Genomic DNA, 144,179 nt, shown 5'->3' on the forward strand with positions numbered 1-144,179 from the left:
AATCCTAGACTGCCCTAAAAATTCTAAAGTAACCCAAACTGCCATCTCAAAAAGCCAGCCCCTTTTATACTGATGACAATGTGTTCAATGACCTTATACTATATGCACAGTGAACTTGAGAACAATGGCACCCAGATTAAAAGAAAGTGGTAAAACTGCTGGTTGATGGTTTTTAATCTTAATTTATGGGCAAGAGCTTTGCATTAGAAACCAGCAAAAGCCTCACACCAAAGTTACATTTGATTGAGGTATGAAATAGAATCACTTCAAATTTTACTTGGGTTAAGACAGTCAGCAGCTAAAGAACTAAAGCATAAAATGAGCATTATTTATGTCTGCTGTCTATTTGAATTCTACTTGAATTTTTGAACAAATAATCACTAATACTTTCCCAAAGGTAAAATAGATTTTGATTTATTTTATGCAAGCAACTGATTGTATCCTCTTTAGGGTCTTACAATCTTTGTATTAAAGTTGTGCAGATGTTTTTAATTACTTTAGCAGCATAAGTGAGGATTTTATCACTGAATTATTTTAATGAGAAATAATCTTTTCAGCTTTAAAAGTGCTAAGACTACAATGAGATGATAAATATCATATTAGAAATAATCATATTAAACTTCTACTGCTTATGCATGTTAATTATGCTGTTGGTGGCATCAGTAATAGACTTAATTAGGAAGCTTTATTTTTTCAGATAAGTGTTTTAAGTTATTACTGTAGGATTCTTTCACAGAACAACTTTTTAAAAACAGAATTTGAAATATGAATATAAATTATTCACAGATATAGTTAATATGCTTTGACTGATAAAGGGGTTTATAACAAAGTGCGAATATAGATTATACATTGAGAGTATCTGGAGAAATCCCTTGTTAGATAGTTTAAGAGTTTAGTATTATCAGTAGAGAGCACTTTAGCTTGTATTGCCATTAGTACTCTAGTGAGACTTATGGTATATTTAAAGAAAAAACTGCACAAGAAGTTTCTTAATATTAGACTATATCCACTTATATATACAAAATCTACTATCTTCAAGCATTTGGAAGCTTGAAGCCCTCATCTCATTCTAATTAAATCCAGGTAGCCATCCCTTAATAAACATAGCAAGTACTGACTTGCTATAGAAAACTGTGAAAATGAACCAATTATCTCATGAAATGCAGGTGGCTATTTAATTAATAGACATTCTCTTAGCATCCATAGAGGCAATGAGCCAGATCTTGATTGAAATAGGATATCCAAGATGAGATAATCCAGTAAAAGTAAATTTACCTATAAATGCGAGTATCCTGCCTATTTCAATATGCTTCTAAATCATCCCAATCAGAAGAGTTACTGATGTCTATAATATGACAGAATGCAAGCTGTGTATCTCTTTCTTTACATCTGTTTTATCAATGGATTGAAATCATGTGATCTACGAGCACACAATTTCCCAAAGTTAGGATCTAAATTTGTACTTTGTGAAAGATTAGATTTTTTTAAAGTCTTACTTACATATAACTTCTTAGCTGTGCAAAGACTCTCAGTTTACTGTTGCTAGAGTTGTTTAAGATACACAACTACATTATCTTATCTTGACTTGTCTACATATTTAGTATTTATAGTAGATAAAATCTACATCTGTCTGTCTGTCTGTCTGTCCATGAATCCGTTTGTTCAAGAACTCCTCCTAAATGGAAAGAGCTAGGACCGCCAAATTTGGTATGCAGCTTCCTCTTATCCTAACTTAAAGCAAGGTCAGGGTCTGGTTGTGCTAGGAAAATGGGGCTGTGCCCGGAATCTAATTGTTTCCCATTACATAGAAAGGGAGAGGAGAGGGCTGATCAGAGGGGCAGTTATACTGCAGAATGACCATAACGTGGGAAGCTGCCCCAGCAAGAGAGTGGCCAACTGGGACTCACCTTCTGCTGGCCATTGGACTGGGTAAGTTATCCACTTTCCCCAAATCCCCCTGGGACCACCCCTGGGGCCGAGCAGTGAAGCCCCGGCCCCCAGAAGATGCCAGGGCCCTCCCTTGGGAGGAGACATTGGGGGGGGGGGGGGTGTGCCAGAACCAGGGCCTGGTCCTGGCAGGAACTGCATCCTGGCCTTGCCCCCCTCCCTGTGAGTCGAGGACAGGGGGCCTGGGCAGCCCAGCCCCAGCCCCCACTTCTGAGGAGCCACCAGGAAAGCTGGATAGCCCCCCTCCAGGAACTGGTGGCTGGTGAGGGGTTGGGTAGAGCAGCTCCAGCCCCCTGCAACTCTCCAGGAGGAGCAGCCTATGCAGTGCAATCTTGGCCCCTTTGCAGGAGCCACAGCTGGAGCAGCGCCACTCTCACCACCACAGGCAGCCCCAGTAAACGCCCCCTACCATCTTCCTGGCCTGAGTCCCCCCAGCCTTATTCCTGCACAATCCCTGCTTTGAGCCCCTCCACCTTGCTACCCCTGCCCTAAGCCCCCTCCCCAGCCCTCAGCTCCTCCATGCCTCCCACTCCCTGCCCTGAGTCCCTTTGCCCTGACTGCTGTACCCCCACACCTTACGCTGAGCCCCCGCAAGCACCCAGGTAATGCTGGGTAAATCCTCTAGTTATCTATATTGGACACCTGAGAGCGCATTCATTAGTCATTACTGAATAGAGACACTTCAAAAACCTGACATTTCCTTTTTTGCAGACATACTAGCTCAGACGCGTTATCTTAAAAGCTGTCCCCAAAGTAAGTGAATCCAAAAGTATTAGTTTTAATTGAGAAACAATTGGACTTAAAGAAGTTATTTAGGAAATGTGGAAATGCAATAAAATGACTTGTTGGCGAAGTAAATAGAAGCCAATTAAATAAACAGAAGTAAACCAGACAGCAAGCTTATCGATTGCATACATAGCAGGTTTTTAATCATTGGAGAGTACATGCTTCTGATTGAATATCTGAAGGATTTTCAGAGAGGACAAGGACTGAATATATATGCTACCCTCTTGCTATGATAAACGTTAGGGTTGGTACAATATGCTGATGAGAGGGCTGTAAAAACATAACCACTTTCACCTTTGTTGTTGCTTTGTGGGCAGCAAGAGCCCTGATCTCTAGAGCTGGCAGTGTGGCAACTTCCACGAGGAGGGTGCTCACTGAAGATGGTGGAAAACAATTACTTTTCATCCTTCTTCCTCTTCATTGGGAGTAATGTTCCTGTTGAGCATTTTCAGGGTTAAAGTATATTCTGATGTGGCTCTGGATTCATGACTTCTACCAACTTTTCTGAACCACTCTGGAGCTCCTGCATCTAGTGCTAGTTGTGTAAATGGTAAAGCAAGTAGGGAAAGTCACTGATGGAGTCCAGTGGCTCTCGCAGAACGGTTGTACAGATCATGGTGCCAACAATGGGCTTGCCTCATGAATGGGGGCTCCATCCTGCAAGACACAGAAGCTCAGATCCTTGAAAGTATGCAGGGGACCTAACTTTGTCTGGGTATGTCTACACTACCCCGCTAGTTCGAACTAGCGGGGTAATGTAGGCATACCGCACTTGCAAATGAAGCCCGGGATTTGAATTTCCCGGGATTCATTTGCATAAGCAGGGAGCCGCCATTTTTAAAACCCCGCTGGTTCGAACCCCGTGCAGTGTGGGGTTTTAAAAATGGCGGCTCCCCGCTTATGCAAATGAAGCCCGGGAAATTCAAATCCCGGGCTTCATTTGCAAGTGCGGTATGCCTACATTACCCTCCTAGTTCGAACTAGGAGGGTAGTGTAGACATACCCTCTGAGACTTGTCTAGAGCTCTTGCAGAACTGTGCATCAAAGCAACACACTGATTCCAGTGAAAGGTAGGAGCCAAAATACCATTGGGGATCAGAGCCTGAGTGTCCAGTAATTTCAGTGAGTGAGTCTAGCTCTATGTCTCAACATATATCTGCGGGATCTGGAAAGAATATAGCTAGGAGAACTGTAGATTCCCTTCATTATTGTGTGTGTGTGTGTGTGTGTGTTCATTCTTCAGTGTAGCAAAAGCCTACCTAGTTCAGCTATATTGCTATCACACTATCAGACTTCCTAAATTACCTTATCCTGGAGTTAAGCCCCAAAAACTGAAATCAGGCTACATTCAGAAATAAGTGCTTACTTTCTTTGAATGTTCAATCATTCTAAGGGTTCTGTGTGCTCATAAGTAGCTGAAGAACCATCCTTAATCATTATGAAGATGTTGTCAGCAAAATATACCAACTCTTCAAGAGGATTCTAGTAAATATAGATAGCCATCCAATCAAGGAGCAATTTACCCAAACCAATTCAGTAGAGGCTGATTGGATTATTGTGCATGCCACACATAGGACAGCAACAGTTCTCCCCATCTCTCAATGATTCCAAATCCTGCAGGAGAAAATCTTCTCAGAACAGGTATTTGATGTATATCCTGGCTTATTCTGGAAAATGGAAATCTTGTCAACTAAGGGTCCAACCTGACTCTCTTCACCTGAAACTGCATAAAGGCCCAAACCATTCTGATAACCCTATAGCAGCAGTTCCCAACCTTTTCCAGATGGGGACCCATTTTGATAATTCGGGAAGATTTGGTGAACCAGGGCAATTCAAAAAATGGATTGACAATATGCTTCACTTTCACACCCTGTTTAGTTCATTGTGCAGCTATCCTTTGAACGTCTACTCTGAAAGGAAGACTTGCAGTTTATCTAGCTTTGGGACCCCTGGGGTGGTAGTTTTCTGGCTTGTTGAGGTGTTTCTCTTGTGGTTCAGCAAAAGAGTGCTAGTTAAATGTTCTGCAGAATTCTGTCATGTGGTACAAAGAAGTTTTGTCAGTATCAAACATTATTATTTATTTTCTACTGGTTGAAAACCCCAATTATCTTAGGTTGTCTTTGTAGTTGTTAAGGATATTGTTGGTAAAATCACAATGGAGTCAGGCAATTCAAAATGGAACCTGTCATGAGTGACAGAGACTTTGCTGCCAAAAACACCTTTGCACACCAATTGTGTGCACACAGCATGGAAACATGCACAACGCATATAGACTGTGTACAAGTCACTATTTTTCTGCCCATAGGAATTCTAGCTGTTTTCTTGCCTTTAAATCCTTAAATACACCTGTTCCTGAGAGGATCAGGTCGGCCATTTGTCATCACTGTGGAGGAGAGTTGCTTGTTATACTTGGAAGCCGTGGCGAAGGCCAGTTTTACCTCAAGTACGGACAGCCCTCATCCCACCGCCATCAGGGTGCTTGGATCTACCGTTGTGGCAACTGCCCAGCGTAGTGAGTCCACAGCTCCCTGCATCTCATACCATCGGACAACATTGACTACATGAAGCAAAGCCTGCATTCTGTGGTAAAGGCCCTCTGCAGTGCTTTGTGAGTTACTCTACACCTAAACGCCTAAAGACTCCTCAGAGTTCCTCCCGAATGGCTACCTGCAGCCACAGGGTAGAAGGTCCTGAGCACCTGTGAACCTCTGACAGAGTACAGCCGTTAGTTTATGATCCTATCTGTACTGTCTCCTATTATATCAGTGGGAGAGGGGTTGGATTTATTCAGTGTTGTTTCATTCTTGTGTTTTATCTGTTGTATTTACAATATACTTGGTTACATTTTGAAATCGAGTCTATGTTTATTTACATCCAAAAATCCTCTGGTGATTAGATACGTCAGGTTCCAGGGCAAACCCGCTTCTGGGACAAAGGCATTTACCACCATTTCAGATCAGGCCCTCTAAATTCTATTTTGTTAGTGTGCCTTTGCTAGCATAGGCTTTGCTCAATAACTTGTCTTGATTAAAGTAGTTGAATTTGAAAGATTATGGGCTTTGCCCAGTTGGGCTCTAAAGCATGGTTAGGGAGTTTAGCTCTCTTCTGTCTGGCTTTGCATGATGTAGTTTTACGTGCATTTTTACACAAGATTTTCATGGCAAAACACTGTAAGAGCCTATTGTGAGTTAGTCTGTGTACTATTACGGATGAAGTTGTACAAGTATGTATTATGTACCTATAGTGTGTGTGTGTATGTGTATACACACCTCCTCCTTCACACACGTACTCTCTCTCTCTGTAGCAGGGCTACTCAACTTTGGAAGCTCCATTGTAGTAAAGGCTTCAGACAGGACCAAACTGTTTTTCAAGCCATTATTGAAAGTGTGACTGAGGACTAGTGCTCCAGGACTGAGTCTCTTTTTTGATGAATTATGACCAAATAAAGAAAGGCAGGATTTCATATAGTGCTGATTTATTATTGGTAAGCTCTATATTGCACTCAAAATAGAGTACTGTGTACAAAAATCAACCCTTTACATACAGACAACCAAAAAAAAATTAAGCTGTAGAACTAGCCTTTATATTTAGAGGGAATGAAAACTGGTTTACTTTTCTATAAGGTAAATTTCCTTGAGTTTGGTGTTTCTCTAAGCTGCTGTTCCAACAGCACATAACAAGTGAATCAAATAACGAAGAGATTATGGCAGCCAGGTTTTTGCATAACTTTTGTTCACAAAGGCATACTAGCCCCATTCTACACATACCTTCCATTGACACAGAATGTTGAAATTGTTAGCATTATCTATAGGTCGAAAACTATTATAAATTTGTAGACAAGTCCACTATGAGAGAAAATAACTTAATGAAAATTATTGAGTGTATGCCATTAACAGCATGCTAGGGTGCTTTATAGCCAAGCAGGTGTCAAAGTCCAAAGAGCTTGCAGGGTAAGACGCTCATCCTGCAAAGATGCTTACTTGACATGCTTCACTTTACGAATGAGTAGTTCTAGTTACTTCTGAAGGCAAGTGCATAAAGTTAAGCATATGCATAGTCTTTGCAGGATGAAGGCTTTAAGCACAATACAGATGTGGAAGAGGGTGGAAAAGGAATGCAACTGAGAAGTGAAATGTACTATTTGTTTCACAATTTGATTTTCTATTTCTTTTCACTGTGGGAAGGACTGAGATTATAGAATCATAGAGCTGGAAGAGACCTCAGGAGGTCATCAAGTCCAGCCCCTTGCCCCAGGCAGGACCAATCCCAAATCTGGGATAAGACTGTTAAATAAGTGATTCCAGTAGGAATATTTATTTAGGCTGCAATATGTTAACTTTATAATAATCATAACAACTGTAACCATACAAAATAGAGTGAAATTCTCTCCATAAACAGGAAAGTTCTCATTTAATCTTTTCATTTTTTTTAAATTCTAATTTTTTCAAAATGTTTTCAAAATGTTGAAATGAAGAAATAAAACCCTTCCTCTAATGCAAGGACCTTGGAAAAATAAGTGTTTGAATTTATGTTTACCATAGATTAATGATGCTGATGTTGCTTAATGCTAAAGAGACATGGAAAGTTAACCTGATAAGTAAAAGTTTGTGGATTTTTCAGGTTTGATTGTTTCATGTACTTGTATTTGCATATTTGCTGTAATTTTACTAAACTTCTTAAAGGAAAAGTGAATTTCTTTCTGAGGGTCAGATTCACTACTGGCATAAATAGATGCAAATCAATTGAAACAAATTAGAAGGGCCTTGCTTATACCAGCATTAAATTTGGCCTCAAGGTGACTACTGAGAAATCGTGAGGAATACTTAGCTCTTTTGTGACACAATCAATGGGAGCTTCTTGCAAAGATCTCAGGTAAATATTGCCAAAAACTGCACATTTCAGTCAGACCTCCTTCCTCTTTCTACCCTGTCACATATCCCCTTCCTAAATTATTCCTATGACAAAATTGGAACTGCTCTGTCATGAGTTGGGAATAATGAATGTTGACATTGCTTTTAGGATGTTTACTGTGTGAATATATTGGTGTAGTTTAGTAGGTGACTATAAAGAAAACAAAAAGGAAGAGAAGAATGGTGACTCAGGAGAAGCAACTATTCAGCAAACGCTTGAGTGTTGTTCAGCGGACAAGGCCCACACTGTTAGCATCAATATTTTACCTCCTCCCAAGCCAACCTGCAAAACTAGTTTTGTCCAGAAGGGTTAAAGCCCAAGAATGTGAGAACAAAGCAACTCTGACCACTTAGAAAGGAGTGTTCCCTAGACAGAGACAAGTTGTTGTTTGGGGAAACCTTAAGGTGCAGGCATCTGCTGGATTGCCTGAAGAAATTAGGCCTGACTAGGTGACCAAGAGGGGATGATAAGCTTTTGGGTAATACAGACAAATGTAGACTGCTTTTAGTCCTAAAATGCCTTTTCTCTACAGGCTTTGTTACTATAAGTAAAACTAACAATACTCTGGTTTTACTCAAGTCTTGTCACTATCCATCTTCAGCCAGGGAGGAATCAGTAAGTGCTGAATCCAGTCAGACCTGCTGAGTAAGCATGCTTGATTCCCAGTGTATTGAAGCCCGGGTTCCAGTTGGAGTGGGGGAATTGCAGATTTGCACTCTGGGATTTGCACACGAGGCCTGACGCTTGAGGAAGTGCCATCTGAGGGTATGTCTACACTACCCTCCTAGTTCGAACTAGGAGGGTAATGTAGGCATACCGCACTTGCAAATGAAGCCCGGGATTTGAATTTCCCGGGCTTCATTTGCATAAGCGGGGAGCCACCATTTTTAAATCCCCGCTGCTTCGAACCTCGTGTAGCGCGGCTACACGGGGCTCGAACTAGGTAGTTCGGACTAGGTTCCTATTCCGAACTACCGGTACACCTCGTGGAAATTCAGACAGGACCAAAATAAGGATCCTTTGGAATAGGGCTTTATTCCAGAGGATCGCGCCAGTCTGGACGCTCTTTTCCGGCGTTTCCCCAAGCCGGAAAAAAAGCAGCGGCCACGTTTATTTAAATCCCGCGGGGGATATTTAAATCCCCCGCGCATTTCCCTATTCCAAAGTTCGAAATTAGCATGCCTCTTCCGAAGAAGGGGCCAGTGTAAACGGAGCCTGTGTGTATATGTGTGTTTTCTCATTACTAAGGGTCACGCTCACTGCTGATAGTGCAGTTCCATTGAAGTTAATGAATTGCTACATCAGAGGTTCTCTAACTTCAATGCACCACAACCCCCTTCTGACAACAAAAATTACTTCACTGCCCCAGAAGTGGGGACCGAAACCTGAGGCCACCTGAGAGCCACTGCCCCAGGTGTGTGTGTGGGAAAGCCCGAGCCTCACTACCCCAGAAGGGAGAGGAGGAGATTAAGCCACAGGACTTCAGCTCCTGGCGACCTCATTAAAATGGAGTCACAACCTACAGTTTGAGAACCGCTGCTCTACATGCTTACAACAATGGTGAACTTGATTTCAAATGCTGCTGTGCTACACTTAGGGTTGCCAGATAGTTTCAACAAAAATACTGGAGACACTTGACATTACAACACAATCTACATTTCATCTTATTTAGAAAATAACAGACATTTACATTTTCTCAATTTGTTTCCTGGACAGAAAGCTCAAATACTGGACCGTCCGGTTCAAAACTGGACACCTGGCAACCCTAGCTACACTGCTACAAAGAATTTCCTCAGCCAAATCTGATAATGGTTCTGGTTCATTCTACACTGTTAATTGCTGTCGTTAACCAATTTTCACAGCCTCAAAGCAAAGTTTTGAGGTAAAGGTAGCCACTGTTTTAATTCTGAACTTTGTCCAGTACAGATGCTAATAAGTGACCCTTGATCAAGTCTTATTAAGCAATGCAAAATAGTTTAACCTGAACACTATTATATATGCTCAGCATGTTACTGCATATACGCATGACTCCTAAACTGTTTTAATTCTGAACTTTGTCCAGTACAGATGCTAATAAGTGACCCTTGATCAAGTCTTATTAAGCGATGCAAAATAGTTTAACCTGAACACTATTATATATGCTCAGCATGTTACTGCATATAGGCATGACTCCTAAAAGTAATGATTTTCTACACCATTCCCATTGCAATCTAACATTGCAATACAGATTGAACAAACACAGAATTTCAAACTGACAGCAATGTACAAAATTATATGGTACAAGGTTATTACAAAACATAATTCAGAAATAAAGCTCTGATTTCTTCTTAACATAAAATTCTGCAGGTTCTCGGTTTTAAAGCACAAATTGCATAACTAGCTTTTAAACTGAAAGAGACTCTAAATATTCTGTAGTTTGAGTCCAAATGCCTTTGAGCGCATGCGGCAGGCAATAAATATTCCAAACCAGAGATTTGCCAAATAATATTAGTTAAAGTATTTGGAATGGATCACCTAGAAAAAATCTCTTCCTGTTTCTTTAACAAAATAGATACTCTTGACCCCTGTCCTGCAAAGACTTATGTATGTGTCTAACTTTATGCATATAGGAAGTTTCATTGAACTCCATGGAATTAGTCACATGCTAAAAATTAATGTGTATTTAAGTCTTTGCAAGATTTAGGCATTAGGACTTGTCTCTCTGAAGAGTTAGCATGCAGCAAGCTGGAGGGCAGTCTGTCACTCACACTTATTGGCATTGTGGAACCTTTGAATATCCACTGAAGTTCCGTAGTGCACTTTGATCTACTCCTATTTGAAACTGGAGTAAATCAAAGTGCACTGTAAAACTTCTAATGTATGGTCCCAGGGTCTATATGACTAGTTAGTGAACAGCTGGCCAGTGCACTGTACATTTAAACTCCAACTTAATACGAACTAACTCTCCACACAGACAAGTCTTTAGTGTTCGTACACCCAGCTATTGAGTATATTTTCCTTTAACAGATAGCCCCTGTTTAAAATGTTAGCAAGGGAAAGTGTGTTCATCTGAATTAGGTCTTATATTTGGTCCAATATCAGTTCCAATTGTTGGTAGGCCACTGGAATAGGAAGTAACAATTTCCAGTCAGATGCTGGTGACAGTGCCTAGTTTTACCCATAATTCAGTTTTGTCGCACTGATGTTGTTAAAATTACTCAAGGGGTAAAATGCTGCAGTCATCATGCAGATCATACCTTCATGGTTGCCAATAAGAGCTTGGCCTAGGAAGAGATTGCAAGATTTGCCCCCAAATGAAGTTTATTAGAGTCCTACTCCTATTAGCCCACAACACATGAAACTCTCGTCAGCTTCCACAGAAGTTCTGGGCATGGAGGTTTTCAGCACCAGACTCTTGCAGCATTCACATAAGGCACATTCTGGAGGTCTCTTGCATCTGGCGGTTATTTGCTGGGTACCCTGAATCCCCAAGGAAGGATTAGTGAAAGACCATTTTAGAAGAAACTTGACATTCCAAAAGTATTACTACAAACATTATCAAGAATGGAATTTCAACGCTGTGGAATGTGCCTTCTAGACAATGGCAGCATTACATGGATTTATAGGTGTTTCACTGACTCTTCATTATTTATTCTTCTGCTTTGCTGTGACACCTGTGGGAGAAAATATAAAACAATTACAACAAAAAATAGTGGTAGTCAGGTGTTTGTGTGTGTGTATTTTGTATATGTGGAGTACTAGTTAGGAAAATTGGCTTTACATCTATCAAATAAACCAGATACTCCAGTGCATTTTAAGAAAGAAAGAAAGAAAGAAAGAAAGAAAGAAAGAAAGAAAGAAAGAAAGAAAGAAAGAAAGAAAGAAAGAAAGAAAGAAAGAAAGAAAGAAAGAAAATGGTAACATTATTAATGTGAAAACTATGAACACTCTATCTCAATCATGCACTGAGATTTGAACTTTGTTTGAAAAGTTTAATCATGTTCTTTGTTCAGGAGCTGGTCACTGCCAATAATTCAGCACAGTACTTTAAACAATAAATGTCATGTTCTCCATGCTGAATGTTGGAACATGCTAGGTTTTCAGCTGTATGCTAGTTAGATCCATCTAGCATAGGGGCTAATATTGCTTCCTCTGCAGGAGCTGGCAGTTTTGCCACTGACTTTGGCACTGGTCCCACAAGTAAATCTGAGTAGACAGACTTCCCACTGCATTCACATAGAACTGCATGCAGATATAGGATTTTTCTAGCACAGAATAACTTGCATACATGGGGTTGTGACTGGAATACAGTGGGAACTCTAGTGGTAGCATAGTGATGGCAAAAGACATTTAGCACAGACTTAACTGAATCTTCCCGGGGCACATCTAGACTAGGATTGCCAGATGGTTTAACAAAAAATACCGAACACCTTTCCCGCCAGCCCCCCTTCCCCCCGCCCCGCAAAAAAAAAAAAAAAAAACAGGAAAAAATTCTGTTGAGCAAGAAAAAAAGGGGGGGGGGGGGGGGGGCAGAGCACTGCACTTTTAAATGGCCCCGCACTCCTCACTCCCCCAACCCCCACCAGATGCGGCAGGGATAAATTGTCCCTGCCAGGCTTCCATGCAAGGGAAACAGGAAATACCGGACATGTGAAATGTCTGGTATTTTCTGGGTTTTTTTACCGGACGGGAACCTGAATAACGGACAGTCCGGGAGAAAACCGGACACCTGGCAACCCTAGTCTAGACTGCCCGTGGCTTTTGAAAGAAGATATGCAAATGTGGCACAAATTTGCATCTCTTCTTCCGATCCCGTTTTCGGAAGAGTTTTTTTTTTTTTTAAAGCAGTCCTTTAAAAAAAAAAAACCTTTTAGAAAGAATCCTTCTTCCTAAAAAAATGAGGTGTTTTTTTCCGAAAGAACTGTATCTAGACTGTTTTTTTCTGAAAAAACTCTTCTGAAAATGGGATCAGAAGAAGATATGCAAATTCACACCGAATTTGCATATCTTCTTTCAAAAGCTGCGGGTAGTCTAGATGTGCCCCCAATGTGCAAAATTTAAGAAGAAAACATCAAAGTTCCAGCGTTGAAGAATTCTACTCTTTCACAGCCTTATTACGGTGAGTAGTACCACTGAAAACAATGGGGTTACTTGTATGATTTAGGCACTTCAGGAAGAGTTTGAAGAATTGGAGCCTTAATCTGTTCATTTTAAGGTGCTGTCCAGCTAACTGACAAAACAAAATCTCCTCCAGATCTCATGAATGTATTACAGATATGCTCACTATGGCTAAAGATGTGCACACCTCCAAGAGTGAATAATTAGATTCTAGTGGAAGATGAGAAAATTTAAGATGATAAGAAACACTGAATCAGCTGTAGAAGACAAGATGGGTTTGTCATGCCCCGCTCATGTTTTATGAAATTTGGCTTATAAATATGAATATGAATAACTCGAAGATGCTTTTGCATCATGTAATATCAATGATAAAATCTGCTGATTCTGTATATCCTGTTTTTGTTCATGTATCATTTTTATATGTGAAGTTACAAATACGAAGTGTGAATCTGGCTTTAACTCTGAACGTGCTAATGAGGGTTATTAGGAAAAATATTTTAGGAACATAATGGCTCAGTATTTATACCAACAACCTGTGACTCTTTGTAGCTCTTGATAAAGTTGAACTCTACTTCTTCCCTGATTTATTTTCTTTTTTCCTCCTCCCTTTTTTGATCACATTACCTTATTCAAATAGAAACAAGTGGCAAGTAGAAGCATTTGTCTTGTACTCTTTGAAGAACAAAGCTGTATTTTTGTGGGCAAGGAGAAAACAAAAGGAGCATCATGTGTCCTTTCCAAACAGCTATTTAAAGAAAATTGGGGTTGATGTAGGAATCAGGTTCTATGACTGGTGATATGCGGGAGATCAGCCTAAATAACCCTAATAGTCCCCCGTGGCCTTAAAAACTAAGGCTCTGTGAAAAAAGTGGCCCCGGTTCTAGCTCTGACAACTGCATCATGGCCCATCAGGCGGGGCCATGTGGGGAGTGGCTGTAGTGCTGGGTGGGTCCATGGCTGGGTGGTGAGCAGCTGTTCCGGCAACTGGGGGGGGTGGGGCTGTACCACAGCTACGTGGTGAGCCTCCAGGGGCAGGTCCTTGCTCCATGGCTACGTGGTGGGTGGCTAGGTCTTGCTCTCGTGAGGGAGCTGGGGTCTGCCGCTTGATGGGGAGACTGAGACCTTGCATGGCAGAGGAGGCCGAGGCCTGCTGGGTTGGGGGGATGGGGAGGGAACTGGGACCTGCTGCGGGGAGGAGGGTGGCGGAACCTGCTGCATGGCCGGGGAGCAGGATCTGTTCCGTCCGGTGGCTGGCTGCTCTGGCCGCTGGGGCTGAATAAAATAATGCGGGGTGTGTGGGTGGGGGGGGGGCGGGGGAGGCACAGGAGTCAGGGTTGGAGTGTATGGAGGGGTGAGAGTATATATTTTGGCAAACAGGAAATGTTTTATTTGCATATTTTACTTGCATAATGAATATGCAAATGTTGCTGGTCCACCTCAAGTTTGCAAATGGATTTGCTGTTCCCGGTATAAAAAGGTTGGAAACACTGTGATAGGGTCTCACCTTCATATCAATCTGTTAATGCCCTCTAGTGGTCAAATATTGGAAGAACACGCTACAATGAATCCCTGACACTGAAACACATTCCTTTCCTTCTTTATCTGGTGTCTTAATGTTATTTGCTGAGTGCTGAACCTCTACCAGTTTTCAGCATGCTGTGCATCTGCAACAACAATAGAATAATGACAGGCTTTTTTTCCCACAGAGCCTTAGTTTTAAGACCACGAGGGACTATTAGGGTTATTTAGGCTGATCTCCTGCATATCACCAGTCATAGAACCTGATTCCTACATCAACCCCAACTCCTACTTTCACAAAAAATACCTAACATGTCAGGAAAACAATGGGTTGAGAAAAAAAAAAACCAGGGGGCGGGGGGCACTTAATTTGTTGAGCCGAAAAAAACGCACAGAAAACAGGGTCACTGCACCTTTAAATCCCAGTGCTCCACACTCCCTACTCCTCCCGCGGGGGGAAGAATGTCCCAAGTGGTCTTCTGTCCAAGAAAAACAGAAAATACCAGACATTTTACCGGTATTTTCTGTTTTTTTTTTAACCGGACAAAGACTGCAGATACCAGACTGGACACCTGGCAACCCTATTCACAGGACTCCAGCACCACAGCACAACCTCATATGCACTGTCTGGGATGGAGGCCATTTTGAAGAGCAGGCTGCCCTGCTCCTGCTGGGGTGATGTTGCACTCATGCTGGTAGAGGCACAGAAGCACCCTCTTCATTATGGTGTCCTCTATACAACATCGTAGAGAACCACACCTGGTTGTGTCTCAGTAGCAAATGGGGGACAAACAACCCGAAAAGAGTCCCAGAAGGCCTGCTTCCAGAACACAGAGCTCTCTGGCTCATCCTTGGCTACCACATGGCTGAGAGAGATTGGTTCCCATCACGGTAAATTAGAGCAGCTTTCAGGCTATTGATACAGCAAGTACAAATAAAAGGTCTTAGCGGCTTCTATTTCACCACAACTAGGTGACTGCCTAAGGAATATTAGCTCCCACAGATCACGAGGGAGGGATACCCAGTACTTCATACATAGCAAGAAACGGCAGACTCTGTAGAATAAATACATTTTGTTCATAAAATCAGACATAAATTTAAATTTCAGATTATTTGTTCATTTCATTATGGCTGATCATGATTAAAATACAAAGGAAAACCTTGTAACTATGCAATTCCAGTACAGTCCTTCTTTCTTCTCCCTCCTTGTCCCAAAAGGCAAACTTTGGAAAACGAAAGTCTTGGAAGGGGGTCTCCCAAAACTTTCTCAAAACTGGAATGTAAAATGTCAAGAACATACGGTAGCCTAATATTGCGTGTGTGTGTGTGTGTGTGTGCTGCTGCACTTGATAGAGAGTTCCAGAAAACTTGGGTTTACCCATATCTGCAGTGGTCGCAAACAATGCAAAATTAGGCCCCAGTCCCAGGCTAGGTTTACACTAGCACTTTTGTTGGAAAAGTTTATGTCACCCAGGGTTTGAGAAAATATCCCCCTCCTTCCTGAATGACGCAGCTTACCCTGACAAAAGAGGTGGCATGGACAGCTTTGTGTTGGCGTGAGATGCTCTCCTGCAGACATAACTACCGCCACTAGCTGGCAGTGGGTTTGTTATGTCAATGGGAAAGCTCTCTGTTCAGCATAGAGCGACTGCATGGGAGATTGTACAGTGGCACAGCTGCACTAATATAGCTGTGCTGCTGCAAGCTCTCGAGTACAGACATGGTCCTGGAACGATGTGTACATCAGTGTTTCCTGTAAGCTGCGAGCTTGTGCAGCCACTCAGGAGCGATTCAAATGCCGCCTAGCTGATTAGCAGAGTGCTCACCACTATGCTTTTTGTTTCTGCTGGTAGTGCACATTCACACATGCCTTGGTGCACATAAAATTATTCCACACATGGATGGGAAAGATTAGCAGGAACATCAGTATACATGTGCTGAACTGGGAGCAGCTGCATGCTCCATTCACTTCCATGGATTACTCATGAGCTTAATTTTAAGAACACGCACATGTCTTTGCAACACCAGAACTTTTGAGCTATTGGATTTCAATTAGAGTGGCAGTCCTGTATAAGCAGAATTTCTTCCCTGGTCCATTATTCAGCTTTAATCATTCCAATAAGCCTGTTACAAGCAGCTCTGTAATGGATATACCTCGCCCACCACCGAGAGCTGAGGGGAGGAGCAGTCACCTATTGCAAAGGATGGATGTACTGAAATTACATTTTTACAATTTTTGGAAAAAACAATAATCAGACAAAAGCAAAGCCTGCAGTTATCCTAGTAAGCTGGGATTGCTTGGTTAAGGTAATTAATACCAGGCTTTGTGGACTTTTCTGGAAAAGGAAGACTGGCTGTTGCTGACATAAAAGACAGACATTTGGGACCTGATCCTGCAACACTGACTCCAATGGGGCAGGATCAGGCTCTTGGACAGCAAAAATCACAAACAGATGATTTAAAAAACACATAATCAGCGATTAAGGCAGAAAGCTTAGTTGCCACAATGATTACTGATGGCATCATAATGTGTGTAAAATCCCAGTGCTGCGGTTAGCTCACATAAAAAGCAACGTTTCGTGTTTACATACCTCACTGTATCACACAAAGACTTTTGGTTTTATTATCTCCAGTATCAGTGTCAACCTCTGCTTTTAAATAAAAGAAAGACACAAAATATATCTGACTGCTGTGACATATGGGTAACAACATGGAATGGCATAGGACAAAGACTGTCCTCTAGGAAACATGAGTAATTTATATTTCTTGGGGCTAAAATCTATTAGGTTAGTCAATAGCTAAACATTCTGAAAACATAAATGATGACGTTATGCTTGGGGTGGTAGGGTTGCCAGGTGTCCGGTATTCTACCGGACAGTCTGGTATTTGCGCTCTTTGTCTGGAAAAAAAAATCAGAGAATACCGGCCATGTGCAACGTCCGGTATTCTTTGATTTTTCTGGCTGTGCACCGGATGGAACCCTGGCGTGGGTAAGGGGAGCAGGTGGAAGGCGGGGCCACGATCGGCGCTAGGAGCCTACGGGGAAGGTCGCTAGGAGCCTGCGCAGAAGCATGGTGGGGAGGAGGGGGAGTGGCTGGGACTCTCGCATTCCTTTTTTTTTTTTTTGCTCGACCAAAAAATACCGGGTGTCCGGTATGTTTTGGGAGATCATCTGGCAACCCTAGCTTGGGCCCTACAGAGGTCACCAAAAGAATTAAGAAGAGGAAAAGCCCTGGCCCCTCCTGCTGCATGGGAAATACATCATTTGTCCATGTCTCTTGTCATTGAGGTGCAAAGAGCAGGAGCTGCATGCCCAGTATTCTTTCCCCTTTATTCATGAGGGAGGAGAAATGGTGGAGAGTTGGAAGAGGCATGAGTCTAGCACAGTCCTTCCCATCGGCTGACCAGGGGAGCTGGTGGGACTCATGGGGGGTTTGGGGCAGCAATGGGAATACATTGTGTCATCCCTCTAGAAGATACAGCAAAGGTCTCCATACATCCCAAGTGAGATGGAGAGCTCTGGAAAATTTGTGCTACAGAGTCGCCGTGGCCTAGTTACACGTACTTGGGGCTACACCTCAAAGCCATCTCTAGCCTTAAGAACGTGATCCCTTGCACAAGCATCAGTGTGGGGTTTTTTTTAAGCTGTGTGCTTGACTATTTTACACTAAGGAAGGGTCACATGGAAATACACCTGAACTTTATGGTTTGGTGACACTAATTTCCATGTGAAGAATGCTCTTGTAACTGATGTGGGGGGAAACCCTCATAAAAATTGGGTGATGGGAGTGCAGGGAAGAGTTATAATCATGCTTATACTAAAGATACATTTATAAATTGTTTATATGGGGGTTAACAAATAATTAATAGATGTCATAATTGATGGTTAATCTCCACTATAGTAACTGGTTTATCACTGCTTAGAGTCCAGTGGGTCAGCTGGTTGCTTTTAAATCTAACAACTATCTGTAGCACCTATGACAAATGTGCTTATCAACCTCTTTACTGTTTCATTCATATGTGCAACATGCTTTTTATTTATTCATTAATCATTAACTCTTTATAAACTATTTATACCTGCCCTAATGGCTAGTGCAGGGGTGGGCAATAAGCAGTCCGTGAGCCAGATGCAATTCACCAGGCCACGGGCGCATTATTTGCCTGTGTGTTGGCAGGTGTAGCAGCTCACAACACCTGTTGGCCATGGATCACTGTTCCCAGCCAACGGGAGATGTGGGAAGTGGCGCTGAGCAAGACACCACTTACCAAAGCTCCCATTGGCCAGGAATGGTGATCTGTGGCCAATGGGAGCTGCGAGTAGCCATACCTGTAGATGCACAGGTAAATAAAGCAGTGGTAGCCCAGACGGGGCTAACCCTGGTGAACCGTGTCTGGTCCGCAGGCCGCTTATTGCTCACCCCTGGGCTAGTTTTGCATTATTTAACCAGTCTCCGACTTTAAAGGACATCTGCATTAACCAGTATTTACCCCGAGACTGGTAAAACTCCTATTGGATTCACTGGTGAAGGACTGGACCCTAACAGAGGCAGGAATACTTCTAATTAAAAATCCTAGCGAGCTGAAGAGGAAAACTCCAGTCTCCTGTATTTAGCTAAAGGGTTGTTAATCTTCACATGCTGCATTGAAATGTGTTACCTGACTGGCTTTTGGTGGACCGTTTCTTCCTTCTCCGTTTCCCAGACCCTCTTTGCCCTTCCTTGTCCATACGTGCTTGCGCTGGAGGGACTGTTGCTGAGCAAGAAGAATCAGTCACTGGCTCTTCGGCAAAAGATATCTCCTGTGAGGTGTCCAGCAATGAGTCTGCGGCATGGTCGTCGTTTTCTCTCTCTGCCTGCCTTAACCCGGTATGCTGAGAACTCAACTCATTAGTTGAAGTCTTTTCAGCACTGCCAGGTGCTAGTTCAACTCTGGTTTTAGCCTTGTTCCCAACTGCATCTCTTGGTTGTGACGTTTGTTCATTAGACACTGGGCCTCTTTCTAAGTGCGTGGGTCCAGATTCACTGTGTTTGTCTCCTGAGGTGGATCTGTTCAATTCCTCTCCTAAGTCAGTACAGTTGCCTGAATAGCTGCTTGCAAACTTTATAATTGTTCCTGGGTTAACTGGCGCAAACACAATGGCATTGTGTTTTGCGTTCTCCTGGGAGCTACATGAGCCATTGATCTCCTGAATACTCACGCCACCATTGATGGACTGATGGACTCCTCCAACTTCAGTTGAAGATAAGGAGCTGCTGTCAGTACAGGGCTGTTGTGGTGAATTTCCTTTTGGAAGCACTTCGTTAGAAGCTGGTGTCTCTGTGGCAACAGTACCCGGAACTCTCACAGTGTCGGCAGCTTCTGAGGCCGGAGTCTTTTCTGCGTGATGGCTGGCATCCTTTTGCTTGGTCTCATGGGCACTTCCCTTCGCTGCTGCCACTGCTGAAGCACCAGCACTCTTTCCTTTAAATAGACAAGACAGGATCAGGCACAGTTGGTTAGTACAGATGTGACCCTCAACCAAGAAGGAATGTCATTCGACAACCTGCAGTGTGCCCCAGGCAAAAGGCTGGGAGGAAAGGGACCAGTGAACTTATAACAGCCATCTGTGAACCAGGAGCTTTTTACATCTAATCCAAAACTAGCCACTCCCAGTGCTGAGTGACCTGTACCATCACAAGGGGGCATTTGGTTCAGACCCACAGCCCCAACACAGCAAAGCACTTCAGCACCTACTTAATGTTGAGTGTGTGCTTAAATCCCATTGAAGTTAATCAGTTTCATTCCCACTGAAATCAAGGAAACTTAAACTTGATGAATAAGAACTTAGCTGAGGGTCAAAGAACTCCCAGGTGGTGTCATGGGCCTGATCCTGCTGTCTAAGCCCTGTGGCAGTAAATAGCCCGCCTGAGACAGGCCTTCAGAACTGCCCCCCATCTGGGCTCATCCCACCCAAGGACTAAGTTTTTTCAGGGGCTTGTAGGAAGGCTGCAGTTTGCAAGTACTCTCTTGTGGCAGGCTCTCTCTTGTTGGAGTGATGCCCTGCAACAAGATTATTGGTCGGTTTGCATTCTGGGGGTTGGAGGCTATTGCCTCAAAAGCAGAAAGGAAGCTCAAGCTGCAAATTTAGAAAATAAGCATCTCTTGAGTAACATTTCCCAAACCGCCCAAGTCCCTTGGAAAATGGGACTTAGTCACCTTTCTGAAAATGCCCCTCCCCCTGTCTATTAACCAAATGCCAACATTCAAAGCAGGGACATTCCCATATGTCTGTGTGTTTTGCTACAGTATTTGCAGCAGGCTGGAGGTTAATGGTTGCAGATGTGGTTGGGTCTTAGCTCTTACCAGGCTCTCTCTCCTTTGGTGTTTCAGCAGGTGAGGCTTTAGGAGCAGTATCCTGATCAGTCTTGTTCTTAGCCGTTTTCCTCAACTGGAAACCTTTCCGTATGTCAGCTAGCAGGGCATCAACAATGCACACGTCGTCCTGCTTTACAGCCCCTTTCTTAACTAGAGTTTAAAAAAAGGGGGGGGGGGAGAAATGGCTAATGTCCCATTCCTAGGAGATGGGCAGTGACCGTCAAAAGAAGGGTGGTATCATCCCAGGAGATGGGTTGGGGAGACAAGAGTCTGATTTTCCATTGCCTTGTGTAGCTTGGTGGTCACCCTGCTCCAGGCATAAAAAGGGTTAAAACAGCCCTGGAAGAGGGCTGTAGCTAGGGGCCAATCATGAGAGGCCTTCCGGCAGCCAATCAGAGATTAAGAGAGCTTTATAAAAGAGCTGGAGGAGCAGAATGAGCATATTCTCACTCCAGCTCTGGAGGGAGAAGGATCTAGCTGCCTGCTAGCTGAGGTACCACAGGCAGAGCAGTGCTAGGGAAAGGCAGGGTGAGTTCCAGTCTGAGTAGTCCCAGGCTGAGGCACAGCAACAGAGGCCTAAGAGGCACTAGGGCTGCAGAGAGGCAGCCAGGACAGGCAAAAGCAGAAGGTTCCCTCCTCCTCCCCCTCTCCCCTGCCCTTTGCCTATGATGAGTGGCCATGTCAGACTGCAGTTTGCCTCTGAGGTAAGAGGCTAGATGACAACTGGCAGTAGGGTAACTGAGGCAAGGTGGGTATTAGGGGTTAGAGGTTCCCTGAGGGGGAGGACCCCAGAGTGTGGGGGCACTACCACGGAGCTGTACCCTGAGGGAAGGACTCTGTGGTCTGGGAGGGACATGGGGCCTGATGGATGATGGGGGAGAGCCTCTAAACAGGTAACAATAGGCGAGACACTGGCCAGAAGAGAGTGCTCTAATGTTCAGCAGGAGAGCAACCAGAAGAAGGTGCCACGGCTGTGAGGCCACTGTTATACCCTGCCCCTAGCATAGTTACTCACTTCAGTGCAAAGTGGGGGTCAAACACTGCCACTCTGATCTGATCCCTCTGTAAACACTCTGCATCAATGGGAATGACTGTGGAAGGCCAAGGGCAACAGAGAATCTGGACCAGAATCCTTGCTAACCAGGGCCGGCACCTCTAGGATGTGTCTAGACTACATGGCTCGGTTGATGGAGCCATGTAGATGAGGCAGGACGACAAAGGGAAACGAAGTGGCGATTTAAATAATCGCCACTTCATTTAAATCAAAATGGCCGCCGCGCTCTGCCGATCAGCTGTTTGTTGGCACAGCGCAGCAGTCTAGACAGGGATCTGCCGACCCCAGAACCCTTCGTCGGCAGATCCTTTATGCCTCATGTAGTCTAGACACACCCCTAGTGTTCTCTCTCCTTTGTCCTATGCCAAGTACACCTGTGGCACCATACAGCCCATGGGCTTTAAATGGCTCCTCTTCTGTATCTTGAATGTTATGGATGGTCATGGAGGGGTAATCTTATTTCTCTCCTTTGCTGCTTCTCTTACACTCTGTTAAATGGTCTCCTTAAGGCACCCAAAAGCCTTCATTCATCAAACACTCAGAAATCTACACCGAAGATTATTACTGGAACATTAAAGCTGGAAGAGTTTGGTGCTTTTATCTTCCCTCACCTGGCTGACAATGGATTGTATGCAGGGTTGTTGATCCCAGGAGATTAGAGACAAGTGATGGGAGGCGGGGATGGGTGTGTGATGAGATAAAATCTTTTACTGGACCAACTTCTGGTCCAATAAACTTCTCCATTCAGACCTGAAGAAGAATTCTACATATGCCTGAATGCTTGTCTCTCTCCCCAACAGAAGTTGTTCCAATAAAAGACATTACCTCACCCCACCTTGTCTCTCTATGGATTGTATGTACATTTCCTTTTAAAGAAACCTTCTCAAATACTTACTGATCTTCCCATTGTCTCCCTTTTGTCTCTTAGCCTCTTCTTCTTCTAACTGTTTCTTCCTTTTTTCTGCCTTTGCAGCTTGGTCCTTCCTGTCCTTGTTTTCCTGGAGCCAGAAAAGAGTCATAGGGGAGTTTGGTTAAATATTTCGTAGCAAAGCCACCGACAGGAAAGATGGTTCTATTCACAGTTTGTTGAAAAACAAGGGGGAAATTCTGGCTCCTCCGGAGAGACCCAATAGGCAGCTGGGAGCTTTGCATTTCCCTAGTTGTGCTTGGGACGCCATCCTCATCTCTTTGTGTGGCATGGAGATGGGCAGCGACTGGATCTATTGTCCACTCTTGCTATATATAGGGGATGTTCAGCAGGCCGAGGAAGCTGCTGCAATCGTGAATTTCCCTGTACTGGTCACACTCTGCTGTATAAACTTTCCCCAGCAGCTGCAAAATCCTTTCTGAGGCCAGATCTATACTGCAATGTGGCTGGAGTCAACATACCTTAAGCCAACCTTGGAGTTATCTGCATAGTGGGAAATTGACGGGAGCAAATGCTCCCACTGACTTCTCTTACTCCTCACAAATCGAGGAGAACGGGCATGGACTGGTGGCACCCTCAGCAATCGATTTAGCATCCTTATTAGACACGCTAAATCGAATGCTGGAAGATTGATCTCCAGTGTAGTAAGTATAGACGTGGTCTGAGTCAAACCTGTTTGCATAGGCTGGACCCAGCCACCAGTTTCTGACCCATTGTAAGTCCACAGCTCTTCTATAGACTTATCCTGGAAGTAAGACCATCACAGACCCATCACTCAAACCCCGGGCTAATGCCAACCTCTGGCTGGTAGTACAAAGCTCATCTGGGGGTTCCTTCGTTAGTGCACATCACAATCTGAAAGCTCCCAGCATGTTTTAATCAAATCCCCAAGCTGGCTGTTTCAGCACCACACCCAGAACCCAGTAATGTCAGTGGCGAAAGTGCCATGGACTTTAGCAGCAGGAGGCCCTACCTTAGGAGTCTGGCACTCAGGTTCATACCCCGCAGTGAGAACAAAGGGTGAAAAGTGGGTTGATTCCCGCTAGAATGGGTCAGTCGACAACACTTCTTCCCGCCCTGCCTCCCAGGCTTAGGGGATGTGCTGAGAGATTGCAGAGATATGGCAAGGAGCTTAGTGGTGGTCAGCTGGGTATGTGGCAGAGCACAGCTGTCACACCAGTTCTCCATTGGCATGTAATCTCTCAGGGACCTTTTGCCTGTGGAAAGTTAGAGCAGTCACTTGGGTGCTTTAATTAAAGCTAGGGCTGGACCAGTGCTGAATCAGAGAGCCATAGTGAGTTCTGTGATAGCCCTGCCCGCCTCCTCCACTGCGCCAACTGGAGCTCAGATGTAAGGGGAAATCAGGCCCCATACGCTATCTGCACTGATGCATATGTTCCAGCATCTGGATCCTCCTGCATAATGTTCACACATGCAAACCTTTAGTGCTTTGATGAAGAGATCCCTGAAGGTTTTCATGGTGCTAAATACATCTTCTAATGACAACTTGTTTGCATCTTCACAGAGATAATTTGCCAGTTCCATCTTCTTTCTTTCAATGGTTTCAAACTCTTCCTCCAGCTTCTTCAATGCATTTATGCTGTCCTGAAATGCAGTTAGGCCATGTTACAAAGTGTGGTGCCTTAGACATTTCAAGGAAAGATCAATGGGAAATTTAGTTAGAATGACAATGTGACAAGAGTTCAGTTCCAAGGTGGTGTGGCCCAAGAGCTGACAGGGCAGTTTGGAGAAGAGGTGCAAAGATGGTGAGGGCTCTCCCTTATCCCTGTTCTTTGTCTTTCTAGTCAGCACTGGGCATGGCACATAAACACAAAGGGGTTGTGTGGCATCCAAATTCATCTTCCAATATGACAAGTGATTAGTGGTCAAATGTTTCCACCCTGCACCCTGCCCTGAACATGGTATCTTTTGCAGAACCTTGGCTGTCCTCTCCAGGGAGGCCCTCCTTTCACTGACCTGGATGGGCGTTTCATACTGTGCTTTCACGTCGTCTTTCGATGACAAAACCTTTCCTTCAAGTTCCAGCAGCTTCTTTAAATTGGAACTGGATTCTGCATGTATGGATTCAAGGCTAATTCTGAAAAGGAACACAAAGCCCCAGGAGATTAAAAGCAGGTTGCTTCTTGGAGTGCTGGGCTTGCTAGAGGAGTGGAAAAAGCAGTAGTGATGTCCCATGTCCCTCTCCCTTTTGTGTTTCTCAGCAACTCTGTGGTAGTGAGCACAGAAGCGTGCCTGTGTGTTCTTAGGTGGTATCATACTACAAGACAACAGATCGTGGTTAAGGCATCGGACTATGAGTGAGGAGACCTGGGTTTCATTCTTGGCTCTGCTGCTGTGCCTGGGGCAAGTTATTTCACTCCTCTCATTGCTCCTGTCTAACTGGCCCATCAGTTGAAAGGCATGCAGGGACGCTGCTCCAGTTGTGGCCCTTTGAATATGGTGGTCCGACTGTAATACAAATACCCTAAAGTCGCGAGTATAGTGCGCACTTTTTTTCCCGTTTTTTTAACGTCAAAGATGGGGTGCACATTATCCATAGGAGTTTTTAAAAAAATTTTAAACTCACCCTCAGTAGGCACGAGCTGGGAGGGGGACAGGCACAGGCTGGGCTGGGCTGGGGGGGCCCGCCGACACCTGAGCGAGAGATGCTCCCCCGGCAGGTGCGAGCTCAGTGCGCTGGCAACTGGGCAGGGGAGACTCCCCCCTCCGCCCACCCCAGCAGGCGCAAGCTCAGCACGCACAAGCTCAGCTGGGCAGGGGTACCCCGCGGCAGGCACAAGCCCCTTCCTTCCTAAGCACATGGTACCTTAAAATCTTGAGTATATTGGGGGTGCGCATTATAGATAAGAGTTTAGTTTATTCAAGAATTTTGACCTTTAAAAGGCAGATGCGCATTATACATAGGTGCGCATTATACTTGAGATTTTACGGTAGATGAATTTAGGGTGGGCTTTTTCAAAGTGCCTCTGTGTGTTAGGAGCACACACCCATTCTCTTTTAATGGAGCTTGTGTTTCAGTGCTGTGTGCTCCTAAGTCACTTAAAGACTTTAAAGTGGGCTTTTCAAATCTCTTGATAGTACAAAGCATCACCAGCCAGAATGCATCGCATTTAGCTGGCTCTGCAAGTCTTGGGGGACATTTGTCCACATGTATTTTATTGGGCTTAATATTTTGAACTCAAGCGCAAAAGGGTTACTAGAGTCAGACGAAAAATCCAAACCGTCCTCAAAAACTTTCAAGCAACTGCGCAAACAGCTTTGTTAACAAGCCAGGGCTTTTGCCAGTCCCAAGAGAATTCCCCTTACGAAGAGCACTTACAAAGAGAGAACCAGGACTGACTGCAATCTCATGTGTTATATATGTGTAAATGGATACCTACAGACTTTAATTGTTTGGTTTCATTAACATGTTAGAGATTAAGAGCTCGTCTGAAGCTGCTTGGCTATTGTCCCTAAACACAGCAGTGACAGGTACTTCAGCACTGCTTATAGGTAGCTAGGATTAAAAAGAGAAAACCGCCTTGAACATCATACCATTTCTGTGAATGCTTGCAAAGCAGAATTAATTGAATGCAGCACCATTTCTGACCCTAGTTACTGTCTTGCTAATTGCCAAACTGTGCAGATAGTCAATTTGCATTTTAAAATGGCTTCACAAATTGTGAAAGGAAATCTTTTGGTTAAAACTAATTGCGTCTCTATCCAGGTAATGAATGAATTATAATAACAATCATTTATGTGTTAATTTCTTGACTCCAGGTGATTCTTCTTTTAATTTAAAGTAACAGGTTCACAAGCCTACCCGGCTGCCTTTGAAACATATTCAAGGTCCTTGGGAAGCTCCAGTAGATCTCTGTGACTTTTTTCTACTTCCTAAAATAGAAAAGTTTGTTATTTTTATATTTATTTTTCATGCACAGAGGAGGGAGGGGAAGGAGACGGTTTACAGTAAAGGGAGTGATGGGAATGTACAATGTTTAATTCTAACTCCTTCCCCCGCCCCCATCTCCTCCCCCCCCCCCCCCACTGTTTGTTTAGCAGGATTCAAAAGGGGACTGGCTGTTTTTATGACTGCCAAAACTATCCAGAGTTCTGAGTACGGATTAAAAAATATATACAAAAGTATTGAAAGGGCTACGAACCCTTGAGCCTCAGGGTGGAACTTGATCTGTAATGGATGGGTGGTTAGAAAGGAACTTTCCGAATGGATGGATTATTCCAGAATTCACTGCTGCAGGGTTTTTTTATACCTTCCTTAAAATGGAGGGTCCAGGCTACTGCTAGAGGCAGGATATTGAACTAAATACTAAAAGGACCACTAGTCTGATCCGGTCTGGCAATTTTTATGGTTCTGTGTATGTGTTAAGAATATCTGTCCTATATTATCTGCCTGCATAGTATCTATCTACATATTTATACACCCACCTTTGCCATGGTGTCCAGCCACCTCAGCATAGCAATTATGCATTGGCTATTTTTTTTAGGTGTCATGGTAAAAGTGGGACCCCCCCCCAAAAAAGGGGGTTTGAATGCTCAGGATTGGCAAGGGGAGACCTCAACGAATGGAGCAATAAGACTGGCAGAGGAGAGGGGAAAGTGTAAGCTCTGGCTGGCAGGGATTGGGTCTTTTGGTTCTGTGTTTGTACGGTGCCTAGAATAGTTCCTAGCCACTATTTTAATACAAAAGTTAAATATAAAGGGCAGCTAAGCAGCTGTGAGAAAGCTATGAAAGATCTTGAAATTGGGGCAAGACGCTTGAATGTGATCTGGTGGAAAAAGCAGTGTCAGTGGAGCACACCAATGCTGGGGGTGACTTCACTGGAGCAACAGGCAACAAATATGCTCCTGGCAGCTGCATTTTGTATGGGTTGGAGTGGGGGTGAAATGGGCATCCAAGAAGCAAGAGAGGAGGAACTTCCAGAGATCAAGCTGGAAGACAGTTAGGCTCTGGATGAGATTCTTTGCTTTCTCAACTCTTTGTCTGGAATTCTTTTAAAACGAAGTAGCACATGCAGGCCAAATACTATGAGCTCAAGCAATCTTTCCAGTACTATGCAAACAAGCGAAAAACATATAAGCACAAACAAATACTAACAACCAAAGGTCTGGCTGGAAAAATAGTTCATATCCAACCAAAATCCCCAAAGGAAATTGTAAGGGTACCTCCAGAATATGGTGGAGCAAAGTAATACGGGTTTGGTTTGCTTTGGTTTCAGTTAGTTTGAGTAAAGTGCTAATTTTAAAGCCATCGGCATCTCCAGTGTGACTTCCCTGAAAGACAGAAAGAAGAGGCAGGTATAACACATGTCAAATCCAAATGCTTACTCTATGTTTATACCCTATACATGCACCAGAGATGGAAAAAAAGTTCTTTTCATCTTATCATTCTTATAAACAACAACAAAACGAATTCTTACGTAGTTGAGAAAGTTTCCAACTTTGAGAATCAGTTGACAAAAAACTGGCAGGCGATGGGTCGTTAGAAGATCTGAAAAAGAAAGGTATCCTTTACATATGGGGCCAGCTTCAGAACTGAATGAATGTCTCCCAAACTGGATCAAAATTTCCATTATACCAGGACAGGATTTCCATACAGTAGAACCTCAAAGATATGAACAGCAAAAGTTCTGCTGTATGGAAATCCTGTCCTGCTACAATGGGAATGCTGATCCAGTTTGGGAAGAGGATTAGCTTGCAAACTCAGTCAGAACCAAGAAAAGAAGCTGATGGCAAGCTGAGGAACGTGGCCTGAAGTGTCAGCTGCTGGATCTGGTGCCCAATTGTGCTTTGTTCAGAATTATGAACATTTCAGAGTTACAACAACCTTCATTCCCAAGTGTCCATATCTCTGAGATTCTGCTGTATTTGCAGCCCAGACGTTGCTGCAAGCTGTCTCATGGGAAACACGCTCTTTCTAACAGAACATGTCTAGCTGTATTAGTCGGGCTGAGGAAAAGGTTTTGTTGATTCGTTAGACTTTATCCCTTTCATCTTAATTGGGAAAATATATAGGGACGGTTTCTCCCAGTTACTCCATATTCACACTGTTAAAAGTCAGAGAATCAAGCTGCAGCAATTTTTATCTTAAAAAGCTCTTAGGCCTGGATCCTCAAAGCTGTTTGGGCTCCTGGCTTTCACTGAAATCGGTGGATTTTAGGAGCCTAAATACCTTTTGAGGATCTGGGCCTTAGAGCCTGCCCCAGTGCACAGTGAAACTAGTTTTGACCATCCCTAGCCACTGCATCTGTGCACACTACTCATGTTGTCCCCAGTGACCAAAGTCCCCAGGCTTATCAGGATGGGAAGGATGCTCATTTGTCTCCCAACAGTAAGTGCTGTAGCACCAACTGGAGGGGTGCTGCAGACAGAAGCAGGAACTTCAGCAGAGGCAGGCAGCAGGGGAGAAGCCTTTCTGAGTATTTCCTACAAATCCCAACACCCTCTTATTATAGCTGCTGGTGAAAACTGTGACACAGCCTAAGGGAATCAGTCTTTCTGGGTATGTTGCTCTTGACAGTGGAGATGGGACATGACTGTCCATTGAAGAAAATGGGATTTTTAAATCTGACTTCAGTGGGCTTTGGATCAGGCCCACAGAAAAATAATTTCTACTCTTCTTTTTTCCTGGGGCCAAAAAAGATTTAAAAAATCTGCAAATATAAATTCAAACCCTGGAAAGTGCCCTAAGAGTGGAGCTGGTGACTTTATTTCCACTAGAGGGAGATGTTGAATAAAGATTACCCAATTCCTTCCTTCCTTCCTCCGCTGCTGTCCTTTTCTGGGAGCATTTCCCATTCAGCTCTTTTCATATCAGCCTTTAGCTCCCTAAACAACTTCACGTACTCCAAAACAGGTGGCATAACATACGGCAAGGGCTATCCTGTGACCTACCAAGGTATATCCACAATGGCTCACGCTGCTGCTATACATGAGCGAGCACTACCTATTTAGAACAGCAAATGTAACAAATGTTCTTATCCTGCTCTGTCCCTGGAACAAAGAGTTTTAGGTAGGTTATAGTGGGATTTGGGACTGGGATTTTTTTTATGAGGTGAGGCAGGATTGTGTGTTAGGAATTTATTGAGGGAAAGAAAGCTCAGCAGAATGAATTTGTTTAGCATTATCTTCTAAGTGTGGTCCTTCTTAACTCCAGCTAGAGGGAGTTCTATAGTCCCAAACCAGCTTCTCTGAAAGCTGCATCACTTGCACAAACAAGCCTCAGACAAGCAGTGACTTCAGGGAAGATAGCTTGAACTACACTCTGTGCTCATTGGTATGCCAGGGCTGCAAGGGGGGCACTAGGGTGATGGGGTGACAATACCACATGGTCTTAGACAGACAAGCTGCTGAGCTTGGTACCTTCTGTAGGTTTTTCAAGACCTGCAGCTTTATTCCTAGTTAAGAATGGGGGTATGTCTACACTACCCCCTTTGTTCGAACTAGGGGGGGTAATGTAGTCATACGGAGTTGCAAATGAAGCCCGGGATTTGAATTTCCCGGGCTTCATTTGCATAAAGCCGGCCGGCGCCATTTTTAAATGCCGGTTAGGTCGGACCCCGTGCCATGCGCCAACACGCGGCACGGGGTCCGACCTAGCCGGCATTTAAAAATGGCGCCGGCCGGCTTTATGCAAATGAAGCCCGGGAAATTCAAATCCCAGGCTTCATTTGCAACTCCGTATGACTACATTACCCCCCCTAGTTCGAACTAGGGGGGTAGTGTAGACATACCCTTGAAGACTCGTGGCCATGAATGCCTGGGCCACCCTGGCCAGGTCTGTGTGTGATAGGATAGGGGTGCAAGCTTCTGGCCAATCACAGATTTGCATATAGGTGAGATGGAGACAACAAAAGGCCACTTCTCCCTTTAATTCTTGAGTAGGACAGATACACTACTGCAAGCCAAAACGAGGCCTCACCTGGCTCTGAACACAACACATCAAGGGGCAACGCTGTCCCATTTACCTTCACAGGCTCTCCTGATTGTTTCTGCTTTTGGCTGTAGCATGTCTAGCATGACGGTAGTCTCCTCGCAGGACAGCATGCACTCAATCCGCAGCTGGTAGCTAAGAAAGGGAGCCGGTACAAGAGAGTTATGCTGAACAGATCCATGTCCCTGCCAGGAGTGTCTCTCTTCCCATCCCCCCAAGCTACCACACTCTAACCTATGCCAAAAGCCCCATCCGGTGGGTGACCCACTCCCCCTGCTCCAGCACACTGAGACTGCACAGCTGTCTGTGGCTCGGGGTGGTTCTTTCTCAATGGCAGGCCATCGCTGGCAGCGTGGAGGTGGTAGCTTCTGCTGTAGAGACGCGCTGAGCTCAGTGGAGAGGGAGGAGGGTCATGTGGCTATTCGGTGATCTGGATTCTATTCCTGATGCTTCCTGTGTGACTCAACCAGTGGGTCAGATTCAGTCCAGCCCAGTTGGGGAGACTGCCAGAGCAGCCACTTTCTATGGGGCCACAGACATCCCCCTACCTCCTCTTGAAAAAGAGGCACAACTAACTGTGGAAAGAAATGGCCATCACATTCCCTCCTTAATATCTGCTGGCAGGGTTACCGATTAACTTATGAGCATTTCCTCTGGCAGCAAACCCAGAAGGGCCTGGGTGCTATCCCTTCCCTTAGTGCAGCAGCCTAACTAAGCCTAAGTAAACAGGTAGTTGGCCTGGGAATGTATAAGTTACATTTCACTGTACCCGTGTGTCTGCTCCTCCCCAACACAGAGACTACTCCCCTACCTCATGTAAGTGAGGACGCCTGATATTTGTAAAGCATTTGGAGAGCTTCTGAAGGCAGAGGCACGTGATACGCACATAAATTTACAAGTGCCACATTGTGCTATGAACGCCAACAAACAAGCAAGCCTAACAATGATGGAGTACACTAAAAGCATGTTCAGAAAGTCTTAGTTTTAAAACAACAAACGCATTAAAAGGAAGATTTTTTTTAAGAAGGCTTTTCTACAGTGATTTTACAATAAAGGACAGAGACTCTTTAGATGACTTTCCCCAATTGCTGCAAATGTCTCAGCATTCAGAATGTTCTGCAGAGTAATGCTCTAATTTACAGCACTTTCCGTAGGCTTTTAAATGGCACAGAGTGCTACATCCAATCCGATCAAAGAGAGAAGCTTGCTGGTATGGAAAACAATAGGCAAGCAAAAGATGAGGCTGAAGTCAATAACGATATGCCTTACCTGGGAATCTTGAGGAGGAAAAGATAAAATTGATCTGCACTTGCTAACTTGGCTTTTTCTTCCTTGAAGGTTTTCAGGTTTTCTATCTAACAAGAAAACATAAGAGTCAAGCCCCCAGAACTGCATCATATCGACAACTTTTGTGAACTTAATTCAAAAGAGTCTTTCATTCTAACCTCATGCCTTTCAGGTAGCAGCTTCAGCAACTGCTTCAGAACCTCCACATCAAACTTAGTTCTGTCCCCTTTTTCAATCATGTCAGCTACCTCTTCATTTGAGCTGCAGAGAACAGGCAAGTAATTAGAAGCAATAATGGAACCATTGGCCAGCTCCCTGTGACCATAAGCTATTGATTAGGCCTTACAGATACTCGTGAGCAGTGTTCCCTCTAAGCTGTGTGCTTGTGCAACCATTCAGGAGAGATTCCAAAGCCACCCAGCTCATTAGCAGAGCTCCTACAGCTAGGTTTTTTATTTCTACTGGTGAGCACATTCGCACATGCCTTGGTGCACCTAAAAATGTATTCCACACATGGATGGATGAAAAAAAATCAACACATGAATGAAAAAGATTAGCGTGAACATCGCTAGAGAGCGGTGCATAATTACATCTTATTGGTAGGAAAGTTCTTCTGTGGATTAGAGCAGTCATCTGAGACTTGTAAAACCCAGGTTCTGTTCCCTGCTCTGCCACAGACTTTTTATGGGACCTTAGTCAAGTCACTTCAGATTTTTAAAGCTGTTTACGTGCCTGAAGATACAAACTGAAAACCCTACTTGTAGTCTATGCAGATGTTAATGTTTTAGAAAATGCTATCTACGTTAATAATTATTGGTATGGCTTTTACATAGATGTTAAATAAGATGATGCTTAGTGTTAAATATCCAATGAGAAAGCAGAAAATATTTAATTATGGTAGTGGAAATAGCGATATGTTCAAAGGTGGATTTAATGATAATTAATTAAAGGGTGTTGTTATAACTGATTATATAAAGGTTAAGTGATGCATGCCCAACCACTCTTGAGAAACCCTTGGAGCAGCGGTGGGGAACCTTTTTTGGGTCAGGGGCCGCTGACCCACAGAAAAATCAGTTGGGGGCCACCCACAAGTGAGAAGCAAAAAACCAAAAACAAGCCCTCACTGACGTGGCCCCTGACTGAGAAGGAGAAAGACGCTCCACACATTCCCCTCACACACCAGAGCTGAGGGGAGCACAGGCTAGGAGCTATTGTGTGCTCCAGCCCCATGGTAGGGTGGCGGGGAGGGACTAGAGCTCCAGTGTGCGTCCCCAATTCTGGGGGGAAATCCTGAAACTCAGGGGCTGGATCCAGATAAGCAGGGGGGCGCATTCAGCTCCTGGGCCTGAGGTTTCACACCCCTGCCTTTGAGATAAGGGTATGGCCATTCTTCCCATACAAGTACTGGCCACCCCTGGAGACATCTCCACACCTTATCCTGTATTAGTGCAGTGTGTGGTTACACTGCCCCGCCTGTTCGCTTTAACCAGCCGCTTTATTTTAACAGGTTTCAAATGTTACTGCTCATGTAATTCACAGGCCTCCATGGAATAAAACTATTTGCCCTGAAGGTTCAAACCTTCAAGAATTCAGGCTGATTTTATTTATTCACTTTTCACTGCTAATTGGGAACAGAAAATCAAAGGTACTTGTTTGCATCTTTAGGCACCTAAAAAATCTTCCCATCTGACTCTCTGTGTCTCAGTTTCCCCTCTCTAAAAGGGGGTATAAATAGCACTGCCCTTCCCTGCTGGGCTGTTGTGAAGGTAAATATATATTAAAAAAATTTAAAGGATGAACCGTGAATAGATAGCCATAATAAACTGAAGATATGAGGGACTGACAATGTAGGAATAAGTGGCCACTGTCTCAAATAAAATTACTATTTCCCCCTCTTCTTTTTACTTTCCATTACTTTTAACACCAGGGCATATAAGTGAGATGCTTTACAATCAGTAAACTGTGGACATGAATAAAGATTTGTAATGTAGTAACCTAGAAAAATAATAAATAGATGAGATTGAACCAGCTGACTTCTTTGTTTGTGCAAAGGCATGTTGTTTTAGAGTCACTCCTTGGATGGTCACTCACTCACTCACTCTGTCTTACCATACAGGATGTGTTCGAACTGATGGGAAATATACTGCCTCTAGCTTCCTGTCATCTTTCCTTTTAGATCTCAAATGCTATCTGTATTATTTATCTATATGTATTGTGTCTCAATACAAACATTTAGGCTACGTCTAGACTGGCATGATTTTCCGCAAATGCTTTTAACGGAGAAGTTTTTCCGTTAAAAGCATTTGTGGAAAAGAGCGTCTAGATTGGCATGGACGCTTTTGCGCAAAAGCACTTTTTTGTGTGCCAATCTAGACGCAGTTTTGCGCAAGAAAGCCCCGATCGCCATTTTTGCCATTGGGGCTTTTTTGCGCAAAACAGTTTTTAGATGTCTACACTGGCCCTCGTGCGCAAATACATTTGCGCAAGAGGGCTTTTTCCCGAACGGGAGCAGCATAGTATTTGCAGAAGAACACTGACAATCTTACATTAGATTGTCAGTGTTCTTGCGCAAATTCAAGTGGCCAGTGTAGACAGCGGCTGCTTTTGCGGAAAAACTTGCAAGTCTAGATGCAGCCCTAGGGTGTGATCCTGCAAGTAATTCAAACAATGAATTGTCTAACTGACCCCTGCTGCACTGAATACAATTACTTGTTTACAATTATATGTGAAGCCAGGCCCTGGATATCCTAAGAGGAAGGATGGTCCTTTAGCTAAGGGATTAACCATGGTCTTGGGAATTGTATGGATTTGTCAGCCCCCTCAAAGTACTATTCTCTACAAAAGCCATGCTAATATCACTTGCCACGTTGTTGCTTTAGCGGCAAGGAGTCCTGTGGCACCTTATAGACTAACAGAAGTGTTGGAGCATATGCAAGTTGGAGCATATGCTCCAACACTTCTGTTAGTCTATAAGGTGCCACAGGACTCCTCGCCACTTTTGCAGATTCAGACTAACATGGCTACCCCTCTGGTTGTTGCTTTAGTCAACAATCATGACAACAGTTCATAGCTTACCATTTAAATTGCTTCAAAAATATGTTCAAATTGAGACTCTTCTTGGAGTCTAAGAATGTGATCTGTTTAAAAAACAATAATTTGTTAGATGACCCATTTGCAGTGGCCTTTTACCGTAATCTTCAAATGATGAGAAATAGCCCATTACCTCCTTTGGTTCCACCTTCACAGGGGCAGCTGCTTTCTCCTTGGGCTTGGCTTGAGGAAAACAAAAAAGCTGCTCGATGCTCATGTAATCAGGCTCTATAGTTTCATCGCTGCTGCTGCTCACTGATGCCCACATGGAGCGACTTTCTGAAAGAGACGAGGCACTGAGAATGCAACAGAGGCTTCTGTCACTCAGTAAGTCACTGCTGAGGTTTGTCTCTTACTACTAACATTTCCAGCCCTTCAGGAATTGAAGATTAGTCTTTAATTCAAGATTAGGCCATACGATGAAACCTCCAGGAATACACCCAACCACAACTGGCAATAATAACTAAGGGTACGTCTACACTACAACGTTAATTCGAACTAACTTAGTTCGAATTAGTTAATTCGAACTAAGCTAATTCGAACTAACGGATCCAGACTAAAAAACTAGTTTGAATTAGCGTTTTGCTAATTTGAACTAGCATGTCCACATTAAGTGGACCCTGAACCGGGCTTAAGGATGGCCGGAAGCAGTGCCGGCAGGGCATCAGAGGAGGACTTAGAGCGTGGAGATGCTGTCTCAGGCTAGCTGAGGGCTGTGCTTAAAGGGTCCCGACCCCCACCCCGGACAGACAGTTCTCAGGGGTGCCCCACTTGCAAAGCAGTCCTGACTTGGAGTGCCCGGAGTACCCACACTGGGCACATCACAGCACTCGGCCATCAGACCGGCTGCACTTGCCGCAGGCTGCCATCTGGGGAGAGGGGGCAATTGGGGGGCTGCAGGAGAGCTTCCACCCCTAGAAGCCCGCAGAGCCAGCCCAGTCCTCCCCATCGGGGGCGCGTACCCCATTCCTCCCTCACTTCCTTCCACTTACCCTTCCCTAGTCCCTCTTCTTGATGTAGAAAATAAAGGACAATTGTGTTCAAAAATGGAATCTGTCTTTATTGAACAAAACTGGGGGAGACTGGAAAAAGGAGGTGGGAGAGGGGAAGAGAGAGGGTGGGAGAGGGGAGGGCAACTAAAATGATCAGGAGCTGGGAACAGGTCCCATATGAAGAGAGGCTAAAGAGACTGGGACTTTTCAGCTTAGAAAAGAGGAGACAGAGTGGGGACAGGATAGAGGTCTCTAAAATCAGGAGATGGGTGGAGAGGGTGCATTCAGAAAAGTTCTTCATTAGTTCCCATAAAGAAGGACTAGAGGACACCAAAGGAAAGGAATGGGTAGCAGGCTTCAAACTAGTAACAGAAAGTTGTTCTTCACAAAGCAAAGAGTCAACCTGTGGAACTCCTTGCTGCAGGAGGCTGTGAAGGCTAGAACTAGAACAGAGTTTAAAGGGAAGTGAGATCAAGTCATGGAGGTTGGGTCCATGGAGTGGTATTAGCCAGGGGGTAGGAGTGGTGTACCTGCCCAAGGTTTGTGGAAGGCTGGAGAGGGATGGCACGAGACAAATGGCTTGGTCACTGTCTTCGGTCCATCCCCTCCAGGGTCCCTAGGGTTGGCTGCTGTCGGCAGACAGGCTACTGGGCTAGATGGACCTTTGGTCTGACCCAGGACGGCCATTGTAAGCTCAGGGCTCAGGGTCGGGGGTCTCAGTGGACCACCTTGCTTTTCATGCACACCTGCTCCTGGGTGGCCAGGCTGGCAGCTCTCCTGCCCTAGCCGGCCACTTTCCTGTGCCTAGTGCGGAGGTCGTGGACGAGGCCCACGATGTCCGCACTAGCCCAGGCGGGTGCCCACCTCTTGCGGTCCCGGGCAAGCTCCCGGGAGCTGCCAGCCTGGTCCCGGGAAGAGGGGGAGGACTGGGGGGCATCAGGTGGGTGGCTCGAGCCGTACCAGGTGCAGGGTCTGCTGGCTGGGTGCTGGCAGGCTTGCACCTGGCACGGGCACCGTAACCAGCCCGTGCCCCTTTAAGGGGTCAGGGGCTGGGAGGGGGGCAGACAAGTTTCCCTGGTGTTGGCCAGAGTGGCCACCAGGGAAACCTGGGGAGGGCTAGCCTCCCACTAGTTCGAATTAAGGGGCTACACACCCCTTAATTCGAACTAGCTAGTTCGAACTAGGCTTAATCCTCGTAAAATGAGGTTTTCCTAGTCCGAACTAAGCGCTCCGCTAGTTCGAATTAAATTCGAACTAGCGGAGCGCTAGTGTAGTGCCTATTAAAGTTAGTTCGAACTAACTTTGTAGTGTAGACATACCCTAAGAGGAATGCAATACATGAGAAACGAGGCCCATTCACCTGGACTAGGGCTAACTATTTAAGAGTCGCAGCGCTCACAGACAGGATCCCAAAGGTTTGAAGGTGAATTAAACCAGGAAATCTACAGCCACCAGCAGTTTAGCTGAGCTGAAGGCAGCAGCCTATTAAATGGGTTTTACCCAGCCAGATTCATTAGGAACCATCTAAATAACATCCCCCTCACCTCCCCCCCATATGTAAAGCTCTCTACAGTGTTAGTTCTAATAGAGAGAATTCTGCTACATACCGGAAGAGAAAGCTATTTGTTTGGGAGCTAAATTGTGACTTTACACTAAAGCACCATGATGAGGGCAAGACACCTTCAAAAGCTACCAGGGATGGAGGAGCAGCACAACCACAGGTGTCTTCCTGCGCAGGGGTGGGAACAGAGTGGTGAGGAAGAGGAGGCGAGGAATGGCTCTGTGGCTAGCACCCATCCCATCCCCTTCCCTGCATGCACAGGCATCAGCCAGAGCCTGGCCATTTGGCTTCTCCAAGTCCCATTTTCTGACTACATTGCAATGAATGTGCAGCAATGGACACTGTCGGAAGCTAGCTCTGAAGACTGGACTATAGGTGCTAGGGATGCTGCCACACCCGCTGAATTGAAGAGGTTTCCATCATATACAGCAGTGGTTCTTAACCAGGGTGTTGGGCCTCCTGGGGGGCCATGAGCCAGTGTCAGAATGCCTCCCAAGTAGGACCAGCATTAGACTCACTCGAGCCCAGGGCAGAAAGCCAAAGCCCCATGGCATGGGGCTGATGCCCAGAGTCCTGTCTCCCAGGCTGAAGCTGAAGTCTGAACAGTGTTGTTTTCTGGGAGCCCCTGTGGCGTGGGCCCCTGGGCGCTTGCCCTGCTCGCTACCCCCTCATACTGACCCTGGCTTTTATATGCAGAAAACCAGTTTTTGTGACACAGGTGGGCCAGGAAGCTGCTATAGCTTGAGGGAGGTGGGGGGGAGGCAGAAAGAAAAAGGTTGAGAACCACTGTCATACAGGTTGAATGGCTCTAAGCAGCTCCCCTATAAAAATTGTTCCAGACCCCCTGGACTGGACCCAAAGCCCAATATAGCCACCAAGAAACTCAAGGTTCGGGCACTTTGGGGGAGGGAAGGGAGCTATGAGGAAAACACTATTTCCCCAACCCAACAAATTCCAGTCGAAGGAGAAAGTGCAGAACACACTGGGAGGAGCCACGTGTGTGCGTCTCTCTACAGCAGCGACAAAAACAGCGCCTGAGTATAGCACCTACCTCGCACCACATTGGAAGGCAGCTTCTGCCAGTTGAGTTTCTTCATTCTCAGGGTCGGAGTCTTCACCTTCTTTTGGAAAGGCCTGGCATAGCCCAAAGCATAGTCAACGTGGGCAACCACTATTTCCTCCACGTTGCCCCCTGGTGGGGGAGGAGGCGGAGGGACGCCCCCCAGGCCAGGCAGTGGGGGAGGAGGTGGAGGCATGCCCCCCAGGCCAGGCAGTGGGGGAGGAGGTGGAGGCATGCCCCCCAGGCCAGGCAGTGGAGGAGGTGGAGGTATGTTCCCCAGACCAGGCAGTGGGGGAGGAGGTGGAGGTATGTTCCCCAGACCAGGCAGTGGAGGAGGTGGAGGTATGCCCCCCAGGCCAGGCAGTGGGGGAGGAGGTGGAGGCATGCCCCTCAGGCCAGGCAGTGGGGGAGGAGGTGGAGGTATGCCCCCCAGGCCAGGCAGTGAAGGAGGTGTAGGTATGCCAGGAAGTGGTGGTGGGGGAGGGGGAGCTGGCAGAGCTGCCATGCCCGTGGGCAGCGGGGGTGGGGAAGGAGGAGGTGGCGATGGTGTAAGAGGAGGACCAGCACTAGACGGGGATATGCACTGCCCTGGTGAAGTAGAGCAGGCTGATAGCTGGGAGGGTGACTTGTTCTTTGTAGCCGCTGGTAGCCCAAGAAGAGGTGCTGCTGCCGCCAGAGGGCAGGCTGTCGTAACGGAGCTCAGAGTCGCACTCAGGGACTCCCCTAAGTCCGTGTCAGTCTGAGTGCTCTCGCTGACTCCCTCAGCTGATCGCTTCCGCTCTGAGTTTTGTTGAGCTGTGCACTTCTTTATGGATAACATCCTCTCCATGACTTCTTCAATGCTGTTCCCTTGGACTGTAACAATCAGGTAGTTAGACCAAGGCGAGGAGAAAACAAACGTGAACTGACCGTTATCAAAGACTATTCAGATCCCCTTTGGAGCAAGTGATCTGTAGCGATATGAGCATCCCACTGGTTTGTTTAGTCCTGTTACAAAAACCTCTGGCACTGATCTCTGCTGCAGTGAGCAATTCCTGCTGAGTGCCTTGCATGTTAACTACGCCTTTGTGGGTGTTTATGGGACCAACTGCAATCAACAGAAAGACTCATTGACTTCAATAGATTTTGTATCAGAATAAACCCCAGGAATCACTTGTAGAGACAAGGCCTTAGTCTACACTCCAATATTTTGCCAGTGTAGCTACCTCAAGTGGGAACGTGAAAAAAAATCATGCCCTCTAGCTAACATAGTAACATTGAGCAAATAACCTGAGGTAGATGCAACTGGGGCAACAGAAGAGAGCTCTCAGCTAAGGTAATGTCTCTTAGAGAGGCGGTGTACCTATGACGGTGGAACTCCTTCAGTTGATTTATGCCGTATTTCCAGTAGGGCACTCTGCTGCCATATCTATAAAGCCGCTCCCCGAGTTACGACCACCTCCACTTACGACCCTCCGCACTTACGACCAAAGCACTTGTAAATGCAGATCTGAGTTACGAACGGCGATCCACGCTTACGAACAGCGCGGTCGCCATGTAACTCTATGGGATCCAAGTTACAAACACTTCGAGTTACGGACCAAGTGTTGGTCCGTAACTTGTTCGTAATTCGGAGAGCGGCTGTACTGATAAAGAGTCTGTAGTATAAACAAGGCCAAAGGAGTGAAATCCTGATTCCAGTGACCCAAGGACTTCAGAACAGACTACGTAGTGATTTTTTTCTGTTTAATTCTGAGTGGATCCCATAATGGAAGTAATATATATCCATTTGATTTGGGGAAATTGGGAGACAGACAAGTTGTTCTTACTGTCATTTGCAAGCAAGATGGCTCTGTGTGCTAAGATTTCCAAAGATTCCCACAACAATATGCTGGAGTGGTGAGAAGGCTCCAAATGCAAAAGAGTCTGGAGAATGGACAGCAGCTGGATGGCGACTGGAGAGCTGCTCACCTGGAATACAAGACAGTTTCCTATTAATTGCATCTTCTCCTTTTCAGGCACCACTTCAGCGCCTATTTCTGGTCTCTGTCATTCCCCTGCAGAACAGTTTCCCCCAAGTGTAGGTCTCACTCACTTTATTGAAAAGGCATGAAAAGACCTCGTGGTGACTGTTCATGTCAATCCCATCGCAAATCTTTAACAATTCCTCATCGTCTTCTGACTTGGACTCCTCAAACGTCTCGCACTGGATAAGCAGGTCCTCATCTTCTATATCTCTACAATATCACAGCACCCATTTTAATTGGAGAGCACCAATTCCAGTTGTCACTTCTGTGTTGGAGTCTCTTGTACTTTTTCACCCACCAACCTGACAATTCATTACTGAAATGACCCTTCTCTTGTTATTAATAAAGGAGCCAATTCTCCCAGCACTCCTCCCACTGCAGAGTACCTCCTTTGCAAGGAACCCCCTGAAATCAATGGGACAGCTTCCCAGAGCAAGGGGCTAAGATAAAGAAGTGCGGCCAAACCTGACCCCGAATGTGTTTTATGAAATGAGAAAAGAAAAATCTGCTCGGAGTTTTGACAGGATTTTGACATTTCTCTTTTTTAATTCTTCCCCTTTCACCTGACACTAATTATTTATCCAAAGGATAAACGATTCATTCAAATGGTTTATTTACTTTGTCAGCTGAAGTTACTTCCCTGATTTAAAAAAAAGGATGTATTTATTGGAAACCATAATTTGCAGCACTCACAAAACAGGCACCCAACCTCGGGAGTTGATGGTAATGGAAACACGGCACGCTTCTTAATTTTTAAAGGGCTGGGGCAGACGTCCCGGCTATGTGCACAATTGACATTTATTATGCACATATCTTAAAACGTGACATGGTTTCCTCATGGACTGTCCTTTCAAATGAACAGTTTGTTCCGACAGGTAATCTAGCCATGATTAGCAATCAAATAGTAAACTGTCCCCAAATTGTTCAGTATCCAGAAGCTGTTGATACTATCAGGTGAGCTGAGATACACACTCGACAAGACAGCAGCACACTGATCCACAGTGGTCTGTTTGGATTGAATCTACAAACTCTTCACAAAAGCAATCTTGAAAACTGCCCCACCTAAAACTGTGGTAAGTGTGGATGAAGCAAAACATGTTGGGTGCATCTGGACTGGCAAGATTTTGCGCAAAAGTGGTCGCTTTTGCGCAAAATCTTGGTGCCTGTCTACACTGGCAGAGTATTTGCACAAGAACACTGACTTTGTACTGTACAAAATCAGTGGTTCTTGCGCAAATACTCCGACGCTCCCGCTCAGGGATAAGCCCTCTTGCGCAAGTATTCTTGCACAAGAGGGCCAGTGTAGACAGCCAAGTTAATTTCTTGCGCAAGAAAGCCCGATGGCTAAAATGGCCATCGGAGCTTTCTTGCGCAAGAAAGCGTCTACACTGGCATTGATGCTTTTGCGCAAAGGCACATGCCAATATAGACGCTCTCTTGCGCAAATACTTTTAACGGAAAAACTTTTCCGTTAAAAGTATTTGCACAAAATCATGCCAGTCTAGACGCAGCCGTTTTGTTTAAAGCAGGGGTCTCAAACTTATGGCCTGCAGGCCATTTACCACAGTAGCATATTCGCAATTGTCCGTCCCAGACCCTTAAGCCCCACTCCTTCCATCCATGGCCTTGCCCTCCCTACCCCATTGCACTCTGTCTCCCGAGGCCGTATTCTTAGGGGGATGGTTGCAATGGAGGGGCGAGGGTGGAGCAAGAAGGGGCAAGGTTTGGAGGATGGGAACAGAGATGCCCCTCCATTCCCATGGGCCAGCAGGAGTAGTAGCATTAGTAGTAGCAGTAGCATTGATATTCAGTGAGCTAGATGCTGCACAGACCTGCTTGGGGAAAAAAATTCTCACCCTACTCACAGCAATGAATTTTTACTATCCAGTTGGTAATTCTCTGTCTGGTGATAATTTTTAGTTTATCTTTCAACAACATAAAATGAAATTGTCTCTTAAAAATGGATTCCATAAGCCTCCAAAAATGAAAAAATATGGTAAAACAAAGATTTACAACTTTACAGCCTGGATTCAATTTACCACCACTGTTGGATTTCTGTGTTGCAGGAAATGGATTTTCCAACGCTGCTGTGTAATGAAAGTCTGAAAGATTTTGAATTTGGCACCTCCACTGTCATATTTACAGTGTGATAGGAACAACAGTAATTTAGATGGGTTTCTCTCCCCCCTCCTTTTTTTTCTGGAAATCTTAGATGTAGTCTGCAGATCCCAAAAGTCTGCAGACCACAGGTTGAAAAACGTTGTTTAAAAGCACAACTGTGTTGATAAATCAGAAACAAGCCATAAAAGGTGAGTTGGCAGGATGTGGGTGGAGAAATCTTTTAGAGGAAATCAGATTTTGGACCTGATCTTTTGATTAACTATTCTGTAACACAATATATGTTAAAAGGCTGCCTAGAGCAAGAATCCAGTTGTCACATGGAAAACACTGATGCATCTGCCTCCCCACACTGAGGGCTTAACCTGAAAGGTGCTTAGCTCCAGTCCAATAACACAAATCAGGCCTGATCCAAAGGAAAGATTCACTTTGACATCAATGTGCTATGTGGATCAGGCCCTCAAACACATTCTTAACTGTAAGACTGAAGTAGGTTAGTTGACTTCAACAGGACTATATCACATGCTGAAAATTAGGCATGGGCACAAATACTTACAGGATCTGTGACCTAGAACATGGAGATGGGCTCACGCATCAGAATTTAGATCTGGATCTGAACACTCCAAAATCTGGGGATGCCTGGATGCTAGCTTTTGGTTTAGAAAAAAGCTAGTGCAAAAACATACATCCAGTTTCGGGAACGTGTGGTTTTTGGGTTTTGTTTCTGGCCGATGGTTAACAGAAAAGGAGGAAAAAATGAGATACCACAGGGGGTTTTATAGCTCTACCAGGAGAGAGCTCAGAACAGAAGTGGTAAACATACAGTAAGCCAAATATTTTTTTTATAAAGGAAATAAGATAGAAATGTGGGCAAAGTGACAGCGTTGCTTAAATAAGCACTATGTATTTTTATAGTTTTATCAACATGAATCACATTATAAAATAAAGTTTCAAAGAAGAAAGCCTTACCTTAGCTTGGTTAAAATATCCAACAACTGAAGACCTGACAGAGGAAAATAAAAAGTGTTGTCATTCTAATCTACTAGATGCTAGGCACTTCTGTAAGGCATTTGTATATACATAAAATCTAACCTTTCCCAGGTGCAAAAGGTTAAATTGCTATTTAAAGTTGCATTTTTTATTATTACCAAGATGATTTAATTCTCTTCTTGGAACCTTCAATCACTGTATATGGTAAGGCTGTGCAGAAAACCGAACAAAAATTAAGGCCCCAGTTCTGCAAAGACTTGTTTGCATGCTTTTACTACTAATTACTGCAAACAATTCCATTGCCTTCACCAGAACTACCCAGAATGAGTCAAGTTAAGTACATGTATAAGTATTTGCAAGATTGGGACACAGAAAGGATAACGGTCAATAACAAAGAGCTTGGATCCTAATCTTGCAAATATTTGTGCATGTGCATAATACTCTGAAGCTAACTATCTGCAGGATCAATGTTGTGAAAAACAAGGTGCATTATCCTCAGCTGAACATGAAGTTTCTTAAAATAGAATATTTGAATGTTTGTCTCATTGTAGCCAACATTCAAGCAATTAGAGACCGCTATATTCTTAAATCATGTGCTAAATTGTATAAGCTAAACTGAGTCCTGGCAAAAGTAACACAACTCCCACTAACTGTAAGAGGAATTGCATCAGATCTCAATTTGGCTCTGTATTACTGAGGCCATGTCTACACAATTATGTTGACCTAAATAGCATTAGCATACAGCTACTGCAGTTATTAAATAGCTTGGGTATGTGCACACTTGGGTCTTTGTGTTGGTGATGTGCGTCCTCAGCAGGAGCGTTTGTATCAATTGTATTGTCAGTGTGTGGCATTGTGGGACAGCTCCTAAAGCCAGTCACAGTTAATATAATCAACGCAGTATCTACAATGATACTGCATCAACCTAATTACAATGATGGTGATTGGGGAGGTGGTGTTACTATACTGGCAGGAGCCAAATTTAAGTGAAGATGCTTCCAGTACTAGGTCAACACAAAGCAGTTTATGTTGACCAAATTGTGTATGTAGATCAGGCCTGAATAAGGAGTGGGTTGCTACAGACACAAGTTGATTAAACTAGTTCATGGAGTAGAGGTTACAGTGTATATCTAAGGCAGAGTAAGCGGGAATTCTGTTAGCATACAAGAAAAGATCAAGCGTATGTGACAAACAAGAACTCAGTTTGAAATAATAGGATTAAAGAAGGTTTATCAAAGATAAAACAAGAGTCAAAGGTTATTGCATTGGCTATAAGTTAGGTTTGTTATTGATGGCTTAGGTGGATAATGCAATCTGGCGCTTTCCCGTCCCTCCTTATTTAATTCTCTTACTGGCAATTTGAAAGCCTACCACAGAACTGGCTTTAGTTCAAGAGTTCACTTCCTTTGATATAGCTACATTCAACCAACCTTCTTACCTATAAACTCATTTCTGAGCTGAGTCCTGGTTTTTAGTTCTTCAGTCCCCAGGATCACAGCATTAATGACACTCAGCAGCGTTATCATGTATGGCACATTATCCGTAGCCGAGAGCTCATTCATTATGACACTGAATCGATATTGCTGGTTCTTCACAGTCTGTTAACACACAAACAGTATTGGAGATGTTCCAGTGCAGAAACTTTTTTCCCCCTTCAAAAACAGACTGTAAAACAAAGTTGGTATCTTGACCCCTCATCAGCATGTCTCACTAAACATGAGAAAGAAAAATGAGTGGGACAGACAGCTGCTTCAATCACTGAGCTCACATCTAGTGAGCAGTGAAAGCAAATGGAGACTGATCACTTGCATTGGAAAACTTCTCTCTGACCTGCTGTGAGAGTCCTTCCTGCTCTCTAGTGCAGCCATCCAGGTCTGGGTTTTGTGGCCTGTGAAACCCTCAGACAGGGTACCTTTAATTTTTGTGAGTTTTCCACTCATGCTGGTAGGGCCACAAGTGTCCTTACAGTTGCTAACCGGCTGCCTCAAGCTGAGTCATTGTGCAGCCATGCGAACTTCCGCTGACAAGGAAGGCAGCTCTTTTTTTTTTACTTGCTACAAAGCTCATTCTTTAAGTCCCTGACTCTCTAACCAGAATGATGCAGCATGATCCGTATACTTATGCTGTGCCCCACAGGGAAGGGATGCATCCATGTGCATCCACATGCAGGATCAGAGTTGGAACAATAGTTCACACTGGTCTACCTATTACACAAGGACCTGGATAAATAATAACAAATAATCCTCTGACTATGCACTTGCCTTATAATGATCCAGAGCATCCAAAGCCAGGGCATGCCCTTCCAATGAGTAAATGGAGAGTGCAGCTAGCAGGTCAAACACCTGTTTTTTGACCATGACATTAGATGTGTCCAGTGCTGCCAAAAGAGAAACATATGTATTATCGTATACTACTCTGTCTGTAAGGTACATCAGCAAGGTACTGGTGGCAGGAAAACGTGGCAGGTTTCTTTTTTAACTGTCCTATACTGAGTTTAAATGGGCCCAGTACGAATTGCTCTAATCAGCCATCCTCAAGTTCTGCTTCTCCTTTTCCTGTGTGTTCCACAGAACATCGGCCAGGATGTATCTTATTGATCTTTTACACTGAAACTGAGAGGTTGCATTACTGAATAATCCTACAAATGCTTCTACTTCGCCAGTGAAAAATCCTCATTCATGTGTTTTATTGCTCTTAGAAAAGACAAGCCTTTTCTTTTCTTTTTTTTTTCTTTTCTTTTTTTTTGAGAAGAAAAAGGAAGGTCACTTTAAAAAAGAAAAGCTTATTAAACAGTGGCGGTTTTCAATAGCTATAAATAATGGGTTTGTAAATATGGTAATTCTTCTTAGCATGTATGCAACAGCCCTCAAGTGGCATGTGACCCAGGATTCCATCACTGAATTTGGTCCATTGGTTAGATCATTAACTTCCCACGCCCAGGCCAGTTACTGACTGGGAGCAGGACATGAATTCAGATACATGTGGTATTAGTAGTACAGAAAAACATTAAAGACCTCAGCTAAGAGCAAGGCCTCATTCTGGTTAGCACTATACAAACTAATATAAGAGCTGCCTTGAAGTACTTAAATCTAAGCACCCAAGATACACAAAGGCTGGAAGAAAGAAGGCACCATTATCCTCATTTTACAGATGAAAACCAAAGTCTAGAGAAATTAAGTGACTTGCTCGAGGTCACATGGGAAATGTGTGGCAGGCAGCACCAGGGTATAGAACTGGAATGTTCTATGTCTTAACCATAGAGACCCCCTTCTTTGTCAATTGTAGCTATTGATGCCCATTTGATTAACTGTCCACACTCTGCTATGTTACCCTAAAACAGCATGACTGTGTCTAGACTGGCCAGTTTTTCCAGAAAATCAGCCGCTTTTCCGGAAAAACTTGCCAGCTGTCTACACTGGCCGCTTGAATTTCCACAAAAGCACTGACTTCCAACTGTAAGAAATCAGTGCTTCTTGCGGAAATACTATTCTGCTCCTGTTCAGGTAAAAGTCCCTTTTGTGCAAAGCTTTTGCACAAAAGGGCCAGTGTAGACAGCTCAGATTTGTTTTCCGCAAAAAAGCCCCGATCGCGAAAATGGCGATCGGGGCTTTTTTGCGGAAAAGCGCGTCTAGATTGGCACGGACGCTTTTCCGCAAAAAGTGCTTTTGTGGAAAAGCATCCGTGCCAATCTAGACGCTCTGTTCCGAAAATGCTTTTAACGGAAAACTTTTCCGTTAAAAGCATACCAATCTAGACGCAGCCCATATGTCCCTGACAATTAGTTGGCAAAATTCAAAGGAGTTTAGTGCAGAAATGGGTCCAATGTGCCCATATGCCAGAAATGGGGGGAAATGGCATTTAAAACCAGTAGGTTTTTTAAGAGGAAAATATCCCTATTTTATTAAATGAGTAGGTGTCAGAATAGCCTTTAACGTCCTTGGATGCTTAAAAGGCAGCAACATAATAAAACACATTTTAAAACTCTTTAATATATAATGTGTGAAATATTATGTTCAGAGAGGAGTTGGTGACTAAGCAGAAAGAACCCTTATTAGGAAGCTGACCTGTGTGTGTTTAAAGGGAAGAATAAGCCGTCTTACCTTGAGAGAGTTTTCTGACATAGCCTTCATTGCTGACAATGTATTCAATCCCCTTGTGGGAGTTCATGAGAGCTCGCACACAGTTAATGCAGGTGAGCTGCAGCAGGGCATCAGAAATCCTGGATACGCCTCTTCCAGACAGCCTGTCCAGGGCTTCTAAGAGCAGATCTAGGCCACTCAGCTCCAAGAATTGGACCATCCAGGTGTCATCGCTGCTCTCCAGTCGCTTCTTGAGACCCGAGTAGTTCACTACAGAGGGCATTTGTAAGAGGCGAATGCAGAGCTCTGGCTCTGCATTTTCCAAGTTGGCCTCTGACTGGTCACTCTCCTGGGGTGCAAGTTTTTCCTTTACAGCAGCCCATTTCTTATGGGCGCCTTCCTTCTTGATAGACATCCTGGATATTCTTTCCTTTAAAGGGAAGGAAAAGGAAAAGTGAGAAATATTTGGACTGGGTGACAATTCCTCAAATAAAGGGGCATTTCCCCTAGTGATTAAACACTTAAATTCCAGATACTGAAGGTCTGTCTTTACTCTCAGGTGCTCAGCAGGTACACTGATGAACAGCAAGAGTAGCCCTCCAGCTATCCAAAGATAATACCATTGCATTTAATCCACTCTCATCACGACCCATCACTGCAATCTGTCCAGACTATCTTAACCATTAGAACATCAAAGACAGTAATCATAGTTTTAAAAGTAATTAATTTACACTATTCAATAGCCACTTGCTGTCTTTCACACAATGGAAAAGATGTAAGTGTTGTATTATCAGGTGTTGGCTTGCATTTTCCTTCAGCTATGCATTCTTGAAGAAGACAAATCAGACTGCTTTGGAGGTTGTGTTGAATGGAATTAGCTAAAGAATTTTTGGGTCCCCCAAAACACCAACCAGGAAATGTTTCATCTAAAGTTTCCAGATTTTTTTTCTCTTTGGCAAAAAGTCAAAACTGAAAATTATTGGCAGAAAAGCATAGCTTGAGGCGGGGGAGGTGGGGGGAGGGAGCTGGATTTTTTTTTGACAAAAAAAACGCCAAACAAAAACAAAACTTCCACAGCAAACACTTGTTTTTACCAAAAACCCAAACAAACAATGAAACCCTTTTACCAAACCCCAATTTTTCATCAGTAAATGGCTGTGATGGAAAAATTCTGACCAGCTCTCTTATTGGCTTTGTCTACACTGTTGAAAAAAAAGGGACAAATTCCAAAGCAATAATAGTTTATTTATGTTTTCTTAATTCAGTATCCACAAAGGGGGTTTAGTGTTTGGACTTAAATATCCACTCTGTGGTGTTTCCGATCCCAACATTGTAGGTTGGTGCAAGAGGAAGAAAAATGAAACCAGGTAGGTACCAGATAGGGGTGAAGCCATTGTCTACTATTTATTTGAGACAGTCTGTTCTATGTAGAATAGTCTGTTCTATCTGTCTGTCTGTGTGTTTGTCTGTTTGTTCAAGAAGTCCTAAACAGTAAAAGCTAGGGCCACCAAATTGGGTATTCAGTTTCCTCTTATCATAACTTAAAGCAACGTACAGGTTTGGTTGTGCCAGGAAAATGGGATGTGCCTGGAATGGGATTGCTTTCCAGAATCATAGAATCATAGAGTCCTAGAACAGGAAGGGACCTTGAGAGGTCATCAAGTCCAGTCCCCTGCCTTCAGGGCAGGACCAAGCAAGAATCACTAGGCAGGTGAAAGGGGCTGGACAGGTCCTGCTTCTGTTCCAGCCTGGCCGATCATGCCACTCCTGAGGGGCCAAAGCAATCCCTAGCTGGCCCTGACTGTACTGTGGACTCAGCTTACTGGACACAGTCACATCCCAGCAGGGGTAGTGAGTGCAGTTGGGAGGCAAGGTAGAGTGGGTCTCGGGGCCAGAGGGGGATTTCTATGAAGGAGTGCTGGTCCGTAGTGAGGGTTGTACAGAGTGCTGGGTGGGCAGTGGGGAGGTCAGTGGGTGTTGGGGTGCTGTGCAGTGGGGGGAAATGTTCCCTGTAAGCTGTGCGCTTGTGAGGCCACTCAGAAAACATCCAGATGCCACCCAGCTGATCAGCAGATGCCCACAGAAAGGTTTTGGTTTCTATTGGTGGTGCACATTCACATATGCCTCGGCACACATACAAATTATTCCGCACACAAAAAAGATTAGAGGAAACAATTGGGGGGGAGGGTCTGTGGGCTACTGGCCAGTTGGGGGGCTGTGCAAGCAGGGATCACTGAGTGAGGATGGTGGGGGCTCTGTGGAGCGGTCTCTGGATGTGAGATGGTACTGAAGATGCTGTGCCTAGGGGCATATAAGGCGTAAGTCCACCTATACCTCCTGACACACAGCGCAGGCTTCCCTTCAGCTACATTCTTTTGCTGTTTTGTTTGTTTGTTTTATTATTGAACCACCCTTGGGAAACACCTAGGCTCAAACCTGAGCCCCATTGTGCGCAGAGCGCCAGCTGGAGATTCGCCTGACACAGGAAGACTGTCTGCATGGGGGCAAGTAGATCTTTTGGGGCTGTGCTAGAGCAGGAGGCAGCGTGGTTGGCTGTGCTGTGGCAAACCGTGGTCTGATGGTCACTGTGTTTATAAGATAGTTTAGGGCAACAGTTCTCAATGTGTGCTAAAGACTGCCTGGCCCTGCAGGATCCTGGCTCCGGGGCTCCTGGCCAGCCCTACATCATCAGGGCATCGACGTGGCAGAGTTGGGGACTCCGAGACAGCCCTGGAGGGTAGGGAGGTTCAGGCCTGATGACTGGACCCACAAACTTCAAGGCTTCCTTCTGACACCATATGGTGGGGGTCAGAAGTCTGGGGCTGCCATCCAGCTCCGCAAGCTCTAGGGGTCTGAGGCAGCCATCCAGTGAAGGTCTAGGACTCCCAGGTGGGGTTGGGAATCCAGGTCTGTCACCCAGCACTGCACAGTGGGGATCCGGGGCTTCTGACTGGCCCAGTGGGGTAGGAGATACAGTGCTGCCATCTGGCCCCCTGGTATCCTGGATCTGGGGCTCTCAGTGGCCCCAGTCCTGGGGAGTAGCAATTACCTCCTTTGCAGCTTCCCTACCTCTCCGGCACACAGCAGAGACTAGACATAGCAAAGGACTGAGAGCCACGGGGTTTAAATTAGGGGAGAAAAAATGGTTTGTGAACTTCAACTAAAGATTTTCAAAACCTTCAACCCAGCAAGGTTCACGCTTCCTTGGCAGACAGAAGAGTCACTCTGATAAACCTGTCTTCATTGAGGCTAATGCTAAATCAAATATGGAAGGTAAACAGCTGACATAGTCTTATCCTATGTCTGCCTCTCTGTTCATGCAATTATGAACAAGGGAGAGAGTAAATTAGTTTTCTAAAAATTCTTTTAGTTGCATGATTATATTTCTGTACATGTATCACTAGGAATATGTTTAAAATATGTGATCCTGGCATCTGAGAGTTTCCCTTTCACTGTTTTTTTTTTTAAAGATCTCACCATAGCTGAGCTGTTTTACTATTTTTAAATATTCAGAATATGCTCTTCAACTCAGTTTGATCACATCCTAATCCTAAACACATCCCATCACAAGTGTTTTCTTTTCTTTTGTTTCTTTTTGACTGATGTGGAGGTTAAGTGGGTAACAGCCTCCTAATGTCTTCCTCCGCTATTCTAATAGGAGATCACTTGCTAAATGTGCTATTTGCATATCAGGTGGGAAAGTGTCATGGTTGTGGTGTGCTGAATAACTGAGGAGTGAGGCTATTATAAGAGGAATGCATCTTATGAGGTACCTCTACCCTCAAGACCTAGGCTGCAGCAGGCATTCTGTTTGCAGCAAGGAGGCACAGGGATTGAGAGAAATGCCCAACTAGAGTCAAGAGATGTAGCTGTGTTAGTCTGGTGTAGCTGAAACAAAATACAGGACTATGTAGCACTTTAAAGACTAACAAGATGGTTTATTAGATGATGAGCTTTCGTGGGCCAGACCCACTTCCTCAGATCAAATAGTGGAAGAAAATAGTGGAAGAAAATTTTCTATTTTCTTCCACTATTTGATCTGAGGAAGTGGGTCTGGCCCATGAAAGCTCATCATCTAATAAACCATCTTGTTAGTCTTTAAAGTGCTACATAGTCCTGTATTTTGTTTCAACTAGAGTCAAGTCTTTCTTGACAGCATCAGATGCCTTTCAAGCTAAAGAGTGCATGTTATGCTGCATTTTAACAGGACAGGTCAACTCAAAATAATAAAGGAATTATTTATCTTGGCCACTACAAGCTTCCACATTTGCTATCTGGAGTTTCTTTGGGTATGTCTACACTACCCTCCTAGTTCGAACTAGGAGGGTAATGTAGGCATACCGCACTTGCAAATGAAGCCCAGGATTTGAATTTCCCGGGCTTCATTTGCATAAGCGGGGCGCCGCCATTTTTAAAACCCCGCTCGTTCGAACCCCGTGCAGCGCGGCTACACGGGGCACAAACTAGGTAGTTTGAACTAGGCTTCCTAGTTCGAACTACCTACTTCGTGCCCCGTGTAGCCGCGCTGCACGGGGTTCGAATGAGCGGGGTTTTAAAAATGGCGGCGCCCCGCTTATGCAAATGAAGCCCGGGAAATTCAAATCCCGGGCTTCATTTGCAAGTGCGGTATGCCTACATTACCCCGCTAGTTCGAACTTGCGGGGTAGTGTAGACATACCCTTTGGCATTGCTCATGAAGGTCTGGATGGATTACCTGCTGCAGAACCAGCACAGGCCAGGGTTTAGTCCCTAAACTCAGCAGATTTCAGAGACTGGAGCACTCCACACAGGGGTCCTGAGTCTCAGTACTCTGCTGGCTTCTGGTTCCTCACCAGACCTCCTGGAACAACTCCCCTCTTGTCAGCTCCCTTAGTAATAGCTGTGCTGCCAGGGAACCTCTGCTACTCCCAGAATCCCACCTCGCTTGGGTAAGGAATTCCATACCAAAGAAACCAAGGTAAATTAGTGCAAACAGGCCCACAAAACAGGGGACGGGTGAGTTGATGTTGTGAAGAGTGTTCCCCTATTCTAAGGGCAACAAAAATGATTAAGGGTATGGAATGGCTGCCCTATGAGGAGAGATTAAAAAGCCTAGGCCTTTTTAGCTTGGAAAAGAGACAACTAAGGGAGGATGAGATGTCTATATAATTGTGACTGGTATGGAGATTGTGAATAAGGAAGAGTTATTTACTCCTTCCCATAACACAAGAACTAGAGATCACCAAATGAAATAAATAGGTAGCAGGTTTAAAACAAATGAAAGGAAGTACTTCTTCACACAACACGTAGTCAACCTGTGGAACTCCTTTCCAGAGGATATTGTAACATCCAAGACTATAACGGTTCAAAAGGAGCTAGATAAATTCATGGAGGATAGGACCATCAATGGCTAATAGACATGATTCTGGGCTAGAAGGACCTTTTGTTCGTATGTTAATCTTGCCGATAGCTCCCTTTCAGCTACAAAGCATCAAAAGTCAATGCAAAATCCAAAAACAGGCTTCCATATGGAGGGGTGAGAGAAGTTTGGAACATAGTTAGTACCCCATTTCTATGCTGCTCCTGTTCAATCCATTGGGAGTGTATCCCCTATGCCAGTGTTTCCCAATTGGTGCTCCGGGGAACCCTGGGGATCTGCGAAGCGAAAGGGTTCTGTGAATAGCTGGCATTCCCCTACCCCCTGTTAAAAGGCTGAGGGCTTTTTTTTTTTTTTGCTCAACAAAACGCGGCAGGGGCTTCTTTTTTTTAAAGGCAACTCTAGGGGTTCCGTGGCCAAATAAAATTGGGAAACACTGCCCTATGCCCACTAAGGCAGGAAGACAACAGAGGCCTATGTATGAAACGTATGAAACAGCCACACTGGTTATAGGAATTAACATTCCGTATCCTGACTTTCTAACGTTCTGCAGCACACGCCACATGTGAACTGCAGGGAAGCTAGTCCCATGAGAAAACAGCTGAACTGTAACAGTAAACCAGGATTGCCAATTCCTGTGATTTTTATCATGGCTTGCAATACTGAATTTTTCTTAAAGTCTCTGCTCCTGACATTGAGTGACTATACAAGCACCTCAGTGATCCTCACTGATGTGGCCCCTAAATGAGGACGACACTTCCCATATTCCCCTCATACACAGAGCCTGGGGGACCCAGGATAGTAAATTGTGTGTACTCCAGCCCCATGGAGCGACAGCAGAGGAGCCGGAGCACCAGTGTGGGCTCCTCAATGCTGAGGGGGAGCCCTGAGACTCGGGGGCTGGATCCAGGCAAGCCAGGGGCCGCATTTGACCCCCACAGCCTTAGGTTCCCCACACTTGTTCTAACCCTTCTGGTTGCAGAGAACAGTTTCAAGGCATGAACTATGTATCCAAAAGGTTCAGAAGGCAAATAAAAGGAAACCCATATTTATAATTGTTCCAAAATAGTCCTGTGATTTTAAAGCCAACCTTGGAATTTTCTGATGTCTGATTCATTATTTTAAAAGTCTGGCATGTATAATAGCGACAAATAATTCTGTGTCCATGATGCTGTTGTACAACCAGGTTTTCAAATTAAAAGGGAACTTTATTTGCTTTCCCCATCACCATTTATTTACTTTAGAAGTGTAGTGGCCTGTGCCCACGAAAGATCATGATACCATCTACATGTTTTGTTAGTCTATAAAGTGTTACCAGGTTGTTTTTTAAGTTTTTCTTGTTACAGACTAACTCGGCTACCCCTCTGAAACTTTACTTACTTTAGGGTTGCCATGCCTTTGGAAACCTATGCACATATGTGTATATTCACTAACAACAGGAATTTAAGGTATGGAGCTGTTGCTTTAAAACCTGTCTCTGCAGAACAGATGTGTCATTGGGATGGAATGTACTAGATTTTGTAAGTGCTTTAGCTTTTCAGAAGTTTTGCATTTGGATTGACTGCTGTTTCCAGTGGAATAGCTCTGATTATGCAAGTTTGTTAGCTACACCAAAGTCAAAGGGTCCTGATTTTAAAACCCCATGCTAGGGATGAGGTCACTGTAGGGAGTTTTACATAAAAGTTCTGGACATCAAATGCTTATTGAAGCTACAGAGAAAATTTCAGCGCCACTTGGCCTGTGTCCCCTTCTCTCTCTCAGTTGTTTGACTGAAAAAATGACAGTAACAATGGAAAATGTGAAGCAACAAATGAGCCATTCAAGCACGTACTGTACAGCTAAAAAATTCACATGCCAAAAATCCCTTCCAAGTGCAGCCAGCCTTTTATGATCTGTCATTAACAACGGAATTCGGCAGTAGTCCTGACTTGGGCAAAATCCTCATGAAATTCCCTGGGATTAAGCTTCTTCACTGCTAACCCTCGGTACAAAGTTCAAGAAGCTGGGCTTGGCACAAGGCTGCAATTGACAATGGGGGACAGGAAGAAAAATCCTCCACATCCCAATTGCTGGATGGTCTCAGTGATAGGCCTGGGGCAGAAGTAGCCCACTGATCACTGGACCTGCACAGTGGATTGTCTGGATTTAGTGTCACAGCCTGTTCTCTTCCTGCAAAGGATGTCGCCAGGGGGCTGGGCTCTTTTGCAGGCAAGGATGCCAAGCCATTTCCCATATGCCTCCAATCCTATCCTACGCTGTGCATCAAAACCACTCTCCTTCCAGGGTTCAATACCAGGCCTGTGAGACAGCTCCGGCTGGCTGACTTCAGTGGATTAGACCAGGTGTCCCTCTGGAACTTTACAGGAGGAGGAGGAAGAGAGAGTTCTCTCTAAGGCAGGGGTGGGGAACCTAAGACCCCGGGGCCGAATACAGCCCCTGAGGCTCAGGGCTCCCTCTCTCCAGGATTGGGGTGCCTGTGCTGGTGCTTCAGCCCCCCGCCCATCCCACCGTGGGGCTAGAGCACACAAGGCTCAATGTGGGGAGTGTCTTTCTCCTTCTCAGTGGGAGGCGGCAGGCTTGTGAGGATTTGATTTTTCTGTGGCTCAGCGGACCCCAATCTAAAAAAGCCTCCCCCCCCCCCGTCTTAAGGGAAGTAAATAAATAAAAGCACCTCTCTATATTGCCAGCTGAGGTCGTTGTTTTATACCCAAGCAGCTAAAAGCAAGCCTGCCTCCTGCAAAGCAAAAACAACGGGCTATTGTTTTCTTCAAGCACATTTCCTGATGTAGTATCTCTTTGGGTGTGGAAGGGAGTGAGGAATGGTTTCCGAGCCAAGGCCCATGAAAGTGAAACCACTGCAAGAATTCAAACTGTAACTTTGTCTTGGCACTAGGAATTGCTACTCACACCTTAATGTTTGTCTACTTCAAGTTCTGCACATAGCATTTCTCCTGGGAGGAAAGAATGGTCTAATGACTAAGGCAGAGACTGTCAATAAGGAGAGTTGGGTCCTGTCCCTGGCTCTGTGTGGCTGTGGCCATGGCTGAGTCAATGAGCTGTCTGAACCTCAGTTTCTCTTCCTGAAAAGTAGCCACAATAAAACTTCCTAAGCTCATTGGGGTGTTTTGAGATTTAATTCCTAAGCATCTGTAAAGTTCTTTGAGAGCCTCAGCTGAAATCGCAAACTTTTATTGTATTTCTCATGCCTGTTTTTCAGTAAAATGCAGCATCTGTACAAATTGTGATTGATCATTTCCTTTGGAGGCCAAACAGACATGTGTAGGCCCACACTGTACAGCCTAGCTCTCTCCTAACTCACAGGGTCTGACTCTCCTCCTCCTTACTCCAGTGTGCAAATCAAAACGAATTCCTCCACCAAAGTCAGTGCAAGTCCACAGGGGTAAAATGGCTGTCAAAGGAGCGAAGAATCTCTGCCACGGACCTTAATGGGAGTTTGGCCCTGCAAGTTTTAACCTGGTATGTACAGTGCCGAGCCAAAGCTCCTACCCTGTGCAAAGCTTTGCACTGGAGATCGCCACACAAGGCTGAGAGAATGAAACCCTTTCCCTCACTTCACAGCGGGGCTGTAGTGCACTTCTGTGCCATTCAGCCGCCAACCCCCAGAAGCAACTGCTGATTCTACAGACCATCCGCTTTCTCTGTTAATCAGGTAGGGTTGCCAGATGGTTTAACAAAAAATACCAACCGCCTCCCTGCCCCCCAAAAAAAATCACTGTGGAAAAAATTCTGTTGAGGGCAATAAGGCAGGGGGGTAGGGGGGGAGAGGAGAGGAGAGGAGAGAGACCAAAGTTGTTGAGCCCAAAAACAAAAAAAAAAGGACTCCGGGAGTTATTAAGAAATAAAATAAAATAAAATAAAACAGCATGGTCTCTTTCAGTGCGTGCAGAGTCAGAATAGGGATAGGAACAGTGAAGCGGTTGAGCACTAAGACCCAAGGAAGGCATTGTTTCCCCTTGGTCTTTAGGCTTTTGGCCAGCGGCCATTTTGTTTTCTTGATCAAGCCAGAACGCAGCTTCCCTGCGGAACTAGGTAAGCAGGGGGTCTGGGGATGGGAGTCTGGGGGCAGAGGGTGTCGGGGGCCCAGGGTGGGGGGGGGAGGCCAGGGGCTGGGTCCAGTTGATGAGTGTGTCATAGGGTTGCCAGGTGTCCGGTATTTTCTGAATTTTTTTACCAGACAGGGGGTGAAAATACCGGACTGTCCGGGTCAATACTGGACACCTGGCAACCCTAACTATGGTATGGGGGTGCATATGTAACTCACACCTTCTGTCCCACCTAGTGGCACTGAGACCACTTACAGAGAGAATAATGAGTCTGTTTTACAGACTTAGCTGAGAGCCAAGGGGCTTTTAGCTCATGTGGTAGACTCATGTTCTGAGATCTCAGGTTTGATTCTGCCTGTCGATGTTACATATGTCACTCCTGCTGTTAATATTACTTTCCTGTAGAGTGGGGCTAAATTGCTTTTCTGTTTTTCTCACCGAAATAAACCCTTTTTAGAATAAGGCTGGAAATTAATGCCTGGGGGTTGTAATATATATTTTTGCTTTTAGCTATCAAGATACATTGTTTTTATAAAATCAATTAAAATCATCCATAAAACTGAGAAGATATCAGAACTGTGCTGTCTTTCTGGTATATTTTCAAGTTAATATCTGAAGCTAAACCAGCTCTAAGCCTGGACAGGAAATCCTGATTACAGCTTCCTGTTTATCAGTGCTTTGCCTTCCTTACCACCTAGGCTAAACAGATCAGCAGAAAAGACGCGCTTAGCACAAATCTAGACAGGTGCATATGAAAAGAATAGAAGCTCGTGGCTGTGCAAAAAGCAGAAAAGTCTGGATTGATTAAAATAAAAAATTCTCATCTTTGACTGCAGAATATCACAAAGGGAATAAACGATTTCCATAATCAAGAAAATGCCTGTTGTTGTGCAAGCATCTTTAGTCATAAAAAGAAGGGGATAACTATCAAAAAATGTGCTGTATAAATGGGAAGAGAACAGAGAGGAAAAAATGGTACCATCACCAATGCGATAAAATTGTTAGCACAGATAGCACTGGCGAGCTGTTATAAAAGGACTGTCTTGCTAGGAGCCAACAGCCTGCATGGGTCCCAGGGCAAGGTGGAAGGGGCTGGCTCTGAGCTCCCAGAAGGGGAGGGGGCTTGGATGGAAGGGGTGGGGCCTCGGACAGGGTAGCCAGGTCTCCACGCCAAATGGTGATTTAAAGGGTCATCGATGGGCCCCAGGGCAATACACGACCGGTGGATCGATCTCTGTAGTGTCAGTCCCTGGTGTAATGGAGACAAGCTGTAAGGATGGTTAGGCCTGTGTGCAAGAGGGAGCTCACAGGGGAAGTCCAGGATATTCCCATTGTGGTAAATTCAGTTGTCATGTTCTTACAACTTGCTCTTTAAGGCTGGTTAGGCCCATGTTGAAGAGGGAGCTCACAGGGGAAGTGTCAGTGCAGAAATACATAAAGAGCTGCCTTTGGGAAAGGCCAGGCCTTCACTGTGCTCCTTCTCCTGAGCTTGCCCAGGCTGGTGATGTGGTTCATTGTGCCAGGTGGTTTATTTGAGCCTGCGAAGCCATTAGGCTATTTAGGTGAGCTCTGAATCCATCCAGCTCAGCTTGTTGAACCGATTGCTGGTTGTTCTCCCCTTCTGACTAATACTTACTTCCCCGAACCCTCTGTATCCTGTGCTAATGCACATTCTCTTTAGTATGAACTAGTGACTCACAGGGAGTTTATTCATCACATGGTAACGGGAGGGGGAGGGGAGTCTGCACTTCCTTCTGGCTCTGAACTTGGGGAGACTGGAGCTACACAGCAGACCGATCACATGTCTCACTGGCGGGGCAGGGAGCCTCACAGTTGAGTAAAGTTGTGTAGAACAATAACTGGCCCCCCTATATAAACTGAAGGGGATGGTAAATGACAGGCCCAACTTGGTTTACTTGTTTCTTGTAGGGTTGCCAGATGGTTTCAGAAACAATAGCCCCCCAAAACAAACAAACAAAAACCACGCCAAGAAAAAGTTTGTTGAGCAAAAAAAGGACCGTGGACCCTTTAAGAAACGCATGGTCAGGCTTTTTGGCTCTAACAGGCTGACAGCGGCCGCCCGCCATCTTGCCTCCCCACGCCGGGCCAGACAGATCCCCTGTAAGCACTAGGGTTGCCAGGCTGCCTTTGTATTGAGCTGGACAGCCCGGGATTTTTGCCTCCTGGATGGGAAAAAATCAGATGGTGTCTTGTATTTTCTGAATTTTTAGGTGTCTGGTATTTTCTGAATTTTTTTACCGGACAGGAGGCGAAAATACCGGACTGCCAGGGATGGTACTTGGTCCTGCTGTGAGGGTAGGGGACTTGACTCAATGACCTCTCAAGGTCCCCTCCAGCTCTATGAGATGATGGTATATCTCTGCTAAGAAAGCTGGGGCAGCATAGAAAGCAACACTGCCAGCCATACCGCTTCCTGTGCTACAGTCCTGGGAGCAGCGCAAGGAGTAGCTCTGCACTCTGATACACATGGTTTGACTTGTCTTGACTAGTGGATTTCCAGCCTAAATGCTTCTGTTTCCTGCTCACTCCAAAGCATTCCTGTTCTCTCTTGTTCTGAACTGATAACAGTGCCAGCTCCTCTGCAAGGCACAGCTCTTTTCTGCTACGGCCTTTTTTGGACTATTCAGAACATCACTCTGTTGAAATGAAATTTAATTATATAGTTTTCTTCTCTGCAAACTCCGTGCTCACCCAGCCGCAAAAAACAAGCCACGCCCTTTTCTTTCTCTGCATGCCAGACTGCTTAGTCACTTACAAGAAAATAAATTATGGCTCTAAGCTTTCTGAAAACAACTTCCATGGGCATGATGGATCTGCACCTTCTCCCCTGCTACTTGGAGGCGTCTGGCTTTAAGTTGGCAGGCCAACAGTGTTTCAAACGTTTTATCTTTGAGGGGCCTGCGTTAAATTAGCTTGCTTGAATGAATATGGTTGCAAAAGGGTGAGTGGATTTCTGATCCAGCTGATCTTGCTGGACACTTAAACATTGTCAGGGTCAAACACATGGTATCACAAATGGAAGCAGAGAACCAACCAGTTCATAAACCCAACATCCCATTCTAGCCTCCTTGTAGTGTAACCTACATACCATGTATTGGTAGCCAATAGGAAAGGGCTACACACACTTGAGGTGGCTGGCAGTTTAGGTCAGTAATGGGCAACCGTGGCTAGTGAGTGCGCCGCATGAATGGCCCTCCTTCATCTCAGTGGGACACAAGATTGTCGTAACCAAGATGGCCTCCTAGGATAACTGCACTTATGTACATAGAATGTGTGGCACATGCCCCCTTACCTCACCCATCCCACTGCACCCCCCGATCAGCAGCCCTAACTGAAGCAAACTTCCTTTAACAACTTCAAATGTAAGTTTTCACTTCCAAAATTTCATTGTTCTTGATCTATGCCAAATAACCTTTTGCTAATAAAGGCCTAATCACTGAATGTGTCAGCAAGTTGCACTGTATCAAAAAGCATGGCAGGATGTCAATGTTTATGATTATGTAAACAGTCTTATAAAGCTTTCAATAAGAGAAAGCAAGTGCTTTCCATGTAAGCTACAGGAAGGTCTCAGGTTTTTTTTTCTTTGATCCACATAGGAATGCATTTAAATTCCTTTCTACCATATCCCAATCTGAAAAATAATATCTACCACACAGAGGTGTTGTTCTTGTCTACACTGTAAGCACTACAGCAGCACAGCTTTGGCGCTGCAGCTACACAGCTCTAGAGGAGACTCTGTCTGGGGACAGATGGGGCTTTTCTGTCATTGGAGTAAATCCACCCCCTGCAAGAGGTAGCATCTAGGTCAGTGAGGCTTAGGTTGGCTTAACTACATCTCTTAGAGGTCTTGGGTTGACCCAGATTTTATGTGTAGACCAGATCTTAGCCTATGTCTTCACTACTGCAGAAAGTTCACCTAAACTAAGCAACTCCAGCTACATGAATAACACAGTTGTAGCCGATGTATCTTAGGCTGAGTTACCAAGGGGTCTAGATGGGAAAAGCCTCTCTTGTTGACTTCCCTGATTCTTCTCATTGAGAGTAGAGTAAGGGGGTTGACTTGGAGAGTGATCTGCGGTCAATTTGGCAGAACTTTATTAGACCTACTAAATTGACCACCGGTGCATTGATCTCAGAGTGTGGATTCCTGCTGCAATGTAGATGTAGCATTAGAGAGCTTCGAGATCTTTGGATGAATGGTACTGTTTATGTGCTGAGATTATGGCTGACTATGATGCCTTTTCTGGAATCTGCATCAAGAAGCAGCATGTAAAAAATATCTAGGATTTGGTCAACAAAGAGCATTCTAGCATTGGTACATGAATATGAGAATCCTCCAGTTTTTCTTCGGCATGCAGGAGAATCAGATTGAGCTGGCATGCACTGGCTGTTTATACCAGCATCTCTTTTGTAGTCCAATTAGCTTCTGCAGAAATTGTCTAATTTTAAAAAGAAAAAAGCTTCTAACCCCTTTTAGCTGGGAACAAAACCTCCCAAAAGTATGTAGTTAGAGATAATCTGGAACAATGGCTCTTAAAGGTATGGAATGCGCCCATTCATTCCACTACAGAGGTGTTAACTGAAGCCTGTTTCACTACTCATCATTTTAGCAGAAGCCTCCAGCTACTATGGACTATAACTGTAGTTTGAGTGCCCCTCTCCTGCCTCTGATCCATACTAATGAATGACAACAGTAAAAAATTGGAGCACAGTACAAATTCTGCTGATCTCATGCTGCAAACATCTGACTACTAACATTTCATGATGGGCCAGATAGTCAGCTGGTGTAAATTGACTTCATGGCTCAATAGAAATACATCAATGTACGGAGGAGCCGGCCCTGCAAGCTCTATTCAGCCTATTTTAACCAGATTTGAATATGGCCCAGGCATTATGTTAGCAGGGCAATTTCACTCTTACAATTCATTGTTCTGGGAAATGACTTTGCAAAGCATCTCATCCTACTGCAGAAAACAGTCTGAGACTTTATTTATATGCCAGAGGAGAAATGTTAATCCTTGATGGATTTCACATCAGTAAACGCATTTTCGTTTTATGTTAGGCTCATTCCATAGGTGTAATCCACAAATCTTGCTGTCGGCTGCGGAGCCAATTCTTACAGAAGAATTAGTTTCACAGTAGATTATGTTGACAAAAAAATACACTGAAAGGAATATTGATGTTGCAAATTCAATCCCTCACTTCTGCAAAAAGAAATGGAAAGGGATTATCAGATGCCAGGAGGCTTCATTTTAATTCTAAATTGATGTGATCCTGCCAAAACCATTTGTGTTCCTGCACAGAGGGGAACACATGAATCCAAGAGCTCTATGGCTGCTGACACATTGTCACCGGATGAATTGCAATTTCTCTCCCTCTGCACCAAAAAAAAATAAGTTTAAAAAATTGTTCCCAAGCCTGTAGTTCAGTCAGACGTGTTCCTTCCAGGTGTCCCCAACACTCCCACTATGGCTGCACCTGCTGCCTGCAAATAATACACTCAGTCTGCTGTGATGAGTCATCAAGTCTAACGGCGGCAGCTTCAAGCAACCTTCATTTTTAACATGGTTTTAATCTCTGCTGGGTAAGCAGCAAAATCCCTTTTACGCCCCAATCCCTTTTTCACTTGAGTTGCGTATTACTTGTTTAAAAGAAAGAGGGGAATTCCCACACTGGTCTACACTTTGGTTTACACTAGTTAGCTTGGAGCTAAGGCTGCTCAAGTGAACTTACTAGCAGCATGGTCACCAAGATCTGATTGACACCTGAAAGCTTTGATGCACAGCTATGTCATGTAGGGGACTGGACAAATCACACCCCAACTGACATAGCTGGGACAGCTAAAGCCCGACAACAGATGCAGATATGCTTGTAAAAAAGTCCTATTCAGGGAACAGGCATCACCTATCTCGGCAAAAGAACGATGCTAACACTCTAAGGTACGTCTTCACAAGGAGAGTTTGCCGACAGCAGAACTGGCAGAGCTATACTGGCAACCCCCTTCTAGTACAGCCAAAGCCTAAGAGTCAAAGCCACCTACTGTCCCCTACAAATTTCTCCCTAAAACTTGCCTTTGCTATGATGCCGACACGCTGTGCCCACTGCTTATTTAACTGATCATCATCTCATTGCTACTCCCTCTCAATTCTCATTTTAGACTTGGTTGCCATGCTCTTTGGGGCTGGTGCCATTTGTCTGTGTTTGCACACGGAGGCCATGGTTCTTGATTGGGTCCCCAAGGTACTAGTACAATATTAGCTAAAGAGATCACCAGTTGAGACCTTAAAATCCTGACCAAATTCAACTCACAGGCCTCGCACTCTAACAGCTACCTGAACTTCTGCACATTATTAAGTACTAGCACATTTACCCAGCATTGCTTGGGTCCTTAACTCAAATACGTTTTTTCTTCATTTAAATTGTTATTCTGGGGTAGGGCTGGATATAAGGGCTTCAGTATGCAAGGTGCCCAGGGAAGAGAAGATTACCCCAGCCCTCTCTCACCACAGCAACTTGGAGCCAGGTGAGAAGCGATTGTCCATGGCCACTGCATCTGGGGGACAGACAGACACACAAACAAACAGACACACAAACAGACAAACTCTCTGAAATATATATAGTAGATAGCTGTCCCTTTCTCCTCTCCTGTCCTCTGCTGATCCAGCGGGATTATAGCTGTCCCTGGTTCTCATCTCTGGCCCCTTGCTGTCCCCCTGCGGTCATTCTATAGTATAAATGTCACTCCTACCAGACCCCTCCGTTTCCATTTTATGAGAAACAATCAAATTCCAGGCACATCCCATTGTCCTTGGGGACCAGGACCTTGCTTTAAGTTAGGATAAGAGGATGCTTCATTGCAAATTTGGTGATCCTAAAGTTGTTACTTGGGATGTAAAATTCTGTTTAATTAGTTAAATGGTTAAATATAAGCTTCACTGGTTAACTGATTAAAGGGAGGTCGGTGTGTGGAGGCTACTCCAGTCCAGCCAAGGGCCAGCCTGCTCCAGCCTCCATTGGTTAACCATAACCACTAAGGGTGATGCTTACTGGTTAACTTGTTAACCATTCACATCCCTAGTACTTACCGTTTAGGAGGAGTTCTTCTGGATGGATGGACACACAGACAGACACAAACTCTCTAAAATATATATTATACATATTGTTATTTTATTATTTATTAGTATTCTTTTAGTGGCTAGGAACACTAATCATGGACCAGTCCCCTTCCCCCACCCCCGCCCTGCCTTGTGTCAAGAGCTGTACAAACACAACAAAAAGACAGTCCTTGCCCAAAGGGTTTCCAAGCCAAGTACAAGACAAGAGACAACTCATATAGACAGATAAGCGTGTACAAGGAAACAATCACAGATTCAAAGAACACTAGAACTGGAAGGGACCTCGAGAGGTCATTGAGTCCAGTCCCCTGCCCTCATAGCAGGACCAAGCACCGTCCAGATCATCTCTGACAGATGTCTATCCAACCTGCTCTTAAATATCTCAATGAGACAGTACTGGTGAGAATGATAGGCAATGCACCACAATGCACTGATCCCATTGTTCAAAAATCACACTAAAGCCATGACCTAATCAAGATTAGCATTTCTCACAAAGGGACCTGACCCACTCACTCCTCCTGGTAAATTTGATGGCATGTTCTTGCTGCTGCAGAAAAGTTCAGCTCAGCATTGAATTGCTGCTGCCGGGGTTCCCCAACTCCCCTGCTTGCACAGAGCTCTGTCCGCTCCCTAACCCGGAGAATGAAACAGCTGGGTTGGGAAGAGGAAGGGCCCAGGGAGGGGGCACTGTCCCAGGCCCTGCACCATCCCAAGGGCAGACCTCACTACAGCTGTCTAGCTGCAGCTAATGTACAGCTTGTAATGCAAACACACCTATAGGCATACCCCTAATCAGTGCCTTCAGCTCAGTCAGTCTATAGCACTATCATGCAGACGCTTCCTACATGGACACTTCCAACATGGATGTTGATATAGTTAAACCATATCTGCAAAGGGCAGTAGCAGGGTTGACAGAAGAAGAATCCTCTAGCCTGCTCTAGAATTTAGGTCAACCTAAGTACAGTGTCAGGCATGAACTTTTCACAGATCCGTGCTACATAAATAGGTTAATCTAAGTTTTAGGTATAGACTAGGCTTGAGTGCAAGTTGCTTAAACTATTTGGCAGCACACACATGTTCATGCAGGTGCATGTGCATGTATGTTAGGGATGTAATAGTATAGTGTAGTCGATAAACTGATTAACCGATAAGCAAAGGCTTATTGGTTAATGCTATAGACGACACCATTGTTTCTCAAACTTTTTGAGACCAAGAAACACCAAACAATAATTTTTTGTTGAAAAGAAAAAAAAAGAGGAGGCTTGCCCCTTTAAGGGCAGCCATTCCAAGGAAAAAGTTGTTGAGCAAAACAAACAAACAAAAAAGGACAGGGAAAAGAAGTTGTTAAGAAAAAAAAAACAATTTGCCCTTTTATCAGGAGAGCAGGCATTGCCCTTTTAAGGGTGGCCATTTTGAACTCTGTTCTCTGTGGCACACCTCCAACTACCTATACTTTAAGAAATGCTGGACTACAAATATCCCATTCCCTTGCCAGTAAATTTTTTAGTAGGCTGGCCAGCAGCCTGGCTTAGTCCTGGCTTGGATTGGGTCCGGTGCAATGCTCTGCATTTAAAATGCTCTTCATTTAAAGTGTATTAGGAGCCAGGTAGGCAGCCCAGCCCAGTTTTGGCTCGCTGCTTGGTCAGAGGCTGCTGCCTCCGTATCAGAGGCAGCAACACTGGGAGAAAGACAGCTGGTCCACAAGGGGAGCTGGTTTTTAAACTGGGCCCCCTTGAGGACCAGCTCCTGCCTGGCACCTCACACTGCTGCCTCTGATATAGTCTCAAGTTAGGTACCTAAGAAATTAAGAACATGCAGTTAATGGCTACCTGTGAAAAGTCTGGTTCAGGTGAGCTGCCCAGTATCGCACAGGAGTGGCTGAGGTAGCAACAGAATCCCATTCTTCAGGGCACCATTGAACTGTTTAAATAGACCACAAGACTATCCTCTTTTCTGTTCTTTCAATCCCCTCTCTCACTCAATATTACCAGTGCAACAAACTAGGCAGGGACCCTACAGACCACAGCTTCCTTCATTACACAATCCTGACTCTTCCCCAGGCATGACCATCCTGTGCAATGAATCAGGCAGGGGGTCCTTTGGGAAAAAATAGTTTGTAAGCATGTAATTAAAGATTGTATCACAATGCACAGGTAACCTTATTTCTGGCATTTCAAAGGCATGTGCTGACAGCAGCAAACCCATTGAGCTCAGCAGTCTTGTGTTTAATTCCAGGCTCTGGAGGAGTTTGTTCTCTGGTGGTCACAGATCCTTCTGCCTCAACACCTCTGGCCTGTCTTTATCCTAATTCTGTCTCTTCCTTGATCCCTGGACTCCTTGTCCCAGTCTCCTTGCCTAGACAGCTTATCTTTAACTCAGGGCTGCCGATTTGAGAGCCAGTCTTCCAATCACCCAGAGTCCAGTCCTCTTTTCCATCTCCGGGCAGCTCATCCCAGGCTATCCACTGGATCCTTTTCCTAGTCTTCTGTGCCACTTGTCAGTTCAAGTCCCATCCTCCAGGTTCCTCCTCAGATCTCAGACCCCCTCCCACCACCAACTCAGAGTTCCCGTCTCCAGGTCCAGCCAGTTCTAGTCTTCCTCCACCTCAGTTCTTCATCTGGTTTTAACTTCTCACCATTCCCCATGGTCCAGATCTTTCCCCTCTGCATCTGAGCCATCCTATTCTTTCTCCACTCCCTGGTCTGTGCCCAGCAGGGAAGTTATTGAGAGCACAGGAAACGCAGTCTCCCTGTTTCCCATTTAGGGTTGCCAGATGCTTTCAACAAAAATACCGGAAACTCTTGACATTACATTGCACTCTACATTACATTTTCTTATTTAGAAAATACCGGACATTTATATTTTCTCAATTTGTTTCCCGAACAGAAAGCTCAAATACTGGACTGTCCGGTTCAAAACTAGACACTTGACAATCCTATTACCGTTCCACGGCCCAACACCACAGCAGCTCTGCTCAAACCCATGAAAAGCTTCCTAGAGAAACAGCTATACAATTTTTAACATGGGAAAAACAATGTATTTTTGCCTAACCTTGAAAGCAACTGCATCACTTTTACTGAACCTTAAAAAACTACAGGCTGAGGCAGACATCCAGCATGGAAAATTTCAGCCTGCATAGTTGAAGTTTTATAAAGTTATAAACAGTGGATATGATAACATCAAGCAAGTGTCAAGCAAGCTTAACTTTAAGCTACTGGCTCTCCCTATAAAGAGAGAAAGAGAGAGCTGGTCGAAACATTGTAAATATGTCTGTGAACACACCTACAATGATTTTTCCTTTTTATTTCATCAACATTTGAAATGTCAGTGAAGAAATTCATAAATATATTGAGAAATTTCAACTAGCTTCTATTATACATAAATAATGAGATTTTTAAGCCATCAAAGTATACATATTACTTGCCTAATTAACCCTTTGATCTTATTTCCATTATACATCCTCCTACCCATCTTCTTGTTTATGGTTACATGCTTTTGTTGTGTCCTATAATTAGGCCATCATCCTGTATATCTTGTTTTGGGATCTATTGGAAAAGGCTTTCTTTAGCGAAAGATCAATCTCTAGACTTCCGCTTTTCTCCGACAAAGCTCCGTGCTGAAAAAAAGTGGCGGCCATTTTTATGCTAATGAAGTGCGGGATATTTAAATCCCCACTTCATTAGCAATTTTGACCTGCCTAATCTGCCTCTCTCTGCCAGCAGAGGGGTGCAGTCTCAACATACCCACTATGTGTTTATATAGCACCTAACAAAAATGGAGCCCTGTTCCTATTAGGGGATTCTAGATGCTGTTGCAACAAGAATGAATAATAATGAGTAGTCCTGTGGCATCTTAGAGACTAACAAAATATATAGGGTAATGAGCTTTTGTGAGAAAGAAATCTCATCTGAAGAAGCTTCAGGGGTAGCTGAGTTAGTCTACAGGATAAACTTAAAAAACAACAAATGGTCTGGCAGCACTTTGTAGTCTAACAAAACATGTAGATGGTATTATAAACTTTTCTGGGCACAGCCCACTTCTTCAGATGACTGCTATTTTGAAATAGACTCGAAATAAGCTACGCAATTTGCGCTATGCAAATTGTGTATCTTATTATGAGTTTCGGGTCCTGTGTAGATGCACCCTAAGGTGCCACAGAATTACTTGTTGTTTCCTCAGATGAATTGAAGTGGAAATAGAAAAATCCAAGATATACTAGGGCAGCAGTTCCCAACCGCTGGGCCACCGTGGTTCTGGGGGCCAAGGCTGGGGTACACCGCTCTTGCGGCCTTCCCACTGCGCAGGGAAGCGATCTTCTGCAGCCGGAGGGGATCCTGCCCCTGCCCGGAGTTGGTTGGCTGAGAGGCGGGGCAGGACATGCTGTGGCGGGAAGGGAGGCAATGGGCTGCTTACCCCGGCCCCGGCCCCCAGGGCCACTGCGATGTGAGCAGCAGTGCAGGGCTAGGTGAGGGGGACGGGGCAGGCAACAGGGGCTTCAGGGGCAGGGCTAGTACTGGAGGGCTCTGTAAGTTAAGTAGTCGGGGGAGCTATGGGGGCAGGGCTGGCACTGGGGGGCTCTGGGGATGGGGCTAATATTGGGGGCTGGCACTGGGGGAGGCTCTGGGAGGGTTGGGTGCAGTGGGGCTGTCACTGGGAGGTCTGGTGGCTGGGCTTTTGGTAGAATGGTAACGTTTAATGTGCGTGGGGCGCAGTGAGGCACAGGTAGTGCCATAGGCACACAGCGCTCAGGGGTACTGCAGCCTGCTGAGGTGGGGAAAACAATAGCACAGGGGACTGCTGTCCCGACCTCTCCCCCATGCGGTCCTGCCTGTGCTGCTCACTGCCCCAGCCCTGCCCGGGGTGCCCAGGACTGCCCGTCGCCTGCCGGGAGCGGAAGGGAAGGAGCAGACAGATAGTGTGACGGCTTCCCCGGACGGCTTGGGGATTCTGTGACAACCGCAGTAAGCGCAGCTGCTGGGGAGGGGGCGAGCATCGGCAGGGGCAGCCGGACTCCGGACAGTCGGGCACCATGCACTGGCTCCCCAAAAGCCTGCAGCGGGGGAGCTCCCAAGAGCCTGCTGCTGGCACATAAGCCTGGCTGAGAGCCCCTCTCCTAGTGCATGTCTCCGGGCTGTTGTCCCAAGAACCATACCCTCCCCTCTGGACTGGCACGCTGCAATGCGGGGTCTGCCAGCTACTTTACCATGTTTCTTGGCACTGAAAGCCCTGAGGGGTGGGGGTGGAGGAAGGAGAGTAGGGGTTTGGTTTAAATTAGCAATTCCAAGTGGTGAGGGGAAGCAGCAAGGTTGACCTCAAGCTGGAAGAGGGGGAAAGGAAGGAGGCAGGCGGGCCGCAGAATGACCCCGTCATCCTACAGAAAAAACTTTTTTAATATCTGGTTAGATATAACAGTAAAAGAAATATCTGTCAATTGTAGGACCTGTGCTAATGAAGCTAATTAAGGGTATGTCTAAACTACATCCCATTTTCAATAAAGGGATGTAAATTAGACATATTGAAATTGTAATTGAAGCCAGGATTTGAATTTCCCATGCTTCATTTGCATAATGGCGGCCACGGCTTTTTTCGAAAAGCCACTTTTCAGGAAAAAAACGTGGTCAAGACGGGGATCTTTCAACAGAAATCCTCAGGTTTACTGGATCTTTCAAAATGGGGCATTTCTGTTGAAAGATCCCCATCTTGACTGCGGTTTTTTTCCAAAAAGCGGTTTTTCGAAAGAAAAAAAAGCCGTGGCTGTGATTATGCAAATTAAGCATGGGAAATTCAAATCCCGGCTTCATTTACAATTTCGATATGTCTAATTTACATCCCTTTATCGAAAAAGGGATGTAGTTTCGACATACCCTCTGTGGGCTGGATGTGTTCCATTCATAGCTGTTGATGAGAAAATGCAAATGTCAAAGGAAGGGGAAATTTCAAGCTCACGTTGACACTGTCAAATTTGTAGATGAATTCCAGTTCTGCAGACTCTCTCTCTAATTGCATGGTGAAATTTCTTTGTGGAAAAATGGCTAATAATAATAAAAATGAATAATAATGTCACTTTGGCTTAACAAAATAGGCTCTTCTATTGGAGCTGGCCAAATTATTTACTGTGAATAAATTATTCAAGGTATCTGTTTGTTGTGTTTACAACTTGTTTGCAAACCAATCCTGCTTTCTTGCTAATGTGCTCATGAACATTTTCCAAAGAGTCTGAGAGAATTTTCAGGCTATGGGTTGTTTACAGATCATTCTCTCTGTTTTTAATACTATTTTTGGCATATGAAACCTAAACTACACAGTATTTTTTCTGCCCCTGACTGAAAGACTGAAACTTCTCAAACAACGTGAATGGCAGGGAGAGGATAACATATATAACACTGATATAAAATGAAATTTCTTTCTTCTGGGAAATTGTGATATTTTGATATTTGTTGTCATTCTGGATTTGGATGATAGGGCTAAATATCAAAAATTAATTCAGAAAAATTTAAATTAAGAAATATTGAAATGTTTCATTCTGAGTTGACACTCATTTCTTTGTCTGCCCCAGCCACCATGGTGCTTTATGGGAGATGTAGTTCTAGGTATCTCCTGTCTCCTCTTTTCTCTACTGACTCTACTCTTGGCTGGACTACATTTCCCAAGATGAACCTCAGTTTCGTCCTCTGTCTAAGTTGCTACAGTGCCTCATGGAAGATAAGTTTCATTTTGATTTTCCCAATGGAAAATTCCACCAAAATTGATCTTTTCATGCAGAAACTTTTGATGTTAATGAAATGCTAATTTTGATGGAAGTTTTATTCAAAACTTTTTGACCAGTCCTACTTTTCTATGTGCTCAAACACAAGATGGATATTCACCCAAGAAGAAGGACATTCATACAGAGACTAGCCACTCTTCAAATACCACTCTGAAGAAAAAATATTTGTATGGATGTTCTCAAATGAATGAGGTGAAGCAGGGCTGTACCAAACAGCCATTCAATTTGAATGAATATTTGTGGACATTATATTGAATCAGGTCTGTCAGTTATCTTACACAGTAAATGGCCTAATTACACTCTTTGTGTACACACACCCTATTCAAACATGACTAATCTTAGCTAGGATTACTATAGCACACCCACTCTTTGAAGTTACTTTAGATTCTTTCTCTCTTCAACATACTTCATTGTTTGCAGCAGTTTTGTAACCACGTTGGTCTCAGGATATTAGAGAGATAAGGTGGCTAAGGCACCTCTGTTATTGGATCGATTGCTGCTGGTGAATGAAACAAGCTTTTGAGCTTACGCAGACCCCCAAAAAGAGTAGCTGTGTAGCTCCAAAGTTTACCTCTGACACCAGCAGAAGTTGGTTCAATAGAATGTATCACCTCTCCCACCTTGCAATTTGTGGCTGTGCCTCTCTAATGCACTTTATTAGAAGTTTTGTTTGCATAAGAACATTATGAGGAGTAGCTACTGAGCATGTTCAGTCACTGATTTTAAAAGTTAAGCATCTGAGCAGTTTAAAATAATTTATTTCATAAAGTAGAAAAGGGGCTTTAGAAACTAATCCCCTTCTGAAATGCTTCCAAATTAATCCAATTACTGTTGCTAGAGCCATATAGAAAAGTTTGAAGCCAGCTTAAAAATTATTTATTGCAGTTTTATAATTCTAAAACATTCTGGTCAATTGTATTAATCCTTCCTTTGCTCTGCTCCAGAATGTGTATTAATTGTTTTAGACACTAGTTTGGAGGGGGAGAATTGTGTTTCTCAAACCTTTTCCTTTCAAATGTAGACCATTGTCTTGTAACTGAAGTGATAGACAGAGAATTAAAAGCAAAGTGGTCTATGAGTAATTTTTATGCTCATTCTGGTAGCAAAGTGCCTTTGCATTAAATATTGTTTGATTTTTTTATTATGTTTTCTATTAGCAGTCTTGCTCTTCCAAAGAGGTTTCTGCGTAAAGATCTCAAGAACTTCATAAACAGCTTGTTGCCATTAAGTTTTATTATACTCTGTCTTTTCAAATAAATTGAAGAGTGCGTTAAGTTACCTTGATCACATCCTCAGGTGGCATAAACAAGCAAAACTCCACTGAAGTCTAAAACACTGCACCACTTTACACCAGCTTAGGAGCTGGCTCTCTCTGTCTAGCCAAATATACAGAGGAGACTAGATTAGTCCAATATCTTTAAATGAATAAATAAAATGACATTTTTATTAAAGCATTCCAGCTTTACACATATGAACTGCTCCAATGCTTTCTTATGAATGCATCCAGAATAGACTTCCAGACTTCCTACTTAATCTGAGAAAGTCTAAGTAATTTGCCCCATAGAGCTCACTCAATCGGGGTATGCCAGTGCTGAAATTAGACACCCACAGTTGGCCCCCGCCAGCTGACTCAGGCTTGTGGAGCTTGGGTAAAGAGTCTGGAGCCTGGGATCTAGGATCCCCTGAGGTGGGAGATACCCAGAGCCAGGCTGCAGTCCTGGGCCCAAAGGTCTACACCACAATTACACAGCCCTGTAGCCTGACCCCGGCCTGCCTGAGTCAGGTGGCACTTGCCTGTCATGGGTGTTGAACTGCAATATAAACATGGACTTTGTGGGCCACATTTAGCATTCGGTTCCAGCAGTCCAACTCCAGAGAGGAATAACAGTAATTTTAGAAAAGAATAAAATTTGATCCCAGGCTTTCAAAAGCAGCAAGTGAGCCTCAGAGATGGATAACACTAAACAGCTAACAAATACTGGACTTTTTGTTTAAAGTCCATGGTCTGTTCCCGTATAAACAACTGCTGAGAGCTAACTCCTGTTGTCTTCAGGGCGAAGTAGGGTTGCCAGGTGTCTAGTATTCACCCGGACAGTCCGGTATTTTCGCCTCCTGTGCGGTAAAAAAAAAATCAGAGAATACCGGACACCTGAGATGTCCGGTATTTTCTGAATTTTTCCCCAGCCAGGAGGCGAAAATGCCGGGCACCTGGCAATCCTACAAACACTCAGTGCCCGGCCTCCCCCTCGAAGGCTCCCCGGCCCCCAACACCCTCAGCCCCCACCCCCATGCTTACCTGGTTCCCCAAGGCTGCTGGCACAAAATGGCTGCCAGCCAAAAGACCTAGGGGAAGCAATACTTCCCAGGTACCCAAAGCCAGGCTGCAGTCCTGGGCCCAAAGGACTACACCACAATTACACATCTCTGTAGCCTGACCCCAGCATGCCTGAGTCAGGTGGCACTTGCCAGTCATGGGTGTTGAACTGCAATATAAACATATCCTTTATGGACTTTGTGGGCCACATTTAGCATTCGGTTCCAGCAGTCCAACTCCAGACAGGAATAACAGTAATTTTAGAAAAGAATAAAATTTGATCCCAGGCTTTCAAAAGCAGCAAGTGAGCCTCAGAGATGGATAACACTAACGCTGGGTCTTAGTGCTCAACCGCTCCCCTGTTCCTATCCCTCACTCTTAAAGGTGACATGCTGTTTTATTATAATTTTTTTTTTGGCTTAATAAGTCCTTGGAGTCCCCCCCCCCCTTTTTTTTTTTGCTCAACAACCTTCCTTTTTTTCCCCTTCAATAAAATTATTTCCCAGTGTTTTTTTGGGGGGGGCGGGGGGGTCGGTATTTTTGGTTCAACCATCTGGCAACCCTAAGTGTGACCAGGTTTTGGCCCTTAAGAAATCAATGTAACAGAGAGGAATTGAGAAATTCAAAATCGCTACTTACAGAAACCTCAAGTGACTGAGCTAAAAACCACATTTCCCTCATTAAAATGGAGAGAAATTATTTAGCTATTTCTAGTCTGTAACATTAGGGCTGTGTCTACACTGGCCGCCTATTACGGAATAGGCATGCAAATGTAGCACTTTGGAAGAGGCAAATCCGCGGGGGATTTAAATATCCCCCGCGGCATTTGCATTTTCATGGCCGCCGCTTTTTTACGGCTTGGAGATAAGCCGGAGAAAAGCGTCCAGACTGGCGCGATCCTCCGGAATAAAGACCTAGCCTAGGTGTATTAGTTCCTGCAGTTCAGCCAAAAGGAAGGTTTGATTCAGTGCCCAGCAGTACATTAGCTCACATGAACAAGGCACGTCAATGTTTGCTTCACAATATCTTAGTGTAAAGCACTAATGTCCTGCAGAAATATTGCAATCTGCTTTTCTTTCTCCCAACAAGCTTTTTATTCCCACTCGGTCTACATTTTAAATATGGTTGAAACTTAAACCAATGATTTCTGAGAGTTTTTAATGGCAGAATTAATCTAATTGATGGAGTGACTATTTTTTGTCAACTGTCAGCCACTTTTGATTTAAAAATACACAAAGGCACAAATGGTAGAACATTTGCAATGGCAAGCAATGACGTACCCAAATAGCCCTCTGGAAATCAATAGTGCTACTTATAGATGTGCTTAACTGCATGAACAAAAATGCCACAGTCTGGCCCAGAAAGCATGTGACCTCTTTGGATATTTTATTTATATAGTATCCATAATTTATGAACAATGGGATGGACCTCAATGCAGATTTACATTGTGTAACCCACACACCTAGTGTGGTTACTGAGCAATGCAAGTGGTACCTAGACCATAGCAACAGTTAAAACCAAGAGACCTCTACAGCATGGGCTGGGAGCCAGCTGGCTTTTAGCTCAGAGGGTAGAGGTTCCTATGCCCTGCTTCAGAAGTCCCAGGTTCAAATCCGCCTGGTAGTGGTTACAATTGCAGCATTATATCTTGGCTGAAAAACACAATTTGCATACAGACTACAAACACTTGGAGGCAGAGACCATCCTTTTGTTATCTTTTTTCTGACCCTAGCACAATACGTGGAAGTCTTATGGAGTCAGGCTCACTGACGGGAGGCGGCCCTGGGGCCTGGAGCAGGGCCGACTGCCCTTGATCCTACCCCTTCCACCCTTAGCCCTGGCCCTTCCAGCAGTGCAGAACTGCTCCTTATCCAGGGGCCCACAGCGACTGTCTACTCCACTATGTGGAGTTAGCTACCACCCACTTCCTAAAGCCGGCCCTGGGTGTTGAACTACAGGCAGTCCCCGGGTTACGTACAAGATAGGGACTGTAGGTTTGTTCTTAAGTTGAATCTGTATGTAAGTCGGAACTGGCGTCCAGATTCAGCCGCTGCTGAAACTGACCGCCAGTTCTGACTTACATACAGAATCAACTTAAGAACCCCAGGCGTTCCCCAAGTCAGCTGCTGCTGAAACTGATCAGCAGCTGATTCCAGGAAGCCCGGGGCAGAGCAACTCTGCCTCGGGCTTCCTGTAGTCAGCGCTGGTCAGTTTCAGCAGAAGCTGACTTGGGGACGCCTGGGGCAGAGCAGCTGGGGTGCTGCTGGGTTGCTCCAGTAGCGCCGCTCCTCGGTGCTACTGGACCAACCCAGCAGCACCCCATCTGCTCTGCTCCAGGCATCCTGATTCAGCCACTGCTGAAACTGACCAGCAGCGGCTGAATCAGGACCTGGGGCAGAGCAGCTGGGGTGCTGCCGGGTGGGGGGGGGGGGGGGCGCGCACACTAGCTGCCCCCCCCCCCCCAGCAGACCAGGGACACGGGGAGCAGAGCCGCAGCGGCAGCGGGGTGCCGCGCCTCTGAGGCTTTGCTCTGGCAAAGTCTCAGAGGCGCGGGGGACCCCCTCTCCTCCGCGGCTGCGGCTTCAGTCCCGGTGCCTGTGGTCTGCTGGGGACGGTCCCCAGCAGACCACAGGCACCGGGACTGAAGCGGCAGCGGCGGCGGTTCCCCGTGCTTCTGAGGCTTTGCTTTGGCAAAGCCTCAGAAGCGTGGGAACCCGCCCGGTGCCCCTGGTCTGCTGGAAACGGTCTCCAGCAGACCAGGGGCACCGGAGCAGCTTACGAACGGGGCTTTCTCGCCCCGGAGCTCGCAGGTAGCAATCCGCCACCTCGACATCCAGGGCGAGAAAGCCCCGTTTGTAAGTGCGGATCCGACGTAAGTCGGATCCGCGTAAGTCGGGGACTGCCTGTATAGAAGAAAATCTTTTTACAAAACTAAACTACCTTGTATGAGATAAGCCTATGTTTCCATTCAGATACTCTTAAGAACAGATGATGAAAATATCTTCTTTGTACAGAAAATACAATGCATCCCTTTTTGGGCTGGATGTGCATGACTTAACAGAAGAGAATGCCATCCAAACAGACAAGCAGAAGACAGCTTACAGGCAGATAAAGCCACTGTGGAATAAGAAGCAGAGAGAGTGTTCCCTTGTGAAAAATAATTTAGTTTAATTGCCAGTGAATGGAGTGTAACAAAGTTAACTCCCTGCTCTACCAAGACAAACAGACCTACTCAGCTAAGTTAAAAATGATGTCATCTTCATTCATTTTGTTGGACAGCTGTGAAGATGGGGGCATTTATGGGCAGCCTTGAGTTGGAAACATAAGAACGGCCATACTGGGTCAGACCAACGGTCCATCAAGTCCAATATCCTGTCTGCCAACAGTGGCCAATACCACATGCCTCAGAGGGAGGGAATGCAACAGGTAATCCTCACGTGATCTCTCCCCGTCATCCATTTCCAGACAAACAGAGGCCAGAGACACCATTCCTACCCATCCTGGCTAACAGCCATCGATGGCCCTAATCTCCATGAATCTATCTAGCTCTTTTTTGAACCCTGTTAAAGTCCTAGCCTTCATAGCATCCTCTGGCAAGGAGTTCCAGAGGTTGAAGAGACACAAGATTGCAGGTAGATGCATGAGCTCAGGGAAGGAATGAGCCTCAAGCAGACAGAGGTTTACCATGGTGAACATTTGTTCCACTAGTGTGCTGGGAAGGCTAGAATACAGAGGGGTGGTATGATGGCCACCCACTTCCTCTCTGGCCCCTTGGAACTGGTATATATTCCCTGGAAAAAAAGAAGGGGCTAGTTCCTATGCTGCTATGGCTACAGGGACTGCAACATCCCTAGTTCACACAAAAAAAAGGGAAGTCTACTTCCACTGTGACCTGTGCAAGGACAGGGGATAGTTTCGCTCAGTATATGGAGCATCCTGCATCTCATAGCATTGGACTGTATTCTGCCCAATAATCCTTTTGCAACTCCTATCCTTGGGCTTTGATGTCCTCGCTCACTAAAACATGGCTCAGCATTCCAAGCCAGACACTAAAATGAACAAAACCCCAATGGTACTCAGATGCATTGAGATACTTATTCTTGTCCCTTCCTGACCCCGGTCTCCTATTCTGATAACAGCGCTGCCTCTCCGTCAAGCAGTAGCAGATGCATAGTGGCTTTCAGGCAGGCTTCCCAGTGAAGGAGAAAATCAATGAAGTGACAATGGAATATCTTCCAAATGTAACTGTAAGTGATTTATTAATACATATATCACTTTCCCTTCTTACATTCCTCACTTTCAGGAATCTCATCCCAACAACAATGCTGAGTTCTCAGGGAGAAATTCTACTTCAAGAACTGACTAGAGTCTAAGCCAACACGATAGTGTAGACTCTTTCTACAGCGAAGATGGGGTTTTTCAGTTGATGCAGGAACTCCACCTCCCTGAGCAGAAGTAACTAGGTCAACAGAAGAATTCTTCCATTGACCTGTGTCTCCACTGGGGAGTAGGCTGGCTTAACAACAGTACTCAGCCGTGTTAATTTTTCACACGTCTAAGAGCCATACCTATCTCAGACTAAGTTTTTAAGTGCTGCCCAGGCCTGTGACTAATTGGATGCCAAGGTAGAACACAAATTCTCCATCTCCTGGTACAACTCTCTCTACACAGAATTTTATATAACCCAAATACGAGCACCACCACCATGAGCATGTCTTCCAAGACTAAAAATGTGCTCATGTATTAAGATGGGGTGGGAAACCTCTGGCCCACAGGCTAGATCTGGCCCCCTTCTTAATTTGATCCAACCCACAGCAAGTCCCTGAGCCTTTTCCCTCTACAGGTAAGGCTGGATTAAGAAAGTGGCTTTAGGGACTGCAACCCCTAAACCTCCTGTCCTGAGTCTGCTCCTGCATTCCGAACCCCTCAGTCCTAGCTGGAAGCCCCCTCCTGCACCCAAACACGGTATCCTCAGCCCCACCTACAGCCTGCACCCCCAGCTGGAACTCTCACCCCCTCCTGCACCATCCTCTCACCTCAACCTGCAGCCCGTCCCACACTCCCTCATTTTTGGGCCAACCCCAGAACCTAGGAAGCCACACAAAAACCCTGGGCCCCCAGAAGAATTAATCCAGCCCTGACTACAGTGAGGGGAGTGAGGTGTGTGTGTGTTTGTGTGTGTGTGTGTGTGTGCTCTGCCCCGACTGATTTTCTGTGGCCCTTGTAAGAAAAAAGATTTCCCCACTCTTAACAGCGCCACCTGGTGACACATGCGGTAATTATAACCAGAGTGAACGGACCCATACTTGAGATACTTTCAACTCCAAAATCTGATAGATTATTCTTAGTCTAAAAGTCTCAGAAGTGTTAGTCTATAACTAAGTGTTGGCCTATAACTTTGAAAACTAAAACAATAACCTAAAAACAATGAGTAGTCCTATGGCACCTTAGAGACTAACAAAAGTATTTATAGTATCATGTGATTTCATGGGCAAAACCCAGTTCTTCAGATGAGTTGGAAGAAGTGTGTTTTATCCACAAAAGCTCATGATACTATAGATATTTTTGTTAGTCTCTAAGGTGCCACAGAACTGGGGATGTTAAGTAGTGGTTAATAAGCTAATTGAATAGTCGATGATATTTCCATCAACTACCTGATTAGTCAATAAGGGGGTTAGCTCCTGGGGGTGGCGCGAGCTGCAGGCGGCTCTTACTACTTTTAAAAAACAAGCCACAGAAGTCCTGGAGCTGATGCAAGCCGGAACTGCTCAGTCCCAGCTTGCTCCAGGTCCCCTGCTGTGGCTCTGCCTCCCTTGCTCTCCCATGCAGATGGTGCTGGGGGGAACTAGCTTTTGAGTCAGCTCCGTTCAGAACCGGCTCCTGCTCGCCTCCCCTTTGCTGCCTCTGATACAACTGGGGGGGAAGCAAGTAGTCGAATAGTGACTCAACTAGTTGGTTACATCCCTATACAGGATTACTCATTTTTCCTAGTTTAATGTCTCTTTTGAAGGCAGCTCTCGCTTTTCTGGTGGTTTTAACATTTTGGGTGAAATCCTGGTCCCACTGAAGTCGATGACAAAACTCCAGTTAACTTCAGTGGTGCCAGGATATTATCATTTGGGTTCAATTCCTGCTAAGTGTCATGACAGGCTCTTTGTTCATTCACAAGTATCAGAGGGGTAGCCGTGTTAGTCTGAATCTGCAAAAGCGACGAGGAGTCCTGTGGCACCTTATAGACTAACTGAAGTGTAGGAGCATAAGCTTTCGTGGGCAAAGACCCACTTCGTCAGATGCAGACCTGCATCTGACGAAGTGGGTCTTTGCCCACGAAAGCTTATGCTCCTACACTTCAGTTAGTCTATAAGGTGCCACAGGACTCCTCGTCGCTTTTGTTCATTCACAGTTTTTCTAAGGTCATTTTAAGTATATCATGAAACCCTATGCTTTCACTGATTTCTGACCTCACTATTTTGAAGCATTTTGAAATGTTAAGTAAAGTATCAGGCTATTTGGAAATAGCTGAACTTGGAAATCATGGTGATCATTAGGTCAACTGGAAAAATGATCGTGCTGCTAATCAACGAGGATCCCTCTATCTTTAAACTTTTTGTAGGGATAAAAGATGATGCTGACAAATCACAACCAATATTCATCTGCCACACTATGGAGCCAGTTCCGTTCAGCTGCAATAACTCTAGTATCTGAATACACTATGACTCAACAGCAGATGAATACATACACCACTTTGTACTTACTGCTACATTCAGTTCCATAAAATTGGCTACTCATCCAAGCTCTTCACATCTGGAAGGAATTATGAAATATGTCTGTCATACAGCATTCACTTTCCCAGGAAAAACTGCTCAGCTTCTGATTAGACAGCAATTCTGGGCCTAGGGCAGAACAGTCAATGAGCCCCCACGCATGATCATGCCCGCGTGGATGCGGTCTGCCTGACATTTGGGTGATGCTGTGCCTGTACTGGCTGGTGCCCAGCGAGTTGCTGGCTGTGCTGCTGGGTGTGTTCTTTCAGCATGGCTGGGGTTTTTGCATGCCTGCCTGATAGGTTTGCCAACTGTCTAAACATGCCAACGCAAAGATCCTTGCCCTGCCCCCTGCTCTGGCCCTTCTTTGAGGCCACATTCCTATTCTGACTCTTCTCTGAGGCCCCTGCCCCTGCTTACTCCAACCTCTTCTGTTGTTCACTCTCCGCTCACTCACTTTCACTGGGCTGGGTAGGGAGTTGCAGTGCAGGAAGGGGTGGGGTGTCAGGCTCTGGGAGGGAGGTTGGCTGCAGGCTCTGGACAGGGGCATGAGGGAATGAGGGGTCAGACTCTGGGATGGAGTTTGGGAGCAAGAGGAGGTGCAGGGTGCAGGCTCTGGGAAGGAGTTTGAGAGCAGAAGAAGGTGCAGGGTGCGGGCAGGGCTGGATTGGGGGGGGCTACCTGGGCAGCTGCCAGGGCGCCAACCTATGGGGGGGGCGCCTCATGGCCACTGTAAGGGGTGCCGCGCGCCTGGGGCTGGGAGCCGTGCGGCGCCCCTTAGACCTGCTATCAGGCGCCGCGCGGTGCCCCTTAGAGCTGTAATCAGGTGCCGCGAGCCCGACTGCAGCTGTAAGGGGCGCAGCGCACCGGGGAGCAGAGCTGCACATGCGCCGTGCACCCGGGGGCAGAGCCACGCATGTGTCATGCACCCGCTGCCAGGGGCGCAGGAATGGCTCAAGCCAGCCCTGGGTGTGGGCTCTGGGAAGGAGTTTGGGAGCAGGAGAAGGTGCAGGGTGCAGGCTTTGGGAAGGAGTTTGGGAGCAGTAGGAGATGCAGGGCGCGGGCTCTGGGAAGGAGTTTGGGTGCAGGTGGGATTAGGAGTCGGGCTTTGGGAGAGAATTTGAGTGTGGGGTGCAGGCTGTATGCCAGGGAAGAGGGTTGGGGTACAAGAAATGGTCAGAGGGTCAGCGCTTACCTCAAGCAGCTCCTGAAAGTGACTGGCACACCCCTCTGTCAGTGGCTCCCAAGTGTGTGGGGGGTGGGGGGGAGGAGGTAGAAGGTTCCATGCCCCACTGCCCACAGGCACTGTCCCCACAACTTACATTGGCTGCAGTTCCTGGCCAATGGAAGCTGTGGAGTTGGTGCTCAGGGCACGGACAAGCACACAGAGACTCCCCTCCCCTCAAAGCCACACAAGGGGCATGCCAGCCGCTGGGAGTGGCATGGAGTAAGGGCAGGCAGAAAGTCTGTCTTAGCTCTTTTGCATGCCAATGGCAATGATCAAAGGTCCGCAGGCCATTTGAAATCTCCTAGGCCCCTGGGCAATTGTGTCCTTCCCCTTCCCCTGGCCATTCCACCCCCACCCCCTGTTGGCAGGCCATCCTAAATCATAGGAATATTCTGTCCACTTCTTTTATAATTTTTAAAATTGTTTCTTCATTAGTATTCTTTCTGCGCAACTGGTGAACTAGACCAACTAGAACACTGCATCAGGGGTCACGCCCAAATCCACAGCAGAAATAACAGAAACAATGCCAGCTTCATTAACTATAATCTCCAGGGATAGGCTAGATCTCAGCCCTAATTGATTTGATCTAATCATCTATGTAAGTATTTGGATGGCCCTTTACACTACCATATGAGAGCTTCCCGAGTATCTTAAAAAAGAAATGTTTATGAAATCCAGGATGTATTTTGTGTTCTCAGTGTTCAATTGTTCATTTTACACGACAACGCCAATGTTGGCAGCACAGCACGTATAAGCACCGCTATAATCATCTATTGTAAGTATCTGATCCCATAAACCAGGTAAATAAACCTGAGTTCTATTTCTAGCTGGGAATTAGAGACTCATAATAAAGCCTGATATGAAAACGACGACAAAAATACTTTGATAAAGCTATAAGTAGGGATGTAAGAGGTTAACCAGTTACCCGGTAAGCAGTACGTAACCAATTAACCAGCCCAGCTGGCTGGAGCATGCCTGCAGACCATGCCCGCAAACCCAACCAGAGCAGCTCTCCACCCGCAACCACAGCAGACCCGACCAACTGGACTCTGTCCATGACCACAAAGGGCAGGAGCAGCATCCCATCAATGGTGACAGTGGGCTTGGGTGGCTGGACCCTAATCCCAGCAGGCCAGGGGAGCCCCCATGCGTGGTTGGGGTGGTGCCAGCTAGCTGGGCCCTGCCCACGGCATGTTTAACTGGTTAACTATTTTAACTATCCCTAGTTATAAGAATTAAGTGATGAACTGTCAGAACAGCTGAAATCACATTGTAAGACTCCAGCTAGAATGTACAATCTATTTTAAATTTTTACTCTATCAGGTAAAAAGTCACAAGACCATCTGTGTATGCAAATGGATAATTCCTAGGGTTCTGTGGTCTGTCAGCACTGAAATAAACCATCTGTGGCTGGACCACGTCAGCGGAATTGGGCTGGGGGCAGGGAAGATTTGGGCTGCAGAGCTATAAAATTGCAGTGTAGACATTTGGGTTCAGGCTGAAGAAGAGGGGGACTTTCCCCTCTAACATGGTTCCAGAGTCCAGGCTCAGTAGATGGCAGCCTGTTCAGCATCATTACTGACAGATCCCCACAAATGCTATTTATAAGAAGAGAGGCAGTTGAATGGCAGCTCAGATCTCTTACATGCTGACTCCTAAAACATCAGGGCAACTTTAACCAGGCATTTTGTTCATTCCTGATCTGAACCATTGTGTAGTTATCAACAGCTCCCATCTTCTACAGCAGAGGTGGCACCATTATATAGCGGTGGGAGAAATCCTTCCTCTATTCTCCTATACACAATGGTCATGTGAGACTTTAACATTATTGTTTGTAAAGTGAGACCCTTTGATGACAGTCTAATAGAACTATAATATATTACAAGACGGAAATAAGTTTTCAGGGATCTGGATAAATTTCTGCACACCCTATTTCTAGGTATTATTTGACAACAAGTCTCTCTGTATACTGGAAAATCAAGTCACCAAGGATCAAATAAGATTAAGTCTGACTATTGAGAAACAGAAGTCAGAGTCCAGGCAAATGCAATAGGCCAAATTCATCCTTAGTGCAACTCTCCTCCCTTTCAGTTCCGTTCCTTTACATCAGGACTGAACTTGGCCAACAGTCTGAACCCTGCATGGTGTCAAGGATCAGAGAGGTAGCTGTGTTAGTCTGGATCTGCAAAAGCGACAAGGAGTCCTATAGTACCTTTTAAGCTAACAGATATATTGGAGCATAAGCTTTCGTGGGCAAAGACCCACTTTGTCAGATGCACGTGGTTGATGGATTTCCACGCTATACGGCTAAATGCAGTGGCTTGCATGGTGTCATGCATATGACGAAGTGGGTCTTTGCCCACAAAAGCTTATACTCCAATACATCTGTTAGGGTATGTCTACACTACCCCGCTAGTTCGAACTAGCGGGGTAATGTATGCATACCGCACTTGCTAATGAAGCCCGGGATTTGAATTTCCCGGGCTTCATTAGCATAAAGCCGGCTCCGCCATTTTTAAAAGCCGGCTTGTTTGAACCCCGTGCCGCGCGGCTACACGCGGCACGGGCTAGATAGTTCGAACTACGTAGTTATTCCGAACTATCTGTACGCCTCGTGGAACGAGGTATACAGATAGATCGGAATGGCTACGTAGTTCGAACTACGTAGCCATTCCGATCTATCTGTATACCTCGTTCCACGAGGCGTACAGATAGTTCGGAATAACTACGTAGTTCGAACTATCTAGCCCGTGCCGCGTGTAGCCGCGCGGTATGGGGTTCGAACAAGCCGGCTTTTAAAAATGGCGGAGCCGGCTTTATGCTAATGAAGCCCGGGAAATTCAAATCCCGGGCTTCATTAGCAAGTGCGGTATGCATACATTACCCCGCTAGTTCGAACTAGCGGGGTAGTGTAGACATACCCTTAGTCTATAAGGTGCTACAGGACTCCTTGTCGCTTTAGTCTGAACCCTGAGTCCTATTTAGTCTACACATTATTTTGTTTTATGTGCTTCTCAAATTGGGGTTTTCCCACCTGGAGGAATTGCCAGGTTAGGTCACTTGGCATCAGAGTTCCCTGTAGGCTGAGTGCTAAAGCAGCCACACAGGAGAGATCCAAATGCCGCCCTGCTGATTAGCAAAACACTCACAGCGCCCAGAGCCAGCAGCATGTATTTCTACTGGTGGTGCACATCCACACACGCCTCAGTACACATAAGAACATTTATTCTGCACATGGATGGAAACAAACCGAGGGAACAGTGCTTGGTATGTATGTGTGCTGTGCCTAAAGAACTTGTGGTGAGAGCCACGTGTATCATAAAATACTGGGTGAGAGAACCTTAGGCAAGATTTTGGAGCATTTCTTTTGCCTGAGACTATGGCTAGGATGTCAAGAGTAGGGATGTAAAATCACGGTTAATCAGTTTACAGGTTAAACCTTAGTTTTAATGGATTAACCAATTAAGCAGGATCCTGCTTCCCCACATCCTCAGGCTTGGGGCTGCTGCTGAAGCCTATGGGGAGGGGCAGCTTCTGCTTCCAGCGCTCCCGCACACGGCTTCTGTTCCGGGCTCCTAACCCCCATGGGCTGAAGCTGCCTTCTGCCTGCGGCAAGCTGTGGCCAGAGTCCACGCCCGGTACTGGTTAACCAGTACCCGATAAGCATCATCAGGCAAAGGTGATGCTTACCACATCCCTACAAGAGAGATCCTTGATTTTCCCCAGGGCTCTGGAACTCTTAGGCTGTTGATGAGCTGATGAGGTTATTCCTTCACCACATGGCTAGGCTGTCAGGCAAAACGCTCTTTGCTGAAATGGCAATGGGTATGTGTGTGCGCGTATGCCTGTACACACGGGGCTGGGTGCGGTAGGATATGAGAAAGCCTGGCTGCAAAATGCTAGAGACTCGATCCTGTCCTTCAAAAGCAACTTTACAAGCAAGTAGTTAATGGGGCAGGTCTATAGATCTAGCACAGCAAGCAGAAGTAGTAACTTTTTCCTTGCTCCACCACCACAGTGCCTCACCCTATTCCAGAAGGTCCACATTTTCAGGGGAAGCATATCAGTTTATGTCCCTTTAGTTACATATGATCTAAGTAAAACACGATCATATTTTATGCAATTACACTATAGTTCATAACAGCTAATTAATGCATTTGTAAGGGGCAGAGTTTGACAGCTTAACCTGAAAACAATGAGACCCCAGCAGAATAATTCACACTGAGTTGCATGTCAGCGTCCAGTCTTTTATATGGTAACATTTTACAAAATACACCTACAAAAACTGCCCTGCCGTACAACCACAAGTCTAACAATACTGGTTTCTTCTTACAATATTTCTGCTAACAAGCAACCCGTTCAATGGGGGTGGGGGATCTAGCGCCTGGGGCGAGCTCCCGTTTGTTTTGGTTTTGCTGGCACATCACCGTGAATTACGGCGGACGTGCCAGCCCAGATGTTTTTACCTCCCCCCGACATTCCTTTCACAGTCCTTGCAAAGGAAAAACTCCAGACTGCAGCTGGGTGCAGTGAAAATCCGTCCGGGCGACTGCAGCCAGGGAGCCCCGCTCTGCACCGAGCCCAGGAGAAATCAAGCCGCCAGCTGCACTTCGCAGCCGCCCCCTCCCCAATCCCCTGGCAGCAGCCCCCGGGTCACTGGGAAAGAGGAGGGTCTTACCCAGCGCGCCCTGCGCTTGTTTTTCTCCCCTTCACAGGCGGCTGCTGCTGCTGCTGCTGGCGGCGAGAGCAAAGCTCATCGTTCCCCTGCGCTGGCGGGCGACGGGAGGCTCCGGATTGGCAGCCGCAGTCCAGGCGCTCCCGGGCGCTGTGCAGGCGGGAGAGCGGCTCCTGCCACTGCCTAGCGTCCCACGTGGAAGGAGCCGCACCCCGCCCCGCCCCGCCGGCTCTGGGCCCCCGGGCCGCACGCAGGGCGGGTTCTGCCAGCCCAGAGCCCTGCGCCAGCTGCTCGCCGGGCAGATCCGGAGCGGTGTGTGCAGGGAGCGCCGGCTCCCAGGCGCCGCCCCGCCGCCGCTGCGGCTCCTTCCCTGCAGGGAGAGCAGAGACCTCGGCCCCCGAGCTTGGGAGCATGGAAAGGAACAGGGCCGAGGAGGGTGGGCGAGGGGGAAGGGAGCTGCTGGGGAGGGTGGGGGGAGATGGGGAAGGGGAGGCTGCATGACAGGGGCAGGAGGTGGGAAGGGTGGCTGAAGATGGGGAAGGGGAGGATGGTGGGGAAGTGGGAGAGGGTGGTGGGAGATGATGGGGAAGGAGGGTGGGCAAAGGATACATAAAATCTGATGCACAGTTGGCAGAAAATGATGGGGAACTTGTAGCATCCACAGGGTGCGAGCTGCCTGGGGAGCCCACGTCTCTGCTTCCCTGGCCATAGCTGGGATGATTCTGGCTGTTTAGGGCTCTCCAAGTCCTGCCACCAAACTGTTCCCTCAGGGTTATATGAAGCAAAGAGAACATAGGGGCTCACAGCCCTAGGACGGATTTCATCTAGTCCTTCTTGCGTCTGCATGCATTTTGTGCACCAAGCCTCTCCTTTTTCAGGGTGCAGTTTTACTGATCAGTGTCCCACCTCTCTTGGGAGACAGCCTGAACACAGCCTGACATGCAGCAGGGAGTTCCACTGAGGAGTTATCTTCCCTTGTCCCTGCTCAGGAAATTCATCTCTGTGCCATCAACATTAGTGTAACTAATCACCTAGAGCAGAGGGAGACTTGTTCTCCACTATAATTGCTCCCAAGCTCCTGGAGAGCCTTGAAAGTGAAGGATGTAGCCCTGGTGGGCCCAATGAAGGGGGACATGGCCATGTCTGCTCTGCCTGTACAAGGGCAAGCCATGGTATTAATTGGACCAACAGCCGCTCCCTTGTGTTTCCCACAGTTTCCCCAGTGTTGTTTTGGTCATTTCTGAGAGGAACGAGTGGGGTTTTCATGCTGGTCACAGATGGAAAAAGGTATTTCTAGTCCTTGCTTCAGCCCCATCGCATTCAGTCTGTGTGACATCAGCGCTGGATGCCACTTAGCCAGCCAATGAGTAGATGGAAGGGAGAGCCATGATTCCTACAATCCTTGATCATCCTCCCAGGTGAAATTGTCCACATGATGGAATAGGGGGCTGGCACCTGTGTGCTTTCCCACTACCCTGGCGCCGAGTCTCTCTTCTGTTGGACTCCCTCTAACATGGGGTCTTAGAGCCCAAAATCTTTATTCTGCTGCTGGAGGGGGGTTTAGAGAGGAGAGGGAAAAGCAGGTGAAGGGGAAGTTGTGGGAGGTCGGAATAGGCTAAGAAGAAGCTGTGAGGCTCGGTGGGCAGTACATTAGGATTCTGGCAACATCGGTTCTGTACCCAGGCACTTCTGCCACTTGCTTGTTATATGACCTCTGGCAAGTTACTTCAGTGCCTCAGTTTCTTCAGTTGTAAATATGAATAAGGGTTAACATCTTTACTGTCATCAAAGGGTGTAGGATGGGGGAAAGGGAAGGAAAGTGGATACATGGCTCTTTTCTGCGAGAGCCAGCTGGAGGGCAGTGCCGCTTGTGGTACCCTCTCCCAGTTGGGCTCCTGCTGCAGGCTGGCAACCTGACGCACACAGACAGGTGAGGCAGGCCGGTTGAAGGGGCCAGCTGGGGACATGCTGTAGGGGAGGCATATGCTTTCCCAGCCAGACTGCTGGTGCATCCATGCCTGTCCTAATGCCCCCTCAGTGGACGCCAGGCAGCACACATGCTATCCATGGCACGCACTGTTGTCCGTGGCCCTGAGAAGAAGCCAGAGGAAGGGAGCAACAGCAGAGGGTCTCTTGCATCACTGCTGGTTTCCCTGCAGCAGTGCCCCCCTCTCCTGCCGCAGCCAGCCCACAACTCCCTTGTTGCAGTGGCAGCAAACAGGAGCATCGGGGCAGGGACCCATCAACCTGCCAGGTAAGGTAACCCAGCCCCAGGGTACCCCTCATGTTCTCCGCCCCACACCCACAGCCCCCTACCCTGACTCCTGCACTGCCCGCATCCCAACCTCCTACCCTGACTCTACCCCACACTTAAATTTCTTACAGGTACTGTCCTATTGCAACCCCTCCACCCCCTGCCCTGAAGGCCTGCCTAAGAGGGGTGGGTTGTGATAGGACAGTACATGTAAGAAATTTAAGATATTTTCACCACTGCAGAAGGGATCAGGATTTTTGTCTCTGTTCAGTGGTGGAGTTATGCTAGCCACAGATTAAGAGCTGATGAGCATTACCCTCTGCTTAAGAAGCCTGCCAGTGACCTCACATGACAAACAGACTTTGGAGACGGAGAAAAGCTGAACTGAAAGTCAGGATAAAGCTGTTTCACAATACTGTTGCTGTAAGCTGGGGATACCCAAGCTTTTTGACGCTTGATTTAGGTCATACAATTATTACAGGATAAGTATGCAACTTTCGGAAATCTGTAAAACTAGACTTAGCCAAATTTGGGCCAATGAGATGATGTTAATCATTTGCTTGTGAAAAATGACTTTTTTTCGGGGGGGGGGGATTTAGTTCTTGGGAGCTAGGAAGGAAGGAGGACTATAGCTCTTAGAAATAGTTCTTAACTTAACTAGTTCTGTTTTTTTAAAGTTAATCCTGTTAAATGCTGTGGTTCTCCACAAGGGGTGAAGACAAGTTGGTGTGCCATGGCGCGCAGCTCCGGCAAGAGCTGGCTGAGCTGCGGCAAAAGTTTTCAGGGATCTATTTAAAGAGTTGCAATAGGACAGTACCTATACAAAATTGTAAGTTACTTTCACCCTGCCACCATAAACAAACTGATGGGCCACACCCTGGAATGTTTTTTTCTGAGATGAATAGGTTTAAGCTTGATTTTTAAAGGGCTGTTGCCTGGAAATAAAAGTGCTGTATGTCTTCTGGTATTGGCTACCATCTAGGCCTCTGATTAGTCTATATGAGACACTATATACAACGGTCTGAGGTCCTGTATACATTTTTTTATTTTCAACTCTGCCTTTCTTTGGCAAACATAATTCACTAGGTTTATGAAGCACTTATAATGAATTTACCTCCTTATACCTTTGCCATTATTTTCTCTGTCTTGATCAAATTAGAATGACTGTGTAACTGACTTTTGTACTGCATTCTTCATCCAATAATATTGAATCATAGATTTGTAGGGTGAGAAGGGATCCCAAGAGGCCAAGTCCAGTCCCCCATGATTGAGGTAGGATCAAAGTAAACCTATCCCATCCCAACAGGTGGTTTTCTTAGAAATTGTCAATAATGGGGATTCTGCAGCTTTCCTTGGAAGCCTATTCTGTAATTTAACTACCCATGTAGTTAGAAAGTTTTTCCTCATGTATAATCTAAATCTTTATTGATGCAGATTACACTCATTACTTCTTGTCCTACCTTCAGTGGAACCAGAGAAAAAATGATCCCCATTATCTTTCCACATCTGAAGACTTTTATCAGGACCCCACCTCAATTTTATTTTTTCAAGACTAAATATGTCCAGTTCTTTTGACTTTTTCTCATAGGTCAAGTTTTCCAAGTTTTATTTTATAATTTTTGTTCCTTTCCTCTAGACTCTTTCTAATTTATCCACATTTTGCAAATGTGTGGCACCCAGAACTGGACACAGTGCTCCAGCTAAGGCCTGGGCACTGGAAGCAGTGTTCTGTGTATGACTCTCCTGTTAATGCAACCAAGATTGATATTAATCTTTTTTTAAAAAGTGCTTCACACTACTGATTCATATTCAGTTTATGAATCACTGTTATCCTAAGATCCTTTTCATCAGCATGACCGCTTAGCCAGTTACTCCCCATTTTACAGTTCTGCATTTATTTTTCTTCTGAAGTTCTTTGCACTTGTCATTAGTGAATTACATCTTGTTGATTTCACAACAGTTCTATTAATTTGTCATGGTTGCTTTGAATTCAAATTCTATCCTCCCAATTTGGTGCCATCCTCACATTTTATAAGCATACTCTCCTCTCTATTATCCAAATAATTAATTCAAATATTGTATAATACTGGACCCAGGTTACTATGTTGACAGCAAGCCATATATAACTACTCTTTGGCTGTGTCCAGACTCAGGGGTTTTTTTCGAAAAAACTTCACCTGCGTCTAGACTGCAGCCGCGTTCTTTTGAAATTAAATTGAAAGAACGCGGCTTTTCTTTCGACGGTGGTAAACCTAATTCCACGAGGAAGAACGCCTTCTTTCGAAAGTGCTCTTTCGAAAGAAGGCGTTCTTGAAAGCAAACAGGCTTTTTAGAAAGAGAGCATCCAGACTCACTGGGTGCTTTCTTTCGAAAAAGCAGCTTGCTTTTTCGAAAGTTCTGCGTGCAGTCTAGACGCGCTCTTTCGAAAGAGGCTCTTTCGAAAGTATCTTTCGAAAGAGCCTCTTTCGAAAGAGGCTTGCAGTCTAGACATAGCCTTTGAGTATGGTCTTTCAACCAGTTGTGCAGCCACTTTACACTAATTTCATGTAGACCTTATTTACCTTGTTTGCTAGCACAAAACAAGGCACTGCTGATTACACCATATTTTTGCAAATAGAATTAAACTACATGGGCCAAATTCTCTCTTATATACACCTGGGCAACCCACTGAAAATGATGTACACAGCTAACAACAGGGGCGGATATAGGGCAGGGTGTGCGGGACGGCCGCCCCGGGCCCCACGCTTCAAGAAGCCTCGCGCATGCGCGTGGTGCCACCGCGCATGCGCCGTGGCAAAGGGGGGCCCCACGAAATTGGGCTGCCCTGGGCCCCGCAAAATGGCCATCTGCCCCTGGCTAACATTACTACAGGTTGGACCTCCCTATTCTGGCACCCTCAGGACCTGACTGGTCCCAAATGAGAAAGTTTGCCCCCATACCTAGCTCTGTTCCTGGTCCCAGTTGCTGCACACCTTCACCCATCCTCCTACCACAGCCCCTGTTGTTGCTGCCGGCTCTGGCTGGGTTACTAGCCTCAGGCTGCCTGCCCTCTCCAAGTTCCCCTGTTGCCGTAGGCCCTGCTACCACTGGCCCCAGGCGGGATTCCAGACCCGGATGGACTCCCACACATAGGCCCTTCTGCCGCCCAACTTGGGGCTGGCAGAGCTCTCTGACTCAGGAACATCTATGAGCCTGCTGGATCACAGATGTTGCTGGGCCAGAGTCCTAAATTTTAGATGTTCAATCTGTCGTCCACCTTTACAAACTAATAAGGTTGGAATAAGCACCAAGCCGCTGTTCTTGCTACAATGTAATCTTCCCAATGAGTTCAATAGGGACAAGACTGGATCCTCCAAATTCTTGCTTGCTTATCTGAACATAAGAATGGTCATATTGGGTCAGACCAAAGGTCCATCCAGCCCAGTATCCTGTCTGCTGACAGTGGCCAATATCAGATGCTCCAGAGGGAGGAATCACAACCAGTAAACCTCATATGATCTCTCCCCTGTCACCCACCTCCAGAGAAACAGTCTAGGGCTAATAGCCGTTGATGGACCTAATTTCCATTAATCTATCTAGCTCTTTTTTAAACCCTGTTAAAGTCCTAGTCTTCACCACATCCTCTGGCAAGGAGTTCCACAGGTTGACTGCACGCTGAGGGAAGAAAAAACTTCCTTTTGTTTGTTTTAAACCTGCTGCCTATTAATTTCATTTGGTGACCCCCTAATTCTTTTATTGGGGGAATAAGCAAATAACTTTTCCTTATTCACTTTTTCCATACCAGTCATGATTTTATAGACGTCTATCATATCCCCCCTTAGTCTCCTCTTTTCTAAGATGAAAAGTCCAAGTCTTCTTAATTTCTCTTCATATGAGACCCATTCCAAAACTCTAATCATTTTGTTGCCCTTTTCTGAACCTTTCCCAATGCCAATATATCATTTTTGAGATGTGGTGACCACATCTGTATGCAGTATTCAAGATGTGGGCGTACCATGGTTTTATTTAGAGGCAATAAGATATTTTCTGTCTTACTCTCTATCCCTTTTTTAATGATTCCTAACTTTCTATTTGCTTTTTTGACTGCTGCTGCACACTGAGTGGATGTTTTCAGAGAACTATTCACAATTACTCTAATCTCTCTCTCTCGAGTAGTTGTAGCCAAATTAGTCCCCATCATATTGTATATATAGTTGGGATTATTTTACATTTACATTTATCAACATTATTACATTTATTTTATTACATTCATTTTACACTTTACATTTTTCATCATTAAATTTCATTTGCCATTTTGTTGCCTAATTATTTAGTTTGGTGAGATCTTTTTGAAGCTTTTCACAGTCTGCTTTGGTCTTAACGATCTTGAGCAGTTTGGTATCATCTGCAAATTTTGCCACCTCACTGTTTATCCCTTTCTCTAGATCATTTATAAATAAGTTGAATAGGATGGATTCCAGGACAGACACTTGGGGGACCCCACTAGTTATCTCTCTCCATTCTGGAAACTTACTATTTATTCCTACCCTTTATTTCCTGTATTTTAACCAGTTACCAATCCACGAAAGGACCTTCCTTCTTATCCCATGACAACTTACTTTACTTAAAAGTCTTTGGAGAGGGACCTTGTCAAAGGCTTTCTGGAAATCTAAGTATATTATATCCACTGGATCCCCCTTGTCCTCAAAGAACTGAAGCAGATTAGTAAGGCATGATTTCCCTTTAGAGAAACCATGCTGACTTTCCCCCAACAATTTATATTCATCCACGTGTCTGACAATTTAGTTCTTTACTATAGTTTGAACTTTAATCCTTTTGAGATATTCCTACAACGCTAATACATTTGTTCTCATGCTTTGCTGCTCACCAATGTGCATTGTTTTCTTTTTCACTATTTACTGTTTTGAGCTTATTATAAAATCATGGAGCACTAGAACTGGAAGGGACCTTGAGAGATCATCTCATCCAGTCCCCTGCCCTCATAGCAGGACCAAGCGCCATCTAGATCAGTGTTTCTGAAAGTGCTCCTCTAAACCATTTTGAGAAACACATTAACTGGCTGCCCTGGTTTGTTTATTTACCGGCGCTGCGGCCACAAGGCCTTGCGGCTCCCATTGTCTCCGTTTCACTCTTTTCAGCCAAGCGGAGCAGCAGGAAGCGGTGGCCCGGCCCACACCACTTCCTGTGGCTCACTTTGGCTGCAAAGGATGAAACGGATCCAATGGGAGCCGCGAGGCTCCATGGGTGCGGCGCCAGTAAATATACAAACCAGGGCAGCCAGTTAATATGTTTCTCAAAGTGGTTTCGCGGAGCACTTTCAAAAACACTGATTTAGATCATCCCTGATAGATGTCTGTCTAATCTGCTCTTAAATATCTCCAGTGATAGAGATTCCATAATCTCCTGAGGCAGTTTATTCCAGTGTTTAACCACACTGACAGATAGAAAGATTTTCCGAGGTTCTGTCTAGACTACGGGGAACACATCTGCTCTTCCGACATTTTTTGCAGAAGAGCAGACCCGCTCTTTTGGAAGTCCTGTCTTCTTTCAGCCACAAGGAAGAAGGGCTCTTCCAAAAGAGGAGATTTTTCTGAAATTTGGCCCAGTGTAGACGAGCCACATTTCAGAAAAGCCGCGTGGAAAATGTACACAAATTGCGAAGCGTGATTTGTGTACCTTTTTCCAATAAAAAGTGGCAGTGTAGACATAGCCCTAATGCTCATCCTAAGCCTCCCTTACTCCATTTCAAACCCAATGTTTCTTGTCCTATCATGAGAGGTTGAAGAGAATATTTTTTTCTCCCTCCTCCTTGTAACACCCTTTTTGGTACTTGAAAGTTTTTATGTACCCTCTCAGTCTTCTCTTTTCCAAACTAAACAAATCCAATTATTTCAATCTTCCCTCATAGATCATGTTTTCTAGGTTTTTAATAATTCTTGTTGCTTTTCTCTGGACCTTCTCCAATTTCTCCGCTTCTTTCCTGAAATTTTCCCAGAAGTGGACATAGTACTGCAGTGACCTAATTAGCACAGAGTAGAGTGGAAGAATCACTTCTCATGTCTTGCTCACAACACTCCTGTTAATGCGTCCCAGAATCATGTTTGCTGCTTTTTTTTTGCAATAGTGTCACACTGTTGACTCATATTTAGCATGTGATCACCAGGACCCCAAGATCTTTCTGCATTATTCCTTCCTAGACAGTCACTTCCTGATTTGTATGAGTGAAACTGATTGTTCCTCCCTAAGTGGAATACTTTGTATTTGTCCTTATTAAACTTCATCTTATTTACCTCAAACATTTCTCTAGTTTGTCCAGATCATTTTGAATTATAGCCTTATTCTCCAAAGCACTTACAATGAATTCAGTGAATCTTTGGCTTCAGACAATTACAGGCAGTCCCCGGGTTACGTACAAGATAGGGACTGTAGGTTTGTTCTTAAGTTGAATTTGTATGTAAGTCGGAACTGGTACATATTGTAGGGGAAACTCTAGCCAAACATTTCTCCAGAGCTCAGTTTTATTCTCCCGCACCTCACTTCCCTCAGTCCTTTATTCTCAAGCTGAGGTGTCTGCTGAGAAAAGCCGCTCCGTGGTCTGCTGGGGGGGCCCCTGGTCTGCTGGGGGGAAGCAGCTAGTGCGGGGTTGCCTCACCCCGTTTGTAAGTACGGATCCGATGTAAGTCGGATCCATGTAACCCGGGGACTGCCTGTACTTTATCTGTATTTAAATGACTCTCCTTGAAACCAGATCCTGTGTTTGAAACTAGGGGTGAAAATGAAATGAAATGGGAGTTTGCCCCTTTATCCTGGTTTATGGTAGCATAAACATAATAACAAAAGACCTATACTATGCTAGGAAAACCCATTAACTAACACAACGTAAACATGAAAGTCTCTTAATATAGATCAGAATGGATGTGTTTAAAATCATGTGAGTTACTCAACTATTAATTTTAATGGGAATTAAGCATCCATGTCTCCTAGGCGGCTAGGAAAATTTCAGCCTGTTTGTTTTTATAGCATGCGATTTAACAAGGTAAGTCAATTTAGCATGTTTTCTAATATGATGACCTTTCCCAGTATAGACAATATCCACCTGGCTTCATTTCCAAAAAGAGCAGAGGGCAAGGAGTATGAGCAAATATTTGAACTTAATTATGCAGCAATAATTCAAGTACCTTGTGGTTGTGTTGGTGATACATTTTGTGACATCTGTCTGGTCGAAAGTGACAGGTGCTGTATTTATGCAACGCTGACAAAAAGCTAATAGTGACCTGGTTAGCCAGTTGTGATAGTCATCAGTCCTTGAGCTGGACTGACAGTCACTGGCACAAGGAGAGGCAATATTCACTAATAATCCGGAGGACAAGCAGCATTTCCAGTGTTATTCTTCCTTGGACAGGCATCTTTAGTTCCTGCAGAAGAGCACCGCTCCCTACTTAATTTTTGCTGCGTTGACTGGCACCTCTAGGCTTGTTGCATCTATTATGGATGTAAATAATTGCAGGAGTCCTCCCAGTGCCTGTTTTCATGATAAATGAAGCACTACCCTGCTAATGAATGCTGCTGAGGGGATGCCCTGAAACTGCTGCCATAGAGATGCCTGTCTGCCCAGTCATCCTTCTTGGGCAGCAGTGCCCATTTTTCTGGCTGCCTGTTCTTTTCTCCTGAAGCTACGTCTACACTGAAGAGTTTTTCCTGGATACTGCCGGTATCCTGGAAAAGCTCCCGGTATCCAAGGAAAAAATCAGAAAAGCAGACGCATTTTTTCAGCATCCCTGTAAACCTCATTCTACAAGGGAGAAGGGATGTTCCAAAAGAGTGTTTTTTTCCAACATTTGGCCCCGTGTAGATGGGGCAAATATCAGAAAAGCCTCTTTCAGAAGAAAAGCGGAAAAAGATGCGCAAATTGTGAACCACAATATGTGTATCTTTTTCTGAATTTTCCCTGCAGTATAGACATAGCCTGAGGTAATTTGACCCCTGTGGACATTCTGTTAAAAGTGGCCACAAACTGGCATAACGCAAGGCTAAATTTAGCCATCAAAGCTGACTTGTCCTCTGGACTGGTTCCTGCTGAAATGCTTGCTAAACCCCTCAGTAAACTGCCTCAAAATACATAATTACTGGCTCTGAGTCACATAGTGCTCCCACTAAACAGGGGAATTCTCAGTTCTCAATGGGAATTTTCCTGTCAGTGTGACTAGATGTAGGGTTACCAGGTGAGTTCAGAAAAAATACCAGGCACACTTGATCTCAGATGGGGAGGGACTGGCCGGGAGGGGAGCTGAGCCAGCCGGGAGGAGGTGGCAGGGGGAACCGGCTGCCGGGAAGCAGGGCTGGGGGGCGGGTCAGTGGCAGTGGGTCTGGCTTGGAGAGATGGGGGGGGGGGGGCAAACCAGCTGGCGGAAGCAGGGTTGTCTGTGGGGGCCTGGTTGGGGGCAGCAGGGCTGGCTGCGGGAGATTGGGTGGAGAAGCAGGGGAGAACGGGGAGTGGAGCTGGCTGGGGGAGATCAGGAAGAGGGAGAACTGACCGGTGGGAAGCAGTCCTGTTTGGGAGGGGGTCGGGGGAGCAGGGATTGCCAGAGGGGAAGCGCAGGGGAGAGAATCAGTTGGCAGAGAGCAGGACTGACCTGGGTGTACTCAGATCCCAGGGTGCTGCCCGTCCCGGGCATGGGCACAGGGAAGCACTAGCGAGTCTGGCCCCGGGGATTCCATCCCATCCCAGCTCTCCCTCCCCACGTAGTTGCGTACTGCCTGGCTGGTAGACACCCTCACGCAGCATGAGCATGTCTACCAGCCAGGCAATTCAGAACTACAAACTAATACACCTAATAATAATAAACTTACCTAATTAGAAAATACCGACATTTTATATGTCCAGTATTTTCTCAATTTGTTTCCCGGACAGAACTCTCAAATACTGGACTGTCTGGTAGAAAACCAGACACCTGGAAACCCTAACTAGATGCTGGATTGGGCCCTGAAGGGGGAAATTTTTCAGAGGAATGCAGTGGGAAAAAAAAGAGAGGATGTTGTTCCCAAATGTTAGCTAGGCAGTTTTGTTCTCTGTTCCCTTTTTAGTGGTTTTATCAGTACACAAATGTGGCTTAAATTGGAGATTTCCCCCTTTCTCCCCAGCTTATCCCTTTCTTTCTCCAGCCGTGAACTCCAAAAAGTTCAATTCTGCTCTCACATTGGTTTTAAATCATTATAACTCTGATGACTCCTTTGAACAACTTTACACCAGAAAATACAGCTGTGTCAAAAATCAAAGTGATTAGTGTTGATTAGGATTACATTTCATTTTGGGGGAGGTAGAAAGGGGAGAGGTGACCTGGAGCATTCTGGCTGGGTTGAAATGGAACATTTTTTCTCAGAATTTTATTTTTTCAGGAAATTTCAAATGTTTTATGTTTGTTGGTTTGATTAGGTTTTTTTTCCAAAATTGCCCCATTTCCAGTTCCCACAGAGCTCTGTTATTGTCTTCAGAGGAGTAAGAGCAGCGTAAGTAGGATCTGATGGAGGCCCAGAATATTTTACTTACAATTGAATTCTATTAGCCTCATGGCTTCAGGGAAGGATCACAGGAATGTCTGTGAGAGGGAACAATCATTTGTTTGAACAATCCTCTCCTTGGTAATTAACTTATTTAGAAAAGGATCTGACACATATCATTACTGCACAACTTCATGAACTGTAGTCCCACGGTCGCATAGCATGAATCATATTTTATGTTATTCCTACTGAGTGTTTTTTCAAACAGAACTGATTCAGGTTAAAAGTAATTTATTGTACAGAAACATTTATAAAATGTTCGTTTGTTTAATCCACATGGAAATGGTACTCAAAAGTGAAGGTCAAGGCACACAACAAAAAACTCTCATTTTGAGCTGCAAATTAGTAAAAAAAACCATTTAATTTCCTGAAGCAGGAATCACAGTAAGGGATATATGGGCTGCAAAAGCAAAGATAATGTCCACTGATATTTCATAATATCTGCAACCTTTGCTTTTGTATGTGTGTGTTCCCTGGACTACAGTAGCTTAAATAAGAATAGCTTTGCTAAAAAAGATTGTAGAGTCGTATCAGATGATCTGGGTCTCTCTCTCTCTCTCTCTCTCTCTCTTTCAGATACACATACACACACTCATTTAGATACAAGTTTACAATGTTAAAGCAAATGTTGGAAGAGGTTGAAGATAAGAACTTAAACCATTTATAAAGCATGGATTTACAGAATGGGTCAAATACCTAAACATGTGTAATTCAGATAAACTATTTCAAAACCCACTCATGCCTCTTTTATATAACATATCTCAATAAGAACAATATTTAAAGATCTTTTTTCAGTTATTCTCACCTCCCCCCTATTTTTGATAGTCTTTTGCTTCTTTAATATTTATCTGCCCATACTGCTTAGCCTCCCAGTTTATCTGCCCACAGTAATAATTATTACACCTCAAACATAATTTCAAATGGGGGTAAAAGCGGCTGGAGCTAGGTGTAGTTGATTTTGATGCAGTTACACTGCAGATTTATTTTACATATTGCATTTCAGAGATTCCCACGTTATACACCATTGCAGCTCCCACGGAATGTATGGGGTTAATGGAAACCAAATTTCAGCCTGGTGGAGCTTTAAAGAACTGCAATTATTGCAGTGCCAGGCTATGCCTCTTGTGAACACATCCAGCTGTGCTGAACTGAAGGTAAAATCTTATTCATTCAGTTCTCTGGCTTCCTAAAGCACCTTTCATAATCAACAGGGCATCTCCTGCTGCTCCCACATGTGACTCTTCCCTGCACACTGCAAAGCACATCTTTCTTTGTCCCCAGGGGAGGGAGGGAGGGAGCTAGTGGTTGACATGGTCATATTCATGTACTGTTCCTTTGATATGCTATTGTGTGGTTTCACCTGTGGGAGAGGTATCCAAAATTCAGAGTCACAGATGTAAGCCACGTCTATATAGCTGGGCTCTTTATCCCTGCCTACTGGCTGGCCCATAAAGCGACTGATGACTGAGGCGCCTACTAGCCTTTCAGCTCACAGATCTGTGTATTTTAGTATAGCCTCACGCTTTCAGATTCAAAATCCTGCATTCACTCCTTATTGTGACAATCCCGCTGGTAGCATTGTGTTACTGTGGTGGTGTCGCAGCTCCCATGGTCTGGGGTTGCTCTGTATGAAGCCAGCCAGGACTCTGGGATGGAACGACTCCCTAAGTGCACACTGTCCAGGCCTTCCTGGGACTGACCTTAGCTTAGAGCATCTAGTATCCCTGTTCACACTGTACACTTCCTCTTGAGATTCCACCAGACTATAGGGCTGTGTCTACACTGGCATGAATTTCCGGAAATGCTTAAAACAGAATAGTTTTCGTTATAAGTATTTCCGGAAAAAGAGCGTCTACATTGGCAGGATGCTTTTCCGGAAAAGCCCTTTTTCCGGAAAAGCATCCGTGGCCAATGTAGACGCGTTTTTCCGGAAAAGAGCCCCGATCGTCATTTCCGCGATCGGGGCTTTTTTCCGGAAAAGACTACTGGTCTGTCTACACTGGCCCTTTTCCGGAACAGTGTTCCGGAATAAGGACTTATGCCCGAGCGGGAGCAGAATAGTTTTTCCGGAATAGCGGCTGATTTTGCACAGTAGAGCATCGTTGCTTTTCCGGAAATTCAAGGGCCAGTGTAGACAGCTCGCAGCTTATTTCGGAAAAGCGGCTGATTTTCCGGAATAAGTGGCCCAGTGTAGACACAGCCTAGGGCTCTGCAGCCCAGTTCTGCCGTCAGTTGTGACTCTCAGCATGTAGAACAGAAGATTTATTAATCAACAGTAACATAGCCTCTTACCACAGAAATCAGTGACTTTCAGCAAAATCCATCTTGGGAGGGACCCCTTGCTGGTTACCTTGGACTCCCCCATCTCCGACTCCTCCATCACCAACTTCCCCACAGCAGACTGCCCAGCTTCCAGTGGCTGGATCTTCGACATGCCATTGTTCTTCCTCCTGGTCTTTGTCTTGCTTCCTGGGCAAGTGTCATCTGGTTGCATCTCCTCTTCAGTCTTAGCTTACATAGGGCACCATCCATTATTTACATTCAGGCTTCTGGAGTTACCTCACTTGGTCCCAAAGGATCTCAGCAAAAGTCACATGCCTTTATTTCCACCATGCAGGCATTGGTACAATACCAGGGAAACTGAGGCACCCACAATATTCATGCAAAACTGTAAGTCTCACATACATCCATGTACAGGAAAATAGGAAGGAAGAAAGCACTTTGTCACAGTTACATAAAAATGTCTCTGCTCTAAGGTCCCAAACAAAGGGCATTGTATACCTTGTTGTCCTGGCTGTGTTACCTTTGCTTGATGACTTACATTGCCTATCTCTAGCTATCTGAGTGTTGCTCTGAGCTGAGTCAGCTTCTTCCTTTCTATCCCCTGTCCAAGGCTTTATTGTGCATTTTGAAAACAACACTGGATTTTCACAGCATATTTGGGTTTTGTAGCCATCTGCTGCAATAGCTTACTTTTTTCTTTGCCTGCACTGTGTAACTATATTTTAAACTACTCATAAACATCCCAGTTTCTACTTTTTGTAGGACTCTTTTTTGATTTTTAGATAATTAAAGATCTCCGGGCTATGCCAGGGTAGTTTTTTGCCATATTTTCTATTATTCCTAGGCAGTGGGTTAGTTTGTCCTTGTGCCCTTAATAATGTCTCTGAAAAACTGCCAACAGTTTTTTTTCCCTTTAGAGTTGCTTCCCATGGGATCTTACTAACTCCCTGCTTTGCTAAAGTCTGCCTTTGTGAAATCTATTACCTGTATTGTACTGCTTTCCCACCTACCCGTTCCTTACAATCATGCACTCTACCATTCATGATCACTTCAATTTCATCTAAACTGCCTTCCACTTTCACATTTCAAATACATTTGAAACTGGATTTGTTCTTACAAAATGTTCTCACTAATTCCCCCCCCCCCCCCCCCCTCGTTACATCCATGTTGCCAGACTTTGATATCATTAGGGACATGCAAAGGTCACAGTCACAATACCCATTTTGTGACACAGCCTTCCCAAAATGTTGGGGTTGCAGACACAGGCAAATGTAAATTGCATTGTATTTCATGGAAAGTGCTTTGCTAGAGCTCAGTCTTGCAGGTTTCTGAGCACTCTCACCCAGAGCCAGCATCCTTTTAATTGAAAGCATAATTGGGATGGTTCAATTGCCTCTGCACCAAGGACTGTATCTCTTCAACTACACCAGAGTAATGAAAGCCACACCGGTGAGTAGGCAAGGCTTTCGATACAAAGCCAGTGTTTTCAGTGAAAAATCTATGCCAGCCAGACTATGGTCGGCTTTACTCAGCTTAGCCAAGGTAATAGAAGAAGTATCCTCTGAAATAAAGGGAAGACTTTTTTTTTTCGTATTGCTATCTGTTCCCATCATCTCAGTTTTCTGAAATGAAGCAGAAGCAGCATGTTCTGCACTTTGAGCCATCAACATGTCTCTGTATTTCTAGTCCAGTTGTGCTAAATCAAGTCAGTGTTTTAAATGAAGGCAACCAAACAGAACCCCTTTGTGTGTGCAGTACTTAGGCCCAGTGTGTGATTTTGGGAAAAATGTAACCCTCCCCCCCTCATTTTTAGGAGGGAACTGTTACAAACACAGCAATCCTTTTTCACATACAAGGCTGTCCTTTCAAAGCAAATGCATTCAGCAGAACAAAGGCTGACCTTGCTTCTAATCTGGAGTGGATAATAGCCTGGAATATTTATGAATTTGGTTCTTCTTTACATGCATACATCATGTTTGATTGTTAGTGAACAGGCCTACAGCTGGGTCAGACCTGGGGATGTAACTGAACTGTTTCTTAGGCTAAATCCACACTGGTTCTTTACAATGCTGTAACTTTCTGGTGCAGAAGTGTGAACACCCAACACCCCCCCCCCCCCCCAGCAGTAAATTACAACTCTGGTAAGCAGCACTATGAACCAGGCTACAGTGTTGCAAGCTGTGCTGTTAGCTACTCCCCTGTGGAGGTGGGTTACACAGAGCTCTGGGGGATCTCCCAGTGCTTGTGCCATGGCTACACTTTCAGTGTAAAGTGCTGCCATGGCAGTGTTTTAAATTTTTAAGTGTAGACAAAATTTTAGTCACTCTAAGAGTTCTGCAAACAAGCATTCTGAAAAGGGAGTGCTTTTGTGTCTTTGCACTCCTCTCCCTTAACTGATGCCCAATATTGCCAGGAGTGCAGAGGACTTTGTATTCCAAGTTCCCTAAGGTGCGTCTAGACTGCAGGGTTTTTTCGGAAAAATGACTGTTCTTCCTGAAAAAAATTTACTTACGTCCACACTGCTATTGCATTCTTTCGAAAGACAATTCAAAGAATACAGGGGTTTTTCTGACATTGGTAAACCTCATTCTATGAGGAAGAACGCCTTTTCCAAAAGAGCACTTTTGGAAAAATGTGTGTGAGAACATGGAAAAGGGAGGTTTTTTTTAAAGAAGAGGCCTCCAGAAAAAGCATAAGTGCCCTAGTGGCCACTCCATCCATAGTAATCGCATCTTAAATGCGAGATAGCGTCCATTCAGTGTGGATGCTATCTTTCAAAAAAGCAGATAGTTTTTTTGATGCTCTCTGGCAGTGTGGACGCTCTCTTTCGAAAGAAGATTTTTCGGAAGATCTCTTCCAGAAAAGCTTATTTCAAAAGAAGCTTGCAGTCTAGACATACCCTAAAAGAGCAGCTGTGGATTCCCCCAGATAAAAGAGATGCAAAGTCCACTTTCCACCATCGGCTTCATTCTTCATCATAGGGGCATATTGGATATGGAGGGGACATGTGCCAGGCATACCCGTATATACTCGAGTATAAGTCGACCCGAATATAAGCCGAGGCACCTAATTTTACCCCAAAAAACTGGGAAAAAGTATTGACCCGAGTATAAGCCTAGGGTAGGAAATGAGGCAGCCTAGGGTAGGAAATGAGTCAGGGCGAAAGCTGCTCCGGTCCCCCTGGTCTGCTGGAGACCGTCTCCAGCAGACCAGGGGCACCGGGCGGGTTCCCGCGCTTCTGAGGCTTTGCCAGAGCAAAGCCTCAGAGGCGCGGGACCCCCCGCGGCTGCGGCTTCAGTCCGGGAGCCTGTGGTCTGCTGGGGACGGTCCCCAGCAGACCACAGGCTCCCAGATTGAAGTGGCAGCAGCAGAGGTTCCCCGCGCCTCTTAGGCTTTGCTCTGGCAAAGCCTCAGAGGCGCGGGGAACCTCCGCTGCTGCCGCTTCAATCTGGGAGCCTGTGGTCTGCTGGGAACGGTCCCCAGCAGACCACAGGCTCCCGGACTGAAGCCGCAGCCGCGGGGGGGGGGGTCCCGCGCCTCTGCGGCTTTGCCCGCCTCAGTTCTCGAGATGCTGACTCGAGTATAAGCCGAGGGGGGCATTTTTCAGCACAAAAACTGTGCTGAAAAACTCGGCTTATACTCGAGTATATACGGTATATCTGGAACACTCACAATACTGGGAAATCCTCAGACAACAGACAAGTTCCTGTTCGTCCTGGTTACATTTAGAGCAACCCTAAGGCTGCTCTAAGTTTACACTTGAGGCTACGTTGGCCCTCTAACAACTCCAGGCTTGCAGGGGCTGGGAAAGTTAGATACCTCAGTTGCCCTCTTCTTTCTATCCCTCAGGATACCAAGCTAAGGTGCCCTGAGGAGTGATTCCATTATAGCTAATATATAGTATATATACTGATGTATGTAGGACAGGCAACAAATAAGCATGCAGGAAAGGAAGGATGTCCTAGTTGTTAGTATTCTAGCTTTGTACTCTAGGCCTAGAAGTTCAATTCCCCTCCCCCTTTGCTACATCTGTGACTGCAGGCAAGTGGCTTAGTCTCTTTTCCATCTGCAAATTGGGACTAATAGAACTTCCTGACTTCCTGCGATGGTAAAAGGATAAATACATTTTCAGATTGTGGGGTACCCAGTTGCTTTTGGTGACATCATCTTACAAATCCCTGATTTAAAGCTGCATCTGCATCATATACCGCTGAATCCTTGTTCCTGTCAATGATAATTTGGAGGGGTGAACAAAGCAAATGATGCTGATGTTTTCAAATTATATAATGTTTTATTGGGTGAAGCTATATTTTCCCTGGAAATTGTGATCACAGACAATACATTGATTGGGGTTGAGTGAGAATCAGCTGTCTTTTTGAGGCTAGCAGTGTACGACACAAGTAAAATCACCATATGACTCATATTGCACAGCAGGATTAGCATTCTCTTGCCATGCTGAGGAGCTGTCTGGAAAGATTCCTATTGCAACAGAACCTTCGTGCATATTTTCTCATTTAAGCATGAGGAACAAAGAGGTCACTCCAGCAGCAGGGCTGACTGCATACAACGTGCAATGTGGACTATCCTCTGAGTATCTCTAGAGTTCATCAGCACCCTCCTTGCAGTTTTCTGTAGCTCCTATTACTCAACTAATGATTAGTTATTATCCCTGATTTGTAGTGCAGTGTCCTTCTGCACAAAGGAGGACACAGTCTTTGCCCTGAAGAGCTACAAGAAGAATCTACATAGCAAACACAGATAAGGGGCAAGAGGAAGATATTATCTCAAAAGTATTGATGGGAAACTGAGGCACAGGGTGATCTGAGGGCTAACTTCTCAAAAGAACTCAGCACCCCTCCCTCAGGCTTTCACTTGAGCTCTGCTTCCATTAAATAGTAAAACATCCAGCTTTTCAACAGGGTTCAGTATATTGGGCGCCAAGCACTTTGGAAAAATCTAGTTGTAGATTTGCTGCTGAGCCCTGGAAAAATCTGCCCCCCTGTGACTTGTCCAGGATCACACAGGAAGTCTGTGGAAGAATCAGGAAGTGAGCCCAGACCTCCTGAGGTTCAGGCTAGGGCCTTACCCACAAGACCACAAGTGGTTGTTTACTAGAGTGCGTGGTACTGCCCCTGTGTCACAATGCAGGGCTGACCTTAGGGGAAATGGTTCCCTAGCGCCCGTTGAGTACAGCTCCCTGTGCAGCAGGTGGCGGCTTAGCAGAGAGAGCAGCAGCAGATGGAGCAGCGGTGGCCCTTCAGGGGTCATGCTGCTACTAGGAGTATAGAGAGGGGATCTATTTGAGCACCTGGCTCCTGTCCTGGAGCCCCCCTTATCCCTATGGTTCTTCTGAAGCCTGACCACAATGTCCCCCAACCATGACACCTTGGATGGTCACCCTGTCACTCACCTGTAAGGCTGGCCCTGGCCATATGATACTGTTATGGTCTAATTGCTTTCTTACATTGGCAAACCATGTATCGTACTGCTGTTGCTGGCCTCTGCGCTAATTGTGGTGTGATGCTTGTCATGTCCTCTTGTCCATGCCGAATGATGTAATCACAGCAGCTGATGTATTTGGAAGCTTCCAAGGGTGAAGTAGAAATTATGCTCTAGCTAGATGCTGCTGGGCTTCTAATTAATTTACCAGTGTGAGTGATTCTTGGAACTTCTTGGCTCCAAAAGGAAAGGGGGGAAAAAAGGACTTGATTATCTTCATAATCTCAGATAAAAACTTGCTTTGACCTTGTCTGACAGCACAGGAGGGCTGGGTGAGGGGTCTGTATTAAGATGGAATGGCAAGGTGTTGACTCAAGGCTAGACTGAGACTCAGCCCTATTGTCTGCTGAAGGGTGTGGGCACTCCGAGGTACACAGGCTACATCTGCTTGCTCTCTGTCCAGAACAGGTGGGCATTGAGCGAGGGGGATGAGCTTTGGCTTCCTTCACTGGCCAGCTCAGCCCCCATGTAGGGGTGTGTGTGTGTGTTGGTCTAGGCCAACAGTGTTGGTCTAGGCCAACAGTTGCTCCCCTCTCCCCCAGCCATAACGAGAAAGCAGGGAAGGGATTACCAGTGACTGAGTCACGAGGCCTCCCGGGGCTGCTTCTGCAGTGGAGCAGTTTATGTGCTACCCCTTCCTTAACAAAGCACTTCAAGTCATCAGCTAACCCTCTGTTTACTGCTATTCACAGCCTGAGCTATCCTGCAGCTGGCTATGCTGATTCGCAGTTAAAATAACATTTGTGGTCATGGTATTATGCAGTACAGTGCATCCGTGGCTGGCTTAACCATTCCTCTCAATGGGCTAGGTTCTACTTTAGCTCACTAAAGAAGAAGCTGTTTCAGTTTGATTGCGAGGGCTCATATCCGCAGCTACAAAACCACATTCCAGGATGGATATTTGACATGCAGAGTAGCTCAGCACTGCCTCAGCAGAAATGTTGCCGGTCAGAACTGCCCACCCTTTGCCCTGTGTATCAGAGCATGGCAAGGTTTTGTGTGTACCTGGTCTTCATAGCAAAAACCAGGGCTGAGTCCAGGGAAGGGAAGAGGAGAAGTGGTGGACTGGAGAGAAGGACAGGCAGACTCCAAATTTTAAATGCTTTCTTCCCAAGCACTAGACGGACTGGAGCCCAGCTTCTCAAATGGACTTAGGCACCTGTCATGGCTCAATCCCCTAACCTAACACTTTGCGTGCAGAGATGGGGGCCCAGCTAGCAGAATAAATTCTGTGAAACCTGTTTCCGGCACTCCCAGAGACAAGCTTATCCAGTCTCAGTCTCCCCGAGATAAAAAAAAAAAAGATGAATAAAAACTCGCTGCCACCACCCAAGTGTACTTAAAAAGATATAAAATAAACCCTTTTCCATGGAAGAGATCACTTGGGAATCTCCTCCCTAAGGCAAAGCTCTCCCCCGTATCTCAACCTCCATTTTGCTTGGAGTTGGGAAAACAAACAGGGGGAATCTACAGAGAACAATGGGCTCTGCCTGGGTAACTAGGCATGTAAACCTAAGGACACAACAATCAACCAATACTGGTAAATTAAAAAAAAAAAAAAAAAGGAAAACTCTTTTATTATCAGAACAAAACTACTGTTGCAAGCATAGTAAATTGACAGGTGGTAAATAGTCATGAAGTGGCATAGACTCAGGGAATGTCCCTGGGCTGTAATTTTTAGTGACAAAAAAGGAAAACCATTAGCCAGCTCAGACATGTTTTCCAAACCCCCAAACAAGGAAAACAATGAACCCTGATGGACTATGTAAACTTTTCCCTACTTACACATTTCAATAAGTCCATTCTTGGAGAGAGAGTGTCCCTCAATACCTGGGAGAAACCGCTCTGATCTCAAAACAAAGAAGAGAGAAAGAAAAACCCCACTGTCCCAGTTTGAAGTTCCTATCTGCATTTTTATTGTCTGACTGCCTGAACCTCCTTGGCTGATACCTTTGCTAGCATTTGTGCGAGAGGGCTTTTTCCCGAATGGGAGAGTCATTGTATTTGCGCAAGAACACTAACGATCATACATTAGATCGTCAGTGTTCTTGCACAAATTCAAGTGGCCAGTGTAGACAGCTAGCAAGTTTTTCCGCAAAAGTGTCTGAAATGCATCCTAGAATACTCAAGGAGCTGATAGAGGTGGTATCTGAGACTCTAGCTATCATCTTTGGAAAATCATGGGCGACAGGAGAGATTCCAAAGGACTGGAAAAGGGCAAATATAGTGCCCATCTATAAAAAGGGAAATAAGAACAACCCAGGAAACAACAGACCAGTTAGTTTAACTTCTGTGCCAGGGAAGATAATTGAGCAAGTAATTAAGGAAATCGTCTGTAAACACTTGGAAAATAGCAAGGTGATAGGTAACAGCCAGCATGGATTTGTAAAGAACAAATCATGTCAAACCAATCTGATAGCTGTCTTTAATAGGATAACGAGTCTTGTGGATAAGGGAGAAGGGTGGATGTGGTATACCTAGACTTTAGTAAGGTGTTTGATACGGTCTCGCATGATATTCTTATCAATAAACTAGGTAAATACAACTTAGATGGGGCTACTATAAGGTGGGTACATAACTGGCTGGATAACCGTACTCAGAGAGTAGTTATTAATGGTTCACAATCCTTCTGGAAAGGCATAACAAGTGGGGTTCCGCAGGGGTCCGTTTTGGGACCGGCTCTGTTCAATATCTTCATCAACGATTTAGATATTGGTATAGAAAGTACGCTTATTAAATTTGCAGATGATACTAAGCTGAGAGGGGTTGCAACTAATCTGGAGGATAGGGTCATAATTCAAAATGACCTGGACAAAATGAAGAAATGGTCTGAGGTAAATAGGATGAAGTTTAATAAAGACAAATGCAAAATGCTCCATGTAGGAAGGAACAATCAGTTTCATACATACAGAATGAGAAGCGACTGTCTGGGAAGGAGTACGGCAGAAAGGGATCTAGGGGTTATAGTGGACCACAGGTTGAATATGAGTCAGCAGTATGATGCTGTTGCAAAGAAAGCAAACATGATTCTGGGATGCATTAACAGGTGTGTTGTGAGCAAGACACGAGAAGTCATTCTTCCGCTCTACTCTGCGCTGGTTAGGCCTCAGTTGGAGTATTGTGTCCAGTTCTGGGCACCGCATTTCAAGAAAGATGTGGAGAAATTGGAGAAGGTTCAGAGAAGAGCAACAAGAATGATTAAAGGTCTAGAGAACATGACCTATGAGGGAAGGCTGAAGGAAATAGGTTTGTTTAGTTTAGAAAAGAGAAGATTGAGGGGGACATGATAGCAGTTTTCAGGTATCTAAAAGGGTGTCATAAGGAGGAGGGAGAAAACTTGTTCATTTTGGCCTCTGAGGATAGAACAAGAAGCAATGGGCTTAAACTACAGCAAGGGAGGTTTAGGTTGGACATTAGGAAAAAGTTCCTAACTGTAAGGGTAGTCAAACACTGGAATAAATTGCCCAGGGAGGTTGTGGAATCTCCATCTCTGGAGATATTTAAGAGTAAGTTAGATAAATGTCTATCAGGGATGGTCTAGACAGTATTTGGTCCTGCCATGAGGGCAGGGGACTGGACTCGATGACCTCTCGAGGTCCCTTCCAGTCCTAGTATTCTATGATTCTATGATTATCTATACTCCCTACTAGAAAAGATACATAGAACAACAAATACCCCCAAAGATATTAATCCTAATTCCATAAGGGTCAACTCTATTCAGGAAAGTTTATCTTAATTCTGTAAGGTTTGTTCAGGATATTACAGGATATTGTCAATCTATAACAGATGGGTCTTCCGCAGCTCTGCCAGCTCTGCTTAATAATTATCCTTCTGTTCAGAGATCTTGTGTTCAGATGATTGTGATGGTGTATAGTTATTTTTTTAAAGATGAAAAGCAGTGCCCTATGGCTGCACATTAATATTGGAATATACTGGAGAAAAAGTAGCTGATCTTCTGGGTGGATCTACATGAAAGCCTGGGAACTCCTGTCTCGCGGATGGAAGGTGTTTAGGGCATGTGTGTAAAGATCCGTGATTCAGATAAGAGTTCCACAGTGTGGCCTGTGGAAAAGAACTTTGCCCTTTGGGTTACAGTATAGCATCAGTGCCAGTAATTTACATTTCTCTGTAAGAGTCCTTGCCATGTCTTCATGCTGGCGGCAAACCACCAAAGTGCTGGCTTCGAACACTCAGGGTCATAACTAACTTAGATTGTGCTTGGCCTTGTGTAAGGACATAAGAAAGTACTTAATTCTCTTTGTGCCCCTGCATGGGAGTGTGGGTGCATAGAGGTCAGCCAAGTCACCGTGACTATTACACATTCCTTCTCTAACTGGTGTGGGGGAAGGAGAGGAGCTTTAGTTTTGCCTTAGTGCACCAGCCAGCTGAGATGAGCTAGTGAAAGGAGAGGGGGAATAATTGATTGCTGCTATACGTACACAACAAATAACAGGCTACGTCTACACTGGCACCTTTTTCCGGAAATGCTTAAAACGGAATACTATTCCGTTTTCAGTTTTTCCAGAAAAGGAGCGTCTACATTGGCAGGCTGCTTTTCCGGCAAAGCCCTTTTTCCGGAAAAGCGTCTGTGGCCAATGTAGACGTGCTTTTCCAGAAAAGAGCCCCGAGCGTCATTTTCACGATCGGGGCTTTTTTCCGGAAAAGATTACTGGGCTGTCTACACTGGCCCTTTTCCGGAACAGTGTTCCGGAATAAGGACTTATGCCCAAGCGGGAGCAGAATAAATTTTTCCGGAATAGCGGCTGATTTTGTACAGTAGATCGTCGCTGCTTTTCCGGAAAAGCAAGCGGCCAGTGTAGACAGCTTGCAGCTTATTCCGGAAAAGCGCCTGCTTTTCCGGAATAAGTGGCCCAGTGTAGACACAGCCACAGTGTCTGGGTTGATGGAATGGTAGCTCCCTGAACTATGGTTCCAGTTATGTGTTCCTTTTAGTATTGCAGACTAGCCCTCAAATGTGCCATAAATATCATTTCCAATGTATTCCCATGGATTGAAACAATTATGCCAAAGAAGTAAAAATGGAGGCTATGAACATATGGTGAGTAGATTGTGCAGCATCTGCCCTGATCTTTCACTTCAGATCTGAGAATCTTAGGTAACTTCATAGTGAACACAACCTAGAGAGGACACAAATCAGTCTTGGGGAAACTAGCTCAGAGCCTGTAGGGAGTGCTTAATGTGTGCCAGGGCTTTGCCCCAGCAGTTCTAGACTTGGCAGTTCATAGCTCCAGCAACTCTAGGCTTGCTGCATTAGTTATGAATGTAAAAAAATTGCTTGAGCTCCAGAACCTCTCCCTTTACAAATTAAGCACTGGGAGAGTTGTAGGTGCAGAGACATTTCTCAGGTTCCTGAAGGAGCAATATTGCACTGGAACTGGCTAGACCCACACCTAAGTGTGATTGATGCAGTTGAACAACGGGCTGGCTTCTCTGCTATGTCATGCTTTGTGTAGCCACCTGTGCAAAATGTCAGACTAGATAGTTTTACTCCCACTTTTCAGAACTGCAAATGACTGCGGAGACTCGAGGCTGTGGAGAATATAGCCCCAATGGTTTGCTATAGAAACACCAAGAAACTTGGAGTCTTTTATCACTTCCTCAGGCAGGATGATTTCTGCAGACATTTCAGTATGGTTTCCCATAGGAAATGAGTATGTACTTTTTATTTAGTTTCATTTCCAAATGACCTTGAAGCTAAGAATAACTTGAGTCAAGGGAATCAATGCTGCTGAGATATTTATTTTGTAAATTTCAACGGAGTGATCTATTTCAGTGCAACCTCATATACCCTCATAAATACAGTTCACCCCTCCCTATCCCCAGTCTATGCCATGCATTCAGCTGTGCTTCCTTCAAGGCAGCAGCAAAGGAATGAAAGAAATAAATCAGTTGGCCTGTGCTGGATCAAAGATAAAAATCAGAATGAAATGTAAATATTCAGCTTTTCCTGCAAACATGAAATTGGTTAAAAACACCACACAGTGAAGACAAGTCATGAAAATATCTGTGGGCGAGGCCCCTCCAGCTGGGAGAACACACCCAGTTATCCTCCCTGACTCTCAGCTCAGCTGAGATGAAACTATTAAATAAATAGTCAATTGGAGATTGAGCTTTGAATGCAAGCATGTGAAATATTGGCACCTCGTGCTATGCTTGTAGTTTGTTAGCACAGGAAATGTTGGGCCTGAGTTCAAATCAATTGGCATCTTTCCACCGGCTACAAATAGGTGTTGGATCAGGCCCTTGCAGAACTTTGTTTGCTTTTGAGGTTTGGTTGGTGCTTCTGCTGTTTAATGCACAGAGCAGGGAGAGGCTGGCAAACATTTAAAAACGATGGACGAGACTGACATTTCCTGTGTGCTGTGGTTGGTCTGCATACTCAGTGCTGTGATGGTGTCCTTCAAACACAACACACAAGCACTACAGAAAATAGGTATTTACTGAATTTTGACACATCTGAAGCACCTGAAAGGGTTGATGACAACACACAATATATAAGGTTCCGCTGGAGATATGCTGCTTTTGGGGGAGTACGGTACCCCAGACTGAGTTTTAAAGGAAAAATACAAGGTAATAGAAAATAAATGACCAAATTTGTGGCAAATAAGAGTCAGTAACTAAAATGTATTATAAAAGTGTCTGAAACATAACACAGAAAGTTAAGGGCCAGATTCTGATAGCAGGTGCACCCGGGGACATTGTGAGTGGTTTCATTGATGTTAATGAGGTTACTCCTGATTTATGTAGTTGTAGATGAGATTAGAATCTGGCCCCAAAAATTAAAGAACATGGTGGTGATTTTAACCACTTCCCAAAGCATAAAACAGATTAGGAAGAAGAAGAAACCACAGGCTCTGTTTAAAAACTAACAAACAAACAAACAGATTCCCGTGTGAAAAGGGGAAGCAAATGGTCAGTCAGGCAGTTGGACAGATGATGGTTAGGGCATTGTCAAGTGACATTGTCCGTTCGTGGTGCTTTCTCAGGATATACAATTCTCCCAAAAGATACAATGGCTTTATAAAGATCATGAGTCGAACCAAGCTGCCTTGCTTTGTTAGCATCTGACTGAGATGAAATCAGAACATCCCTATGCAAGGGGGCCATGTGATTCAGTAAATAGGACCCAGGCCTAAAAGTCAGAAGACTGGAGTCCTACCTCTGACCTGCAGTATGGCCTTGGGAAAGTCACTTAAACTCTCAGGCCCAGGGCCACAAACATATATAGGATCTCTAGTCTGATGGGTATTGCTAAAGCAATTTACACTAGCTGAGAATCTGAATGTAGAGAGGAATCACTTAGCATCCAGCTTCTTAGTGCAGGATTCTCTTGCTGTAGGTGTAAGGAAACCATAGCAAAAAGCATCTTGCAGAGAGCTGACCTACTCCTTCTGCACCATTAGCCAATAATGGAATCAATAGCAGGTCACTGCTGTAGTTTTACTTGCACTCGAGTCCACACCAATAAGAAAAAGAAAGCAAGCCCCAAGCTGTCTTGAATCAGTGGGCTGAAAACATGCCCTGCCAAGTCCCTTCTGTTTGTGCCTTTGTAAGTGGGTGTATAGTACCAGTCAGCACCTCCCTCTGATATTTTTTGCTTTCTTTGTTATGGTATATTCTGTGATGCCAGCCTGAGGTGCTGAAGTCCATCAACAGAGTTAGGGCCAGGGACACAACGTATCATTGCAAAAGCAAGAGCAGTGCTCTGGAGGGCATGGAAAGGGAGAATCAAGTAGCAGGAGAATGAATAGCTATTGAAAAATACTATGGAAGCTGTGTCTGATGTAGCCAGCTGTTGTACAATTAGCTTGTCGTTTTACCTGATTCTCCTACCACTCACATGAGTGTAAATCAGGAGTAACTCCACAGAAGCTCATGGGACTTTCACCAAGGCAAACATTGCTGAGAGAAGAGAATAAAGCCCACTGTCTTTAAAATAGACCTGCACTTGTTTGATGACACAGTGTAGTGCAGGCTGGCTCTGTGGTTAAGGCATCAAACAAGCATCAGGTGATGTGGGCTCTATTCCTGTCTGACATTGACTTCCTGTGTGACTAATATCCTGATTTCAGAGCTGCCAAGCACCTGCCCCTCCCACTGCACACATTGGAACTTCTGTGTGCAGGCTTTCTGTAGTCATCCCCTTAACCCCTCCGTTATTTCATCTTTTGCATACGTAAGCAGGGGAATGGTCCTGCTATTGTGGGGAACTTTCCTGGCTTCTTTATTACCCCGGTGAAATGAACCAGCGAAAGGATCTGAGTCCCTGCTCCCACTTCTTTTACCCAAAGGCCTCCCTCACCCCGAGGGCTCCCCTTCCACTCTCCTGAGTAGCAGAGTCCTCGAAATCCCAACAAGGCAGGGCCCAGGTTTTCTGGGGCTTAATCCCCGACCTTGTAGTCACTTGGGGCAGGGGCTAGGGTGTCCCCACTCAGGGGTGTTCTCTTCACACTGGATGCTTTCTTGACCCCCTGATCATTGCATACAGTTCAAAGCAAATACAATTTATTAAATAGCAACTGATTAAAAAGAAAAAAATAAGGAAAAAATGAGAAAGGTTAAAAAAGAACACACAGCCACGCTCTGTAGCATGGGGACATCACAAACAGCAGTTTGCAGAGTGTAAGGACAGTTCACGGTCTGTTCCTTATAGGTCCCAGGTCTCTTTCTCAGGCTCTAGCTATGCTGCAGGGGGGCTGCAGGTTGGACACGTTTGCTCTGGCAGTGACCACACGACTTCAGGCTCTAGGTGGCAGGACCCCTCTCCCAGTTGGAGTTACAATCCCTCTCCAAGTCTGGCCTGCAGGGCCTCTTGGCTGCTGGTGTCTCCCTGCCCAAACCCCCTGTTTGCTGATCCCAGCTGCTCACCACATCCAGACTATGCTGCTTTGCCAGCCACCAGCTCCTTGCATTGCTTCTCTGACCCCTTTGGCTCTCTGGTCACTGCAGGTCTACCTCTCAGCACAGCTTGCACTCCTTGGGCTGTGTGTGTCTGGCTCTGTCATTGCAGGTCTGCTTCTTAGCACAGGGTTTGTGGGCTGTATGGGGCCTGGCTCTGTCACTGCAGGTCTGCTCCTCAGTATAGCCTGGACCCCTTGCCACTCTTCTTAGCTCTCCCCCGCTCTGACTCAGACCCAGAAAATCCCAGCTCACACAGAGGACGGGACCTGGCCTCCTAATTCCCTCACTGGCCTGTCCAACCTGGCAATCAGACTGACCTGGAGTGTTGGCCTCTTCCCATTGTCCCTTGGGTCTGTCAGTCTCGTGGACCCCTCCCCTTTTGGTACTGGGGGCTGGCTAACCAAAAACTCCCACTGAGTTTTAGTAAGGGGCTAACAGTCCCCTTACACATAGAAATAAAAGCACTCCCTTCCCTCATACTGGAGCTGTGAAGGGCTGTCTCCTGTCCTCCACCCTCCAGCTGAAAGTCCCATTGAGATTAATGAGAGTTCTAATGAGCAAGGATAGTGGGGATGGGCCTGTTATGGGCAGTAGCTGCACGGTGGCCAGTTGCTATAACTCTGAAAACATCCACTGGGGAAAGAGAGTTGCCGCAAGTAGATTTTCCCATCTGTTTGGGCATTTGTAACTGAAATGTGAGTGTTATTGGGCCCTATTTCTGTTTAGGCAAAGCACATATCATAAGGAGAAAACCGAACACACACGGATATAATGATTTCTGCTGGTAGATGTCCCAGCTGGCGAACTACTGTACAATGAGCATCCCATGTAGGACTGCCATTTCCACATGTTTAGGGTTGCCAGATGGTTTCAACAAAAATACCGGACACATTTGACATTACATCATACTCTACATTACATCTTCTTTAGAAAATGCCAGACATTTATATTGTCTCAATTTGTTTCCCGAACAGAAAGCTCAAATACTGGACTGTCCGGTTCAAAACCAGACACCTGGCAACCCTACACATGTTTAATAATTGGGAACCAGGTCTCCAAACCCCGGGAGGTTCCTTTGGGATCTTTGCTGTGGCCTTCACATTAACAGGCTTATAGAGTACACCTGGTCCATAATTTCAAGCTTTTCTCCACAACCAATAGGATTCGAAATTAATTTTTAACATGAAAACTGAGACTCGAGTGCTTTCTTGTGAATTGTAATCCTTGCTGCTGCGGCCACGGCTGGAATATGGTGCCCAGTTCTGGTGTCCACAAGGCAAGAAGGATGTTAATAATTTGGAAAGATTTCCAAGAAGAGCCATGAGAACGATCAAGGTGTTGAAAAAATATATAGGGAAGGTCTTAAGGAGCCCAGTCTTTAGCTTATCAGAGAGAAGGTTGAGCAGTGACTTGATCACAATCTATCAGTACTTACATGGGGAATGCAGCTCTGATACTAGAAGGCTTTTCAATCTAGCAGACAAATGTATAATAAGCACTGTTATTTGGAAACTGAAGCTAGACAAATTCAGACTAGAAATACATATTTTTATCAGCTGAGAAATGAACCATTGTGCCACTGGAAATTTTAACATTGACTGTACACAGCTATTGGACCTGAAGCAGGAATTAATTCAGGGAAGTTCTATGGCTTCTGTTACACAGGAAGTCAGACTCAGCGATCACAATGGTTCCTTCTGGTCTTAAACTCTGTGAACCTATAAATATCCCACCTATCAGGGGTTTAAGAAGAAAAACACCAACTACTGCAGGACTCGCAGTAAAGTCACGAAAGACGGCAGCACTGTATCTAAAGGCTGTGCAGGATGGGCATGATTTTGCAGCTGTAGGAGGAGAGGCTTAACATTAGGATAAAACGTGAGCAGGTCTTAGTTGTGTTGTCATAAGGGGCAGGGAGTAGTACAGGCTTATGCAGAAAGCAGAGGCTTAGGAATCAAAACTTTTGGTCCTGTTCCTTGCTCTGCTAGTGAAGATTACTTCAGACAGTGGTCTCCAACCTTTTTAAGCACAAGATCACTTTTTGAAGTTAAATGCAATCCAGGATCTTCTTCAAACCGAATACCGTTGCCCTGTTTCCTTCCCCAGTCCCTCTCTGAGGCCCTGCCTTGCTCACTCCATCTCCTGCACCCTGCACAACAAGCAGGAGGCTCCTAGGGGACACTCCAAGGCAGATGGTAAGAGAAAAGCATCAGTGAGGCCAGGGGCAGCTGAAGTGCGGGCACTTGATAGTCTCCTGGCCAACCCAGTCAGGATCACCTGTCAGAGGCTCCAAGATCTACTGGTAGATCCCGATCTATTTGTTGGTGACCACTGACTTAAGAGCATGCAAATCTTTAAGGCTGAGAGTAGATGCACCGACTCAATGGAATTTCCCTTGTGTTTTTAGCTAATCATGTGTTTAAGCACTTTACTGCAGCAAAGAGAGTATGTTGGATTAAAGAATTTACTGGGCCAGGGAGGGTGCTGTGGGGTGTGGGCACGAGGGGGATGAAGGTGGGGTGCTTATCTGGCGCCCCGCTCCTGGGGGCACACGTGGCTCCATGCCTCATGCTACTGCCAGACACTGGCCCCCACCAGTGGCCAGAGAGGGAGGAAAAAAAGGTACTTGTCAATTGCAGTCCCAGTGCTAACGAGGCTAATTGAGTGGGCTGAAAGTGTCCATACTTAGCTCAGTGTCCCATACTCAGTTGCAGGGTACAACTCAGAAAACGCCATGCCTCCCAAGTGAAATACAGGTTAAAAGGCTTGCCCAGGTTCAGAGTCTTGCACTGGGGAGTCTGTGAAGCATTTCAGCATGTCTGCCTTTAATAAGCACATGCTTAATCCGTATGCTGTAGTGCTTTGTAGAACATGACTAGACAAGAATCAAGTCTACAACACCAAGGACACTGCTCAGCAGTGCACTGTGAGACACGGTGGGCATTTTATGAAGGGGTCCCATGCCTTGGGGATCTCCATCCTGTGGAGCAGCCTAACAAGGAAGAGGGGAGGGAGCCATTCATACTGAGTTCATGCACTAGCATGGCCTAACCATTTTCCCTTGAATACTCAGTGCCATGGATATTCTGTCCCTGTCACACCGATCTATGACTCTGTATCAATACATTGACCTGAATTTTATACTAGTAAAGGGGCCAGTTATTTTCTGCCAGGACTACAAAAGGGCTAACCGTGTAATGAATGCTTACAGATCATTTTTTCCCACAGATAAGAAAGCAACAATTATGCTGTTTATGCCTCAGTTGCTTTGTTTTGCAGTCCAATGTGTTTATTTCCCTGTGACAAACTAGAGAAGGAAAAGCTCCGTTTCCTCAGCGTCACTCAGCTGTAGAATGAATCACAAAGTGCCTGATTTACCAGGCAGCAACATGAGACTCATTCAGGTTTCCATGCAGTTTAGTGAGTGAAAGGGAGGTGCCTATTAAAATGGGAAAGATTCCACTAGGCTGAGATCCATTAAAACCACAAACGGGGCCCAGTTGCTCAATCAGATATCTAGGCTGTCCAAAATAAAGGGAAACAGATTCTAGACTCAGGCTATGTCTAGGCTGCAAGCCTCTTTGAAAAGAGGCTTTTTCGAAAGATACTTTCGAAAAAGCCTCTTTCGGAAAAGAGCATCTAGTCTACAATCAGTACTTTTGAAAAAGCAAGCCACTTTTTTGAAAGAGAGCACCCAGGCAGTCTGGATGCTCTCTTTCAAAAAAGCACAGTTTGTATTACATAGCGCCTTTTTTCAAAAGAGCACTTTCGAAAAAGGTGTTATTCCTCATAAAACGAAGTTTTCCACGGTCGAAAAAACTGCCCTGTTCTTTCAATTTACTTTCAAAAGAACGATGCAGCAGTCTAGATGCAGGGGAAGTTTTTTTGAAAAAAGGCCACTTTTTTCGAAAAAACCCTATAGTCTAGACACACCCTCAGAGTGCAAGGTGCATACATTCAAGCCATGCTTGAAAAAATCCTCCTGGTTTTCATTTCAGCATTGCTGCTCCACCACCGTTTATCAGAATGGAGCAGCCACCTGTTCTGACATACTATTTTTTTAAACACAAAACATGCAAAGATAATACACAGAGGAAAATGTAGGCTACTAAAAGCCTGACACGAGTGAGAATATCGGTTCAGATAAACAAAGCTTGGAAGGTTTGGGCTCTTTAAGCCAGTTCAAATTCAGACATCAACAAGAGTTGGGCTTTTATTTAAAGGCAAGCTGTCTTTACATTAATCTTGTTTAATGGCAAATGTAAATATTTGGGATACAGTACTAATGCAGCACCCTCTGGTGGTGAAAGATAGGTACCGTAATAGGTCACCTCTGCTCGCAGCTTCTGAATTAAATGGACGGCGTTAGGATTTAAAATTAAAACAGTATTTGGTGATCACACATGATTGCAGAATTAAAAAGCTAGCCCTTGTCATGCATATTGTTTGTTTATTTTGCTTTTGATTCAGTGTGGACAGTGCACCGAGGCTGGAATGATACCTCTTGCCCAGGACCGGCCCACAACATTTTGGCACCTGAGGTGGGGAGCTCAAATGACGCCCCCATGCCTGCTCACTTGGGCCAAAACTTTGAAAGGTCTCAATTCTCTGGGTCTTAGTGGTGCCCCCCCACAGTCTGGCACCTGAGGCGGCCGCCTCAGTTTGCCTCATGGTAAGGCCAGCCCTGCTCTTGCCCTTTGAATTTGTAAAGTGCTTGGAGTGCTACTGATGAAATGTACAAGATTAGCTACTATTAGTTCATTATAGTCAATGTCATTTTCTGATTATAATAATTTTAACTTTCTGATTCTTAAAACAAATTAGTTTTAATAATGCTTCTAAACAATGTTATTCATACTATATTTTGTACAAATACTGTTTTTAAAAAACGTGTAGTCCTGAGGCACCTCAGGGTGCGTCTCCACAGCAGCATTATTTTGGAATAATGGCCGTTAATGTGAAATAATTATGCGAGCATCTACACAGTAATTCCATTATTTTGAAATAATTCAAAATAACGGCTGGCTTATTCCGACTTCTGTGAACCTCATTCTCTGGGGAATAACGCCTATTCCAAAACTGCTATTTCAGAATAACAGTAGTGTGGATGCTCCACTGCTGCTATCTTAAAATAGCTCCTCCCCAGGGCCATTCAAAGTAATTACTCCCCTGTGCCTCCTAGGGCTCTAAATAGAGGTAGCGCATCCACATTAGGGGAGCCAGCCTTGGACTAATTTTGAGGCTTTCCTGTAGTGTAGGCATGCTATTTTGAAATAAGCTATTTTGGAGTATTTCTTCCGGAATAGCTTATTTTGAAAGAAGCGTGCAGTATAGACGTACCCTTAGAGACTAACAAAAATATATAGTATCATGAGCTTTGGTGGGTAAAACCCACTTCATCAGATGATGAGCTGGAGTAGAAATAACAGAAAGCCAAGAAATAACAGAAGCCAAGTTATTGATAACAGAAAAAAGTACCTGTCAATTGTAGGACCAATGGTAATGAGGCTAATTAAGCTGAGTATGGAACACTTCTAGCCCACTTAATTAGCCTCATTAGGACCACTCCTACAATTGATGGGTACCTTTGAGAAGGGCGGTGGTAAATTTTCCATTGCTGAGCATTCTTAAATCCAGACTGAAATTTTTCTAAAAGCTCTGCTCTGGGAATTATTTTGGGGGATGTGCTCTGGCCTGTGTTATACCAGATGTCAGACTATGTGACCACAGTGGTCACTTGTGGCCTTGCAATCTATGAGTCACAGTTGCGTATACATAGGAATATGTTTTTGTAGCTCCTCCCCCCCTTACCATAATCAAAGAACCAATTATTCTGAATGGGGGCAAATCAATCATCTCCAGCAGAATTTCACCTTTATCTCAGCAGAGGATTTGACAATCTATGTGTTACAGAACTGCAATTTGCATGTGGGCGATTAAAGGGGGGAAGGGCATTTCTAACAGAAGCTGGGGTGGAAGTAACTGAAATTTCTTACAGTTACTGTTGCATTGCAACCCTCTCTTGTGGGGGTGGAAGAGGGCTCAGGTTAGAGGGTTGGGGTGTTGCAATACATCAGTAGCTATAAGAAATTTAAATGTGGGATGGCGTGTGGAGGGCTCAGGGTAGGGAGTGGGTATGTGGGGGGAGGGTGCAGGAGTCAGCGTAGAGGGCTGAGGGTGAGTGCAGGGACCTGGGGATGTCATGGCAGGGGTCTGAGGATGTTTGTGAGGCCTCAGGGCAGGGGATGGCGTGTGCATGTATGTGGGAAGGCATGTGCGTGTGTGGGGGGGGGCGGGTGCTGCAGCACACCTGGGCTCACAGCCTAGTGTCTGGGGTACAGGTTGCTGCTCCACTCATGGGGGGCCCTGCTGACAGTCTCGCATGCTTGTCAGGGGCTCTGCTGGCCCCGTGTGCTGGGGTCCTGGCTGCTGGGACATTGCTCCCAGCCTCAGCTGGTGGTGGTAGAACACAGGGATAAGGGGGCTGGATTTCAGCACCCTGCATGCTCTTAAAAATGTTGCAGTGCCACTGATCAGAAGCCCTGCTGAAAGCACACATGCCTCCTACTGCACACCCCTGGCAGGCACCGTTAACCTGTCTGGCTGCCTGCTGCTTAGCACAGCATGGGGCAGCCTCCAGCACCATCCTGCAGGAGAGCCCCAGGAGCTGGTGGGAGCCTGTCTGGCAGTGCACAGTGTGCCTTGCCTCCTCCTGCAGCAGAGTGCCCCAGCACCAACAGGCTCCTTCTTACTGGAGCAGCGCACTAGGACACACCGCCTTCCTTTCACCTCCGAAGAGATGCAAGGTACAACTTTGTCCTTCCTTTTTAAAATCTGCTGAACAGGAATTGGGAGAAACTCTGTATTTAATCTTGCATGTGCACATGAGTATAAGTGATAAATAGGTACATATGAAAAAAAATATTGGCGATGAACAAATCCAGGTTTCTCTTCCAGAATATTGTTACATGCCTTAAAGAAGCGACAGTATCACCAAATCTTTTCAAACATTTCCCACTCTTTGACATGTCCTTTTGCTTTTCTAGGCATGTTTCTTCAGCATTTGCATTTAAAATACCATTACATCTTTAAGAAGGATGGCCCAGGTTTGTTATGCGAAGCTCTGCCATAGATATTCAGTGTGAACTTCCGGGAGTTGCTTACCCTTTCTGCAAATCAACTTCGCCATCACTACAATGGATAAATTACTATGTTTCTATTCCACATTGGGCTTTTTTTGAGAATTGAAATCTTCATCCAGAAAGGTCTTCTTGTAAGTATGAACCTGAACATTTAATTTGCCCAGACACTCACTAGTGGTGGCCATTCTATTACAAAATAATTTCAGGAACCAACGAGAGAGAGAAACAGCGGTACTGGACTTCAAATGCAAATTTGACGCATTTAGCCAGGGACTGAACAAAGACATCTCTTGGATGGGCCGTTATATTCAACACCCAAATGACATAAAAAGCTAAGTATCAGTCACTTACAGCCCATTCTATTAGTCTCATTTAGCATGGACACTTTAATTGATAGGTTTTTTTTTCTCCTCCTCTCCCCTTTTTTTCTTCTTTGTATTTGACTTCTGTGCTTTATATTTGACTTCTGTGCATATTTGTCATCTGAAGAAGTAGATTGTGCCCATGAAAGCTCATGATACTATCTATATTTTTTGTTAGTCTTTATTAAAGTGCTACTAGACCACTCTTTTTTACGTTTTTTTTTAAAGTTGCAGACTAAGACAGCTACCCCTCTGAGGCTACGTGTAGACTGCAGGCTTCTTTTGGAAGAAGCTTTTCTGGAAGCGATCTTCTGGAAAAACTTCTTTCGAAAGAGAGCATCTACACAGTAAAAGTGCAATGAAAAAGCGATGTGCTTTTTCAAAAGATAGTGTCCACATTGATTGGATGCTATCTCGCATTTCAGTTGTGATTACTGTGGACAGAGTGGCCACTAGGGCACCTGTGCTTTTTCCTGAAGGCCTCTTCTTTCGAAAAAAACACTCTCTTTTGTGTCCACACACACTTTTTTCCAAAAAAAGCTTTTTCTGAAAAAGGCTTCTTACTCATAGAAAGAGGTTTACTGCTGTTGGAAAAACACCAAGTCAAAAGAACGCAATAGTAGTATGGACGTAAGTGTAGTTTTTTTGGAAAAACATCAGTTTTTCCAGAAAAAATCTGCAGTGTAGATATACTCTGAGACTGATTCCAAAAGGTCACTGAAGTCAGTGGAAAGACTTGACTTCAAAGGACTCTGGATCAGTCCCTGTGCACAGCATAATTATTATCTACAGTCGGGTCCTAATAGGTTTCAGAAGATTAGCTGTCAAAAGATTTGCCACAGTACAACCAATCAATCATTCTAGATTGCCATAGTAGGTGTAATATGACATGGAAAGTATTAGAGCTTACAATCCAGATGTTAGATAGGCATGCCCATATAAAGGAATGTATGATTGATAATTAGTATTTAAATCCCTGATGCCTTGTTAGTTATTTCATAGTCTTCAAAGGTAAACATGGAAACAAAGAAATGTACTTGGATAAGGACAGCAACCCAGTCATTTGCCTTGAGAAGAATGAGAAGTGTTCTGAGAGAGACAGAGATAGACTTTATCAGCCTTCTGATGAGTACTCCTTTACTCTACAAGTATCCTATTCAAAATAATGGGACTGTCCACTCAATAATGCACTACTTGACATGAAGAATGTTGGCAGACTTGAATCCCATGCATTCAAAAGTTAGGAAATGCCAGAATTAATGTACAGTCTTTAATCACATAGTTTTTTCCCCCTACAGGACCTTTACCTTAGCATCTCCTAGCATATCCCAGTCTGGAAGTCAGTGTTTGCTCAATGCTGGTATATTTTTCTTTAAGGTGTGCTTGCTGTTTTGGCCCTGCTGTATGTCAGGGGTGGGGAACCTAAGGCCCAGGGGCCTGATCCAGCCACCTGCTGGCCTGATTCTGGCTCCTAAAGCTCAGGCTCCCTCCCCAGCATTGGGGAGTCCATGCTGGAGCTCCAGCCCCATGCCCCACCCCCTGTAATTTCCCCTGTGAGGCTGGAGTGCCAGAGCCGGCTCCCTATTGTGGGGGGGAGGAGCCCCGACCCTTGCAGGCCAGAGTCAGGCAAGCCAGAGCAGATCCAATCCACATGCTGCTGCTCCTTCTCCCCCCTGGCTGGAGCAGTAAAGTGCTGACTGGAGGCTTTCCCCCCACAAAATCTACTAGCCTGGGCCCCACTAGGTTCTGGTGTGCGAGGGGAATGTGTGGAGTGTCTTTCTGCTTCTCAGTTGAGGGCCATGTCAGTCTGGTGTTTGGTTTGGTTTTTGATTTTTTGCTTCTCACTTTTGTGTGGCCCTGACTGATTTTTCTGTGTATCAGCAGCCCCAGACCCCAAAAAGGTTCCCCACCCCTGATGTATGTGATTAAATATACTTACCCACAAATCTAATTCAGTACGCCTTGAGAGGATGTGGTATTTTAAGAGAGTCTCAGTTAACTTTTGTTTGAAATCCTCCACCCTTCATTCTTATCGTTCAAAAAATATGTCAACAGAAAAATAAACCACAGAAGCTGTAAAAGCGAAAACATACTTCTCACTTAATCTATTGTGGTATCACAACAGAAAACCCTGCAAAGATGTGTCAAATCATTGGGCACAGCTTTTCCCCCTATTTAAGAGTAGGTTCTATGCGTGAATTAGATTTTTTTTTATACTACATCTCTCCGCTGATCTGCTTTTTAAAAATATAATATCAATTTTTTTATGCACTAAAGAAATGTTAATGAAGTTGTTTTGTGGAGGAGAAGGATTGGTGAGAAAATATTTTTTGATTCAGAAATTAAATCTAACAACATGATCAAATGCAACAGTGCCTGCAATTATGAACTGAGGGGTTGGGCCAACACCCAGTGAAGGGAGCTCACCAGCCAGGTATGAGAGGCATGCACGGAATACAAGCACTTTCTCCGAACTCCTCTAGCATCCCGGGAACGGGATGAAAAGCTAGCCATGTCCCAGAGTGCATGGATGCTGCCCCTCTACCCTCCTGAAATGGTGCTCTTGCTTGCACCTCCATAGGTATCAGGAGATCACAGCTCTTGTTTGCTGTGGATCACTGTTCGCAGACAATGGGAGTGGTGGAAGTGGTGCATAGGCGCAGGTAAACATAAAAGTGGGGTCCTGCTATAGACTTACCCTGGTGGTCCAGATCCGGCCCCAGTATTTGCCCACCCCTGCTCTAGTCCTGTAACAGATGATTTACCAGCCTGAAAATTATTTCCATATTTTAGCTTCCTAAGGGTTAGTTGTTCCTCTGAGCCAATATGCGACTTGCCATTACAGTTCAGCCATGGTCTAACAATACTTCTGCTTAGGGGATGCAGAAGCAGGGTCTGATTGTGATGACGCAGTCAGGGTTCCCCCATTCCTGCACCCCTGTAGCAGCAAGAACAGACTCCGCCAGTCGCAGAATAGAGAGGGGTTTATTGTTCCCTCGGGATACAGCCCAGCACATATGTGATGCGGCTATAGAGCCCAGGGCCAGGATGCCTCTGCCCTAGGGTTAGGGGTCCATCGCCACCAGCCCCCAGTTTAGCGTCTTCTCTCCATGCTTCCCAGACAGCTACTGCCTCCCTCCCAGGCCCTGCCCCCCAGCCAGGTGCTGGTCTCCACCTTCCTCCCTTTGTCTCTCTCCCTGGGAGGCTGAGCCTGGATGTCTGGGTTAATACACATTTGGGAGAGTCAGTGAGAATCTCACATCACAGCGCAGGGGGACCCCGGGTTACAGAGCAGACAGCCCGCCCACTACGCCACACTGATATTTGGCTTTTCTCTGATAGTTGAATGATCCATAGCTTGGAATAACATTTTCCGCTTTCCCAGATAACATAATGCTTATAAGGGTGGGGGGGAGGGAGGCATTAAAGCAATTCCAGATGTTTATACAACATGCCCTGCAGTGTGTATTCAAGATCAGGTGGGAATGTTTCCTTAACTGAAAGGAAATGTTCCAAAAGTGAAATTAACTCTACTGATGGACCTGATCCTGAGACATAGTAAACCTTCAAACCACTGGGAACTGAGGACATGGAGCATTTCACTGGGTTAGTCCTTAACTTTCATATCAGCCGACAAGACTGAGGATGTAAGAAAGTAGGAAGGCAAAGCTGAAAATGAAGGTCCTGATTTTTAGTGTTGATTGGCATGGAAATAGCAGGTAGTAGTAACTGCTCTGAAAAGCTTCTGTTGTCAGACGGACTGTAACCCAACAGGGCTTGTGAGCACTCCCTTGTTAGGACGTTTTTATTTCTAAAATGTTAGTGATTTTTCTTCTTTGACTTGTGGGTCTTCTTTAGAAATCTCCACTGTAAATCTGGCTTCAGATTCTAGGGTAAAGCTGACAGACCCAAGTTGTCAGCAGGAAGAATTGAGCCTGCAACCTAAGGGGCTAAAGTCACGTGCTTCTTCAGCATGAATTAAAAGGCAACTGGCTCTCAGTCAAGTTCACTCTCCCTTGTCAGTGGTCTCAGTGCCTCTGGTTTACACTTGCACTGGCTTGAGACTCGCAAGAGACAGTACAACAGAAGGATAGCTCAATTGTAGCTAATTTCTAGGGTTTTTTGTCAAGGAGAAGCTATCCAAGACAGATTTACTTCGCTATTTTAATCTTAGCCCCTGGCAGGACTGTACTGTTCATATTAGTATAGTATGCTTGAGGAAATCAGTTTTTAACACTGATAATATTGTAAAATATTGTAGAATAATTTGTAAAAACAGGTAGAATATCAGAGCAAGGTCTGATTCTAACCTCACTTTTGCACCAGTGTTTCACCAATCCGTGTGGTGGAGTTACCCCAGATTTACACTGGTGTGAGAATTCTATTGAAACGACATGGCAGATTCTGATCTCCATGTAATGGATACTCCCTGAGGTATGCAAGGTCAGACTCTGGCCTAGTTGCTAAATGTTCTAGAATCTGAATAATTAGCTGTTCCCAAAATGTTCTTAATCTGGTTCCATACACAGCATGAATAGGGTCATCATACTATCGATGGGATCATGGTAGTTTGAATCTGTTTTCTTGGTTCTGAGGGGAAAATAGGCTGCTATATTACAGTACATTACCTGCTTTCAGTATTCTCATCCCCTTGCTGGCAGAGGAATCAAAGGGACTTTCTTGGGTTATGGTGCTAATCAGTATGGGTAGGGATGGTAGAATCTGACTCTTAAGTATCTTATGTTCTTATGCTCTTACTGAATGCTTACAAGGGAGTTGGCCTGCCCAGGCATGTGCCTAGTACAAGCTTCACACTGGCAGGGAGTAGCAGATGAGAACTCTGCGGTTATATATGCAAGTTGGTGGGACTCTCCCTTTTGCCCTGAAGCTTGATTACATGTAGACAGCAAGGATTTGTGTGCCTCCATGTGTAATTATGTAGCAGGAGCAATGAATGACAGCAGCTGTGCAGATAAGGAATTTGTGTTATAGACACACGGACAAATCCTTCCCTTGCACATAACATTCAATTCCAGTGGGGTTGCCCAAGTCAAGTGAGAGTAGAAACTAGATCACTCCAGTCTCTCTCTCTATCCCACACCCTTCTCCTCCCCTCAAGAGATTTTTTTGACCAATTATGACGATTGTTATGTGTATCATGGTTGCCCCATGCAGATTCAGCTTTGATTGAGGTCCTCTGGGTGATATAGATACCAAGTAGAGATAGTCTCAGTGTACAATCTAATGAGGCAGGACAGACAAAAGACTGGGGAAAGGCAGCATTATTACTCTCACCAGGATTCTCACTGAGGAAAAAAGTGGCACTCTGAATCGGATACTTTTGCTACTAAATCATCCTTCTTTTTTGAAAAAAAGGAAAAAGAAGGAAATTGGAATGATTGATGTGAACATAAGAATGGCCATACTGGTTCTAGCCCTGTATCCTGTCTTCCTACAAGTGGCCAATGCCAGGTTCTTCAAAGGGAAAGAAAAGAACAGGTAAGCATCATAGCTACATCTAAACTACACCCATCTTTTGACAGAGGGATGTAAATTAGACATATCGAAAGTACAAATGAAGCCGGGATTTAAATATCCTGTGCTTCATTTGCATAATGGCATCCACTGCTTTTTTTTTTAAATAGGGTGTTTTGAAAAAAACCCGGCAGTTTAGACAGGGCATTTTCAACAGAAATGCTCTGTTTCAAAAGATGAGGAGTACAGGATCTTTTGAAATGGGGCATTTCTGTCAAAAATGCCCCGTCTAAACTGCCAGTTTTTTCTGAAAAGCCCCATTTTGAAAAAAAGCGGCGGCTGCCATTAGGCAAATGAAGTGCGGGATATTTAAATCCCAGCTTCATTTGCACTTTCAAGACGTCTAATTTACATCCCTCTGCCGACAGAGGGGTATAGTTTAGATGCAAGTGATCCATCCCATGCTGCTCATTCCCAGCTTTTGGCAAAGAGATGCTAGGGAGACCATCCTATGGAACAAGTCATTTCCTGCAGACCTGTTGCAGGCCACTGTCAGACAGGAGATTAAGACTGCTTGAAAATTTTCCATCAAACCTTTTATTTTCAAAGGAAAATTGGATTTTCCACAGAATGAAAGGTTTTGCAGAGGGAGACTGCTCTTGTCAAAAATGTTCACATTTTCATTTGAAAACCAAAAGCCAGAAATGTCACAGTTTTCACTTTCAGTGATACAGGGAGGAAATTGTTCAGTGTTCTGGCACTGAAACAGAAGTTTATGTTTTTTCTACAACAGCTGTTCTAAAACTTTTTGGGCTCCGGAGCCCTTTACATGCGTAAAAATTTATGCGGAGCCCCAGTGGTCCACTGGTTGTATGTGTTGAACTTATGCAGAGCCCCAGCGGTCCACTGATTGTATGTGTTGTACCTATCGATGTTTCCAGTTTGTCAACCTCGCAGAACCCCTGGAGATGTCTCGCAGAGCCCTGGGGCTCCACGGAGCACAGTTTGAGAAACACTGTTCTACAACATTTGTACAGGAAAAAAAAAATTCCAACCAGCTATGCAGGAGATTGAGGGTATGTCTACACTTGCCCCCTACTTCGGAATAGGGAGGCAAATGAAGCATATCAAAGTTGCTGATGAAGCGCTGGATTTAAATATCCATATTTGTGGCCGGTCGCCGTTTTAAAATGCTGGTAGCCCGAATTAACTCGCTGCGTGTAGACGCGGTAGTCTGATCCAAAACCCTTCTTTGGAGTAACAGTTAATTCGAGCAATCTGCTATATGTTTTAGGGAGTTTGTCTGTCTGTCTGTCTGTTGAAATTATAAGAGTGAGGACCATCAAATTTGGGATACAGTTTCCTCTTCTCATAACTTAAAGGAATGTAAGGGTTTGATTGTGCCAGGAAAATGGGATGTGCCTGGAATGGGATTGTTTCCCATAAAATCATACAGAAAAGAGACAGAATCATCAGGCAGGTGAAAGAGTCTGGGACTGCTCAAGCTCCGTTCCCCACCCTCGGTGCCATTTAAGGATGGTATGGGGGGATGGATTCATATGGTGATGTTGCTGGCTGTTCCCATTCATCACTGTAAGGAAATCAGGGGAAAGTGCATAAACTTAATTGAGTTTAGGACCTGAGCAATGCTGTGTAAATGTGCTAGTTTATTATAAATATCAGTACCAGACAGACTGGGTGGTGTTTGAAGATGGTTTTTATCTTCATTGTGAGACAGTCCAATGTCTGATGCACTGCCGTCCACCATACAACCCCTCCCCTCCTTCAACCTTGCACAGTTGGCATTGGCGGCATCTGCAGATTCAATAGTGGGGCCAGATATTCCATGGATAAGGAGACTGAATTTCTTCTTCCTACTAGAGATGAACAGTTCCAAGGAGAATTTTAACGCAGCATTGATGAGCTTGTATTTCCCTACTTTGAACAAAGAGAGGATATCAGCTTTCAGGTTTACCTCTTTTGTGAGCACTACATTCAGTTAAAAACATTAGAATACCGTTTCAATGGGTATATCTCTGCGGCCACCTGGGATTTCAGCTCTGCCCAGACATCCCAAGAAAGCTGAGAGTCTGGGCTTTCCAATCCTATTAAAGCACCAGCACAAAGTGCAGATGGCTGCTGAGATAGGATGGGCCAAATGTTGATCTCAATTCCATCTGTGTGAAACACGAGTAACTGCTGAGCTCTGGGGAGTTACGCTGTCATAGCTAAGCTCAGAATCTGCTCCACTGACATTAAACAGCTTCCCGTAATTTTTTCACTAAAATAGAATTAATTACAAAAAATGAGATCACTGCTTGAAATAAAATTAAAGAGGAAACACTGCTAAGGCAGCATTTCCTGCTGGCAGATTCACAGGGACATCATTCAGGAACTGGGATTCTTTTGGCTCCTGCCAGAACTTGTTTGCACATTTAATTGCAACCTGGACCCATGTTAGGAAGCAGCCATCTTGGATTGACTTTCCAGAATGCATCATTCTGTGTTCCTTCCCTCAAGGGCTATGTCTACACTATGGGATAAGGTCGAATTAAGATACGCAACTTCAGCTACATTAATCGTGTAGCTGAAGTCGAAGTACTTTGACTCGACTTTTGGTGCTGTCCACACTACAGGAAGTTGAAGAGATAACACTGTCCCTTCAACTTCCCTTACACCTCATGGAAGCAGGACTATTGGAATTGACTGGAGTGCCCCTCTCAGTTCAAATTAGCTGTCTTCACTAGACCTGCTCATTTGAACCCTGGAAGATCAACAGCAGCAGCTTCAATCTTCTCTGTAGTGCAGACATACCCTTGGTGAACTACGAAGCCTACACACATGCTGACAGTCATGGAGGAGTCTGCTGGGCCCTCAGACAGGGGCCTTGTATCCCTTGTGGAGCTGTGTTCTGAGGGGAGGCACCTCAGCATGCTGGGAGTGATACAAAGGCCAGTCCAGTGCATCTATCACTACTGCCTACCTCCCCACCCCATTGATGGAGCACGGTGCCACTCCTGCTCTAAGGTCTGCAGGTTACTTCTGGTTGTCCCTTGTGGAATTTCTCATAATGCAGCTGTTCCATGGAACATGGCAACATGCAGGAAGATGCAGGCTCTCTCCCCTGCTGCCCGGGCAACGGCGACGCAGGATTCTATTTGCTTTTGGGCCCTTTGTGTTGCATTGAAATCAGTGGGACTATACGCATGAATGAAGGTTGCAGCATTTCATTCTTAATTAAAAGTTCTCTTTGGGAAGCTGTGTGTCAGTAACTCTAGCAAAGGATCACCATTAATAGCGGCTAGAGGTGCACATTGAGGAAGAAATAGATCCTGTTATGTCAACATGGGTGATTCCTCAAAATGTGTGAGTGTCTCTTGCAAGGAGCTGGTCATCAGGAACTAAGGGTGAACTGTGCTTTGCTGAAGGCACTCACTGATTGCAGGCTCGAGCTCAAAATTCCCACTAATCTTTTCCATCTGTGTGTGGATTTTTTCCTTCCATGTGTAGAATACATTTATTATGTTCACTGGAGCATCATCACCAGTAGAAACAAAAAGCTAGCTATGGGCGCACTGCTGGGTGGCATTTAAAACTCTCCTGAGTGGCTGCACAAGTGCCCATCTTACAGGGAACACAGATTGGGCCCTTTGTGTGTAAAATGATAACAGAATGAAGTCATCTGATTAGCCAGTGAGGATTCTGAATTGTATGTGTGACCATCACACCAGCATGGTCTGTCTTCTTTGTCTTATCACTGGAATATCCCTCTTCAGCTGAACAGTTCAGAATAAGCAGTTAGCTAAAGTATTCTCAAATGCAGGAGCTGAAAGCCCAGTTTTAGCAAGAGAAGGCAGTGGAACAAAGGCGGGAATTAGCATAGGTCAGTCACTGAGTCTCCATTTTGTGGCTCTGCATCATTTGACAATGAGCTGTTTAAAATGAAGAGCTGGGATTTTTAGAGCCAAGCAATTTTTTTGAAGAATTGTTCAGCCAGGTACAAATGAGCCCAGCTCGATTGGCTCATTCAGTGAAATAGAGTTAATGAGGAATACATTCCTAAGAAAAGAGGGATATTGTTTCTCTTTTTCTCCAAATTATGAGGTCTGCAGAAGCCTGTTAATCACAAACAGCTACAGCTTGCAGTTTAATGTTACTGTTCCCTACATCCTTCTCATACCACTGTTTCATGCAGAAAGATGAAGTGATATGTTATCTATTTTACAGGAGTGCTCTGAGAAAGCTAGATGTATGTAGACAATAAGCCAGCAGCTCAAGAAAGAACTGTTCATGAAGTTCATGATCTTGCTGCTCACTGAGGCTAGATCAGAAATTCAACTTCAGATACGTAACTCCAGCAATGAGAATTGTGTAACTGGAGTTGACGTACTTTAAACCGAATTTCTGGGTTAACTCCCCTGTGGGAGAAACTTTCCCATTGACTTCCCTTACTCATCACAGCTCCGAGGAGCACCAGGGTTGCTGGGGGCGCCCTTAGCATTCAATTTAGAGGGTCCTTACTAGACCATCTAAATCAAACTCCGGAAGATCAACCTCCAGAGCATCAATCTTCCCAGAAGTATAGGCCTAAGAATTACTCTCTGAGTGTATGTAGTTCTTTACATGGCGCTTTCAAAATACTATACAGTGTAGTTTGAGCTGGGAGGCAAGGCTATGTGGTTAAGGCCCTGGGCTAGACCTAGGAAGGTGAGGGTTCAAGTCTTGGTTCTGTCTGATGATCTCTATCACCTTAGCAAGTCAATGAATTGTTTTGTATTTCAGTTCTTCCTTTATTCAGCATTCAAACAGGCAAAGAGAGACAAGACAGTACAACATGCAGGCTTTATTCTTTTTTTAGCACGTACTCTAGTCTACAATATTGAGGTAGTTTATGGTGAAAAGATCCATTCCTACTTTGCGAAAAGGTCTTCTGGGATTGGCCTGCATTTCCCCACAGGTATCAAAACAGCTATCCAGGACATGAATATCTTTGCTCATGTTTGACTAGTATACGACATCTCTGGTTTTCTAGAACAGGTGTCTATTTCAGAATGGCTTGGTTTAACAGCCAAGTAAAAGAAGCAGTGACAGATAAGAAGACATCTTTTAAAAAGTGGAAGTCAAATCCTAGTGAGGAAAATAGACAGGAGCATAAACTTTATCAAATTAAGTATAAAAAATATAATAAGAAAAGCCAAAAAGGAATTTGAAGAACAGTTAGCCAAAAACTCAAAGTAATAGCAAAATATTTTTAACTATATCAGAAGGAGGAAGCCTGCTAAACAACCAATGGCTCCATTGGATGATCGAGATGCTAAAGGAGTACTCAAAGATGATAAAGTCATTGTGCAGAAGATAAATGAATTCTTTGCTTCAGTCTTCACGGCTGAGGATATTGGGGAGATTCCCAAACCTGAGCCATTCTTTTTAGGTGACAAATCTGAGGAATTGTCCCAGATTGAGGTGTCATTAGAGGAGGTTTTGGAACAAATTGATAAACTTAACAGTAACAAGTCACCAGAACCAGATGGCATTCACCCAAGAATTCTGAAAGAACTCAGATGAGAAATTATGGCACTATTAACTGTGGTTTGTAATCTAGTTTTTAAATCAGCTTCTGTACCTAATCACTGGAAGCATAGCCATGTGTAATTTGTCCTGTAGGGAGACAATCTCTGGTCCCTCTTTACAAGAGCCTGACTTTTTTGTTTTTATTCAATATAAAAGTACCTGAGTGTTGGTGAGTGGGGGCTTGTATGCACTAGAAAGTTGTACTGCTTGAGCTCTACTAGTATAGTTCAAGAGGGACAATCTGCTTAGCATGGACAGTCATATTAGTATGAAGATGCTTTATACTAGTATAGTGAGGGGAATAAATTATATGGGTGGTAAGGCACTATTATGAAGATATAACTTCACACACTAGTTGTGCTAGGACAACTAATTAGGTATGCAAAAACGAAGAAATGCAGACCTCCCAAAATGGTTATACAATGGCAAACAACTGTGTGGAGCCCTGACCTTTAAACCTTAGGAAACATCAGGATTAAAGTTGCATGTACAACCTTAGCATAGTGCCATTGTGCCTGTGTATCATGGTACAAACTCATAAATGTAGCTTTGAGGTCAATTTCCTTCCTGTTGTCACATCAATTTCCTTCCAGCTATCAACAGAAGCAATGGTTTCTTCATCTCCCTATGGCTTCCAGTGAAGACCAGATGCCTTTCTGAAGTGGGCTTTGGTTCAGAACTCACTATTGCACCATACAGGAGGCCTGTGGTATGCAAGAATGTCAGATGAGATGATTTGAGTTTCTTTTGACCTTAAAGTCACCAAATCTAGGCAACCTACAGTGTGGTACATTGAGCAGCCTCTGATGTTTTTCTATGTAACTTGCTTGAATCTCAGAATGAAGACTGCGTGGGTATGGCAGTGACATCACAAGGGCTTTTGCAGCATCTCAGCTAATTGGTTAAAGACAGTTGGGAGGCAGAGACCTCACAGAGAGTCCACAAAAAAGGCAAGTAAGAGAGGCTGCAGGGCAGGGGCAATCTCAGAGACCCTTGTGACTTTGCTGCAAGGAAGTCTCTCCTTAAGCACTGAGAGAGAATTCAGGTTCACGTACATGAGCATGAGGAGGAACCTTTTGGGAGTTTTTTCCTTTCCCACTCCTATCTGAGCTAGAAGACTGATGACTGTAAAGAAGGTGAAAGCCTCAGAGAGGTTTGTTACCTGTGTAGCCTGATCTACCTGGTGCTGCCCAAATTCAAGACACAGAAGAGGCCAGGTTATGGTGGGTTTTTTCCCCCCACCTAGGCCATTGTCTTCTCCAGTCAGTGGGGATCATCATTCTTTGGTTTCCCTTTCCCTTCTTGCCTCTCACCACTGGCGAGGAGTGACTGCTCTCCATCCCTTGTTGTGGAAGGCTCTTCCAAAGAGATGGAACAGGAAGAGTGCTCTAAGAAGGTTCCCCACTGGTGACGTCAGCCATTTTTGGGCCATCTGGGGATGTAGGGAATAATTCTGGACACTCTGGATGCAGGTGAAAACAAGGAGAGGGTTTATTGCACACAGCTAGTGGAGTGTCCCTCAGGGGTTAACCTGGTGAACACTAGTTAATCAAAACATTACAATGAATTATATAGGCAGCAGGTGGGCGGAGTGGAAGAAATCTCATAGGTCCTGGCAGCAAGACGTAATGAGCATATAAGCCAATAAACTACAAAGGTTACCCAGCATCTCTGCCCATTGCCAATTAAACAGGGGCAGATGACCGTTTTGCAGGGTCCCGGGCAGCATAATTTCACGGGGGCCCCCTTTGCTACTGCGCATGTGCAGTGACGCCATGCACATGTGCAGTGGCGCCACGGCGCATGCGCGGGGCTTTTTCAAGCACGGGGCCCGGGGCGGCTGCCCTGTTCGCCCTGCCCTATATCCGCCCCTGCAATTAAACATCTTATCTATAATACAGATAGTTATTCCTAACAAGCTAAATAAGCCAACATAAAAAAGACAAGCATTTGAATGGCAAATTTGTCTGTTGAAATTACGATGTGTCTACTGCGAGATGATACCACCTCACATTGGCGTAGTCCTTGGGTCTCAGGCTTGTCTAGGATTAAAGGAGACAATGAGAACAACTTCCGTGAAGTTTGTTTTGGTACCAGCCAGGGTCTTATCAGAGTGAGGCCCTCTTGGAATGTGATTTGCCAAGGTGACCAGGGTCATGTTAGCTGCTTGTTCTGTGTGTTTCCAGGCCTTTCCTTAAATTTAGGATTTTAATAGGGATTCTTAGCAAAATACCATGGACTGCCTCAGTTTACCCCACAGGGGAGAACCCTCAGCCTCCTGCCCCATGGTGTTTCAGTGATGACTGGTTGAACTTGAGGTTAAGGCTCTTACTTTTCTATGTCATTGTAGTGAACAGGGGTAGCCTGGGTGAGCCAAGCCGGGTCCTGCCCCTCTAACTCCATGGAGGCCAAGAGGTGGGGCAGGTAGGATAAAAGCCCAGCTGAGGAACTCAGTAAGCCCCGAGCTGCTGGAGGAAGCAGAGCTCCCAAGCCAGGAGGGCCCTGAGGACCTTGCAGAGGCTGAGGACTGGCCTGGATCACCGGGCCCTTGCTCCATATAAGAGACCTTCTACACTGTGCCCCAGGGTTCAGACTGCCATGACCCTGAGAACCAGAAGTCAGCATGCAGTCAGGTAGATGCTGAGGGGGAGTTAAGCAGTGGCCTGGGAAAGCCGACAACTGTCAGGCTAATCTCGTAACATTCTAGTTACCGTGTTGCGAGTTGGATCCCCGCTGACCCCAGGGCTGCCACTACTAGGGCCCTGGGCCGGAACGCAATGGAGTAGGGAGGGCCCATGTCCCCACTGCCACCTCACATACTGAGTGACAGTCTCCCCCTCCCCGCACGTGCCTGGGGAACTGCGTTTGTTTGGCTCCCCCCCCCCGCTCCCAACCAGGGCCGTATTAACTTTGGGACTGTATGTGTTTGGCTGCCCCACCCTGAACCAGGGCCTGGGCTTTAATAACTGGAACTGTGTTTATTTGGCTGCCCCACCTTGAACCAGGGTGTCAGTTTGCTCCACTCTGAACCGGGGCTGGGGCCTCACTAACTGTGGGAACACTTTGCTCTACTGCCTGCCCTGACCCAGGACCTGGGGCTTATTGACTGTGGAACAGTGTTCATATCACTGTCTGCCCTGCTCTCAGGGCCCCCTGTCTGGACAGAGCCTCTAGATCTGTACTTACAGGCCTTAGCACAGGTCAGGGACCCAGGACTCAGGCGGCCGGTTTACACGTGGTGGGGAATATGGGCACAATCCAGCCCCTGAAGTAAGAGCTGTAGGGACTGTGTACTTAAGAAAAAAAAAAAGAGAGAGAAATGAATCCAGACTGGACCTAGAGACAGCTGAGTGGGTGACCTAGGTGGTGGGATGGGCCCAAGAGCAATTGACCACCCTGTCAGCCTCCTAATTAACTGGGATGTCCCATGTGGCCTATCAGGGTCCCTGGGGACAGGACCCCAGGACTATGAACAGGCCAGAGCAGCCATGGTAGAGATGCTGGGGGGGAAGGACATGGCCATCACCCTCTCAAAAGACATCCTGACCATAGAGAATCCTGCTAGGCTGGGGACTCACATCCCAACCCCAATGCCAAGGTCATGGCCAACCCCAAAACCCTGGTTGAGGGCCACCAAGGAGGCCACAGTTTCCCTATAGCCCAGGGAACAAAATGATGACCTTGCATGACCAGGAGGGCTGGAAGCCCAGGGACCTTCCGTGACCACTTCCTCAGGAAGCTGGGATGAGCGGCGTTATTCCCAGCCAGGAGAACCCACATGAGTGGGTCGCCCCAAACCAGGGCCTGGCCACGCTGGTGGCAGTTCAGGCCATTTACAGAGGGGCTATACCCGGAAGGATGGTAACTTTACCTGGGTTTACATGGCAGAAGCCAGGGCCTGCCAGCTTGGCCCACCCAAGTTGACTACTTCCATAAGTCTGGGCCCACGGGAAGTTGAGGCCCTCCTGGGCTCAGAGTGTGGCCAAACTCTGATAAGGAGGGGGGTGCTCCCAGACCCCATAGTGACAGACAGGGAGCTCCAGTTACAATGCATCCATGGTGATATAAAACCTTAACCCTGTACCTGGATCGCCCTCACGATAAACGGGGTAATGGAGGAAATGATAGTAGGGGTAGCCACCACTCTAGCCTACCCCATTATCCTTGGCAGAGATTAGCCTGGGTTTAATGAGTTTTGCTCCAGGGGAGCCTGTGTCTGGGGTACACCTACCTTGGTTGCCCTGGAAGGGGGCGCCACAGAGAGGGACCAAGCTAACCCACCGGCCAAAGAACCCCAGAGGGAAGTTGATGAGGAATGGAGTGGAGCTGTGCCTGGCTGCTGGCTACTACTAGAGCCTGGCTGTGGTTCCTCTCCTGCCCGATTTCTCCAGCTGCAGACTCTGGCCATGGCCTGGAGCCAGACCAACAGCCCAGCTGAAATCCCAGCCTTGGCCCCTTTACTCGTGTCCATGTTCCCCTCCATTCCCCAAGCTGCAGCTGTGCTCTCTGGTTTGTCAGGGGGGCACAAGAGAGTACAGAGAGGTGTAAAGAGGGGTGAGCCCCTCAAAAATTTGGAGACCACTGGTCTCTTATATGAATGGCTTGTTCCAGGTTGAGTGTTGCCATGTTCATGAATTGACATGTTTTAGCCAACAGCACTGGCTCCTGTGTTGTCTGTAGTACTAAAATTTCTGTCTGAATACTTTTCCTTGGTATTCTGCTTGTACGTTGTTATCCTAGTGACTTTATCATCATAGAACCATAAAATTTTAATTTGGCTTTGCTTGCTTTCAATTCCTCTTTATTTTTACCTATGCTGCAAAGTCATTGTGACCTTGTGTGCTGCTACTTTGTTGTTGCATCTGGTGCTAATCTAAGCCTTTCAAACTATGGCTATGTCTACACTGCCCCACTCTTTTGCAAAAACATATGCAAATGAGGCAAGGAGTGAAATATCACCACGCCTCATTTGCATAATTAATGAAGCTCTGTTTTTGTGCTAGAGGTTTTTGCGTAAAAAGGAGCCATCTGCATGGCTCTTTTTTGCGCAAATCTCCCTCGGGAAAAAAATGTGGAAGAACGGCTCTTGTGCAAGAGGTTTTTTTTGCTTTGCCTCATTTGCATGTTTTTGCGGAAAAGGCTATAGTGTAGACATAGCCTATTTGTTTTGCTGTTTTGGCTCTACATTTACATCAGGTTCATGTAAGGTTCATCTTCTGAGTTATAGCTTACTGCCTCGGCATGATCGCTATGTACATCTCAGTTTCTTTCTTGTTGTGAATATTTAAGCTCTAGCATTTGTCCATATAGTGCTTGTATTTCTTTGCTTTCCCTGTAGGTAGGCTTCAACACAATGGATTCTCTTGCCATGTGTCTGTGTATGCCATGTATATAACCCTGTGTGCTGGTGAGCTCCTTCACCAGAGCCACACACCAGTCTCTTTCAAGCCCTTCCCTGATGAACGCTGGTGCCAAAGTCCTGGAAGCTTGTTCCTTTGCATCTGTGCCTCTAGAATAAGGATGTACCCCTTCCTTTAAATCCCTGCTGAGTCAAATATCAAGCAGGCAGCCCTAGAATGTCCTCGTGATTTACGTGTTTGAGACTAGATTCAAATTAGGCCTTGGCCCTGCAAATACCCCTGCCACAATAGTTGTGATACAGTGTGGTCTAGTGGGAAGAACAGTGCACAGGAAGTCAGAAGACCTCTTTTCTGTTTCCAGTTCTGCCACTCGTCTGCTAGATGACCGTGGTCAAGTCATAACACTGTTCTCTGCCTCAGTTTCCCCATCTGTAAAAATATGACAATAAAGCACTTTAAAAGGAGGCAAGTAGCCTCAAAAATCTATTGATGAAACATGTTATATAAGAGCTAGGCATTATTACTATCACTGCTTCTACGTCAGTGGGTTTACTCAGAACAGCAAGAACTGCACCCAATAGATAAATGCCTTCTGGATTAGGCTTTTAGAATCTGATCCAAACCTTGTAGAATTCTTTCATCAGGCCTGCATGGACTTGGTTTCATATCTAATTCATAGGATTTATGATAAAAAATTGCTTTATCCTTTCTTTTTAATGAATTTTTTAAGGAACAAATGGCATAGCCTACTATGAATAATGGCTGGGCTAACATAATAGTATAGCAGTGTGTGGAATAAAGACAAAACCCATCCTCCTTTATATCTAAGACTGGGAGGTATTAATTTAGAATAGCGTATTAGTAACTGTGAAGTTGATGTCTTATTACTACATCAACAGTATGTGGAAAGGAAAATTGAAGGTTTCTTAAATTGACATGGTTATGGTGATAAATTAGGTATACAGTGGAGCTAATGATAAAACTAAATGGAGATATGAATATGGATTAGGTATCTTTCTCAAGGTCAACTTTGGATGACATAGCAAAGAGCTAGTCAATAACGGAAAGTCTTCAGTCAATGACTTTCAGCTATAACTCAGACACCATTGCTCATTAAGAAAACTAAAACACAGGCGAAGAGAAAGAAAGGGACTAGGAGCTTTGTGTTGAAATTCAGCAGAAAGAATAAGGAAGAACAATTCCTAAATATATTATGAGCCTGGTCATTTAGGAAAATATATCCACATTTGATTTTAAAATTGCCAGTGACAAAGAATCTGCTACAACTCTGGATGTGGTTAATTACTCTCACTGTTTAAAAATGTGTCCTTATTTCCTGTCTGAATTTGTCTTGCTTCAATTTGCAGTTATTGGATTGTTTTGTACCTCTCTCTGCTAGATAGAAGAGCCTGCTATCAACTATGTGTTCCTCATGCAGGTATTGAGGTCAGTACACAGAAGAAGGCTGTTCCTGGATAGTTCTAGAGCTGGGACTGATAGCTCTGGGTGATGATGGTTACTTGTACTGCCTCTGACTTCAGTCCCTGCTTTATGAGTGCCAACAGCGAGAGCAGGGTTGCCAACTCTCAGGAGATGAAAAAGTAAAACAAGCTGAAAAAACAAGCCAAGCCTATTTCAAAACAAGCCCAAAACATGCCCCGCTCATTTTTGCTGTGGCACCAACAGCTAAATGGATAAGCCCCAAAGAAGTCAATTCCCCTTTTGGTTGGCACTGCCCACACGCACGCCAAACAAGCCACACTTCAAAAGGGTTTTAAAAAAATTCCATTATTTATTTGTGGCAATAATATAGAGACCACACAAAAAGGTACATTAGAAACTTGTCTAGGAGCCAGGGTTACAATGGGCCTAAGGCTAATGGGAGGGAAAGGCCTGAGTATGAATTACATATTGCGAGGCACATACCAGGCCAGCCTCCCCCACAACATGGTAAAGCAGACACAATTAAAGAGCCAGCAGGCAACACAATTTCCTCCAATACCAACAAGGAACTCTATGAGGGGAGCACATACCAGGCATGCCCCAGTGCCACCGCATGGCATGCTGGCAAGAGAATACAGATCCAGCAAGCAAACAGTCCCTTCACCCCAAAGCCCCTGTACCCACCAAAACCAGCAAGCAATCCTTCAAGGACGGATGCACACACCAGGCCAGTCCCCGCCCCCCCACAAACACACCATGACAGAGCATACACAGTGACAGAGCCAGTAGGGAAACACAGTCCACTCTGTACACACCATCACAGACAAGCAACCCCATGGAGGAGTGGTGGTGGGGGTTGGGGGATGCATCAGATCAACATGGCAGGAAAAACAAATCTACTCCCAACCACACCCCCAGCCTTCTCTTACCCGCAGCCCTATGTAGCTGTAGCTGCTCATGAGTCTGCTACTGTGGGAAGGATGTCCAGCACCTGGACTCTGGAGATTCCAGGCCAGTATTGGACTCCATTTGTGTCTGAATCTCTCTTGAGAGACACTGAGCTTGAGTCTGAGTCTGAGATGACTGACTGATGCATCAGACAGACCCAGGAAGACCAAGTTTATAAATCTTTTTAATACTGATTTTGCCATGTGGATGGGAGCCAGTCACAATCTAAAACATTTTTTCATCTGATGGGCCAGGCTTGGGGCCGGGGAGCCAATCATGCTGTCCAGTGGGAAACCAAAAAAAAAAAGAAGGTTCACGGTGCTCTTGAACTGGGACAAAGCTGACAAGAAGCCCCAAACAAGCCAACAAGCAACCCAGGGGGTGTGGTTGGACTGAAAAAGTAGCCTTTTTTCAAAAAAACTTCACCTGCGTCTAGACTGCAGCTGCATTCTTTCAAAAGTAAATCGAAGGAACGCTGCAGTTTTTTCGATCCCGGTAAGGCCCTGCTGAGACTTAACACCCTGCTGAAGTGTTAAATTGTTCCTTGGTGGGGTCAAGGTCTCTGGTGTAGGGCTTCATGAACCAGGAGAGCAGAGAGTAGACTGTATCACCTACAATACAGGTCAGTATCTCCGTGTCCCCCACCCTGATGATGAAAAACGTGTCGGTGTGCAGCTTCTGGAAGAGGCTGGAGTTCCAAAAGACATGTATGTAATATGCCTTCCCCAACCGGCCATCCTAGATGTCTGTGAACTGGCCGGGCTGGTGAATAAGGGTCAATCGAAAAGTACCCCATCTGGCTAACGTATTCAGATGCCCGGTGGTCAGGGGCCTGGATGGGAATGTGGGTGCCATCAATAGCCTCCCTGCAGCTGTGGAAGCCCATGGAGGCAAAGCCAGCGATGATGGGGTCCACGTTGCCCAGGTTGATGACTGTGCAGCAGGACGGTGTGGATGGCCCGCACCACCTGTCGGAACAAACAGAGAATCACAGGGTTTATAAGGCCCTTGGGAGGCCCCCGAGCCCAACCCTCCACTCTCCCACACACATGCCAGGAGCAAACCCGACTTGCCCTATCCCCCCATCAGGGCTTTGTGAAGGCGGGACCGAAAAACCTCCCAGGGAGGGGCCTTCCACCACCACCACCACCCTTCCAAGGGAACCTCTCTCCAGCAGTTCTGTTCACCACCCTCCTGGGACAATAGCATGACCACAACCTTAACAGTTGATGTCCCCATCCCAAACCGGTTCCTGATGGATTGGTAGCTGTCCAGCACAGCAAGCTTCCAGATGGCAATGGCGAACCGCTTCTGGAGGGAGATGGTGGGTCTCATATGGGTGTCCCATTGCTGGAGGGCAGGGGTGAGCCACTCACACAGCTCCAGAAAGGTGTCCATCTTCATACGGAAATTCTGGAGCCACTGCTGGTCGTCCCACCATTCCAGGATGATCCAGCCCCACCAGTCACAGCTGATGTCCAGTTCTCAGAAGCGGCGGTGGCAGTGCACGATGTGTGGGGGAGGGTGGTTGGGGCTGAGCTGCATGAGAAGTGCCCAGAGAGAGGTGAGGAATTGCCCCACAAGGAGTTTGGGGTCCTGTTCCTACAGGGCCAGGAAGTCAGCCTGCAGAAACTGGAGCAGGAGGTACATCAAGAAATATAAGAGCCGTTGACTTCTCGGAGGCAGGTCCAGCTCCATGATTAGCGTGCTGAGGTGTTTGCAACCACAGCAGGCAAAGAAAAGGCGTCACTGTGTCTCAATGAGGCAGGCAAAGGTAAAGAGCTTGAGAAATGGCTGTACAGAGGGTTTCCTCTAAGCTCGAGCCTCAGATAGCTTTAGGCGGCAGCTCCAGAAGGTGAGTGCTATCCTAATACCCTGCCTGAAGTGCTTCCAGGTGGCCTTAAATGCTATTCAGCATCCTATGAGTGTGTACGCTCTATTTTGAAATAGTTCATCATTATTTCGATGGGCATTTGCTGTGTAGATGTGCTATTTCGAAATGAGCCATTTCAGAATATTTCCTCCGAAATAGTTTATTCTGAAATAAGCATGCAGTGTACACGTGCCCTCAGCTGGATCATACTGCTCCCATTGTCTTCCATTTGGCCCACATTTTGCGGTTTACTTGGACCTAGGATACCTGAAAATGTTTAAGCAAACAAAGTGTTGGCGAATAATGTGTTAAGCCAAACAACTTTAGCTCATTGTGTAATTAAATGCAGGGCTAGAGTTTTATGACAACTAAAGAGCTCCATTTATGGAGTAATTTTGTGGGGATCACTTTGAAATGTGGAAGTAATTTCAGATCCTATCAGTCTGTCTAAGGAAGAAAGGAGGGTAATTTCATCCATACTCAATTCCCTCTGTGTTGTGAATGATAGAATCTCCTTTTGCCGCACTTCATCTCTGTAGGAGGTGTTTGGGTTGATTGAAATTTGGACAGCACAGATCTGCACCAGAAGTTCAAACATCCTTACCGGGTGCCCCTTACTTAATGAGCAATGGGACATCAGGGGCTGGGCAGTGGGGTAGCTTCTCTGGATATGGAGAAGAGAATGTTTGAAAGAGTGATTCAAATCATATAGGTAGAATCAATGTTCTAACTGTGAAACAAGATGCACAAGATACTGCATTGTTTTGTGATCGAAAGTACAACCTCGTATGACACCGGCACAGATTATTGTTATAAATTATTTTACTACGCTAGTGGATCCAAGTTAGAATAGTGCCCCATGGCAGGTGCTGAACAACCACATCGTACTCTTCTATGATATTAATGGAGGAGCAGTGGAGCGGGAATGGAGGTTGGTGCAGAAGGGAGCTCGGGGTAGCGGATGGGATCTGGGAGAGGGTGCAGGGACTAGGAGGGGCTGTGGGTGCAGGAGAGGATTCTGTCCTGGAGGAGGGGTTTAGGAGGGAGTGCGGGGTTTATGAGGGGGTAGGAGTGCAGGAAGAGGTGCAGAAGGTCTGGGTTGTGACCTAAGACCAGGGAGTTGGGATGTGGGAGGGGGTGCCAGGTGCAGAGTCTGGCTGGGAGGCACTTATCTTAAGCGGCTCCTGGCCAGCAGCCCCAGGGGATCCTTAGGTAAACTCTCTGCTTGCCACAGCCCTGCATACTGCTCAAAGCAACTGTGCTTCTCTGCATGCCTCGCGCTCCTGGGGGCGAGGCTCCGCATGCTGTCCCCACCCCCAGCACAATCTTACAGCTCCTGGGCTGTGCTTGCGGCACAGGTAGCATGTGTAGGGCTCCCCGAGAGGCACGTGGCATACAGAGGCCCAATGATTTGTTCCTACATTACACATGGCCCCTGCAGTTGGCCACTGCAGGCA

At 45.3% G+C, this 144,179-nt stretch overlaps 1 protein-coding gene across 4 annotated transcripts; it reads right to left on the bottom strand.

The window, feature by feature from the left end:
- Window positions 1-6,191: 6,191 nt before the first annotated feature.
- INF2 (inverted formin 2) lies at window positions 6,192-86,340 on the bottom strand. Of its 4 annotated transcripts, none has more exons than XM_075926456.2 (24): window positions 86,036-86,340; window positions 80,121-80,169; window positions 47,751-48,159; window positions 45,912-46,027; window positions 45,089-45,248; window positions 43,630-43,663; window positions 40,611-40,752; window positions 40,345-40,486; window positions 38,528-39,391; window positions 35,057-35,202; window positions 34,909-34,970; window positions 31,992-32,094; window positions 31,816-31,901; window positions 30,581-30,681; window positions 28,034-28,104; window positions 27,780-27,887; window positions 26,419-26,489; window positions 24,573-24,693; window positions 24,036-24,200; window positions 22,563-22,665; window positions 20,602-20,763; window positions 18,916-19,719; window positions 16,851-16,907; window positions 6,192-11,297 (listed from the first exon to the last, which is right to left on the bottom strand). In XM_075926456.2, the coding sequence occupies exons 2-23, from the start codon at window positions 80,136-80,138 to the stop codon at window positions 16,852-16,854; spliced, it is 4,044 nt and encodes a 1,347-aa protein (XP_075782571.2). In that variant the 5' UTR covers window positions 80,139-80,169; window positions 86,036-86,340; the 3' UTR covers window positions 6,192-11,297; window position 16,851. The 4 variants fall into 4 exon arrangements, with proteins under 4 accessions (XP_075782571.2, XP_075782570.2, XP_075782574.2 ...); XM_075926455.2 differs by having other exon boundaries at window positions 16,851-16,910; XM_075926459.2 differs by lacking the exon at window positions 80,121-80,169 and having other exon boundaries at window positions 16,851-16,910; window positions 86,036-86,339.
- Window positions 86,341-144,179: the final 57,839 nt, after the last annotated feature.

Source organism: Pelodiscus sinensis, chromosome 5 (genome assembly GCF_052426305.1).
Source record: "Pelodiscus sinensis isolate ZL-2025 chromosome 5, ASM5242630v1, whole genome shotgun sequence".
NCBI classification, from domain to species: Eukaryota; Metazoa; Chordata; order Testudines; family Trionychidae; genus Pelodiscus; species Pelodiscus sinensis.

What these genes read in the sequence shown, in the direction of transcription:
- INF2 (XM_075926455.2), bottom strand. An exon ending in TGTCAGAAAACTCTCTCAAG is followed by an intron (nt 46,028 to 47,750) that starts GTAAGACGGCTT and finishes CTCTTTTGGCAG; the next exon opens with CACTGGACACATCTAATGTC. An exon ending in GGGAGACAATGGGAAGATCA is followed by an intron (nt 20,764 to 22,562) that starts GTAAGTATTTGA and finishes TTTAAACTCTAG; the next exon opens with TTAAGAAAGGGGCTGTAAAG.